Raw genomic sequence first — 127,661 nt, 5'->3', positions numbered from 1 at the left:
TTCTAACTACTGCGCCACCACGGCTCTTAGAAAATGGTATTATTTCAGACAAAAGTTCTTAAATTGAAGTCCCAGGATTTGAAAAATCATTTTTGTGGATCCTAGAGATACCTTTCACCACAATTAACCCCAAATCAGCTTGAAGTCAGCTCTTCAAGGCCCATTTGAAGGATGGCATGGTCAGGGGAACTTGAATCTCTGAGACAAAATGGTTTCAGAGAGCAAATATTGTGACAGAGAAGGCAAAACATGTTTTAAAGATGGCTCCTATAGCAAATACAAGAATGTTCCTTTTGCTTCTTAAAAAAATATTTTACACCTGGAGGGGTTGCTCTTTGTGATTTAGAAATCTATTTTTCCAGGAAAGGAACATTTTCTGAAAATCCCCAATTTCTCTTGCTTGTCAGTCAAATTGATTTTCAAAGGAGATCAATGACTACGACTTTCAAACATGGAGAACTTCAAACATTTGCAGTAAATTCAGTAAAGTGCCACCCTGTCCAGAGACTAACAGTAAAGGTATCCTAGCAAATTTTGACTAATCTTGAAAATTTAAGCAGAATGAATCCTGGATAGAGACCTCTGCAGGGATAGACTGAGATAAGAGAAAAACATCCTGGAAGAAGGCGGGATTGAAGCATTTGTACATTATGCCAAGGAAGCTAAATAGATTTTCCCTTTCAGAAGTTAGACTCTACTAGGGCAGGGGTGAAATGTAAAATTTGTTACTACCAGTTCTGTGGGGCTGGCCTGGTGGTGGTGGTAGTGGTGGGGGGTAATGTAACTGGATGGGCGTGGCCAGCTTTTTTTTTTTTTAACTTTTCAAAGCATTTTTTCTACAACCTCTTCTGCCAAAGAAGTGGTAAAAAAAGTGGTTTGAAAAGCCTCTGCCGATCAGGCAAGTCAGCTGGGATCGTCAGAGGCTTTTCAAAGCATTTTTTTTTACCAACTCTTTGGCCGAAGAGGATGCAGAAAAAAATGCTTTGAAAAGTCTCTGATGATCTCAGCTGAGCTGCATGATCATCAGAGGCTTTTTTTTAACTTTTAAAAGCATTTTTTCGGCGGAAAAGGTTGTAAAAAAATGCTTTTAAAAGTTAAAAAAATAGCCTCTAATGATCATGCAGCTCAGCTGGGCATGGTGGTGGGAGGGACGCAGGGATTTTTACTATTGGTTCTCCGAACCATCACCCGCCATCGCTACTGGATCAGGTGATCCGGTCAAACCGGGAGCATTTCATCCCGTACTAGGATATATTATTTTATTATTTTTATTCCGCCTTTATTATTTTTTATAATACTCAGGGTACCAAATGTACTTTATTCATCTTCCTCCTCTAGTTTCCTGCATAACATGTAGAGTAGGGGTGTAAAACTGATGGCCTATGAGCTGGATGTGTCATGCACAGACCACACCCACCCCAGCTCCTGGAAAAAATGTCACAAAACATCACATGTCGGCAATGTGACGCCATGAGTTTGACACCCGTGATGTAGAAGCTCAGAACATGGGACTCAGTGCATTGAAGAATCTAAACTGGAAGTCTGAAGGCACAATGAGAGGGTTGTGTCAAATCAGACAGTGAATAACTTTTTCTTACTTCCTAAAGCAAACATTTAATCTTAATACATTTTTCTTTAAAAAAAAAAAAACCTAACTAGTTGTGGAAAGCAAAGTAAGACCTATTGCAGCAGTTCTTATAGTCTGTTTCTTAGTAGAATGGAAGCCAGAAGCAATTTAGATATTTGCATATGGACAAATGATAGACTATATCAGGGGTGTCAAACACAAGGCCTGTAATGTGGTCAGATCGGGCCTGCAGGACCTTACTGGAAAATGTAAGGGGTTGGCCCATGTCACTTTGGCCCGGTCTACCCAGTGGAAAGAGAAAACATGCCAGCAGTTTGGAGAGTGGTGTCAAGCTGGCCACGCCCATCCAGTTGGCCACACTCATCCAGTTGGCCACACCTGCCTACTCGGCCACATTCATCCAGTCGGCCACACCCGCCTGGCCCCCCAAAGTCAATCACAACCCTGATGTGCCCCGCAATAAAATTCAGTTTGACACCCCTGGTCTATGTGCAAAGATTATTTCAAGATCGATTGCACCTTTCCCTCTTTAGACTGAATCAGCGGTTGCTACACCCAGAATAGTTTCACCAGACCTTATCTGTTAAATGAGCCCACTGTTTGCCTGAATATTTTGGAGGCAACTAATGTAAGAGACAGCTTGAGTGATGTAGTAGCCGAATCTAAAAATATAATACTTATATGCAGTAGGTTGTTCACTGAATATGGGTGTACCCAAATCAATTAGATCACCATTCAAAAGGTGAAATTCCTCCTGAAAGCTGAGTGTTACACCAATTCACTAATGCAAGCAACCTTTTTGTTGTGATTCCCAGCTTTGTTCCTTCGTGACCTGAGATTTTTCCTGAGTGTTGTAATTTCCCATTTCTAAACAATGGAGCAGACTGAGAAGTCAGGAGAAGGGACAGTCAATTCTGCCTCTCATTCTATAGTAATCAGATGCCGACTGCTCACATACAGGTACAGGAAGGAAAATGAGAACATAAAGGCCTGTAGCTAAACCCTTTCCAAAGCATCCTTTGTCTTCTTGGTCCCCATGCTTCTAATTTTGATTAGGAGATTAGAAGAGGCCTACTACTCAGATTTGCAACATCCCAAATTCCTTTAAAAAACCCTTTTGCAGTTTAGAATGATTACCCAGATAATCTTGGAGGTTGGTGTTTTGAAGCATTTTAAATAAAAAAATACATCCAGTGGTGGGATTCAGCTGGTTTGCATGGGTTCAGCCAAACCTGTTGTTAATTTTTTGTGTGATTTGGTGAACCGCTTGTTCCCACCACTGACTGGCCTCACCCCACTCCGCCCTGCCCACCGGGGTTGCCATTCCGGGTGGGGAGGGTGCAGGGGCATGACTGGGATCCACACTGATCAACTGGGAGACGGCAATGGACAGGCAGCCTCAATCAGCTGGGAGGCTGATCAGTCAGTTCAGTAAGACCTTCCAACTTCATGAGATCTTTTTTTCCCAAGAAGTTGGAAGGTCTCAATGAAGTTTTTTTTAAACTGGTAGTCACATGGTCTTCTTTTGTTGCCTTGCAGCGTGCCTACCATCCCTGTCCTAATGTTCCCATTTTTGTGTACTCATTTTATGTGTTTATGGCTATGTTTTGCTTATTTGTGCCAATTTTTTTCATGTGTCCTTGTCTATCTCTATACTGTTACTTGTTTCCTTGTACTTGTTGATAAAGAAATGAATGAATGAATGAATGAATGGTAGTTGCTCTGGGATGGGGTGGAAGTGAGGATTTTGCATTATCTTTGCTCTTGGATGGGGTGGAAGTGAGGATTCTGCATTATGATTGCTCATAAGTAAGTAAGAACCAGTAAAAGAAGAATGGAAAAATCCCTATCTGTATATCGGTGTTTTTCAGTCTTGGCAAGTTTAAGATGGACGGACTTCATGCTGCCTTGGGAATTCTGGGAATTGAAGTCCATGCACCTTAAAGTTGCCAAAGTTGAGAAGCATGGGTCTACATAGACCTTAGGATTTTCCATTCCTGTTTTATTTAGAGTTTGGTGCAATTAAATAAATCAGTTGTGGTTTTGTTAACAAATAGTGATTAAAGTGATATGAACCATTACTGGACTTTTTGTGAGAAACTGAAATTAAAAGTTAATCTGGGTTTTGATGATTAGATATGGGATTATGGAAATAATGTAGACAAATGTTAATCTTAGATATGATATGTTTGATATATCGTTTACTCATACCTGTATGAAAGTTGGAAGTCATTCTTTTTTGGTTTTCCTTCTTTTCCTCTTTCTTACACTTTCACTCTTTTTCTTTCCTGAGCCTTTTCTTTTTCCAAATCTGTTTTTTATATGTTTATACCTTAGCTTTGTATTTTTTTGATGTATGAAGGATCAAAGGCTCAACCATTATAATTCTACATTCCTTATTTACAGAAATCATATCAAAGTTTAGAATGAAATCCACTGGGAGCCATCTCATATTAGGCAGGCTCTGAGTCCCTCTAACCAAAAGTATTTATCAATAGAAGAGAATATCTATAGCTTAGGGTTGAATTGTGGGGTCCTTGGTGCTCTCTGAGCTTGATGATTTTCTTGCAGATGTTTCATTACCAAACTAGGTAATATTATCAGTACTAGACAGGAGTGGAGTTTGCTCTTATTTTCATATATTAGTGTCTCACCCAGTCAGTGTTGATCAGTTGCTTCACAAACAGTGTTTTGATTGGTGCCAGGTCTCTATAGCCTCAGGGAGAGAAGGGCTATTCTGCACCCCTCACTCAAATGTTCTTTAAAATATAGAGTTTCCAGCATTCCTTTAGGAACCTCCAACATGCAAACTGTGTTTTAATCATCCTAAAATGAATCCTCTTTACCAGGAGCTTCAAAATTTGCTGCTTGCTGGGAAGATATGTAGCTAAAAGTTTACATTTAGTGTACATCCGACTTTGGGGATATTTCTTCATAACCAAAGAAAAGTGTATTTTGTGTGCAGTACACACCCCTTGCTCGCTGGATCTGGATATCACAAAGCAAAGCCTATATTTTGTAATTAATCCCTGCACCCTTTTTTGACTGCCAGAATGCTTCAGGAGGCTGAGTGCTGTCATGGCCCTTGGCCACGCCTGCCCAGCCATGCCCATCCAGCTGATCATTAGGCCAAAGAACCGGTTGTTAAATTATTTGAATCCCAGCACTGAATACATCTTACAGAAAAATATGCTACTCACATTAATAAATGAAAATGCTTTTTTTCCATAGATGCTACTAGCAGTTTGAAGCAAGTAAGTACTACGGGATTGATTGATTTCGGAGATCTGTTCCTGGAATGCAGAAGATTTCATCTTGGCTAACATTTGACTCCTTTGTACAGAGACAGTGTTAGTCTTCACACTCTCAGTTGAATTTGAATGGCTATTTTGTTTATGCTCAGATGCACGTACACAAGTGACAGCACATGCACGCATGTTAGGCGTAAATGTCAGCCGATCCATTAGCATGGTGTGCCTGGCACAAACAGAACCTAAGCCAGTAAGGTAGACTCTACTCTTTATTAATATACACAAGCAAAGAGGGCACCTCATCCAAGAGAGGAGCAGCTTAGAAAGATAGAGAATCACTTGATATACAATTCAAACATATTGAGTTTGGAGTGAGTTCTTTCGTTGGTTCATTGGTTTGATTTGACATATCTCTGATGGAGCACACATGCTCCATAACTCTAATATGTGGTATATAACATACCACAGTATCCCATAATATTCTTAGTATGCCCCAAAGGTGCTTTTTCAAAAGGCAACTGGGCTTTGTTTTTCCTTGAAGTTGTTTAGCTTCTTATCCAAGAAACTTTTTCAGTTCTGTAACTGAACTGAAGAAGCTTCTTGGATACGAAGTGAAACAACTTCAAGGAAAAGCGAAGTCCAGTTGTCTTTTGAAAAAGCACCTTTGGGAGAACCATGACCTGGATGACTGAGAATCTCCATAGACATTCTTAGTACAACTGTAGGAGATGAACAGGCTGAGCTGGAGGATGCAGTAAAACACACAATCAGTTTACAGTCATTGAACAGTCTCAAGGGACCCAAGTCTAGTTCCCCATGAATTTCACTGACCCTTATTGTAGTGCCAGTTTAGCTTGGTCATTGCACAGCCATGAGGGACCCAAGTCCAGCCCCTCTTGAATTCCATTGACCTTTGTCTAGCGCCAATTTAGCTTTACATTCTTGCATATAGATGACAAGAGTAACCTCTTAGTGCTTTGAATTCAACCGCTGTTCCTGATTATTTGTGCCTAACATCAATCTCGTTAAAGCTCATCTTCATATTCAGGAGATGTCTTTATATCATAATGAGTTTGCAAGTAATGAACATCAATATCTGGATGATTTGAACCACTTCTCTTATCAGGCTGTACCAAGCTTTCTATGTTCCTTCAAGAATTAGAAACATTTATCAAAGAAACTCCTAACGAGTGAATCATTCATCACAACTGATTGAAAATGATAACTTTAAAGAAGCAATTAACGGGGCTAGCTTGGTTCTTCCTATGGTGAAAAAATTGCTGATACTTTGTCAAAAATAAGGAACAGTAGTGTGAAAAAAAGAATAAAACAGGAAAGAGATAGTTATGTGCTGTGTACATGCACATTTTATTTATATACAGTATTTATGGGACAATTACTCTCTTCCTTTATTTTATTTTTTGGGGTTGGTTACACAATCTATGAAAATTTTTTAGTTCCTTTTGTTGGGTTGAAATGAAGCACCTAATAACAGAGTTGTAAAAATAATTACTGGAAAAATAAATGCAATGGCTTTTCTTCTTAATGGCAGTAAATAACATGTTATATAAATTATGTACACAGTATCCAAATTTAAAGAACATCTGACTTAAAATGTTTGCTCACTTACTATCTCAACACATTTTATTTCAATCCTGAAACTTGAAAACCCTTTGAATTTCCTAGCTATGCTTCTCTGGGTTTGGATCTTATTTACATTTCATCTTTTAAAAATGTATCATCGTTTGCATGTTAAGTATAATAAACATTTTTTAAAAATATGTATAACCTATGTGTGAGGGTAAAATGTCTGTCAATCATATCAAATTGCTAAAATTGGGAGGAAAAATCTTATATATATTTGCTGCTTTGAGTTATATACAGTATAAAAACTAGGGAGAGTCCACAATAGAGGAAGCCAGCATATATTGCAGCTAGTCCTTGAATTACAACCTCAATTAGGTTCAGAATTTCAGTTGTAAGGAAGGCAGTTAAGGGAGTTGCATTTTATGTCCTCTTTTCCCAGGTTGTTAAGTGAATTGCTGCAGTTAAGTGAATTATGCGATTGTTAATAGAAACAGCACATAGACTTACAGAATATACCACTTCATACACTCTCCAAGTTTACAAAGCCAACAAATTCTCCTCATCATGGCTCAAGGCTGTCGAGTCCAACCTTGCCAAGTCAGGCTTCTCCCCAGCTTCAATACTCAAGGTGGACTATGACTTAGCAAGACAAACCTTCTGATAAAGGGTGGAGGACATCGAGAAGCAGGTGGACTTAGGGAAAGCTCTGCTGTTTCTGGCTCCAGATGCCATTAGATGTGTCAGCTATCTTAGTCAGTTGGAGTCAGCAAACCACTGGAAAGCATTTTCGCTCACACAGTGTCCTGCACTTCCATTGGCTGTCCTTTTTGGCAAGTATAAAAGGATACCATTGACAGAAAGACTCTGTTTCTGTGGCTCAGGATAGGTGGAGATTGTGGGTCACATGATCCTTAGATGTTCCTTTTACACAGAGATTAGGAAAAAACATATTCTGCCAATAACTTCTAGGTATCCTGGCTGTTCCAAGACTACCTATCTTCAGTGGCTGCTTAAGGATGAACAGTCCATAACTACAGTGCAGGTGGCCAGATTCTGCGCAGCAGCACTGGGGTTTCGTTGCAAACACGTGTCTTCTCCACCATAGTTATGTTATATAACAAATGTGGCAAATCCTTTGAACTGTTTAGTCTTTTCCCTTTTAGCATTGAACCTACAATGGGCCACAAAGTTTATGGATTGTGATTGTAATTGTAGTATATTTAGACCCTGTATAATTGACAGATTGGGTTTTATTATAGATTTTAGTTGTTATTTTATTATTTTATCCTAGAATTTTTAATTGTATATTTACTGAGTGTTTTTATTTCTTCTGGTCTCTGGTCTAAGACTGTAATAAATTGATTGAAAATGTAACCAGCAAAAGTGATAATCCATCTCTCAGAGTGCTAATACTGTATAATGTCTCATTACTTTTACATTATTGGTTCTTCTACTACATTTTATTCTGTTAACTGGATGCATAGTGCTTATTGGTTTCCCTTTGGCTGTATTACAGAATTCATTCATTCACGATTTCTAATAGGGTTTTTTATAAGTTTGTGCACTTAGAAGATTTGATAGATGGATCAGTGGGATATGCCATGCTGTGATGGAGAGAGAGGGGAGGCAACACTCAGCAGCCTTTTTATTTACCTTGCCATATTCAATATCAAAATAATGAATTTAATTTAATGGACATTTGACTCAAATGGATATTCATTCCATGCTGTTAATCCAATAAATAATTTTTTATTCTACAGGTCATCATTGACATTCAATTGATCACTTAACGAAGTTACAAGTGTCCTCCCCAGAGGTTACTTATGATGTGGTTTCATTTTTTTTTATTGAAAAAGTTTTCAAATACAAGTTTTCCCCCCTTTCCCCCCCTCCCCCTCCCTAACCCCCCCTCCCCCCTCCCCCCTGTGACTTCTTCATAACAAAAAACCAAATTCATAACAGATTACTTACTTCCTCCTCTAAATGCTGACCTTTACTTACTAGAAATATTATTAATATTATAACATCCCCTTTTAACCATACATTTCAAAAAAGAGAAGAAAAAGAAAAAAAGAAAAGAAAAAAAAGAGAAAGAGAAAAGATTCTACTATGACATTATATGATGACTTCTAATTTAACATATTTTTATAACCCCCAATTTAACAATAATCTGCCCTTTTTCTCCTCTTTCAAACTTTTATCTATATATTATTTTACAACATTTCAAAACCACCTTCCGCTTTAAAAATATATAGTAAATCCTGCTTTAACATTTAATCTTTTGTGTATATTAATATAACATTTTAAAGCGGCCTGCCCCATAAATCCTAATTTAACATTTATTCAACTCTGTCCATTTCCTCCACTCCCCTAAATATATCATTTAAACATCCCTTTTCTTAAACTAATCAGTCTGTAAACTAGCTTATTCACCCACTTTCCTGCAAAATTGCCATACACAACAGTTCTTAATATCTTGAATCACTACCCACTCTGCTTAAATATATATATATATATATATATACGTATATATTCCAATATATCTAAATAGAAAAGAAAAGACAATGACTTTAAGTTTATAGCCCATATAATATCTTCTTTGAAGTCTTTCTGCTGGATTATTAAGACCATCATCCATAATAGGGTAACATAGCTTCCTGATGCAACAGTTTGTTCAAAATCTTCAATCATATCTGCCCCCATCAGTAGTAAATATCCTCATATATATATAAAAGTAAAAGCAACCACCCGAGTGACATTATAGTTATATTCCATATAGTTGTAATTGTGGCTTTCATCAGGATTATTGATTCCCATCATCCTAGTGGGTAACAACCAGATCTTCTGCATGCCCCAACGTAACTCTCTTGCCTTGTAACTCAAGATAATTATAATATATCTTTTCACATCCCAGAATTACGGCAATGCAGAGGTCTGTCACTGTCCTCAGGATAATATTAACCAATACTTCGCCTCCACTATCTTTTCACGTATTCATACATTTTTTAAAGTCACTGGCTTCACTGTTGCTTGGTTTAGAAATTTCTATTTTTGTACGACCTATTTCTTTTTTTCTTTTCTTTTTGTGGGTTTAATTTCCATCCTGGTTTCCTTTCTACAGATTGTATATCAACTAATCGGTTTTCATTCTGCTTTATAGGTTGATCTTGTTGGTTTTGTTTTTGTATCTCGTGTTTCTTTTTTGCCCCTTGTATATCATCTGGTTGGTATCCATACTTGTCTTTGACTTGATGAGTCATCACGTTAGAGTCAGATGGCACTTCTCTCAAATTTGTAAATAATCCGGCTGGGGTATCCAAAAAATCCAAAGGCAATTTATCTGGTACAGTCTCTGTAATTCGATATTTTCCCTTTATTTCCAACTCCTTCTGCTTATCCTGTATTGTGCCTAAAGATGTTAAATTCATTTTCAAAATGTTTTGATAAAATTCTTCCGCTCTTTCAACAGTATTTAACTGGTATCTTTCTCCTTGATATCTCAATATAATACCAACTGGGACGTCCCACCTAAATGGAATATTTCTTTTTTTTAACTCAGTCACCAAAAAACCAAATTTCTTCCTTTCCGTTAATATCTTAGGTGGGAGTTCTTTGTAAATCCAAATCTTTCTTCCATACAATTGCAAATTAGAATTGAAAGAATTTTGCACAATGTTATTCCTAATTTCTTTATCTGTAAAATAAATCACCACATCTCTAGGCAATTGCCTTTGCTTTGCAATCCAGGAGTTTATTCTGTAAACTCTGTCAATCTTACAAAACACTTCCTCAGGTTGAACCTTTAAAATCCCAGCTAGAATTTCAGAAGATATTTTCCTTAAATCATCTCTGTTATTTTCCTGCAAACCTCTCAGTCTTATCGCATATTCAGTGAAATTATATTGTACCATTAAAACCTCTCTTTCAATCCTCTGTTGCAAATTTTCTACATTGCCAGTCTTTTGATCAGCCTCCATTTTAGGTTTTTCTTCTGAGCTATTATCTTGAATATTTATCAAATCATTTTCAATTTTTTGAATTCTATTGTCCAAATTATCTTGAGTTTCTTCCATTTTAGACTCTAGTAACTTAGTATTTGCATCCAACTGTATCATAAATTCTGAAAAGCCATTAGCCATTTTTAAAATTTTTCGCTCCAAAAAATCAAACTTAGATTTCACCAATTCTTTAATTTCCTGCTTAAATTTTTCAAGGTGCTGATTCACAATCTCATCCCTTCTTACAATCTCCTCTAAGAGAAATTCTATTATATTAAAATCAGGTTGCTGAGACTGGAGACTTAAAACTTGTTCCTTTAGCTTGTTAGTGGGGGAATCCCCCCCCACTACTTGTTTGTCTGACTTTATAAGTCTCAGTGCCATGTTTCCGCCCAGGCAAGCTTTGTAAAAAAAAAAAAAAGACTTCTTTCCAATCAGAAGCAATATCCGATCCCCAGGAAAAAAAGAGAGAGAAAAAGAACACAGGAGCGAAGTTTTGTCTACAATTGTAACCAGTGGTATTTATTCCGCTACATTGTAATAATAGAGAATGGAAGGACTTTCCCTTTCAGCCTCTTCTCAAGCCTCGGCAGACGCCATTTTAAAAGTCCTTTTTTTCTTCTTCTTTCCTTTCCCCTTTTCTCTTGAATAGTTTTATAAAATAAGTAAAATACTTGCGATTCTGTATCACAGGTCCAGCTTACATTTTCTTTAATCAATCTGTTAAATTCGCAGGCTTGCTCTTGTCACCTGGCTCTGCATATAGCAGAGGTCTCCCAAAGCCCGGAGCAGCGGCTGGGGATATGGGGAAGCTCATCCGCTCCGTCCCAAAAGTAAAAGAAAAACGTTTGGGACTATGCAGAGAGTTCTACCTACCCCAGCCGGCTCTATCTCCGTTTCCTCATGGAAACGGAGTTTTTTCGAGCCGCCATTCCGTTGTGAAGGCGGCTCTAACAGGCAGTGGAAGCTGATGATCCCGAAGGAACATCTGGCGGCGGCCAGCAGCAAACCGGATGTGGTTTCAGAGTTAAGCTACCCAGGCACAGATCTTGTCGTTATACGATTTATTTTGGGCACATGGCAACTGACTCACTTTTATAACAAATGGTGCCATGACCCCAATTTTTTTGCCAGTTTCCAGCTTTCACTTCCAGTTTCCTGAAAAAAATGCCCATTGGGGATTTCTTTAACAACCCTATGTTCACTTAAAGACCATCATTATAACTATCATATCACTAAATCTGGTCACATGATATCACGATTTATGCCCGCAAAAAGGTAAGACTGTAATTATCGGCTCGATTACAGTCAAGGGTTACCTGAAATACAATTTGGGCGTAACTGATGAATGTCAGTGATATGTAACTGAATAATATAAACCAGTGGTCCCCACCTTTTGACTACATGGATTGGCGGCAGTGAGGGAGCAGAAGGGTTTGTGCACTCAATCTAATCCCGTGCATATGCAAATGAAGCTTTGCATGCTCATCTGATGCTTGCGTGGTCCAGTTCCCAACAGACCATGGACTGGTACAGGGCTGTGGACCCATGATATAAAGAGTCTTATCACCGTACCAACTGTTAAATAAATTTGAAAGCAACATAATCAAATGGTCTTTTATTTCAAATTTGATTACGTGAAAGACTGCAGCAAAATAAGAATTATATAAGGTAAATGTCATTTGTAAATATTTAAGTAGCATAGAATCAAATTGCTTGATTAAATGATGATCACAAAAATAAATATGTTGCTCATTCTAGCACTGTTGTACACTTGCTATTATAAGCCAAGCAGAGGCAAGTACAGCTAGCCATGATGTCACTCAAATGAAAAAACATGATGTCACAATGGAAGCTGAGCTGACTGTACTTGTATCATCATATGGAAATGTACACTGGGCAAATACATAGTTACCTCTGTGTTGTAATACCTTGATTCATGCTTAGCAACTATTTCCCCACAACCCACATTCCTATAAACAAAGCAATATTGCAGGATTTATCTACCAGTCAGAAGAGTCTAGGACTTTTCAGCTCAAACTCTTAGCGCTGCCTGTTTCTCCACCAGGGTTTCGCTTCCGCATTATTACACTTCGGCACTTTGGGCCACGGTCCCTCCATCCCAGTCCCTTTGCTGCAGCCCATTCTTCGCAGTACAGTTCGCTTTGGGCTTTTGGGTGCAGAGGACAGTTCAAAGCCAACCAATCGGTGCAGGGGCTCAGGGGCTTTGGAAGTAAAGCAGGGGCTGCAGTTCAGAGGGAGGCTCTGTCAGTTTTCCTTCTCCTGGTTTCTGAAGACCCACCTGTCCCAAGAGCCCTGCTCTCTTGTAACCCCCATCCCCACCTCTTTGTTCCCTCTCTGCTTCTCCCAGGTTTCTGGGAGTGAAGTACCTGGTATTTGTCAAATCATATGTCTCACCATTGATCAGAGCCTCCCCCTTCTACCTAAGAACATATCTCAGCTTTGATCTGTTCCCGTCACACCAGAGGGCCAAATGGCCAAAGGAAAGAGATTAGACTGATAAGGCTAATGAGGAGTATTCTATCCTTTTTGCAGGAATATACAAATCTAATTAGGAAGCCAGGATGTTATTTTCTCACTGTATAAAAAGGAGTTACACCTTCTCTGAAGTGTAGCCTCCGTTTAAATTTCTTGTTTGGCATTTATGAGCTTAAACATATTATTATTGGACCTTACAGATGGAAATGAAGAGGAGTGAGGAGCAACATTAATTCCAATCGCTTATCCTTTTCTCTTTCTCTACTCACATTCCTTTCAAGCTGCCCATTGAATTCCAGGGAAAGACCGTCTACCCTGACCTGGGGCTCTAGCCCTCCCAGGGATGTTTGGGGAAAAGAATGTCCCTCTTTCTTTCTTTCTTTCTTTCTTTCTTTCTTTCTTTCTTTCTTTCTTTCTTTCTTTCTTTCTTTCTCTCCCCCCCCTGCTCTTTTCTTCCTGTTCAGTGTCATGGAGGCAGGATCGGGTGTAGGGGAGTTTCCACCCCTACCCTTCCTTCTCCTAGCAAGCGTCTGAGGCTGTTTAGCCTTGTCCTAGCAAACTCCTTCCCTTTTCTGGGAATTTTCTTCTCTGATAGAGGTACCAAAATAACTCAGATGATATAAGGTCTCCTGCTAGAGCAGGGGGTTGGACTAGAAGACCTCCAGGGTCCCTTCCAGCCTGAATCTACGTCTAGTTATAATAACGTCTGGGAACCCCACCTGATGGATCCCTCGCTCTCTACTGCCCCCTCCCCTTCTCTTTTGTGGCTGGATCCCTCGCCCTCTACAGACCTCCTTCCCCACCCCACCCTGCTGCTCTCGGCAGCCTCGGGAGGCTCTGAACTGACAGGCGAGTGGCTCTTGGCCGGGATGAGGGGCAGAACCCCAAACGCTACTAATGAAATACCTTTGCCATCTCCCAGCCCCATCGTACACAGACAGAAGCCCTGGGTACCTCTACAGCCCCCTCCCCCCATCTTTTGTGGCTGGATCCCTCCCCCACGCTGATCTCAGCCACCGTGGGAGGCTCCGAACTGACAGAGCATCCCTCTGAACTTCAGACCCCGCTCTACTCCCAAAGCCCCCAAGCCCCTGCACCAATTAGCTGGCTTCGAACTGTCCTCTGCGCCCAAAAGCCCAACATGAACTGTACTGCGACGAATGGGCCACGGCGAAGGGACTGGGATGGAGGGGCTGTGGCTAAAAGTGCTGAAGCATAATAACACAGAGGCAAAACCTGAGCCAAAAAGTCTGCGGTCCGCAGTCAGAACACTTGTACTAAAACCTAAAAACTTATTTTCTTGAATTTATTAAAAATGATTCTATCCTGGAAAGAAAGAATTAAAATCCAGTATTATGGAGTATTACAAAGGAACTATCTCTACCCTAATTACAGAGAAGATCATTAAGTGTGGTAGTGACCACATGGTTTAAGCAAATCTGATGAGGAATTAAGGGTCAGAGCCATTGTACCAACATATGATGGATGCACCCATTATGGAGAACTATATCTACCAAAAAACAGGATGTTCTTTCGAGATCGATCGGTAACGGAAAAGACGAAGGGATGGTCAGCTTTGAATTCGACTGCAACATTTGCACTTTTAAATACCGTTATTACAGCAGTGGCAGCAGCTGCCTCAGTGCCTTCTTCATTGACTTCTATGAATGATTTGTGAACAACTTCAGATATGACTAAATCATTGTTAGTTGACATTCCAGAGAAGTCTGCCTTGCCCTCATCAAATGCATCCGTCATTCCCATGCTTCTCAGAACTGGCTTCAGGTCATATTTTTCTTCCAATTTAAATTTGGGGAAGGAGAGATCAATTTTTCTTGGGAACATCTTCTCTGGATTGATCCAGTCCATGAGTTTCTCATATGTAATTTCTCTCTCCAGCTAAAATAAGATGAAACACATTAAAGGAGAAAGAAATTCCTAGTTATATGATACTATGATTTACCCTGATATTCTAACACAAGTATGATGCAGGTGTTCACAACGACAGAAAAATCCTGGAAGTCATAAATGTAGACCTTAGAACCAGGAAAAAAGTAGGAATATAAATATAGCTTTATATTCAAAGTACATCAATTTCTAACTCAATACATTATTAACAAACATGTGAAATATAAGGCAGATCCATCTGGGAGAGTCACTAGTTCAGGGGTGTCAAACTCAAGGTCTTTGGTCAGATCCGGTGCTTAAATCTGGCATACGGAGCCGGCCTGGAAATAGCAAAGAACCAGCCCACGGTGCCTCTGGTAGCCAAAACGGAGTGCCTGAATCCTGTTTTGGCTGGCAGGATGCTGCAGGAGACGTCCGTCCCAACACTCTCCCATCCCCAGCTGGCCCACGGAGGAGAACTACAATGCTGATCCAGCCCTTGAAGAAATCCAGTTTGACACTGCTGCAGTAGTGCTAGAATGGTTTAGCCAGCAGCCCAGACAAATGTATATAAATTGTATTAGAGAAAACCTGCGTGCTGACAAGAAATATTTTTATAATTTATTCATGTTTGTATTAAAATTTATACCAATTTTTATTCCAGAAACCCCAATAATTTACAATTATGCCGAAAGCTAAAAGGAAAGCTAAAAGAAAAGTAAACATTGAGGCCTAGTTTGGTATAGCGGTTAAAAGCACTAGACTATAAATCATCACTTTGATCTGAATTACCAGGTTTGGTGATTTGGAGCCAGTCACACTCTCTTAGCCCTAGGAAGCAGGCAAGGGCAAACAACTTCTGAAAATGTTGCCAAATAAACTACTTGCATTTCTCCAGAGAGTTGCCAGAAGCTATATCTTAATTGAAGACAAATATCCATGCAAAAAAATACCTCAGCTATATGAACTTGTTTGTTCTTTCCTTCAAGCTATGAATCTTGATAGCTATTTTAACATGACGTATAAACTGAAGAATCAAAAATTGAATCCCTTGCATTTTAATAATGTCAGAAGAAATACTGTACGTTATTGGCAACCTTATCAATTGCCTTGTACACATCAGGTACAGATGGAATCCCCCTTTGTATACAATCCTTTGAAATATAAATGCATTCGCTGGTGTTCTTTAGACTTTTTTTTTGCATCTTTTCAAAATAAGGGAAAATACAAGTCAACCCAATAGTACTAACTATAATGGCAGAAAGCCAAGCTTCAATATTAAAAAGGACAGCATATAGCTAGTACCAGAGATGGACAAGGTCTTAAATTCTGTTTCATGAAAGAAAATCTCACCTTTTCCAATCCAGTAGAGTTATCTTCAATCTCATCAGGGAGCAGAATGATCATGCTCAGGTCATTATCAATATACGGAATCTCAAGAATTGAAATCCGATAGGCCGATATGTGGGTCATGTTGTATTCTCCTTTCCTGAACATCATCTGCACTATTTTCCTTTCTTTCTACAAGTGGGGAAAATGTATGTTAGAAGAAATCTTTCAAATAAATAGGAAATGCAAATAATTCTATCATGGATTTATCCTTAGGGATTTTTTTCCTCTGCTTAAATCTTTCATCTTTTGCGTTTAATTTTTAAGACAAACTGAGATTTTATATGAGCATTTATCATGTCTCAGCCATCCACCAGAGTTTCCAGTCTTTATACATAGTGATAATTTACTTTTCACAGAATTTGAAAAATTTTAGAATATTAAGGAATAGATTTAAAAAACAGACAAAGATTATGACCTTTAGAAAAGTGAATTGTCAATTCTGTGAGCAAAAGAATGCAATGAAACACAGGTCTGTGGTTTTAATCAGCAGTTTTCTCAAATGAACAGATGTCTATAATATCAAAACTAGCCTTCTTTGTGGAGAGCAACATAGAAAAATATTGTGCCTGTTCCTCCTCCATCAAATATGTCCAGGTGATAATACATAATAAATCCACATACTCAGCAAATATATTCACTAATCACACCATAATTATTGTAGCTAATCACATAGAATTAGTGGGAGTGGTGCTGCACTAAAAATCCCTGAGCAAAGTTTAAATGACAGAAAAGTCTGAATTGCTACACACAAAACCTGAAGGACTTAAGATGACTGACTTTCATGATTCATCCATTTCCACAAAGATCAATAAAATGGAAGGAGTAAGCAATTTCTTTGCTACAGGAATTTTTCAAATTAATTCCACGCTTACTTCAGATATATACAAAATAACACAATTTAAAATATTCATAATGTCTCTTTTACTCTGTTAATACAGTAAATGAATACCTTGTTAATCCAGAATGGCTTTTCCTCTGTGTGATCTTTGTTGAACTTATTTGCCCAGTTTCCCTTGAAATAGATCGCATTCACCAAAACCAGTTTTGTAAGTGAATCAATTATTCCAGGGACAAGCAGATCCTGAATTTTACCTTTGAAAGTTTTTTTTAAAAAACTGCTTTAATTGACAGATAAGATTTATTATTTCTTTTTTTTATAAAAAAGTTTTTATTTTATAAACATTCAGACAAACATACAATATAAAGTCAGTCAGTTAATATATCATCTGAATACATCTTTTTTTTTGCATCGTACTCCTCCAATAACTATCATTCTTAATACTGTCATTTCATTATTTGTACATTCCCCCACATTTACTTTTCTGTTAAAACATTTCTCTATTCAACACTTTTATCCCACCCCAACCCTTATCCCGCCCTCCCCACCCCACCCCTGACTTTCCAGAGCAAAACCAGGGTATAGCATCTAACAAACATATACTAAAATAAGCTAACTAACTATAAAATTCAAAACTCCCACACGTTCTTTAATTCCCCTTACTCCAATTCATCAACCTCCCTTTTATAAATTACCAAGAGCAGTTAAGTTAAATTCAATCTTCCTAGTTATAAAAAACTTTTTCTTAATATATAATCCAATACTTTAACAGTATTACAAACAGTAAAAATCATAGCTGAGTTTCATTTCCGCACCCTCAAACATCATTTTTTTTGAGCATTACTCCCTAATAGAGTTCTAAATTTAACATTAAGCCTCTTTCCTTCAAAAAATTGAACATCTTAAAGTTTTAAACATTTTATCTCATGTCTCTTTTAAAATAGTATAATCTTATGTTAAACATTTTAAAATCTCTTAATACCATTAAAACACATATTTACCAACTATAAATTTCAAAATCTACAGGAAGAATATTATATCATTTTATCTTAGAGTAGCCTTTAACAATACCAATGTAACTAAACTTTTCAATTTACTAGAGTCTTCCTTCCCCCGAAAGAAAAAAAAAGAAAACAAAAACTTAATCTTCTGTTCTTCTCTTCTTTCGATATTTTTTCCAATCCTTCTTCTTTATTAAGTCTTGCAACATTCCCCCCAATTTTATTTTTGAAAATTTTAAAATGTTGATTTGAGGTTGATATTTCTGAAAAACTGGCTCTCTTCTTGAAGTCACTTTTTCTAATTTAAAATCCCCATTCCGACTCTTCTTGCTTATATAATCATTCAGTCCATTCCTTTGTCCATATAGCCAGAATTTGTTGCCATAAAATTTATCAGCTTGCAATGATAAATCTATTTGTTGCTTTTCTATCAATTGAATGGAAGTGTCTGCCCCGACCTTTGTTTCAACTGTGCCAGCCTGCCTTTCAATCCTAACAGCCTCATGGTCTTCCAAAGGCAAACTCCTCAGAAAATTTTTCTGCTGGCCATCCAACAACTCTTTATGATTTTCCAAGCTGTTTTTTGAAAAAGCTCTTTCAATTGTATCCAAAATTTTCGGTTGGCTCCACGAGGCTCGAAGACGCTCTTTTACGAGCGCCTGATCCCCAGTTCCGTAAAAGCCCCAGAACAGCCGAAAAACTGCTGTCTGGAGGCTTGGAACCCTCTCCCCGGGCAAAGGGGAGAGAGAACAGCCGACAGGCGGAAGTAGAGCCCCCCCAAGTGTGCCAGGAGAAATCCTGGGGCGCGAAGGGTGTGGACTCCCTATTGAAGCCTGTCAAGCTGCTCCAGACCAGGGACAACTCCGCTGAAGCGGAGCTAGAAGCCGCGACCAAAATCTGCTGAAAAGAAATGAGGGGACTTTTAACATCTTTACCTTGATTGCAGACAGAGCAAATCAGGAGAAAAAAGAAAAAAAATTGCAAGTAATACTTTAACTCCGTTTTAAAATGCAGAAAATGGCGCCTGAGGGCGGGAGGAGGAAGCTACTAGGGAAAGTGCTTGTTAAGCTTGTTAACATTTGCAACATTGATACAGCTACCGGATTACACGTTAAGAGAAAGTTTTAAAGTGGAAGCGGCAAGGAAAAGAATTTGGTACTGAGGAGAAGAATTTGGTATTGACTTTAACTAAAATTTTGCTTTTATACTGTGTGGAAAATAGTTGTCACCCTAATAGCTGGATAAATACAAAGTGGCTGAAAGATGGCTGACATCAGGGCTGGTGAATCAGCAAACCCTCAAGCTGTGACTGTTAAAGATTTATTATTTCTTAACATCACTTAACATCAATATGGAAATAGAAAAGGAGGAATATAAATTGCAGGCATTCACAGATGATTTGGTATTTATTTTAGAAGATCCGCAAGAAATAGGACCAAAGTTATTAAAAAGAATAGAAGAATATGGTGAGGTGGCAGGACTGAAAATCAATAAGGACAAAATGAAAATTTTAGTGAAAAATATCACAGAGAAGCAGAAAAGGGACTTGACGGAGAGATTAGATATCTAGATTGCAAACAAAGTAAAATATTTAGGGGTAAAATTTACAGCAAGATGTGTAACGATTAAGAAAGACAACTACTACAAGCTAAAAAAGAAAATTGAGGTAGATTTGGATAGATGGAAAAACCTGCAATCATCATTAATAGGAAAAATAGCTACAATTAAAATGAACATATTACCAAGAGTATTGTTTTTATTCCAATCTTGATAAAATTGGAGAAAAAATACTTTAAAGAGCTCAATAAGATAATAACGAAATATATATGGCAGGGTAAAAAGGCGAGAATCAATCTAAAAATGCTACAAGACGTAAGAGCTATGGGAGGGTTTGGACTACCGAATTGGAAATTATATTAGCAGGCAGCAGCACTAACTTGGATGAAGGAATGGATTGTATTGAGAAATATAAGGTTATTAGCATTGGAGGAACATAACCTGCATTTAGGTTGGCATGCTTTTTTATGATATGGGGAAAATAAGATACATGGTTACTTCCAAAGACAGTATATAAGAAATGCTTTGTTATTAGTATGGGAAAAAATTAGAGAGCAACACTACTTGAAGATATCAGTCTGGCTTTTGACGATGGAAGCACATATACATCCAAATATTATTAATATGGGAAATATTGTTAGTTACAAAGATATTTTGTCAGATAAGGGGGAACTTAAAATGAAATGTGAATTGGAAAAGCAGGGGATTGATATGGATTAGTACACACAGTTGCAAATACGATCTAGATATTAAAAGGATGCTAAACTTTATGGTTTTTATATGGAACTGACAGAATTGGATAAGATATTGACAGGAATAGAAGAGAGAATGATAAAAAAAAATTGTACAGTTACTTATTGAGCATTAAATTAGGAGAAGAACAAATTAAAGGAACAATGATAGCATGGGCAAAAAACTTCGGTCACACGATAGAGCGAGATAAATGGCAGCAACTATGGGATAGGAATTACAAATTAACACCATCAACTGCATACAAGGAAAATCTATATAAGATGTTTTACAGATGGCACTTAGCACCAGAAAGACTGGCCAAAATGTTTAAAGATAAATCAACTAAATGTTGGAAATGCCAACAGACACCGGGGTTGTATTATCATATGTGGTGGACGTGTGGGGAAGCAAAAAGATACTGGGCAAAAATTTGTATGTGGCTGGAGAAGATGACGCAACAACATATTGATTTAAAACTGGAATTGTTCCTGTTGGGGATTTTATCGTGAATTATAGTAAAGAAACTGTATATTTGATTATTGATATAATAACCTCAGCTAGAATTATATTTGCACAAAATTGGAAAAGCGAAGAGATCCCTATAGATGAAAAAGTGACTAAGAAAATATTAGAATGTGCAGAAATGAACAGGTTAACACTTGCAATTCTAGAAAAGGAAGAATATATGGGAGTTATTTTATCAATGGTTAGAGAATAAATATGAAATTAATGTATTGTAAAAGTAGATAAGTAAAGAAGAGAAGTGTTAGTTTATGTCATTTTATCATTATTATTATTTAGTATTAATATAAGAATGAATGTAAGAAATTAATATGGTGGTAAGTTTAATTGTTAAGACACAAAGAAATGTATATTCAGATGACACACTAAGATGTGTGATGGAATGTTTGTATTAAAAGAAAATTTAATTTTTTTTAAAAAAAAGTAATAGATAGCATGCACCAAAACCAGTTTTGTAAGCAAATCAATTATTTCAAGGACAAGCAGATCCTGAATGTTTCCTTTGAAAGATTTTTTTAAAAAAAACTGCTTTAATTGATAGATAAGATTTATTATTTCTTAACATCACTCACCACCCTCTGTCTCTGTCCCTGTCTCCCTCCCTCCCTCTGTCCCTCCCTCCCCCCCCTCTCTTCATTTTAATTTAATTATTAGATTTCTCTCTTCAGGAGCTCAAGACAGTCACCCAGAGAACTCCTCTGACTGAGGATGGAATGTAGCTTTTGCTTCCTCAGGGCCAGTCCAACCTCCATCCACCCATCCTCCCTCTCTTAACATTTATACAGTTGCCCATCTTATATCATTATTTAGTAAGGTTACCACACACATACAAGTTAAATAACAGGCAAGTTAAATAACAGAAATATGCTCAGATGTGTCCATCAATAAAACCAATAATATATTCATGGCTAGAATTTCATCTGAGATTTGATGGGCTTCTACATAGCAAATAATAGCAGGTGGGTTTGCCTGCCTTGTCTGTCTCTCTGACATGCACACACAATATTGCATGTCTTACTTAATGCAGCTACTAATTAACTCTTATTATCATTCTCACCTGAGGTTTTTTCTTCTACCCAGGCATTTATATGTCTTCTTGAATCTTCTGAAGCTTGTGTGAAGTTAAGTTTCTCCAGACCTGCATGGTAGAATCTCTGAGTGGATTCTATAAATGACTTAAGAAACAATGACATCTCAATAACAGAAGCAAATATAAAGAACAAGAATTGATTTTGTCTCATTTTTCTACGAACTAAAAATCAGGAAACATTATTTATTACACTGAATACTATCTAAAACCAGCCAATGCCATTGGATAGTTGATACAGCCTAGAAAAAGTTTATCAGATATTAGGAACTATATAGAATTATCCTAAAATAACAGTTTATTCAAAAATATATCTGGCAATTATGGGTCACATGGTTCTATTTATGACTTTTATTTGATAGTTCTATATTTAGGAACATTCCACTGGATGTTCCTGTAACATTCCCAGTAAAAGCAGCTAGACTTTTAAATTTCCCCTCTAGACAACTCAATGAACGAAATAAAGCTACAGGAATATTTGGTACCTTATTAGAGCCAAACTGCAATTGCAATGAGACAGGCAAACATTAAAACAAACAGAGCATTTATGGTTGTTTCCAGCCAGTTCTCCAACATGTATGTAACTTACTGCAAGAAAATCATATGATGTTTCTCCAAAGAGCTGGTTGACTAGACTGAGGCTATAATTAGCACCTGGTTTGTTGATATCAGAAATAACTTTCTCAAATCTTTGGTGAACCTCTCCATCGTTGAGTACAGAAAGCACCTATAATATGACATATGCTTAATCAAATTAAGTTTAACATCAATTCTAAATGTAATTACAAACAGTAAATGTTTGTAAATGTAATTACAAACAGTAAAAATCATAGCTGAGTTTCATTTCCGCACCCTCAAACATCATTTTTTTTGAGCATTACTCCCTAATAGAGTTCTAAATTTAACATTAACCCTCTTTCCTTCAAAAAATTGAACATCTTAAAGTTTTAAACATTTTATCTCATGTCTCTTTTAAAATAGTATAATCTTATGTTAAACATTTTAAAATCTCTTAATACCATTAAAACACATATTTACCAACTATAAATTTCAAAATCTACAGGAAGAATATTATATCATTTTATCTTAGAGTAGCCTTTAACAATACCAATGTAACTAAACTTTTCAATTTACTAGAGTCTTCCTTCCCCCGAAAGAAAAAAAAAGAAAACAAAAACTTAATCTTCTGTTCTTCTCTTCTTTCGATATTTTTTCCAATCCTTCTTCTTTATTAAGTCTTGCAACATTCCCCCCAATTTTATTTTTGAAAATTTTAAAATGTTGATTTGAGGTTGATATTTCTGAAAAACTGGCTCTCTTCTTGAAGTCACTTTTTCTAATTTAAAATCCCCATTCCGACTCTTCTTGCTTATATAATCATTCAGTCCATTCCTTTGTCCATATAGCCAGAATTTGTTGCCATAAAATTTATCAGCTTGCAATGATAAATCTATTTGTTGCTTTTCTATCAATTGAATGGAAGTGTCTGCCCCGACCTTTGTTTCAACTGTGCCAGCCTGCCTTTCAATCCTAACAGCCTCATGGTCTTCCAAAGGCAAACTCCTCAGAAAATTTTTCTGCTGGCCATCCAACAACTCTTTATGATTTTCCAAGCTGTTTTTTGAAAAAGCTCTTTCAATTGTATCCAAAATTTTCGGTTGGCTCCACGAGGCTCGAAGACGCTCTTTTACGAGCGCCTGATCCCCAGTTCCGTAAAAGCCCCAGAACAGCCGAAAAACTGCTGTCTGGAGGCTTGGAACCCTCTCCCCGGGCAAAGGGGAGAGAGAACAGCCGACAGGCGGAAGTAGAGCCCCCCCAAGTGTGCCAGGAGAAATCCTGGGGCGCGAAGGGTGTGGACTCCCTATTGAAGCCTGTCAAGCTGCTCCAGACCAGGGACAACTCCGCTGAAGCGGAGCTAGAAGCCGCGACCAAAATCTGCTGAAAAGAAATGAGGGGACTTTTAACATCTTTACCTTGATTGCAGACAGAGCAAATCAGGAGAAAAAAGAAAAAAAATTGCAAGTAATACTTTAACTCCGTTTTAAAATGCAGAAAATGGCGCCTGAGGGCGGGAGGAGGAAGCTACTAGGGAAAGTGCTTGTTAAGCTTGTTAACATTTGCAACATTGATACAGCTACCGGATTACACGTTAAGAGAAAGTTTTAAAGTGGAAGCGGCAAGGAAAAGAATTTGGTACTGAGGAGAAGAATTTGGTATTGACTTTAACTAAAATTTTGCTTTTATACTGTGTGGAAAATAGTTGGAATTGTCACCCTAATAGCTGGATAAATACAAAGTGGCTGAAAGATGGCTGACATCAGGGCTGGTGAATCAGCAAACCCTCAAGCTGTGACTGTTAAAGATTTATTATTTCTTAACATCACTTAACATCAATATGGAAATAGAAAAGGAGGAATATAAATTGCAGGCATTCACAGATGATTTGGTATTTATTTTAGAAGATCCGCAAGAAATAGGACCAAAGTTATTAAAAAGAATAGAAGAATATGGTGAGGTGGCAGGACTGAAAATCAATAAGGACAAAATGAAAATTTTAGTGAAAAATATCACAGAGAAGCAGAAAAGGGACTTGACGGAGAGATTAGATATCTAGATTGCAAACAAAGTAAAATATTTAGGGGTAAAATTTACAGCAAGATGTGTAACGATTAAGAAAGACAACTACTACAAGCTAAAAAAGAAAATTGAGGTAGATTTGGATAGATGGAAAAACCTGCAATCATCATTAATAGGAAAAATAGCTACAATTAAAATGAACATATTACCAAGAGTATTGTTTTTATTCCAATCTTGATAAAATTGGAGAAAAAATACTTTAAAGAGCTCAATAAGATAATAACGAAATATATATGGCAGGGTAAAAAGGCGAGAATCAATCTAAAAATGCTACAAGACGTAAGAGCTATGGGAGGGTTTGGACTACCGAATTGGAAATTATATTAGCAGGCAGCAGCACTAACTTGGATGAAGGAATGGATTGTATTGAGAAATATAAGGTTATTAGCATTGGAGGAACATGACCTGCATTTAGGTTGGCATGCTTTTTTATGATATGGGGAAAATAAGATACATGGTTACTTCCAAAGACAGTATATAAGAAATGCTTTGTTATTAGTATGGGAAAAAATTAGAGAGCAACACTACTTGAAGATATCAGTCTGGCTTTTGACGATGGAAGCACATATACATCCAAATATTATTAATATGGGAAATATTGTTAGTTACAAAGATATTTTGTCAGATAAGGGGGAACTTAAAATGAAATGTGAATTGGAAAAGCAGGGGATTGATATGGATTAGTACACACAGTTGCAAATACGATCTAGATATTAAAAGGATGCTAAACTTTATGGTTTTTATATGGAACTGACAGAATTGGATAAGATATTGACAGGAATAGAAGAGAGAATGATAAAAAAAAATTGTACAGTTACTTATTGAGCATTAAATTAGGAGAAGAACAAATTAAAGGAACAATGATAGCATGGGCAAAAAACTTCGGTCACACGATAGAGCGAGATAAATGGCAGCAACTATGGGATAGGAATTACAAATTAACACCATCAACTGCATACAAGGAAAATCTATATAAGATGTTTTACAGATGGCACTTAGCACCAGAAAGACTGGCCAAAATGTTTAAAGATAAATCAACTAAATGTTGGAAATGCCAACAGACACCGGGGTTGTATTATCATATGTGGTGGACGTGTGGGGAAGCAAAAAGATACTGGGCAAAAATTTGTATGTGGCTGGAGAAGATGACGCAACAACATATTGATTTAAAACTGGAATTGTTCCTGTTGGGGATTTTATCGTGAATTATAGTAAAGAAACTGTATATTTGATTATTGATATAATAACCTCAGCTAGAATTATATTTGCACAAAATTGGAAAAGCGAAGAGATCCCTATAGATGAAAAAGTGACTAAGAAAATATTAGAATGTGCAGAAATGAACAGGTTAACACTTGCAATTCTAGAAAAGGAAGAATATATGGGAGTTATTTTATCAATGGTTAGAGAATAAATATGAAATTAATGTATTGTAAAAGTAGATAAGTAAAGAAGAGAAGTGTTAGTTTATGTCATTTTATCATTATTATTATTTAGTATTAATATAAGAATGAATGTAAGAAATTAATATGGTGGTAAGTTTAATTGTTAAGACACAAAGAAATGTATATTCAGATGACACACTAAGATGTGTGATGGAATGTTTGTATTAAAAGAAAATTTAATTTTTTTTAAAAAAAAGTAATAGATAGCATGCACCAAAACCAGTTTTGTAAGCAAATCAATTATTTCAAGGACAAGCAGATCCTGAATGTTTCCTTTGAAAGATTTTTTTAAAAAAAACTGCTTTAATTGATAGATAAGATTTATTATTTCTTAACATCACTCACCACCCTCTGTCTCTGTCCCTGTCTCCCTCCCTCCCTCTGTCCCTCCCTCCCCCCCCTCTCTTCATTTTAATTTAATTATTAGATTTCTCTCTTCAGGAGCTCAAGACAGTCACCCAGAGAACTCCTCTGACTGAGGATGGAATGTAGCTTTTGCTTCCTCAGGGCCAGTCCAACCTCCATCCACCCATCCTCCCTCTCTTAACATTTATACAGTTGCCCATCTTATATCATTATTTAGTAAGGTTACCACACACATACAAGTTAAATAACAGGCAAGTTAAATAACAGAAATATGCTCAGATGTGTCCATCAATAAAACCAATAATATATTCATGGCTAGAATTTCATCTGAGATTTGATGGGCTTCTACATAGCAAATAATAGCAGGTGGGTTTGCCTGCCTTGTCTGTCTCTCTGACATGCACACACAATATTGCATGTCTTACTTAATGCAGCTACTAATTAACTCTTATTATCATTCTCACCTGAGGTTTTTTCTTCTACCCAGGCATTTATATGTCTTCTTGAATCTTCTGAAGCTTGTGTGAAGTTAAGTTTCTCCAGACCTGCATGGTAGAATCTCTGAGTGGATTCTATAAATGACTTAAGAAACAATGACATCTCAATAACAGAAGCAAATATAAAGAACAAGAATTGATTTTGTCTCATTTTTCTACGAACTAAAAATCAGGAAACATTATTTATTACACTGAATACTATCTAAAACCAGCCAATGCCATTGGATAGTTGATACAGCCTAGAAAAAGTTTATCAGATATTAGGAACTATATAGAATTATCCTAAAATAACAGTTTATTCAAAAATATATCTGGCAATTATGGGTCACATGGTTCTATTTATGACTTTTATTTGATAGTTCTATATTTAGGAACATTCCACTGGATGTTCCTGTAACATTCCCAGTAAAAGCAGCTAGACTTTTAAATTTCCCCTCTAGACAACTCAATGAACGAAATAAAGCTACAGGAATATTTGGTACCTTATTAGAGCCAAACTGCAATTGCAATGAGACAGGCAAACATTAAAACAAACAGAGCATTTATGGTTGTTTCCAGCCAGTTCTCCAACATGTATGTAACTTACTGCAAGAAAATCATATGATGTTTCTCCAAAGAGCTGGTTGACTAGACTGAGGCTATAATTAGCACCTGGTTTGTTGATATCAGAAATAACTTTCTCAAATCTTTGGTGAACCTCTCCATCGTTGAGTACAGAAAGCACCTATAATATGACATATGCTTAATCAAATTAAGTTTAACATCAATTCTAAATGTAATTACAAACAGTAAATGTTTGTAAATGTAATTACAAACAGTAAAAATCATAGCTGAGTTTCATTTCCGCACCCTCAAACATCATTTTTTTTGAGCATTACTCCCTAATAGAGTTCTAAATTTAACATTAAGCCTCTTTCCTTCAAAAAATTGAACATCTTAAAGTTTTAAACATTTTATCTCATGTCTCTTTTAAAATAGTATAATCTTATGTTAAACATTTTAAAATCTCTTAATACCATTAAAACACATATTTACCAACTATAAATTTCAAAATCTACAGGAAGAATATTATATCATTTTATCTTAGAGTAGCCTTTAACAATACCAATGTAACTAAACTTTTCAATTTACTAGAGTCTTCCTTCCCCCGAAAGAAAAAAAAAGAAAACAAAAACTTAATCTTCTGTTCTTCTCTTCTTTCGATATTTTTTCCAATCCTTCTTCTTTATTAAGTCTTGCAACATTCCCCCCAATTTTATTTTTGAAAATTTTAAAATGTTGATTTGAGGTTGATATTTCTGAAAAACTGGCTCTCTTCTTGAAGTCACTTTTTCTAATTTAAAATCCCCATTCCGACTCTTCTTGCTTATATAATCATTCAGTCCATTCCTTTGTCCATATAGCCAGAATTTGTTGCCATAAAATTTATCAGCTTGCAATGATAAATCTATTTGTTGCTTTTCTATCAATTGAATGGAAGTGTCTGCCCCGACCTTTGTTTCAACTGTGCCAGCCTGCCTTTCAATCCTAACAGCCTCATGGTCTTCCAAAGGCAAACTCCTCAGAAAATTTTTCTGCTGGCCATCCAACAACTCTTTATGATTTTCCAAGCTGTTTTTTGAAAAAGCTCTTTCAATTGTATCCAAAATTTTCGGTTGGCTCCACGAGGCTCGAAGACGCTCTTTTACGAGCGCCTGATCCCCAGTTCCGTAAAAGCCCCAGAACAGCCGAAAAACTGCTGTCTGGAGGCTTGGAACCCTCTCCCCGGGCAAAGGGGAGAGAGAACAGCCGACAGGCGGAAGTAGAGCCCCCCCAAGTGTGCCAGGAGAAATCCTGGGGCGCGAAGGGTGTGGACTCCCTATTGAAGCCTGTCAAGCTGCTCCAGACCAGGGACAACTCCGCTGAAGCGGAGCTAGAAGCCGCGACCAAAATCTGCTGAAAAGAAATGAGGGGACTTTTAACATCTTTACCTTGATTGCAGACAGAGCAAATCAGGAGAAAAAAGAAAAAAAATTGCAAGTAATACTTTAACTCCGTTTTAAAATGCAGAAAATGGCGCCTGAGGGCGGGAGGAGGAAGCTACTAGGGAAAGTGCTTGTTAAGCTTGTTAACATTTGCAACATTGATACAGCTACCGGATTACACGTTAAGAGAAAGTTTTAAAGTGGAAGCGGCAAGGAAAAGAATTTGGTACTGAGGAGAAGAATTTGGTATTGACTTTAACTAAAATTTTGCTTTTATACTGTGTGGAAAATAGTTGGAATTGTCACCCTAATAGCTGGATAAATACAAAGTGGCTGAAAGATGGCTGACATCAGGGCTGGTGAATCAGCAAACCCTCAAGCTGTGACTGTTAAAGATTTATTATTTCTTAACATCACTTAACATCAATATGGAAATAGAAAAGGAGGAATATAAATTGCAGGCATTCACAGATGATTTGGTATTTATTTTAGAAGATCCGCAAGAAATAGGACCAAAGTTATTAAAAAGAATAGAAGAATATGGTGAGGTGGCAGGACTGAAAATCAATAAGGACAAAATGAAAATTTTAGTGAAAAATATCACAGAGAAGCAGAAAAGGGACTTGACGGAGAGATTAGATATCTAGATTGCAAACAAAGTAAAATATTTAGGGGTAAAATTTACAGCAAGATGTGTAACGATTAAGAAAGACAACTACTACAAGCTAAAAAAGAAAATTGAGGTAGATTTGGATAGATGGAAAAACCTGCAATCATCATTAATAGGAAAAATAGCTACAATTAAAATGAACATATTACCAAGAGTATTGTTTTTATTCCAATCTTGATAAAATTGGAGAAAAAATACTTTAAAGAGCTCAATAAGATAATAACGAAATATATATGGCAGGGTAAAAAGGCGAGAATCAATCTAAAAATGCTACAAGACGTAAGAGCTATGGGAGGGTTTGGACTACCGAATTGGAAATTATATTAGCAGGCAGCAGCACTAACTTGGATGAAGGAATGGATTGTATTGAGAAATATAAGGTTATTAGCATTGGAGGAACATGACCTGCATTTAGGTTGGCATGCTTTTTTATGATATGGGGAAAATAAGATACATGGTTACTTCCAAAGACAGTATATAAGAAATGCTTTGTTATTAGTATGGGAAAAAATTAGAGAGCAACACTACTTGAAGATATCAGTCTGGCTTTTGACGATGGAAGCACATATACATCCAAATATTATTAATATGGGAAATATTGTTAGTTACAAAGATATTTTGTCAGATAAGGGGGAACTTAAAATGAAATGTGAATTGGAAAAGCAGGGGATTGATATGGATTAGTACACACAGTTGCAAATACGATCTAGATATTAAAAGGATGCTAAACTTTATGGTTTTTATATGGAACTGACAGAATTGGATAAGATATTGACAGGAATAGAAGAGAGAATGATAAAAAAAAATTGTACAGTTACTTATTGAGCATTAAATTAGGAGAAGAACAAATTAAAGGAACAATGATAGCATGGGCAAAAAACTTCGGTCACACGATAGAGCGAGATAAATGGCAGCAACTATGGGATAGGAATTACAAATTAACACCATCAACTGCATACAAGGAAAATCTATATAAGATGTTTTACAGATGGCACTTAGCACCAGAAAGACTGGCCAAAATGTTTAAAGATAAATCAACTAAATGTTGGAAATGCCAACAGACACCGGGGTTGTATTATCATATGTGGTGGACGTGTGGGGAAGCAAAAAGATACTGGGCAAAAATTTGTATGTGGCTGGAGAAGATGACGCAACAACATATTGATTTAAAACTGGAATTGTTCCTGTTGGGGATTTTATCGTGAATTATAGTAAAGAAACTGTATATTTGATTATTGATATAATAACCTCAGCTAGAATTATATTTGCACAAAATTGGAAAAGCGAAGAGATCCCTATAGATGAAAAAGTGACTAAGAAAATATTAGAATGTGCAGAAATGAACAGGTTAACACTTGCAATTCTAGAAAAGGAAGAATATATGGGAGTTATTTTATCAATGGTTAGAGAATAAATATGAAATTAATGTATTGTAAAAGTAGATAAGTAAAGAAGAGAAGTGTTAGTTTATGTCATTTTATCATTATTATTATTTAGTATTAATATAAGAATGAATGTAAGAAATTAATATGGTGGTAAGTTTAATTGTTAAGACACAAAGAAATGTATATTCAGATGACACACTAAGATGTGTGATGGAATGTTTGTATTAAAAGAAAATTTAATTTTTTTTTAAAAAAAGTAATAGATAGCATGCACCAAAACCAGTTTTGTAAGCAAATCAATTATTTCAAGGACAAGCAGATCCTGAATGTTTCCTTTGAAAGATTTTTTTAAAAAAAACTGCTTTAATTGATAGATAAGATTTATTATTTCTTAACATCACTCACCACCCTCTGTCTCTGTCCCTGTCTCCCTCCCTCCCTCTGTCCCTCCCTCCCCCCCCCTCTTCATTTTAATTTAATTATTAGATTTCTCTCTTCAGGAGCTCAAGACAGTCACCCAGAGAACTCCTCTGACTGAGGATGGAATGTAGCTTTTGCTTCCTCAGGGCCAGTCCAACCTCCATCCACCCATCCTCCCTCTCTTAACATTTATACAGTTGCCCATCTTATATCATTATTTAGTAAGGTTACCACACACATACAAGTTAAATAACAGGCAAGTTAAATAACAGAAATATGCTCAGATGTGTCCATCAATAAAACCAATAATATATTCATGGCTAGAATTTCATCTGAGATTTGATGGGCTTCTACATAGCAAATAATAGCAGGTGGGTTTGCCTGCCTTGTCTGTCTCTCTGACATGCACACACAATATTGCATGTCTTACTTAATGCAGCTACTAATTAACTCTTATTATCATTCTCACCTGAGGTTTTTTCTTCTACCCAGGCATTTATATGTCTTCTTGAATCTTCTGAAGCTTGTGTGAAGTTAAGTTTCTCCAGACCTGCATGGTAGAATCTCTGAGTGGATTCTATAAATGACTTAAGAAACAATGACATCTCAATAACAGAAGCAAATATAAAGAACAAGAATTGATTTTGTCTCATTTTTCTACGAACTAAAAATCAGGAAACATTATTTATTACACTGAATACTATCTAAAACCAGCCAATGCCATTGGATAGTTGATACAGCCTAGAAAAAGTTTATCAGATATTAGGAACTATATAGAATTATCCTAAAATAACAGTTTATTCAAAAATATATCTGGCAATTATGGGTCACATGGTTCTATTTATGACTTTTATTTGATAGTTCTATATTTAGGAACATTCCACTGGATGTTCCTGTAACATTCCCAGTAAAAGCAGCTAGACTTTTAAATTTCCCCTCTAGACAACTCAATGAACGAAATAAAGCTACAGGAATATTTGGTACCTTATTAGAGCCAAACTGCAATTGCAATGAGACAGGCAAACATTAAAACAAACAGAGCATTTATGGTTGTTTCCAGCCAGTTCTCCAACATGTATGTAACTTACTGCAAGAAAATCATATGATGTTTCTCCAAAGAGCTGGTTGACTAGACTGAGGCTATAATTAGCACCTGGTTTGTTGATATCAGAAATAACTTTCTCAAATCTTTGGTGAACCTCTCCATCGTTGAGTACAGAAAGCACCTATAATATGACATATGCTTAATCAAATTAAGTTTAACATCAATTCTAAATGTAATACCACAATAGCAGACTTTGGAAAACCTTAGATATTTCAAACAAACAAAATGAAGTCAATTTTAGGACTTAAACTCGAGGTAGCATGATTTTCCTACCACAGCATATCATTAAATTGTCCTTATATTGGAGTAATTGTTGGTGAAGGGTATCTCGAGGATCCACAGAAATGATTTTTCAAACCCTGGGACTTCATGTTAAGGACTTTTGTCTGAAGTAATACCATTTGCTAAGAGTCATGGTGGCGCAGTAGTTAGAATGCAGTATTGCAGGCTAACTCACTGCTCACTTCAGGAGTTCAATTCTGAATGGTTGAAAGTTGACTCAACCTTCCATCCTTCTAAGTTTGGTAAAATGAGGACCCAGATTGTTGGGGAAAATATGCTGACTCTGTAAACTGCTTAGAGAGGGCCGTAAAGCACTATGAAGTAGTATATAAATCTTAGTGCTATTACTATTGCTATTTCCATAATTAGCAATTGCCATAATGGCTTTGAAGAAGTCAAGCACAGAGGGCTGAATCCCTATCAGACTTCCTATGCATGCTGTTTACATTCCAAGCAAATAGGAGTTGCTCCCATCCTCATGCAAATAGAATCCCAAATCTGAATGAGAATTGAGAGCAGAGTTAAAGAAGCTCAATAACAATGGCATCTGTTGTGCTTGCTGCATTTTTCAAAAGCTAATCAGACAATTGGCAATTGGACAAACAGCATCATCTTAGGAGTGTAGCCAGGGTGAGGTGATAGGCGTACTTGGAATTTTTTAGAGCAGATGATAGATTAGCTGCCCACAGTGGCATTATTGCAAAATGGCCATCGTATAAACTTCATAAATAAATAAAATAGATGTTCTCATAATTGGCTAGCAAGTTTGGGGACCAGCTCACAGCCAACCCCCTTTTTTCTTTTTGATAAAATGTATCTTAATATACCTTGAATAACTGAGCTTCTGTATTATTTCTGGCACCCAACGAGACCATTAGCAGTGCAGAAGACAAACTCAAAGGAGAAAAAAACAAGTTGTTGGAAGGATCATTTGCACTAAGCTTCTTGAAGAGGTTGAGGGCAAAGGTGGTATTTGCCGCAGAAAGGCTGCCCATGTTTTCGAGCCTGGAGAACAAATATAGTATGATATACCACAGATTAACGCCTAGATAATGAGATGACCAAAGCATCCCATCCATGTTCTGCTTGATCGTTCTACTTGAACAATTATTCTACTTGCTTTAAGGAATGTGATTTACAGAACCTAGTGAACAAAAAATAAGGGAACTTTACAGCCCACTTCCAGAGTCATATATAATTCCATAAGAACAGCTGCTGATTGTGAAAAGGAGGACACTGCTGTACACTCATGGTCATTTTCTATATTTATGTATGTATGTATGTATGTATGTATGTATGTATGTATGTATGTATTTATTTATTTATTTATTTATTTATTTATTTATTTATTTATTTATTTATTTATTATTCGTATTTCTATGCCACCCACTCTCCGAGGACTCTGGGTGGCTTACAACAAAGACAACATGAACAACATATTGCCCCCAACAATCTGGGTCCTCATTTTACCCACCTCGGAAGGATGGAAGGCTGAGTCAACCTTGAGCCGGTGAGATTTGATCTGCTGATCTGCTGAACTAGCAGTCAGCTGAAGTAGCTGCAGTACTGCACTCTAACCACTGCGCCACCTTGGCTCTATATAGGCAGCTCTCATTTGCATGTGAGGAAGGAGGGGTAGGAGAAGCCAGGTGGATGCCAAATCTTATACAGTAACTAAAGCTACTGAATAAGGATAATTACAGATTCCTAAAGACAAAAGTTTAAGGTATGCAGAGAAATACGATTTGCTTAATCCCCCATTAAAGTGGTCTTTGTTTAGGCCCACACTGCAAAAAAAAATAGGTCTAGAACAAAAATGTGATCTGAATTGAGATGAAACTGCAATTAACTTAAAATTAAAAAGTCATTTTCTTTTGTTTCTGCCACATTTTGAAACCTCAGGTAAAAAGAGGCTTGATCCATTTCCAAATGCATAAATGAGCTTTCTAAGTCTTTGTTTACTGCCATCATTTCTTGGTCTATCTGCTCTAAATTTTTTTCAGTTTGTTCAGTTTTTATTTCCACGGACCTAATATTTTGCTCATTCCTTTGTATCACCTCTTGAATTGAATCCATTTTGTTGTCTAAGTTATGTATGTCGGTTTTCAATTCTCCATGGTTTTTTGTCATTGCCTCCTGAAGTTTCATCATAGTTTCCTGAATCATTACGAGAGTAGTCTGCATCATCTGGGATATCAAATTGGAGTTTGATTTTTCTGTTGGCAGCATTCCTTCTATTGTTCTCTGGGTTGATGGGGAAGCCATCACCACCGTTGGGTTTGATGCCACCTTTTTCCCTTTTATCAGCGATGTAGTGTTGATACTTGTCATTTCTTTTAGAATGTTACTTTGTTCTCCTAAAATTTTATAAATCTTTTCCCAGATTACCACCCACTATTTTTATCACTAATAATAATTTCTTTTATCCCTCTAAGTTAATTTTCTTATAGTTATGTTCCTTTTCCCTTTGTCTATTATTGGCTTGGTCACTTTTATATTACTTTTGGCTTTCTCAATATCTTCTCCCTTTACCTATCAATATTTTAGTGTTTGCTTCTTTCACGTTTTGTTTTTTCTAGGCTCTAGATTTCAGTTTCTATTTTCATTGGTTATCTACTCAAAAACTTATAAAAGCTTACAACTGTAAGTCAATCATAAAGGCATACAATACAATATGGTATAATCATATATCACTTCAAATAGATCTTAATATTAACTTAAATATCCTAATTTATAATAAATATTAATTATAAATAGTTCTATGCTAAATGTAATACCTTCAGCACAATCTGACTAATCTTAAATTACTATCTATGTCAATATTTCATTGTGTATTTGTAAATACAGTTTTATCACAAAAATTGCAGGCACATCATTATTCAGAAAATATCCTATTGCCAAAATGTTAATCACAGATTATAATGTAACAATATAACAATCTAGTTTCTAGTTCACTTAAGATACTTCCTCTGCTTTAACTTTTTTTTTTGTTCTTTTAGTTTAGTTTCCCAATGCTCTATTGTATGTGGATTTCTCAGTTTCTCAGATGGTTTACCAGGAGAATTTTACAAAAACATGGGGGAGCTATTAGAACCCATTCTTTTAGAACTGTATAACGAGGTCCTGTTAGAAGCAAAAATTCCTGTTTCATGGAGAGAAGCAGGGGTGGGTTCTAAATTGTTTTACTACCAGTTCTGTGGGCATGGTTTATTTTGTGGGCATGGCTTGGTGGGGGGTGATGTGACTGGGTGGGCGTGGCTATTTTTTTTTTACTTTTAAAAGCATTTTTTCTACAACCTTAAGAGGTTGCAGAAAACAATGCTTTGAAAAGCCTCTGCCTATCAGGCAACTCAGCTGGGATCATCAGAGGCTTTTCAAAGCATTTTTTTACCACCTCTTTGGCCGAAGAGGTTGCAGAAAACAATGCTTTGAAAGGCCTGTGCCGATCAGGCAACTCAGCTGGGATTATCAGAGGCTTTTCAAAGCATTTTTTTTACCACCTCTTCAGCCAAAAATATTGCAGAAAAAATGCTTTGAAAAGCCTCTGATGATCCCAGCTGAGCCGCGATATCATCAGAGGCTTTTGTTTTTACTTTTAAAAGCATTTTTTTGGCCAAAGAGGTTGTAGAAAAAATGCTTTTAAAAGTTAAAAAAAAGCCTCTGATGAGGTGGGTGGGGTAAGCAAGTGGCAGGGACCGGTTTGGGGGCATGGCCAGTCAATGTTATTACCAGTTCTTGGAACTACTACAAATTTTTACTACCGGTTGCGAACCGGTGCGAACCAGGAGCAACCCACCACTGGAGAGAAGCATATATCACAGTGATTATGAAAGAAGGTACTGACCCAAATCAAATTCAAAACTACAGGCCAATTTTACTTCTGAATGCAGACTACAAGATTTTTATGGCTGTCATAGCAGTAAGGATGAAAAAAAATACTGAATGAGATTATTTACTCTGACCAAAATGGGTTTTTTTTTTTATTTTAAATTTATATACCGCCCTTCTCCCTGAGGACTCAGGGCAGTGTACAGCCAGAATTAAAAAACATGAAATACAAATATTAAAAACAATTAAAATCTATATAAATTTGGCCCAAAATTAAAAATACAAACCAATTAAAACATTTAAAATTTCTTCTTAAGCCAGCCCGGCTTGCTGGAAAAAGTGGGTTTTAAGGGCACAGCGGAAGGCGCTAAGGTCTTGAATTCTCCTTATCTCTGGGGGCAACTGATTCCAGAGGGTAGGTGCCCCCACAGAGAAGGCCCTCCCCCTGGGGGTCACCAGCCTGCATTGATTGGCTGATGGCACCCTGAGGAGGCCCTCTCTGTGGGAGCGCACAGGACGATGGGAGGTCGTTGGTAGCAGCAGGCGGTCTCGAAGATAGCTAGGCCCGATGCCATGGAGCGCTTTAAAGGTGATAACCAGCACCTTGAAGCGCATCCGGAAGACCACTGGGAGCCAGTGCAGCTCACGCAGGAGCGGTGTTACATGGGAGTGCCATGTTGCTCCCATCACTACCCGCGCTGCTGCATTCTGGACCAGTTGGAGCCTCCGGGTGCTCTTCAAGGGGAGCCCCATGTAGAGAGCGTTGCAGTAGTCAAGGCGAGAGGTGACGAGGGCATGAGTGACTGTGCACAGGGAATCCCGATCAAGAAAGGGCCGCAACTGGCGAATCAGGCGAACCTGACAAAAGGTCCCCCTGGTTACAGCTGTCAGATGTTCCTCCAAGGACAGCTGCCTATCCAGGAGGACTCCCAGATTGCGAGCCCCTTCTGTGGGGGCCAAAGACTCTCCCCCAATAGTCAGTGATGGAGTCAAATGACTATATCGGGATGCCGGGAGCCACAGCCACTCAGTCTTGGAAGGGTTGAGCTTGAGCCTGTTCCTCCTCATCCAGATCCACACAGCCTCCAGGCACTGGGACATCACTTCAAGGGCATCATTGGGGTGGCCTGGGGTGGAGATGTACAGCTGGGTGTCATCAGCGTACTGGTGGTATCTCACCCCAAAGCCACGGATGATCTCACCCAGTGGCTTTACATAAATGTTGAACAGAAGGGGCACGAGGACCGATCCCTGCGGCACTCCACAGATAAGAGGCTTCAAGGTCGACCTCTGCCCCCCTGCCAAAATAAACTGCGACCGGTCGGAGAGAAAGGAGGAGAACCACCGCAACACGGTGCCTCCCACCCCCAACTCTTCCAGCCAGTGCAGCATGATACCATGGTCGATGGTATCAAAAGCCACTGAGAGATCTAACAGGACCAGAACAGAGGAGCAACCCCTGTCCCGAGCCCTCCAGAGATCATCAACCAATGCGACCAATGCCGTTTCCGTGCTATGCCCAGACCTGAAACCCGACTGGAACGGATCTAGATAAGATGTTTCCTCCAGGAATTGTGGGAACTGTCGTGCGACCACACTCTCAACAACCTTCGCCATAAAGTGAAGGTTGGAGACAGGACGATAGTTGGCCAATATTGCCGGATCCAGGGATGGCTTCTTGAGGAGAGGCCTCACCACCGCCTCTTTCAAGGCAGCGGGAAAGTGGCCCTCACTCAGCGAAGCGTTGATAACACCCTGGAGCCAGCCTCGTGTAACCTCCCGGGAAGCCAGTACCAACCAGGAGGGACACGGGTCCAGTAAACATGTGGCCGCACTAAGTCTCCCCAAAATCCTGTCCACATCATCGGGAGTCACAGCGTCAAACTCCTCCCAGATAACATTCTCAAGACTATTCCTCGTCACTCTGCCCTGATCTACCCAGTCAGAGTCCAAATCCCGCCGGATCTGAGTGATTTTGTCATACAGGTATTGTCCAAAATCCTCCGCCCTGGCTTCCAAGGGATCCTCCCGCACTCCCGGATGGATCAGGGAGTGGGTCACCCTAAACAGGGCGGCCGGACGATTCCCTGATGACGCAATAGAGGCGGAAAAGTAATTAAACTTTGCCGTCTTTATCGCCACTAGGTAGGTCTTAATATGTGACCTTACCAGTGTTCGATCAGACTCAGCGAGACTGGCCCTCCAACCGCTCTCCAGGCGTCTTTTCCGGTGCTTCATTTCCCTCAGCTCCTTGGTGAACCAAGGAGCCGCACGGGATCGGCACCGGGTCAGAGGCCGCAAAGGCACGACTCAGTCCAAGGCCCCACAAGCCGCCCGATCCCAGGCGGCTACCAGGTCCTCGGCCGAGTCATGTGCTAGAACCTCAGGAAATGGCCCAAGCTCCATCTGGAACCTCTCAGGATCCATCAGGCGCCTGGGGCGGATCCATCTAATTGGATCCGCCTCCCTGCGGCGGGGGGCAGCGGTTCAAAGATCCAGGCGAAGGAGTGAGTGGTCTGTCCATGACAAGGGTTCCATATCTATATCCCCAATAACAAGACCACTCAACCACTGGCCAGAGACAAAAATCAGGTCCAGAGTGTGACCTCCCCTGTGAGTAGGGCCATGAACTAACTGGGTCAGGTCCATGGCCGTCATGGAAGCCATGAACTCCCGAGCCACCTCAGACGTTTCACCAGTGGATGGCAAGTTGAAATCACCCATGACTAAAAGCCTGGGTGTATCTACTGCCACCGTGGCTATCACATCGAGTAGCTCAGGTAGGGCTGCTGCCACGTGGCAGGGAGCCAGATACGTAAGCAACAAGCCCATCTGAACCCCATGACCCCACCTCACAAGGAGGGACTCACATCCGGCTATCTGAGGCACAGTGGTCTCCCTCGGACCCAGATCCTCATTAATAATAACCGCCACCCCCCTCCCCTCCCCTGGGCCCTCGGCTGATGGAATGCTCTGAAGCCTGGTGGGCACATTTCGACCAGAGGGACGCCGCCCTCCGGGCCCAACCAGGTCTCCGTAATACCTGCCAGGTCCGCTCCTCCCTCTTGAATAAGATCGTGAATGAGGGGGGGCCTTATTTACCACGGACCTGGTGTTGCACAGCATCAGCCAAAGGCCCAGATCCTGAGTATCTAAGCCACCTAGTGTCCGAGTGGAGCCTGGGGGACCGGGGCAAGCAATTGCTCTCAGATAGCAAGTGCGAGCCCCCAACACATGATATGGTCCCCTGCTCCCGCCATATCTGCCCCTCCCATTCACCGTGCTGATGGAAAATTCCTCCTCCGGATAGTCCTCCAGCCCCTCCCCAATCCCTCGACCTGCACCCTCCAAACCGTCCCCCTGTGCCGGGCTTGGCTCTGACCCTAGTGGGTTCGTCCCCCCAAACCCCTTGGTCTTCCTCCCGGTTCCCCTTAAAAAATCATTATTCCCACCCCTTAAAAATTTCATTAAAAATTTATGTAGAAAACCCGTCAACCCTCTCTTCGCTGCATGCCATCTAGACAAATTAGAGATAAGACAAGAATAGTATTGAACATATTACAAGGGGAATCCAGAGAAACAAATTGCCCTTGTTTTTCTGGATGCACAAAAAGCATTTGATAATTTAAATTGGAAATATATGATTAACCAAATTAGAGAAATGAAATTCGCCGACAAATTTGAACAAATGATTGAAGCAATTTATTTGTCTCAAAAAGCAAACATAATAAATGGAGATATTACAAAAACATTCAAAATAAAGAAAGGAGTCCACCAGGGATGCCCACTGTCATCTCTGCTTTTTATTTTGACTTTAGAGTTGCTATTGATGAAAATTAGAGCAAACCCAGAGATTAAGGGAACCAAATTAGAATGGAAGAATATAAATTAATGGCATTTGCGGATGATTTGGTATTTTTTTTGGAAGACCCAAAGGAAACAGGACCAATATTATTACAGGAAATAGAAAAATATGGGAAAGTAGTGGGCCTTAAAATTAACAAGACAAATATAAAAATGATAGTCAAAAATTTAACAATACAACAGGAAAGAGAATTAGAAGGGAAATTAGGATTACAGAATATGAGAAAAGTTAAATACCTAGGAATTTGGCTGACAGCGAGGTGCTCTTCAATCAAATAAGACAACTACATAAAGCGTATGCAACAAATTAAAATTGATTTGGAAAGATGAGGGGCATTAAATCTATCCTTACTGGGTCGGATTGCAATGATTAAAATGAATATTCTTCCAAAATCGTTATATTTTTTCCAAACCATTCCCATAAAATTAGATAAGATTTTTTTTTATAGAACTGAATCAAATTGCAACAAAATTTATATGGGCGAAGAAAAAAGCAAGAATAAAATTATCAGACCTTCAGGACAGTAGAAGCAGAGGTGGCTTAGGGCTCCTAGACTGGTAACTTTATTATCAGGCAGCAACTCTAGTTTGGATTAAAGAATGGATCAATTTGAGAAATAAAAGATTACTCACTTTGGAAGGACATGATTTTAAAAAAGGATGGCATGCCTTCCTATAGGACAGAGAGAACAAATCTCATTCAAATTTTTTTCAACATAAAATACGAGAAGCTTTAATGCAAACATGGCATGAAATTAAAAAAAAAAATTACATGAAAATCCCTAATTGAGTTTCGACGATAGAAGCAATGATCCATCCTAACACACTGAATTTAAGTAAAATGGTAAAATACAGCAAAATTTTAGATAACCAGGGGAATCTAAAAAGTAGGCAAGAATTGGAAGAACAGGAAATAAATATAGATTGGTGCCTTTATCTACAATTAAAATCAAATTATATAAAAGATAAACATGAATATGGCATTGAAATTCTACCAAAACAATTAGATAAAATATTGATTGGCCCAGATGAAAAATTAATAATCAAAATTTATAATTATTTATTAGAATTTGACAGATCTGAACACATAGTAAAAGGCGCTATTCCTAGCCTGGGCTAGGAATATTGGACATAACATCGAAGTAGAGGATTGGGAAATAATTTAGAACAAAAATTATAAATTAACCAGCAAAATATAAAGAAAATCAATATAAAATGTTTTACCATTGGTACTTGGCACCCTCTAGACTGGCAAAAATATATCCAAATTAAAACCCTAATTGTTGGAAATGTGGACAAAAGCAAGGTACCTTCTTTCACACATGGTGGTTATGCTCCGAAACAAAAAAAAAAATGGGTGAAAATACATAGTTGGATACAGGAAGTAACAGGCTTCCAGATAGAATATAAACCAGAATTGTTTCTTCTAGGAATAATGAAAAAGAAATATGAAAAAAACAACAACATATATTAATCTACATATGATAACGGTGGCAAGATTGGCATTTGCGCAATGTTGGAGAAGTTCAAACATACCCTCCGAAGATTTAATAATTAGAATGATATTAGATTGCGCTGAGATGGGTAAAATGACATTGGAACTGAAAGGACTGATGGATTCAGACTTTTATGTAGTATGAGAGAGATGGTATAATTGGATTGAAGATAGAAAAAAAAGGAAATAACAGATAGTAGAGTCTGTAAAATTATATAGAGTATAGGAGAACATAAGTGTGATGATATGTAAATTGGTCACAGTCATGTACAAGAGTTGAATAAGAATTGTTTAATTGTTAAAACCCAATAAAAAATAAATTTAAAAAAATATTAAAAAGTATTAATGCTAATATTAAATAATTTATAAATAAAGACTAATGAATAATATCAAACACTATTTAATAGCATTCCCCTTCTTTCACATAGACAAACTTACTATATATATATATATAACATCTAAGTATTTACACAACAACGTTCCAACCAAGGGAACCACAACAAGCTGTCAATCAGCCCTAAAATGGGGCTATGTCAATCTCACCTGTGGCACCTGCAGGAATTAGAAGGAGACAGAGAGAAACATACAATGGTTGTACCTTGAAGAGGTAGTGTTCTGAGCTGCTAGGGCAGTTACTGGAGAGGTCTGGCTGGAGAGAAACACTGACAAAGCTACAATATATCCTGGAAGAAGTAAAATGAACATTTTTAGGGTAATGCCCTCCCTGGTTTGACTCAACAGCCTCCAGACCCTCCACCTCTCCATGGGCGATGGAGATCATTGGTTAGAGAAGAAGGAAGGGGCTGGAAGGGCAGGAGAGGAACCTGGAAGTGGAGAGGCAGATTTCATGACTATCTCTTTAAACTTCCTGGGAGTGGCCCTTCAAACAGTCACAATCTCCCTTGGGGCTGTATAAACAGAAATACATCATTGCAACATGTTCTTATGTCTAGTTGTTCTGGTGTGCAGTGCTCTGTAGCGTTGTTTTGAGGGTAAGAGTTGAAACAGTTTATGTCCAGGATGCGAGGAGTCTGTAAAGGCCTGTATCTAAGCCCTTTCCAAAGCATCCTTTGTCTTCTTGGTCTCTGTGTTTCTAATTTTGATAGGAGGTTAGAAGAGGCCACTAATCTGATTTGCAACATTCCAAATTCCTTTTAAAAACCCTTTTGCAGTTTAAAATGATTTCCCCAATAATCTTGGAAGTTAGTCTTCTGGATGCATTTAAAATGAAATAATAGAGTTTATGGAAAATATGCTACTCACATTAATAAATAAAAATGTATTTTTTCTTCATAGATGCTACTGGTAGTTTTAAGCAAGTAAGTGGTACGGGATTGGTTGATTTCTGAGATCTGTTCCTGGAATGCAGGAAGATTTCATCTTGGCTAAAGTTTGACTCCTTTGTACAGAGACAATGTTGGTCTTCACACTCTCAGTTGCATTTGAATGAATATTTTGTTTATGCTCAGATGCATGTACACAAGTAACAGCACATGCACACATATTAGCTGTAAATGTCAGCAGATCCATTAGCATGGTGTGCCTGGCACAAACAGAACCTAAGCCAGTAAGATAGTCTATACTCTTTATTAATATATGCAAGCGAAGAGGGCACCTCATCCAAGAGAGGAGCAGCTCAGAAAGATAGAGAATCACTTGATATACAATTCAAACATTATGTTTGGAGTGAGTTCTTTCATTGGTTCATTGGTTTCATTTGACATATCTCTGATGGAGCACACATGCTCCATAACTCTAATACATGCTCCATAACTCTAATATGTAGCATATAACATACACAGCATCCCATAATATTCTTAGTATGCCCCAAAGGTGCTTTTTCAAAAGGCAACTGAGCTTTGTTTTTCCTTGAAGATGTTTCGCTTCTCATCCAAGAAACTTTTTCAGTTCTGTAAGTTATACAGTATAAATATACAGTCCACAATAGAAGAAGCCAACATATATTGTAGGTAGTCTGCAACTTACAACCTCAATTAGGTGCAGAATTTCCACTGTTAAGGAAGGCAGTTAAGTGAGTCGCATTTTATTTATATCCTCCTTTCCCAGGTTGTTAAACGAATTGCTGCAATTGTTAAGTGAATCATGTGATTGTTAATAGCAATAGCACTTAGACTTACAGTATATACTGCTTCATACACTCTCTAAGCAGTTTACAAAGTCAGCATATTACCCCCAGCAATCTGATTCCTCATTTTATTGACTTTGGAAGTATGGAAGACTGAGTTAACCTTAAGTCAGTCAGGATCGAACTCCTGGCAGTGGACAAAGTCAGCCTGTAATACTGAATTCTAACCACTGAGCCACCAAAGTGCTGGTTAAGGAAATATGGCTTCCTCCAGGGGTGAAATCCAGCAGGTTCTGACAGGTTCTGGAAAACCGGTAGCATAAATTTTGAGCAGTTCGGAGAACCGGCAAATACCTCCTCTGGCTGGCCTCAGAGTGGGGTGGGAATGAAGATTTTGCAATATCCTTCCGCTGCCATGCCCACCAAGCCACAACACGCCCACCAAGCCACGCCCACAGAACCGGTAGTAAAAAAACTTGGATTTTACCACTGGCTTCCTCCTTTGATTCAGCTTGTCAGTGGCCAGCTAGGAAGATTACAAATGGTGATCACAAGACCTCAGGATGCTGCAATTGCCATAAATCCATCTCAGTTGCCAAGTGTCTGAATTTTGATCATGAGACCATAGGGTCTCAAGCAGCTGTCGTACGCTTGCAGACATGTTGTAATGTAAGTCACTTTTTTCACTGATGTTGTAACTTCAACCATCACTAAATGAATATTTGTAAATTGTAATTAATTAATTAATTTATATGCAAAACAACTCTTCAAGGTAACTTTCAGGCTGGACATAAGATCAGCATGCTAAGATCATGTGCAAGGTGGTCTCGCAATAGTTTTTCCCCCTCTCTATAAAAAATGTATATATATTATTCTTCCCTAGATCCTTGCTATTCTAAAGTTTCACAACAACTTTTTGCCATTCTGTTCTTATTAAAAATGCTTGTTGACAATTTCCTCTACAATGACACAATATCTGCTGGTAATGGGAAATGGGCTTTGTTGTTGTTGTATGCTTTGGTGTTGTGAAACTTTTCTTTTCCTAATCATTTTGAGTTCCTTTTTAGATGTGTAAGTTCAAGTTTCAAAACTGAGTTCAAACTTACTTCAGGTTCAGGGAGATACAATTAAAGCTTATGATGCAAAATTAATCCCAATCATTCATAAGACAAATCTGAAAACCCGACACTATTGCAACTTCATATTCCAAGAATTAGCATTCAATAAACTTAAAGAGAGAAAGATAGGCATGGTGCCCCCTACCCCAATCTTTTCAGAAATTACAGGTAGAGCTCGACTTACTACCCTTGAAGAGTGTTCGGAGACTACAGTTGATCCAGAATGCAGCTGCGCGAGCTATCATGGGTGCACCTAGATGCACCCACATAACACCAATTCTCCGTGAGCTGCACTGGCTCCCTATTGGTCTCCGGGCACAATTCAAGATGTTGGTTAAAGCCCTACATGGCTCAGGGCTAGGCTATCTTCGAGACCGCCTTCTACCACATAGCTCCCAGCGACCGATAAGATCCCACAGAGTTGGTCTCCTCCGGGTCCTATCAGCTAAACAATGCCGGCTGGCGGGCCCACAGGGGAGGGCCTTCTCTGTGGCTGCCCCAGCTCTCTGGAACCAATTACCTCCTGAGGTCCGGACTACCCCCACCCTATTGGCCTTCCAGAAAGCGGTGAAGAACTGTCTTTTCTGGCAGGCCTGGGGCCATTGATCTCGCTGTTCAATCTTGCGAGATCCGGCCATGGATGGTGTGCATGTGTTTTTAATGTTTTTAAAATGCTTTTATAATTTTTTTTTTAAATTATGTTCATTGTTTGTATTATTTTTGTTGTAAGCTGCCCAGAGTCCCTTGGGAGTTGGGCGGCATAGAAATATGATTAATTAAATTAAATTAAACTAAATTAAATTACGATGGCACTTGAGCCCAAAATTTCTGTGGCTGAATGAAACATTTTGTTAAGTGAGTTATGTCCCATTTGCAACCTTTCTTGCCATGGTTGTTAAGTAAATCACTGCAAATTGTTAAATTAGGCACCCGGTTGTTAAGTGAATCTGGCTTCCCCATTGTCTTTGCTTGTCAAAAGGTTGCAAAAGGGGATCACATGACTCCGGGACACTGCACCCATCATAAATATGAGTCAGTTGCCAAGCGTCTAATCAAATGACCATGGAGATGCCGCAACATTGTAAGCGTGAAAAAAAAAAATCATAAGTCACTAGTGTCATTGTAACTTTGAATGGACACTAAATGAACGGTCATAAGTGAAGGACTACCTGTATTTAGTTGACAGGTTGCAAGCTCTTGTTTGCACTTTAGTGGCTATGAAAGATAATTCTTTTTTGTATGCTAGAGTTAATTTTATTATTTTTCTCATCACATTTCCATACATCTCTACAAAAAAGTTCATTAGAGGAAATAATTGCATCAAATTAGATCTTTTGTTTAACTCGCATTAAAAATCTGTTTTCAAAAGGACATAATAAAAACAAACTGTTGCTTGCGATTTCTTATGTTTCCTTAGCAGGAGCAGTAAATATGACTTGACTTTTTTCTAAAATTTCAGTAAAAACCATATGTTACAGTTACTAAAGATACCGGAAAATGAAAAGAACCCACCATATTTAGACATAGTTGACAAAATAGAGCCTGGGTTTTGCTCATTGCTTCTGCTGTAACTTCCTTTCTATTTGCTAACATTGGGTTGAAATCTTTCAGGGGGAGCAGAACCTTCCCCAAAAGAGGATGGCTTTAGTTTTGTTGTGCCGGATGAAAAAAAGGAACGGGTGATCAGCTGCAAATAAAATTGAACCTTGGTCACTTCGGCCATCTATGGTACCAGCAGCTGAAGCTGCTGCTTCTGTTCCTTCTTCATTGATGTCAACAAAGCACTTATGAAAAATCTGGGATACACCCAGGTTGCTTTCTGCAGACATCCCAGTGAAATTAGCCGTTTCTGCGTTGAAGGCATCTGTTATTCCCATGTTGGTCAGCAATGATTTCAGTTCATAGTGGATATTTAATTGCATCTTAGGAAGATGAACATTTGCTTCAACTTCTTCCATTTCTTTTGGGCTTGTCCACTTGGAGAAGGCCTCATAAGTTAATTTGTTTTCCAACTAGAATAATTTTGAGAAAGATACACAAAGAAAACCAGATAGTTATCACTTTGGAAAGGCCTCACTCCGCAGGTGCATGTTAAATAGCGAAAGCTTTCTGTTTATGCTCAAGTACAGATCCCTTAAGCCAGAGCTGTCAAACTCCTGGCCCACAAGCCAGATGTGTCACATGCTGGCCACACCCATGCCCAGTTTAGCAAAAGGGAAAAAAGTCCCGATACGTCATGTGACACTGCCATGACGACGTGAGTTTGATACCCCTGCCTTAAGCAATGCAGAATAAATGCTGATAGCATTTAGTGTAAAATCCAAGCTTTTCAAATGTTATCAGCAGAAAAAAAATGGGGCTTAAAAAAATGAAACTTGATTTATCACTACCCAGTTTACCTAAAGTATAAATTAAATAAACAAGACTAATGAAGATTACAGACCATTGAATTTAAGCCATAACTTCAGTATATAGTTCAAGAATAGCATGTTAACTAATTTACTAGTTTTCTGAGATTACTTGAAGGAGCAAACTGTCATTAAACAAGAGATGTTTCAGAATATCGTAAGTACTAATAAAGGGTATTTCAATTGTAGCCTATTTAAATTAAGAATAAAACTATCTGAACTTTCTCATCCAAACCTATGCTTTTTCTTGAAGAAATTATGTGCGATAAAAACCAAAGACATATTATGCATACAAATGTTACTTTGTAGGAGGTGAGCTGGAATCTGTCCTTAGGTTGTCCCAATTCAGTGAAGTTCGTGTCAGATATGATGGAATCTATTTCTAAAATATAGGGCTGCAACTATGCTAAAGTTCTTTGATTCAAAAGGAGGCAGATTTTTGTCTCTTGCAAATGCTGTCAAAGTGAGAGACTAAGCCATTGGCTCAGACATTATAAGGAATCTAGTTATTCTGCAGTTTCACTACTAGGTAATAATTCATTTTTTAAATTACTATTAATAAAGTGTGCCCTACTATATTGTGAATTTTTAGGGTATTATGCAAAATTTCCAAGTCTTTTTAGTGAACACCAGCTCATTCCTTTTACATGGGACAGAATGCCTGCTACCGCCTAGAAGAGAGAAAACATTTGTGGGACTGTGAATATGGCAGCAGATAATGTAACCAGCAAAAGTCATAATCCATCTCTCACAGTGCTAATACCTTACCACCAGGTCTCATTACTTTTACATTACTGGTTCTTCTACATTTTATTCTGTTAACTGGATGCATAGTGCTTATTGATTTCCCTTTGGCTGTATTACAGAATTCATTCATTCATGATTTCTAATAGGGATTTTTGAAGTTTGTGCCCTTAGAAGATGTTTTGCGCAGTGATGAAATCCAAATTTTTTTGCTACCGGTTCTGTGGGTGTTGATTGGTGGGCATGACAGGGGAAGGATACTGCAAAATCCCCATTCCCTCCCCACTCCTGGGGAAGGATATTGCAAAATCCCCATTCCCACCTCACTCTGGGGCAGTGGTGAAATGTAAAATTTGTTACTACCGGTTCTGTGGGCATGGCTTGGTGGGGAGAGGTTAATGTGACTGGGTGGGTGTGGCCAACTTTTTTTTTTTTTACTTTTAAAAGCATTTTTTCAGCCGAAGAGGTTGTAGAAAAAATGCTTTTAAAAGTAAAAAAAAAAAAGCCTCTAATGACCGCGCGGCTCAGCTGGGCATGTGGGGGGGGCAGGGATTTTTGCTACCAGTTCTCCAAACCACCCACAGCCATCACTACCGGATCAGGCGATCCGGTCCAAACCAGGAGTATTTCACCCCTGCTCTGGGGCCAACCAGAGTGGTATTTACCGGTTCTCCAGACTGCTCAAAATTTCTGTTGCCAGTTCTCCAGAACCTGTCAGGAGCTGCTGGATTTCACCCCTGGTTTTGTGGCGTACGTATGAATGGGGTATTAGTCGAATAATCAAATGAGGAGGGTAGAAGTTAATCACAAATGATTTCCCCAAAGAAATCAGTAGCATATTTGCCATCCAGCTAGAAGCAGACCAGTGTTAGCAGGATCCATGCTATTTATGTATGTATGTATGTATATATGTATGTATGTATGTGTTATCCTGTAATAAGAATCTCACTTATAAAAAGCTCTATGGCCTGTATGTAGCATTAATACAGATTTATTACATTTAAATAGGTAGAAATACTGTTTTTCAGTGAAATGTACTCAAAAATGCTCAAAAGACAGAATACTTTGTTTTTCTACTAAGGATCTTGGACTTTTAATGGATTAGATTTTTTTCTTTTCTTTTCTCCTTTTGGTGCTCATATGTAAGATAACCAAGTGATAATAATTTCCTCCTCCAGATGATTAAGGGTCATTTTCTGTTTAAATACAAATCTAATATCTGACTGAACGGTGTTATAAATTTTAAATAATTCAGTGATTTCTGATACAGAATAGATCAAAAGGAAGCATTAAAGATAACACAGTAAACATCTGGGATAAAAATCTCAAAACATATTTTCCCTTTAATGTAAGCAGTTTACCATTTCCAAGCCAGTGCTGTCATCATTGATGTCATCAGGAAGCATTATAAACATGCTGAAGTCATTACCGATATACTGGAGTTCAAGAATCTGGGTCTGTAATTCATCTATATACTTCCAATTAAATTTGTCATGCTGGAACATCATCTTTATTGGCCTACTTGTGCTCTGAAAAGAGATAGAGATATTTTGTTATGGATAGGATTTGCATGCTGACCTCCAACATTTTTACAGCTTTCAGAGTGAATGGGGCCAAAACTTTTAGCAATAGTAATTGCACCACTCTATAGTGGTTTTCAGAACTCTCTCAGAGGTTTACAGAGCCAACATAATGCCCGTAACAATCTGGATCCTTATTTCACTAACCTCAGAAGGATGAACGGCTGAGTCAACCCTGAGCCAATCAGGATCAAACTCCTGGCAGTGGAATGCAGAGTGAGCCTCCAATACTGCATTCTAATCACTGTTCCACCATGGCTCATAGTGTTCTTTGGCAACATTTGGAATATTGCCTAAATATATCTTGGTCCCACTTACTTTCAGACTTACACTCCTTAACACCAGTGGTGGGTTGCTACCGGTTCTCCCCGGTTCTTGCGAACTGGTAGTGGAAATTTTGAGTAGTTCAGAGAACTGGTAAATACCACCTCTGCCTCCCAAGTCCCAGCTGATTGGCTAGAAGAAAAAACTCAGGTCTCACTTGACAAAGAAGAGGAAAAAAAAAAACCAAGACAAGTTAGCTTTAAATTGAGAAGCCAAGAAGCCTCCCAACTGATTGGCTAGAACTGATCTGCTCCTTGTAAACCGCTCGGTGGTGGTAGATTGGCAATTGAGGCCAAGCTGCCTGAAAGTGGTTTCTGATGTTCTTGGTGGTGGCAGAGCGGCAAAAAACTGTTTAAACTCTTGCCAGGGTGCTTCAAGGGGCCACCCTACAGCTGATCAGTAATAAAAGGCAGTGTGGTGGTAGACCAGTATGCTCCAAAAACAAATGAGTAGACCAGTATGGCTCTGCAAGCAGTTAAAAGCCTGGTAGACCAGTACCTCTGCTAAATCCTAAAGAATTGTTTGTCACATGACCATCAAACCACGCCCACAAAATAAGCCATGCCCACAGAACCGGTAGTAAAAAAATTTAGAACCCACCCCTGCTTGACACGTCACACAATGCCTCCTAATGCTTTTAAGATGATGGGTAACAATAGTGCACTGATCATTCAGTTGGAGAAGATAGTGACTACTGTGATCTTCAAAGCTTTATTTTGTTTCATACAAAATTACATTATGATTTACCTTGTTCAACCTGAAAGGTTGTTCTGTCGTGTCCTCTTTCTTAAAGGTGTTTGACCAGTTGCCTTTGAAGTACAGTACATTCACCATGACCAGCCGGGTGAGGGGATTTATGGAGCCCTCCTTCAAAAGGTTAAGGATTTTACCTTATCACAGAAGGAATGAGAAAAACAATGTTTCTGCATCTTTATTCACATGACAAAATATAAAGGTGAAAATACAAGCTAAAATAATCACTTAAGAAATGCAATTTTATCTTTTAAGTGCAGCTGTGCTTATCTGCATGATATTTTTATGACCTTACTTCTTCACATACAGACTTTCATTGTTCCAGTTGTAGCGCTTATTGCTGACTAAAATCCTGCTTTAAAACAACTTCACTTAGTTTTCTCATGTGGCACTTTTACACTTAAAACTAGTAGCTCCTTTGAGTGACATTCTGGATGGAAGCAGATTGGTATTATCAAAATCCTTCCTCACAATCTTTACTTTCCAGGAAGCATTTTGTATATTCCCTCTGTCCAATTCCCCAAGCAAATTGTAGCTAATGCAGCTCTTATATCAGTTCCACTTTACACTTGCTTCTTGCTTCTTCACATTGTAAACCCATTGTATTCAGTAGAAATCTATCAAATGATTATGCTTACATGTTGTAAAATGCAGGAAAAAAGGATAAGAGAAGCCAACTTCTTAAATGCCTCACCAATTATTTGGATTTTACCTGCTGTCTGCTGTTCAACCCATGCATTGATCTCCTCTCTTGCATTTTCTGTAGTTTCTTGAAAGTTTACTGTTCGTGGCTGAACTTTATAATATTTCTTCATTGATTCTGAGAAGCCCTTATAGGTAAAATGTAGTTGAATAGAAGATAGTAGTTGAATAGAAGATAGCAAAACCAAAGCCCAAACTTTAACAATACATAATTATTAGCGTAATACATTCTCACTACTAAAGCTAAGGTGATACTCACTCTTTGAAAACACACCGATTTATCCCCATATAGTTGATTGACACTACTTAGCAATACATTTTTTGTAGGTTTGTTGATTTCTTGATTTAAGGCTTGGAATCTTGAATGGATGTTACTTTGTATTTCAGGGGAAGACTAAAAGAAAGAAAAAACAAAGGAATTTATTAATGAGAGGGAGGGAGGGAGGGAGACATTCTATTGTAGGGTATTTACATACCGCTGCATGCTACTGTAAATTTATTTCTAAATCTTTGTGACTTGATCTTTTAATTGTATGGTTTTCAGTTGGAGCACTTGGAGCAATTACTGATTGTTCTTGTAATGTAACAGTTTGTCTTTGAATATATTGGGAAAGCAGTACTGTTTTCCCAATATATTCAAACTGTTAAGCAGTAAAGATATGCAGATTGTAACTGCATATAGTGTAATTTCAATTAGCAATGATTTCTAATTTAAGCAATTTGAAAACTACCTACAGCATGGTTTTTCTGTTACATTACAATAGACCCGTGATGGCTAACCTATGGCACGCGTGCCCAAAGTGGCACATGGAGCCATGTTGTCTGGCATGTGCCGCCGCGCCTGTTCCTCTTCCAGGTTTCTGGCGCACATGTCTGCATGACAATCAGCTGTTTTTTGCGCGTGTGACAGTGCTGGAAACTGGAAGAACTGGTCTTCCGGTTTCCATTGTGCGCATGCGTGCCTACCAGCTGACCGTTGCATGTGCATGTGCACCAGTAACTGGAAGACAAGCTTGCAAGTGTGCATGTGCGTGCTGGAAACCAGAAGTTCATTTCTCAGCATGCGCATGCCCACTTGGCAGTTTCTCTTCCGGGGTGCATCCTCAACGAGCACATCATGCGTGCACGCACAAAGCACACGTGTGCACACTCCCTTTTCAGCATTCAGTGCCAAAAAGGTTTGCCATCACTGCAATAGACTATATTCTTTCTAGGTATAGCTGTGCTTCTGCATTTTTGTTTTCAGGTTTTTTTAATCGAATGGGTTTAATTTTAAGAAGTCAGTGAAAATGATAGAAACAATACCTCATGCTTTTCAATTATTATAAAGTGAGCATTTAATGAAAATGAGTCAAATTGGAATAGGTTGTGAGGTATTTTTAGACAAGCTTCGAATAAACACTCATTCAACCCCAAATTCAATTGGGAATTATTTTTAAGAAATCACCTTTGTAAGTGAGATGCATGGATTTTTCAAAAGCTCTTCCATTTTGGAATATACTCGTGGGTGCCTCAGAGGATAGGCAGTCTCAGTTCCCCCAACTTTATTAAAATGAAACACCTACAATGAAAGACATTATAAACACATAATACCATTATATTAATGGTATAAAATTACACATTCTCACATCCATTACTTGTAGATCAGTTTAAAACAATGATCATATTAGGTCATATTCTTTCATTTGTATGTGTCTTCTGTTATCCTTGCTCCAACCCTGCAAGGTTGGAGTCCAAAAGACTTCAGTGATTATTGCTGTAGATCGGAGTCCCCAACCCCCAGTCCATGGACCAGCACCTGGCCACAGCCTGGCCACAGCCAGAAATAGGGCTACGCAAACAAGCGAAGCCCCATCTGCGGGATGCAGGCAGCACATAAAATCATGCCCCCTCCTCCTGTCTGCAGAAAAACCTCTCTCCACGGAACCAGTCCCTGCTGCTCAAAAGGTTGGAAGCTGCTGTTAAAGTTTCATCAATCCAGTAGAACTCAGTTTTGCAAAACATACTGGGCAGAAAAATTTAGTCTTGGATTAAATTGGCACAAATGAATAGACTTCTAAAGACCTGGATGAGAGCTATCCACCTCATCTGAACTCTTCCTTCCTTCCTTCCTTCCTTCCTTCCTTTCTTCCTTTCTTCCTCCCTCCCTCCCCCCCTCCCTTCCCCCTCCCTTCTCCCTCCCTCCCTCCCTCCTCCAGATGGAGATATTGAACCCTCAATCCAGTGAGATGATCCTTCAGTTGCCCCAAGCATTATAATTTTTTCCTGTTTCAAGCAAGTGTTTACTAGTGATCACACTGTAGAAATACAGGGGAGGCGGCTCATCCTATTTTGATGATGAATCCATAGCCCCACATTTATAAATTTGTGTGATCAAACTTGAGTAATTTTTTAATTGGTCAAATTTGCTTAATCTGCTTATCATATTTATACAATATTATTATTATATTTTATTGTTACATATTTACATTTATGAGATTTGCAGTCCATTGTTGGAAATTGATTAATCGTTTTGGTCAAACCTAAAGTTCTTGATATTGCTAAGAGATTCCAGGATTATATTGCAAACTGGTTTGAAAACTTCACAGAATTTGATATTTTATTATTCTGCTAATCAACCATATTCATTGAATTTTAAGGTAAATCCAAACAATGGTTTCAATTTGTGGACCCATTCTGATATTTTTCCACTTTCCTTTTTTCTTGTCACAAAATTTTCTTTAAAAAAATAAGATAGAATTAGCTGCCTCGCACCTTTTGATGGTAGTGAAGAAACCATACCTCTGAAGACATTCTATGGCATTATTCACACATTCATTATCCAAAGTGTTTTAAATTCAGGCTTCTTTATCTAATTATGCTACAGATGTGTTGCTACAATGAAACCTCAGAAATCAGGAGGCGAGGCACGTAATAATTCCCTCAACAATGAGAGCACAAGTCATTCATTCAAATCAAATTAAATCAAATTTATTATTAGAGTCAAAGACCAGAGACCAGAACAAATAAAAACACTCAAGGAATATCCAGTTTAAAATTCTAGAATAAAATAATAAATAACAGATAAAATCTATATTAATTTGATTTGATATGACTTGATTCACTCATTCAAAGATGAAGCAGTGTTGGTTACTGCTCCTGAAGTGGCATTCACTATTTTGAGATGGCAATTCCAGGTCTACAAATACAGAACACCAGTTAAGGGTATGTTAAACTTTCTTGCATGGAAACTCCACTTAGTCTTAGAACATCTTGTGATCAGTCAGATTTGCTTCATCTTGGCTGGAAAACCATATTCTCACTCAAAAACGTAGCCCTTCTTAGTCCTTAGTGTTTGCAGGCCACTTTATAGAATGCAAATACAATGAATAATAAGAATCCTCCATACATTTGTCTTCCCCAGTCTGGTGGTTTCTGGATGTATTGGGTCCATAAACCTAGACTTACCAATCAATATGCTGACTGGAAATGATGGTTATTGGCATCCAAACACAATCTGCAGAGCATCGCTTTGGGAGAGAACAGAATACACAGCAAAACCAGTCTTCGTTTCAAACGTTTCAGTTATAATTAAGTCAAAACTTACCTTTGCTATCTGCTGTGCAGTGTGGCCTTTAGCCCCAAGGTAGAGAGCGGCCATAACTGATGAAATGCTCCATGGTGAAAACAGTACATTTGTGTCTGTTTGAGTCTTGCATAAATGTTTGAAAAAATCAACAGCAAAACTAGTGTTTGCTGCACTTAGTGTTTCCATCGCTATTTCAACCTAATATATATAAACAAGAAAAATGCATTTAGGTCTATATATAAGTTCTCTGGAGACCACTCAAGCCCTATGAGGAAACACTGGAAACTTCTGATAAATAGGCATGAAAACAAAATTTCCGGAAAATATCTATTTGGGCCACAAATTTATCTCTACAGCTGCACGGTTTGGGGGCATTGATTAAACACTGCCACTAAAGAATTATTCTTTATGTTAATTCCCGGAGAAGCCTCTGACGTGCAAAAGGGTGACAACTAGGCAGTATTTAAATGGCACTTGGCAGGCAGCCCAAACCTTCTGCAGTCTTGGGAAGCAAGGGTTTCCCCCCCCACCCTTTCTCCAAATTCTGCACCAGTAAGGATAGGAAATGTGTGTATTCTCGGTTGTTGGTTTGGGCAACAATCCCTCCTGTCTTCCAACTGGTTTTAATTAGCTGCTGGAATTATTTGCAAACTGCAGGTTGGTAAAATCAAAAGGAAAAAGAACCGTCCAGGCTGAATGAGCTTTGGAGAAGCTCAATGGTTGTGGAAAGATAAGATCCTAGTGGTGGATGGATAGATAGATAAGCCTAATTAAACACTAGAAGCAAGACAAGCAGAGAAAAGGAACAGAGAAAAGACCATAGAAAGGAAAAAGAAAGAACAAAAAGTAATTTTTATTCTTTCCATTTATAGTCCTAAATAAAAATAATTTGGAAAAAAAACCTGAGCAAATTTCAAATTTTTAAAGCAGGCCCTAACAAATGGTAGTTGGGGGGGGGGGCAATCATTTATCATTATGTCTCATCGTTGTCCTTGGATGCCATATTGTTTACCAGTTCTGAAATGTCAGCCTCACTAGATAGACCAGGCTAAGTAATTCCACAAGAAGGCTGGTGAAATAACATTGTTATTTCAAGGAGTTTAGCAATGTATTTTGAATTCTTCTTCTAGAAGTCTAGAGCTCATTTTGAGCTAATCTGCTTGGGTTTTTTTTTACTCTTGTTTCATGAATAAGTGAGAGGGGTGGGGATGGGAATCTTCACGAAGCTTCAAAACTTTTCTTGTGTGAAAATCTCAAGATTTTCCATTCCCACCATGGTCAAGTCATGCAGTCTCCATACCATACGAAGGCCATGATGTCATGGTGCCAGGTTTTGATAAAACTTTGGGGTTGTTGTTTGTTGGGAACTTCTTCACAGAGATGTGGAGATTGTGGAAATTGGATACACTAGATATGTGGAAATTGGTCTCCCTTGGGGTATGCTTGCTGTCATTATTACGGTGTTCCTGGCAGCTTATAAAAAATTTAGGTATCATCTTAGTATATATATGCTTTTCATTCTACTTGCTTTAGCTAATAATAAAGTGCAAAATCTCTTTATTTACTGGAGCTCATTGTCTCTGGATCCAAAAGAACCAATTGCCTGGCCACCTGATCACTGCCCTAGCTTGGCAAAACAGTTGCAAATTTCCATCAAGATCCTTTTCCAACTCTCTATCCAAACGCTGTCTATGCATGCGTGCACAATCTCGTGTGCATGTGCAAACATGCGCACATGTGCAGGAGAGCTCCGAAGACCAGCTGGGTCCCCTGAATTGAACACATGCGCACCAGAGGCCTGAATACCATCTGGGGCGCGCATGCATGCACAGTTGCAGGTGAGCTTGGCGACGGCTTGCGTGTCCAGAAAAATGGCTCTGTGTGCCACCTCCGGCACATGTGCCATAGACCCAACACGGGTTTAAGGCCTATTTCCAAAAACCTGTTTCTGTTCTTTATATGCTAGCAAAAGTTAATGGTAACACTGTCTGGCCATTATTGTTGTTCCCCTATATATCACCTCCCAGTATATATATACTGGGAGGTGACCATAGAGTTTTCTCCTGCATGTTAGCTCTTAATGGATAAGAGAATAATTGTTTATTGTAAATTTCCAGCAAGCTTAACATAATAGCCTCTGAAGTCACCCCAAACAGTGATATTAGTGATATACAAATTTAATAAAAAATAATATTTAAAACATTTCTCCCTTTCAGCCTATTGATTATAATTATGATAACATCTCTCAAACTGTCAACTATTTACTGAATCAATAGAAACTTGCCCCTAGGTTTCAGATGAATCATTCTTTGTGACATTGACACCTGAGAATTGCGCTTCTGGATTGACATGCTTTGTCTTTTGGCTGATTCCTTCTGCTATGATTTACCTCTCTATGCTCAAGAAGCTGTCAAGTCAAGTCTTGCCTTTCATCTGCTCCATAGTCTTTACTAATTAGTTTCACTAATTCATAGTTTAGTTCTACCCTGCAATGCCACCTACCATATTTTTCGGAGTATAAAATGCACCTTTTTCCCCCAAAAAAGAGGGTGAAAATCTGGGTGGGTCTTATACTCTGAATATAGCCCCACCCAGTTTCTCAAACTGAGGTTTCAGAGGCTTAAAAAAGCATCAGAAACGAAGCTTCAGAAAAGAAGCCCCCAAACAGAGCTTCAGAGACTTTTTTTCTGAAGCTCTGTTTCGGAGACTTTCAGAAGAAAGGAAAGTTTTTTTCTGAAACGGAGTTTCAGAGGTTTCAGAGGCAGAAAAAAAAAAGCAAGGCACAGAACTCACAACCAAGGAACCTGTTGGTAAAATTCACCTCTGGGAACAGCTGATTGGGGGTATTCCTGGAGGCCGATCCACCTGCCAATCAGCTTTTTTCTTATTTTCCTCCCCAAAAACTAAGGTGCGTCTTATACTCTGAAAAATATGGTACATGCCTGTTATATACTCTTCCCAACCTTTCACAAACTACCTTTAAGTTGGCTGATACACAGACTTTCATAGGCTAACTGCTAAAGAGATCTCACCAGAATAGTTCAAGCTCGGCCCATTCGTATCAACAAAAGAGGCCTGCTATGGACCCCATTTGCTAAGGAATTCCAGTGGGCAGAGTCAAGGAGAAGAGCCTTTTCCGCTGTGGCCCCGAACCTGTGAAACATTCTATCACTAGAGGTAAGAACCGCTCCCACACTTCCGGCCTTCCGGAAGGAAATTAAAAACTGATTTTGCTGGCTGCATTGAAACCCTGAAGGGAGGGCATTCACTGCTGAAGATGGTTGATGGGGTAAGAAAACATCATCATTATACTGTCCATCTCTTGGTTCCTGTTTTTTTTTTTTTAATTTTTAAAGTTTTGATTTGCATAGTTTTAAATTTTTATCTGCTATTTTATTTATCTTTTTATGATCGGTAAGCCATCCAGAATCACCCTATCAGGGAGATTATTATTAATAAATAATAACAATAAAAGCTATATTAAACCCCAGTTACAACACCACAATTTGTGATGTTATTTTCATGGCAGCCGGATATATAGTTCCTTGGAAATGAGTCTATTTGACCCAGTTTAGATTTCTAAATAAACATACACAGGATTAATTTGGAATCATAGTTATCAATGTAGGTATAAGCATCTATAAAGCATATCTTTTGTTGTCATCATCACCATAATGTAAAATAAAATACCCTTAGTATATTGGCATAACTAGAACAACAAAAGTGAAATTAACAATCTGAAATTTTACATACCTTTTTAAAAATCAACAAATAGAGCAGGCAGTCTCTTCACTATAAACTCATGGGAAAATCAAACTGATTATATAGGACTTTTTACCACTCCCATAGAAACTAGTTTCTCAACATTTATCTGATGTAATGTATTTTTGCCAATGACCTGTCCCTATGGAATATCTGGAATGTTCCAAAAATAGGACTTAAACAAGAATGCAAGAATGAGATAATAACAATAGAAATAGATGACTGCAATTGAATAGTTGCAGAATGAATCACTAACAGCACAGGCATGAATATCTTGCTGTGAAAAGGAGAAAAGGGTATGGGAGAGTCAATCCTCAAATATTAAACCTGTATTTATGTACAGATAGATAGCTTCAAGGGACACTATGGCTCAGGGGCTAAGATGCTGAGTAGTAGTGGGTTTCAATTTCGGCCGCTACCAGTTCGTTTGTGGGCACTTGTGTGCTCACATTTGCGCATGATGCTTCTTTGCATGCGCAGAGACATCCGGGTGGGTGGGCGGAGCCTCCCGCCACCGCCGCTATCGGTTCGCCCGATCCAGGGCAAACCGGTAGCAACCCCCACTGATGCTGAGCTTGTTAATCAGAAGGTCGGCAGTTCAGTGGTTCGAATCCCTAGAGGTGCATAATGGAGTGAGCTCCCGTTACTTGTCCCAGCTTCTGCCAACCTAGCAGTTTGAAAGTAAAAAAATGCAAGTAGAAAAATAGGGACCACTTTGGTGGGAAGGTAACATTGCTCTATGTGCCTTTGGCGTTTAGTCATGCCAGCCACATGACCACGAAGACATCTTCGGACAGCACTGGCTCTTCAGCTTAGAAATGGAGATGAGCACCGCCCCTAGAGCCAGAAACGGTTACCACACATGTGCGGGGGAACCCTTACCTTTACCTATATAGCTTCATCCATCAACTAAAGGAATTTCTCACAGAACGCTTGCAGGTAAGTTGAGAAAAGAACATACTCCTATATATGAAGATTTTGTTGTTTTCATTTTTGCTTGTATCGGTCAGACGTTTAACCAAAGTGAGTGTTGTAAAAGCAGTGTAGAACAACTAAAGAAAGAAAGAAATAATTTCAAACCCTTTGTATCTGAACTGCAAAATCCAAATGTCCCCTAAACAATAGCAAAATGCTATTTGCTCTGATTTGTCCATGCTCAAAAGTTAATCTCAAAGCTATTAGAGCATAAGAGTTTGTCATCTTTTCTGATCTACTGTTATCCAGGCAGAAGATCAAAAGTAACCAGCATGAAAAATCTTTTTTTACTTCCAGGAACTCTGGTGGTAGTTCATAAAATATCCATCAGTTGTTTTTCTCAAATATGAAACTCCTGTATATAATACTAATAGTGATAATAATAATAATAATAATAATAATAATAATAATAATAATAATAATAATAATGAGACATGCCCTAAAAGCACTAGAAAATACTTTAAAATGTGTTTGAACATTCAAAAAAAATTATGGATGCTCAAGGTCAGAATAGCAGTATTTCCCTTTGCTTTATAAGGAAGGCTATTATTTCCCCATTGTGATAAACTCTTGGTGACAACTTCACTATGCTTGTTCTTTGGCAAACCTAAGACCACACCATTATTTTATTGCAGTAGAAACATCTATGCTTAATTTGATGTGTGTGCACTTTAGTGTTGAAGCTTTGCGTAAAATCCTTAAATATTATTTCTATTAAACTTGTTTCTATTATGATTTTCTATATTGTGACATGAGCCAAATTTTCACAAAGACAATATGTATTCTCTTGTCACTAGGAAACCCACATTCCACAGTATACATTTCATACCTGCTTGTTTGGATCTGCTGAGCCGCACCCTTTTTCATCTCTTTGTCTCATGCAGCGGACTTTCACTTTGAATAGCTTAGCCCAGGAATCTCCAAATTTGTCAACTTTAAGATGTGTGGACTTCAATTCCCAGAATTCAAGGAATTCTGAGCGTTGAAGTCCACACATCTTAAAGTTGCCAAGTTTGTAGACTCCTGGCTTAGTCCAAACAGTGAATTTCTACTTTTCAAGGGAACCTTCAATTCATACAGACACTGGAAAGTTCTTCCTGTGATAAAGCTTACAACTGAAAAAAGTGATGTGACCATTTTTCACACTTATGGCATAAGACTAGGAGTGAAATGCTCCCGGTTTGGACCGGATCACCCGATCTGGTAGCAATGGTGGTGGGTGGTTTGGAGAACTGGTAGCAAAAATCCCTGCGCCACCCCCCCTCACCATGCCCAGCTGAGCCGCACGATCATCAGAGGCTTTTTTTTTTTTTTTTGGTACTTTTAAAAGTATTTTTTCTACAACCTCTTCCGACAAAAAATGCTTTTAAAAGTAAAAACAAAAAGCCTCTGATGATCGCGCGGCTCAGCTGGGATCCTCAGAGGCTTTTCAAAGCATTTTTTTCTGCAACCTCTTAGCCGAAGAGGTGGTAAAAAAAATGCTTTGAAAAGTCTCTGACGATCCCAGCTGAGTTGCCTGATCACCAGAGAGGCATTTTTTAAAAAGCCTCTCTGACGATCCCAGCTGAGTTGCCTGATCGGCAGAGAGGCTTTTCAAAGCATTTTTTTGTGCAACCTCTTCGGCCGAAGAGGTGGTAAAAAAAATGCTTTGAAAAGTCTCTGACGATCCCAGCTGAGTTGTCTGATCGGCAGAGGCTTTTCAAAGCATTCGAAAAAATGCTTTGAAAAGTAAAAAAAAAAAAAAAAAAGTTAGCCACGCCCACCCAGTCACATTATCCCACCACCACCAAGCCACGCCCACAGAATCGGTAGTAACAAATTTTACATTTCACCTCTGCATAAGACCGCATGGACATGTGAACAAAATCCACACTTTGTTGATTTATTGATTCAACTGATTCGTATTTATAACAGTTGCAGTGTTTCTGAGTCACGTGATCACCTTTTGCAACCTTCTAACAAGCAAAGTCAATGGAGAAGCCAGATTAATCAAACTACAGTGTACTAACTTAACAGCTTCAGTGATTCACTTAACAACTGTGACAAGAAAGGGTTTTTGGGAATGGGGCAAAACTCATTTAACAATTGTCTCACTTAGCAACAGAAATTTTGGTCTCAGTTGTGGTCATAAGTCAAAGACTACTTATATTCAGGGTTTTTTTTAAATAATAGTGTAATAAACAGAGTTTTATAGGAGCTGATTCAGAAACCTCTTGGCAAAAACTTACGTTTTATCTCTTCGAACTCACTCACTATGTGGCTGATCCATTCAATCAATCTGCAGGGACCTGGATTTTTATTGCTGCTGTTAGATGCCTATCACTTGGAGAAATGAATAAGAGTTCCTGTACGACAACATTAGAAGCTTTGCAAAACTTAAAAAGTATATTTCAACAGAGCCCATGGGAAGCTGGTTTGATTTCAGCAGGAAGCTATTTCTCAGGAGCCATGTTGCCACCAAAAACCATGTCTTTTGATGTTACTTCTTGCAATTGTTTTCAGCTGAAAGAATTGTTAATTTGTTCACTAAAAGAGTTGTCAATTTTTTTAAAAAAGTGATAGGATAATAATTGAAACACAAGCTATGAACTTTACCTAGTTTTGGTACAAAATATAGCTTTACTGAACGTTAATAATAAAATATCTTCTTCCGAAACATTTTATAAGCCATAACACTGAAGAAAAATGTATCAGAAAACATCTACCATTCCACATAAAATTGATCTTGGTGCTTTACCATTCAAAAGAAAGTATCACAATTTTTATTTCATAAATAGTAAATGGATCTACTAACTCTTCTTATAAAAATCATTGCTGGGAATCAATTTGGCAGCAACATATTTAAGCAAAGTCTTATCTTTAGAAGATACGATTTAACTTAAATTTAGTTTACTGTGTATCTCTGTATAAAGTGACGGTGGGACACAAAATGTTTTCAGTTTATTTTTTAGATTGTTCTCAACGATTTTTTTTTTAAATGTATATGCATAGCATATAATTGAACTAGCTGGGCATGCATTTAATTCAAAATCTTGTAATGTTTCTGAATCAACCTGTTTTAGAAAATTGACATTATTCAACAAATCAGTAATGAAATAATAATGGCAAGTGGTTAAGGATATTGTTGAAATTGTACTTTTATATAATTGAACTATGATCCCATATGCATATAGTCTCAATATTAAAAGGGGAAAAGATAAAAAAAATTATAATTGAAAAGTGTTTTGGTGGAGTGTTGAATAAAACCTGTATCCCCATTGTTTAAGATTTGGGAATCACCAATGGTAAATCAAATTTAACCCTACCATCAATGTTTGAATTGTAGCTCTCTGCTAATTATTATTAGGTAATTTCTGTCTAGTTTAAAGACCGAAATATCTTGAAGGCTCACTTCCATAATAATGTAGGATATGATAGCGCTGCTAAATAGTGAAAGTACTTATGCAATACACTAGAAGAGTCCAAATTAGGTCCCTATATATTAATCATAAGTATAACCATGTAATACTCTTTAAGAACCAAAAATAAATTTATTATTCTTATCGGTTATAAGGGGCTGAATCTGACATGGGAAACTTACATGATATATAGTAGGTCCTTTTGCTCTGATTAAAATTTCAGTTGGATAGATGTATGTAAAATATCTCTCCAACCCAATGTAAAAAAATGTTGAGACTCTAGAAAGAGTAGAGAGAAGAGCAACAAAGATGATTAGGGGACTGGAGGATAAAACATATAAAGAACGGTTGCTGCAACTGGGTATATCTAGTCTGATGAAAACAAAGACTAGGGGTGACTTGAATAGCAGCCTTCCAGTATCTAAGGGGCTGCCACAAAGAAGAGGGGGTTAACCTATTCCACAGAGCACCTGAAGGCAGGACAAGAATCAGTGGATGGAAATTAATCAAAGAGAGATCCAACCTAGAGCTAAGGAGAAATTTCCTGACAGTTAGAACAATTAATCAGTGGAAAGAGTTGCTTCCAGAAGTTGTGGGTGCTTCAACACTGGAAGTTTTTAAGAAGAGATTACATGACCATGTCAGGCATGCCTCCTTTCAACACTCAAGAGAGAAAAACCCCGACTTCATTTTCATAGAGAAAGGTACTTTTACTGAGTGAGAACTGAATGCAACCAAAGAAAAGCAAGGTCTGAAGCAAAGGCGCGAAAATCACATATAGAAAGCATTCCCCCCCCCCCGCAACTGTCCAACGTAAATCATCCAATCCACAATTTCTCCAGGGGTCATATGGATGCAAACGTCTGGTAGTGTCATCCTCCTGATATGCGACGACTGTTGGCCTTGAGACGGTATCAACTTCAAAGAAAACGCTGCAGCAAAGTTTTCTCTCTTCCTTCTCCTCCAGCTCATTTCCCCCCTCCCAAGAATTCCAATAGCTCCCCCCTCCCCCCGTTTCATGGCAGCCAAGCAAGTAAGCAATGAAAGAGCGGAGGCTGACAGACCATTTGCCTGAAATGGTATAGGTCAGTGGTGGCGAACCTTTTACTTATCGAGTGCCGAACAGGAATGCACTTTGCGCCCTGCATGTGCTCACGTGCCATCCGTGGTAACGCACGGCTTCTCCCCACGTGCTGCATGTGCAACTGCACCATATGCGCATGCACACAGCTTTCGTGTGCTCAATGCACATGCACAAACACTGTCTACGTATGCAGGCACAATCTCGCACGCATGCGCAAATATGTGCGCATGCACACGAGAGCTCCAAAGACCAGCTGGATGCACACCAGAGGCCTGAACACCAGTTGGGGCATGCACGCATGTGCAGTTTCAGGTGAGCTTGGAGACAACTTGCATGCCCAGGAAAATGGCTCTGCTTGCCACTTCCGGCACGCGTGCCATAGGTTCGCCAACACGGGTATAGGATTTCCTGCCTGAGCAGAGGTTGGACTAGAAGAATTCCAAGGTCCCTTCTAATTCTGTTATTCTGTTACCCAGTCTCTAAGTTAAGTCACATTTAACCTACGTTAATAAGACACTTTTCCTTTTCAAAAGAAGCATGGATGTTTTCGGTGGTAGAACAACCACCAAGCTGCAACAAGCCGCAACATGTTATATTGGGTTCTTTAACCGATCATCCCACTTCGTAAAACAGATGCCCATTATCCATAACCAACTTCCCTACCTATCTGTGCCTTCTGATTAGACTTCACGAAGGCAGCTTTTCTTTCTATTTCAGCTTTGCCAGTCCACTGGATACCCATCCCGAATCTTCTCTAAAGAAAACCAAGATTAGCATCATTCCCATTGTACCATAGTCCCCATACTAATGGCGGCTGTGGTTGTAGAGGAAGCAGCCAATGAAGGCAAAGCGAGTAAGATCAGGAAGACAGAAATCTTATGCTTCTGCAGGAGAAAATAAGGTTTCTGCTTAACCTTGTATCAATTGGCTTTGTATCTTTCTTGAAGGAAGAGACACAGCTGAACAAGGGTTTTCCATGAATGACTAGATCACACTTTATTTAAGGCTATTCTTCCTTCCTTTCCCTTTAATCTAGGGCAAGGGTCAAACTCAAGGCCCGGGGACCGGATTCGGCTTGCTGAATGCTTAAATCTGGCCCACTGGGCTGCCCTGAAAACAGCAAAGGACTGGCCTGTGGTGCCTCTACCAGCAAAAATGGAGCTCGGGAGGGCTGCATGTGCCCCCCCCCAGGTCCATTTTTGCTGACAGAGGATTGCAGGAGGCTGTCACAGCCAAAAACAGAGCTCAGGGGCCCATTTACTCTGGGAGAGCACTCGGGCTAACACAGGAGCCCCTGACATGAATGTTGTTGAGCTGGCCATGCCCACCCTGGCCACACCCACTCCCCCCTCTCGAGGTCAAACACAACCCTGATGCGGCCCTCAATGAAATTGAGTTTGACACCTCTAATTTAGGAGAATAGAAACACAAGACAAAAACAGGAGCAAGTTTTTAAAATCAGAGTTAATCAAATATGGCTTCAACCTTCTTAAAGAAACAGTACTGCAGTGCTCCATCTATACCCATGATGGTGAACCTATGGCACAAGTGCCAGAAATGGCACACAGAGCCATCTCTCCAGACATGCAGAGCCATTGCCCGTTACTCTTCAGGTTCCAGCATGTTGGCCAGCTGGTCTTCACATGCGTGGGAGCACCAGAAACTGGAAGAGCAGCCACCTGGTGCTGGGAAGATGATCTTCCAGTTTCCAGTGTGCACATGCACGCTTGCCACCTGGTCTTCCAGTTTCTGGCACCCACAGGGCGAGGGGTAGGAGTGACTGGCAGGCCCCCCAAGCCACTCCCCCACCGGTGAGTCGGGCCCTCGGTGGAGTCTCCATGCATGAGGAGCTGCGCTCTTCTCTGGCCCTCCTGGGCCAGCCCACCTCCCTGATGGCAGTTCCTCCTCCTCTAGCATCCCAGCCAGAAGCGACAGCATGAGAATCTCTGCCACATCCTCACCCCTAGCCACTGGCTGTTTGCTCTTGCCCGTCGCCCTGTGGCTACCACTGCTGCTGCTGCTCTTCTGCGGAGGTGGGGCTGTGCAGGAGCTGAGTCCGTGTGAGAGGAATGTCTGTATGGCGCCGTGGTAAGAGGCACACTGGCCAGGAAGTATTCGTGCTCCCTTGGCAGAAGTGGTGGGAGGGGGAGGCTGCGCTGGCTTCTTCTCGGTGGTGGGTGAGGAGGCAGCAGCAGTTTTCACACTGCCACTTCCAGCAGGATGCTGGAGGAGCTGCTGTCAGGGAGAAGAGTTGCCCCAGGAGGGCCGGGGTGGAACATAGCTCCTCACGCATGGAGACACCACCGAGGGCCTGACTCGCTGGCAGGGGAGCAGCTGCGGGGGCTGGCTGGTCGCTCCTGCCCCTCGCCCTGTGGCTGCCACTGCTGCTGCTGCTCTTCTGGGGCACCCACATGATGGAAACCAGAAGAGCAACCAGCTGCTCTTCCGGGTTTCGGTGCTCCCATGTGCGTGAAGACCAGCTGGCTGGCATGCCAGAATCCGGAAGAGCAATGGGTGATGGCCCTGCATGCCCACAGAGATGGCTCTGCATGCCACTTCCAGCATATGTGCCATAGGTTTGCCGTATAAACCTATAATACAATTGAAAAACAAATTTAAACATGGCTGTACTTGGATATGTAGTAGTGTGGCTATATGTTAAAATACTAACTCCAGGTAATTTGAACAAAGGATAAACCTTATATAAAATATAAAATATAGTATTAAATTTAAAATTACAATTTATTATATTATACTCCACAGTCCCAATCGGGTGCCCTTGGGCAATGGTGATGTCACTGGTTAATTTTTTAAATCCGGAAGCACCTTGGTGGTTCTGACACAATTGTATGCATGCCTAAGGCCGACAACAATCTTGCAAGTCTGAAGATACCCCTCCCATTCTTCACTTTGGTTCTCCCGTAACTTGCATCCATAAGCAGCTTGAAAGCAGGTGATTCGGTTTTCAGCTCACCCAGTTCATTGATGAATGAATGAAGACATGGTTTAGCATCAGTTCTGATTTATAGGAACATGGGAAGCAAAACTGTAGTTTTGATCTGATGGTGTTTTTAAACAAACTAGATTTCAAGCTAATTATGACTTTTGCTAGTTCAAATGTAATGACAAAACATTATGATTCCTTAAAAAGTGCCATGAATGCTTAGAAGTTCTAATTTTCAAATATATTAGAAGAGGTAGATGCCTAAGCTTCAGATATATTTATTTGGTCCACATTCACATTAATGTGAATGTAGACAAAGAAAAGGGAAGGGTTAAGCCATAAAAATGTACCATCCGTGTAGTTTGTTCATGCAGCAGTTATAGATTAGCTGGAAGAGTAATGTTCCATTATTCTCTCTTGTACAAAGGGAAAAAATCAATGTCAGTACAAACTATTGATCTCATTTCTTTAGAATTCTAGGTATTATTCCGATAGCTCCACCATGAATGTCCTTGTTGAGGCTAATAACAGATTTGCTCTAGACTTTTTCAAAGAGCAAATGGAGGAGAGGTTTGGGAGAAATATGATTTCATCTCCAATCAGAGTTGTGGCAGGAATAGCCATGCTCTTTATTGGTAGCGGAGGGAATACTGCTGATCAAATAGGACAAGTAGGTGTCCTCAAGTACTTGTGTTCCTTAAAAATAGTTGTTTTAAGTGTTATTAAATTATTAATTATTATTAAATATTATTCTATATACAATCCCATCTATGTTATTGCTAGAAAATGTTTCTCCTTGGTATCTTGTCACATGAATGTCTGCACTGAATCTTGGTGTTAGAAACAGATATGGAGCAATAAAGCAACGAAGGCAATCTGGTACCAAAAAGTAGAAAAAGTTTATTAACGTATTTGTAGCTGCAGTGGCATAGTGGTTAGAGTACAGTACTGTGGACTACTTCTGCTGACAGCTGACTGACTGTAATTTGGCAGTTCAAATCTCACCAGGCTCAAGGTTGACTCAGTCTTCTATCCTTCTGAGGTGGTAAAATGAGGACCCAAATTGTTGGGGCAATAGGCTGACTCTGTAAATCGCTTAGAGAGAGCTGTAAAGCATTGTGAAGCAGTATATAAATCTAAGTGCTAATGCTATTGTAATTCCGATTGCATACGAGGTGGACCCAGATCAAAGCACAGAAGTTTTTACCTGACCCTCAACACTGTCCTGTTTCCCCATTGGCTGGGTACTACCAAGCTCACAACTATCTGGAACGCCTATTAACAATATTCCTCAAAAACTCCCTACCAACATGATATGGTGTGATTATGCATCACGGCATAAACCTTAACTTTCCATTACTCTTTTGCATAAATTGCTTGTGTTTTGAAACGTGTCAGTTAAGTTATTGCTCAGAAAGCATTTCCCTTTTTCTTTCTAGACTTTTCTGAACCACATTGTTAACTGTAAGAACAATACTGTTTTAACTAATTTTTCACAAATTAGTTAAGTTTCTGGTTCCTTATTTTCTTTATTTATTATGCGAAAGCATATGTGGGGGAAAGTTTGGGTTACATATTAGGTTTAATGCATGTGAAAATGTTCCTTTACCTCAGGCCAATAACATGCATTGCTCCATTTTAGAAGTAATTTCAAAATCTAGGTCCATGTTCATTTCCATGAATATTCATTTCTGCATAACAGCAAACAAAACATTAAACAGTAAAATAGTGGATGATAAAATGAGGTAACAAATGAGGTTTTGTTTGAGCTGAGTTCAACTTCTTTTTATTTAGTAGATACATCCACCCAATTCTCTAGGCAACAATATCATAGAAACCCTAGACATTTCATTCTTCTAGGACAGTGTGTCTCAACTTTGATGGCGAACCTATGGCATGCGTGCTGGAAGTGGCATGCAGAACCATCTCTCCGGGCATGCCAGCCATCGCCCGTTGCTCTTCTGGGTTCCAGCACGCACATACACAATGGCCAGTTGGTCTTTGCGTGTGTGGGAGTGCTGGAAACCAGAAAAACAGCTCCCTGGCATGCGCCAGAAAGCTGAGCTTCTGGTTTCTGGCTGGTCTTTGTGCGCACATGTATACCAAAAACCAGAAGACCAGGTGATCGGCGTGCATGCACATTCCGGAAACCAGAAGCTCAGCTTCCCAGGATGCGCATGTATCCTGGGGAATACTCTTCCAGTTTTGTCATTTACACGCATGCACACGTGTTCCTGTTTTGGCACTCAGTGCCGAAAAGGTTCACCAACACTGCTCTAGGATTATTTTCAAATTTCCAGTCTAGCCTACTGACTGAGGCACAGCAAACTAGGTGCTGCTATCTAGCTTGGCCAGTAACCAGAGTCAACTAGATTTATTGATTCAGTGCACGTGATAATAGGTGAATGAATATATTGCTATGTCTTCTTTCATTTGGTGCAGCAATACAATTTGGATTTCGAAAGAGTTGATTTTATGAATGCAGCTGAGGAAGCTAGACAGAAAATTAATTCCTGGGTTGAAAGGCAAACAAATGGTAAGATATCTTTCCCACACTGAATATCAAGAAGCAGAACATTTAGTCATTGTGAACTAACGGGAAAGGACAGACAATGGACTTTCTGCTGCAAGAAAAATCAGTGATGTGCAGTGGATTTTTATGGACTGATGTGCTGTGGAGTGAGATGAAGCATGAGGCTAATTCCTGTATACTTTAACTTGCCACTTTAAATGCCAAAAAGGTCATTCATGAACTTTAAATATTACAGATATACATACAAAAAGAGCAGGGAAGGGACAATGAATATGCCCTACCAAGATGCTGAAGAAGAGAAAATTAACCTATGGTCTGAGGTGGGCCAGGACCTGAATGTATCACCAATCTGCAATATATCAGAGGCTCAGAGTTTCAGGCCTTGAGCCCTATGAACCTTTGAGACCCTCATCCATGACTTTAGATAAAGAATTTGCACGGTTGGGTTCAACCTTGGATACCCTTGGATACAAGGAACCCACAAGATGGCTCCATTATGTCTGAGTTTTTAAACACTCTCTGATATTATGTGCGTCTCTGGTGTCATTCTTGCTTTAAGATATTGTTGTTACTGTATATCTGTCACAATCATATGTGTGAAATGGGTGGCAATATAAATGTGATGTATGAATGAAATTAATTCATTTTAGGCTTACATTTTCTCTCTTTCATTTATCTTGGATTTTTATGTTTTGTGTATTCTTTTCTTTCTCAGGCTCAAAAATTGTGTTGTAGAAAGAAGTGATTCATTGACAGCATTCCACCATTAATAGATATTTTCATTCCATTTCTTTTCCAAAAAGTGATATCACGAATTTCTTTCCTGTTAACTCCATTGGCCGATCAACTGTCATGGTCTTAGCAAATGCTATCTCTTTCAAAGGATTGTGGAAGATACCATTTAATCCAAAGGATACACACAAAGCAGTCTTTTGGACGTCCAAGGTACAGTATATGAAAAGCCAGGGAAGCCACAATTCTGTCAAACAATTAAAAGTAACAATCTTGTTGGACACCATGGGAACAATATATATTTACATACTAGGTGAGATCCTGAATTAACAGGGTTTGAGGTGAAAAATTGGTATTATAGCTGGCCTACTATATTGAACATTTAATCTTGAAATTCCTGATATTGCTATTGCTTTACTTTTAAGTACTGCTTTCCTTGGTATAGGATCAGAGCATCTATGTGGATATGACTTGAAACGGCAGATTTAACATAGCTAATATATTGAATCCACCAATGCAAGTGCTGGAGCTTCCTTATGATGACATGCTGTGTATGTATGTTTTTCTGCCAGATAACAATGTAACTACAGATGAGGTGATTTGAATTTTGAACTCTTTACAGTGAAACTGATGTATATACAGGTAGTTTTTGACTGATGACCAATTGGGTAGCGGCCATTCAAAGTTGCAATGGATCTCCCTAATCTTCTGATGGCTTGATGGCCCTCCCCCCCCCATCTTCTTTATTGCCGTGATTGCATTTTAGATGTCTGGCAATCTGCTCACATTTATGACTGTTTGCAGCATCCTGTGGCCACGTGGCTGCAATTTATCTTATTGGCGGGGTTTTTCCTGGAAACCAATGTTTACTTCCAATTCGCAGCAAAAAAAAATAGCCATAGCAGATAATTTTATTAACAGCTGTGGTATTTTATTTTATTTTATTTTATTTTATTTTATTTTATTTATATGCCGCCCTTCTCCGGAGAATCAGGGCAGCTTACAGTGCGTTAAGCAATAGCCTTCATACTTTTGTATATTTTATACAAAGTCAGCTTATTGCCCCCACAATCTGCATCCTCATTTTACCTACCTTAGAAAGGATGGAAGGCTGAGTCAACCTTGAGCCTGGTGAGAATTGAACTCGCAGTAATTGCAGGCAGCTGGAAGCTAAATACTATCTTTTAACAGTAGCATTAGTCTGCTGCGCCACTCAGGCTCTCAGGTATTGACATAACAACCATTGCATTCATTTAACTGCCACAAAAAAGGTTGTAAAATCAGGTATGGTGACTCACTTAATGACTGGCATGATTTACAAACATAATTCTGGGCTGAATTGTGGTCATAACTCAAGGATTAGCTATATTCTTTCTGGTAAAAGATCTGATCACACAGCCTTGGATTCACATCTACTGGTACAACTTTTGAAAAATCATAGAATTACAGAAAATAGTGTTTCTATTCTTAAATAATTCTCAAACCTCATCTTGGATACATATTTTTTCTCATATTATTTATTGGTATAATAATTGTTGGATTGGGTGAGGATTCCTTGGCCAATTCATTCATCCAATTCCTTATCAATTTTGGGTTTAAGGGCAAGGGGGACTCTTTGCGGTTTCAGCCGGATTGAGGCAATGTTTCGGTCTAAACTGAAAGTGATAGGCGTTCCTTTATACTTGCCCAGGCTGCCGTTGAACATGTCCTCAAATTCCCAGATTAGTTCGTCCGCGCTGTCATTGTGGATGGTGTTGATTCCAGTCACTCCCATGCCCAGGGCCTCGAACCAGTCCAAGCCGAGCAAGCTTGGTAATGCACCGCTAACCACCAATATTTTCAGGGGGCCGGAAATTTTTTTAAAATCGACTTGAAAGATCCCAATTCCTATCACAGGGATGCGGTTCCCCTGATAGTCTCTCAGATGGATTCTTTGCAGGTTTATGTCATTTTTCACTATGCCCAGTACTGCCTTCCTGATGGTTGCCCAGGACACTATGGTGAGGGATGATCCGGTATCAATCTCCATGTCGCATGGCAAGCCCTCAATCTGGAGCATGACATGGAGTTTCTTGGCCTTATTTGTGTTGGCCTGCCTAATGCTTGTCTGGTGGGCATCTTTCGCCTGTTGGTCCCTTGTTTCCTCACCAGGGCTTCCAGGATGGAGGTTGCCATGCTCCCTGTGGAGCTGCATGTTGTTGTGTGTGGAAAATGGTGGACTGGCTGGCGTGGCAGACTCTTGACAGATGCCCCTTACGGTCACACTGTTGGTAGATGGCATCCCAGTATCTGCAAGCTGCCCGGGGATGTTTGCCTCCACATCCTGCACATAACAACTGCTTGTCCTCGGCATTGGGGCCAACCTTCTTTTCTCTGCCCAGAGGCGACAGATGTCGTCCTCCTCATTGGTTGATTCTTCATGCTCTCGTTGCACTGTTAATTTTTGGCGCAAATTTGATGAGCCGCTTGTTTTTTGAAGGGCTGCTGCTGACTTGCTAGATGACTCTGGCTTTATCTAGTGTGGTCTGCAGAGTGAGGTTAGGCTTTGCTAACAACTGCCTTTGGAAAGTGATGTTCCTCCCTCCACTAATAAGTTTTTCTAGCAGGACATCGTCCAGCTCCCTATATTCATAATAGGCTGCGGCTTTTCTTAATGCCGCCACATACTGGTTGACGGTCTCTCCATCCTCCTGGGTTCTGCGGTGGAATTCACACCTTCTTACGAATTTTGACTACACCGGCACATAATATGCTTGGAGTGCATTCTGAAGGGTTGCCCAGGATACTGCCTGAATGGCTGTAGGTGCGATCAGAGCCTTAGCTGTATCAAAAACTTTGGACCCACAATAACTGAGGAAGGGGGCCCTCTTCCTATTGTCAGAGAGTGCAAGGAGGTCATTAGCTTCCATGAAGCACTCAAATCTCTGCATATAAGAGTCCCACTGATCCCTGGCTGCATTGAACGGCGTTGGAGGAGCCTGGGTGGTCATTTTGGGTGCCAAAGCAGATTTGCTCAGCTGCGCTGATTGACGATTGCCCGGTGGTGACACCGATCAGCTCTTTTTGTTGCCTAGTTCTCTTCCGATCCCATTCTCATCGCAAGTGTTGGATTAGGTGATGGAAGAGACAGGATGCGACTTGAAACAAAACAACAGCTCTTTATTAAGTAGATCAGTGCAACCCAGCAGCTGTTGTGGCCCGCCAGCGGCCTGCATGGATCGTGGCTGATCCCGACGAGGAGGAGGCTGGTGTGGTGTCACGCCAGCAGCCGGCGCAGCCGGTGCTCGCGTCAGACAGCGAGGAGGCCGAAGAGGATGTGATGCCAGAGGCAGAGACTCAGACAGGGCCTTCGGAACCTCAAGAGGCTCCTTCCAGTGGAGAGAGCGAAGTGGAGGAGCCTCTCCTCAATGCTCAGGCACGCAGGACTGCCAAAAGGCAGGAGTGGCTACTCAGGAGGAGGAGGTCTACTCGAGAGTAGGGCTTGAGAATAATTGGCCACTCCCTTAGCCTTTTTAAGTAGCATGCAGCTAGTGCTTTCTTGCTAGAAACAACGTCTCATTACTACAGAGTATCTTGGAGAGCAAGCGACTTCTCATATCTGGTTTTCTGGGCTGATTGCCAACCTTTGTCCAAGGGACTCGCAGGAGTCTTCTCCAGCACCATAGTTCAAAGGCCTCAATTCTTTGGCACTCTGCCTTTCTTATGGTCCAACTTTCAAAACTATGCATACCACTTGTGAAAGAAATTGCCCTATTTTTCTGTTGGTTTGCCTTTTAACATATTTTTATTACTGCAGTGACAATTACTTCTCTGGAATTCAGAACAAGTCATATCTTCAGGAGGGTTTTTTTGCTTAGCCTCAAACCGAAGTTCAGTCAGTGTGTGTGTGTGTGTGTGATGGGAATGGGACAGAACAGGTATAAACAGTGGGAGCAAATTAAATTTGGAGGTGAAGACTAATTCTGCTCTTTTGCTAAGACATTTCTGTGGAAGAAATGCTAAGATAAATTGGTGCCATAAGGAAATGTCAATCAAACAACTCACAATACAGCAGTCTACCTGAAGAGAACTCATTCCTTTCTTTTCAGGGTTTCTGGTTACAATTAAGCTTTTTTTTTTCTTGAAAGATATTGCTGGAAGAAGTTTGAATTTTAAATAAGTTTATTCATACATTGTCTACCACTAGCATAAACTACCAGTAATTGGAGCAAACAATGTTGCAAAGTCAAATGCAATGTTGCAAGGACTGTTTAATCATTTTTAACCTATAACTGACAGTTGGGATGGATTTGATTAAATCACGCAAATAACGGCAAACAGAAGAAATTGTTTAGAATATTAACTTCCTTGAGTACCTTTACTACCGGTTCACAACGGGACTGCTCGCAATGTGCTCGCTTCACTCGCGCACGCATGCATACTTCTGTGCATACGCAGAAGCTTCTGTGCATGCGCAGATCACCCATGATGATGTCGTGGTGGGTGGAACCTCCCGCCAGTTTTACTACCAGTTCTATAGAACTGGACAGAACCAGGAGCAACCCACCACTGGTACACAGGTATGGTGCCTAAAGTGGCACACAACCACACATCAAAGAAAGAATCTGCATAATTAAAAACATCTCCCTAATGGAGCTGTACATCTGTCAGAATATACAATCCAAAGAACATATTCACACACAATTCACAAAGATCATTTCTTCTGTAAGTACCTCCAACCTCGACACCCAAAGTTTGTAGCTACCTCGGGGGCTGCTTCTATGCTATCAAATAAACTACCTCTTTTCCAAGCAAATCTAAGCCTCATTCTTAAGAAATCTGAGTCTGGGATTGGACATTTTATTCTTCAGATGTTCTTTTGTACTCTTATCTTTTGATTTTTTCCCCCTCCTTCTTGCTGCAGTCCCTTTTCTTCTTCTATCAAATTTTGTTAGGCCTGACGATCCAGAGATGCCCTTTTGGGTAGATGCCACATTAAAAAACCATCAATAGGTTTGCCAGTCTCTAAGCATAACTCATTTTTCAGAAAAGTCATATAGACAGATTCCAAAATGAGTTTGCAGGAGATAGATGGAAGTCATATTTATTATGACTTCCATCTATCTCATGCTTTTTTGCATTAAATGTAGAGTCTGCCTGAATCAAGGCAATTTTGGATAGTTAACACCTTAAAAGCAAAAATATTAAAATAATTACATATTGTATATGGGGGAAAACACACATAGCACACATACCCTTCAGCTGAAATTAAACTTAGCTATTATTAATTCTGATTGTTTTCTGATTCACTCTAGAGACCATGTGACTTAAAATGTTGAGAAAAAACAATTAAAGCTAAGAATAGAGTATGTTGCTTGTGCTCCAGCTCATAACTACCAGTCTATAACAATGCTATTGTAATTTCAAGTCATTTAGAAACCCTGTTGATATTTTGGTTACTTTGACTATGGTTGTTTTCTCCTTTCTTCAGCTCATAGTCTCTGAAAACGGCAGGATCGTTAACATTTAATTCTAACTTATAGTAATGAAATCACATTAATAACATCTACACAAACCATTATCAATGCTGGGATTTGTATTGATTAGCAGGTGAGTTATGAGCCACTTGTTTGGACATGGAGAATCAATATCTCTGCACATGCCTCCCCTTTTTGCTACACACCATAGCCCCTCAGGTTGTTGAAAATTGGCAGTGCCATTTCTGATGCCCAACGGAGGCAGGAAAGTCAGTGTAAGCTTACCATACGTTGACAAAGAAAGGAAAACTCTCATGAAAAAGCACAACACTGAGGAGGAAGAACCATTTGTTTCAACGTTTGTTGAATCCCAACTTTAGTAGAAAAAGCCAAAATAAGAAATCTGTCTTGGGGAAGCTAGGTGGGTCCTTGTCCCTCTACCTGGGGGTTATTTCTCTTGTTAGGCAAAGCAGCCCTTTCAGTAGAGGCAGCAGAGCTGGGGAAGCCCATCGTGAAGGGGATGGAATGTTGAGGTAATCAGGGCCGTGACCTCAATTAAAGATGGAAGGTTGGAGTTTTTCTACAGTATGTTGCAATTCCCTTGTTTGGACTCCATTTTGGGTGTGCTCTGAACTGGTTAGGAGGCTTCTATCCTTTGGCCTGGATAGTATTGCAATGCAGGAGGCTGCATCGGGTGGGGGGGTCTAATGAAATTAGGCAAAGAGATGACTGGGTTTCTCTCTCATCATGTGCAAAAGACTGGGAAAAAAAGATATGCCTTTCGTGTTCTTTGTTAGTGTTGTGGCCCCGCCCTCCGAGCCTATCTCATCGGAGAAAGAAGGCTCCAAACATGAGGGAGAGGAGTCGGCCAGGCCTCCCTCTCCAGGCCCCTCCCCTCTGGCACTACCTCAGGTGCCGGCCGAGGAAGAGGAGATTAGCCAGGAGCCAGGTGTCTCCGATGAGAGCGAGGGAGGTGAGCCGTCGTTCCTGGATCCATGCCAATGAAGGCATGATAAAAGGTTGCAGCAGTTAAGGAGGCGTGCCAGGGATTATAACTGAGTCACTGGACCACACCCCAGAGACTATATAAGAGAGTGTGGTGGCTGTTTAAAACTCTGTGACGAACAAAAACTAACTCTGGCTAGTCACTTGAACAACGTCTAAATCAGCCGAAGGGTTATTGTTTTGAGCTGGACTATTTACAATTCGTATGTATTTTATGTTTATCTGTTGAAGTAAAGCTCTTGGCAGACGGTGCTTGTACTACTGCCAAGTTTTAGATAACAACCTGTGTGCGTGCCAAGTGCTTTCTTAAACCTCGGCTGGCTGTGTTTGTGTGTGTGTGGAGACGGGGACAGAACAGTTAGATCCACTTTCTGCAATACACAAACATCTTCTCCTCAACCCCAAAATGAACATCATCATCCTGTTAGCCGCATCACCAATCTACCCAGTGCTGCCCTCAGCCCTCAATGTAGTTTTCAATAACTGCAATAGATCAATGGAATATAATCAAACAATTCTTCAGGTGTTGCTTAACTAGAGCTTCTGGTGTTTTGGGCAGGGGCTGTACTGGCTAAGGTTTCATTGGCCAAGGTTGTATCTGGAGGAACGTATGAGTGAAAGAGGCATTAAGGTTATGGGAGAGTAGTAACTCTTATGGTTCTATAGGAACATTTAGAATTGAGGAAGGAAATTAATGCTGAGCCAATAAAGATGTTACAAGAGTGATATAATTGACCACAACACCCATTTCCTGCCCATGCTGCACCATGCTATACTTCTACAGTTTCAACTGATATCTAATTATAGGAAGAGATAGTCCTTCGTGGAATTGTTGGTATATTTACTATGGTTTTTTTTTGTAAATGAAAAGCTTCTATACCGCCAGATCATCTAAACTTCTCTTTATTCAATTACCTCAGTTTAGTACATCTGACTCTGATGGTGTATACTTTTTGAGCGAGAGGGCTGAGACTTTGCTTCAGACATTAAGTGGCACTGACTTTCCTTTCTCAAAGCCAGAGAGACATTTTTCAAGCATATCAAACTGTCTAAAGTTCTGTACAAGTCCTGGCTTCTAAATTCTAAGCTTCATTTTCAGACAACTAAGGGGTAACCCAGGGAGAATGTCACTATTCATTTTGTGAATGTGCTCATTCGCACAGGCTTCTTTTCTTTCGTGTCCAGGGTAAGTAAGAATAGTCCCAGAGCTGTGGTGTACCAAGAAGCCTGAGTCACAAAGTATTCTTTCCCTGATCTCCCTGCAGCATTCCCAAAACTCACACCTGGTCTGTGCTGGGCCTCCTCCACCTGCTACGGGAACCCCATGCTCCTTATGCGGGACTCCCTCTGCTTTCCATTAAATGACCTATCCATCTTACAACAGCAACCATACATTCCAGAATTGTGGTCACCAAGTCATATGGTCACGTAATGTCATGCTTTTCAACTGCATTTATTTATTTATTTATTTATTTATTTATTTATTTATTTATTTATTTATTTATTTATTTTTAATTTTGATTTATATGCCGCCCTTCTCCGGAGACTCAGGGCGGCTTACAGTGCGTTAAGCAATAGCCTTCATACTTTTGTATATTTATACAAAGTCAGCTTATTGCCCCCACAAACTGGGTCCTCATTTAACCTACCTTAGAAAGGATGGAAGGCTGAGTCAACCTTGAGCCTTGGAGAGATTCGAACCAGCAGTAAATTGCAGGCAGCTGTGTTAATAACAGGGTGCTTTAAACCACTGTAGTACCAAGGCTCTATTTATTTATTTATTTATTTATTTATTTATTTATTTATTTATTTATTTATTTATTTCCAATTTATATACCGCCCTTCTCCCTGAGGACTCAGGATGGTGTACAGCCAGAATTAAGAGCATGAAATACAAATATTAAAAAACAATTAAAATATATATAAATTTGGCCCAAAAATTAAAAATCACAAACCAATTAAAACATTTAAAAATTTCTTCTTAAGCCAGCCTGGCTTGCTGGAAGAAGTGGGCTTTAAAGTGGGTTTTTAAGGGCATGGCGGAAGGCACTGAGGTCTTGGATTCTCCTTATCTCTGGGGGCAACTGATTCCAGAGGGTAGGTGCCCCCACAGAGAAGGCTCTCCCCCTGGGGATCACCAGCCTACATTGTTTGGCTGATGGCACCCTGAGGAGGCCCTCTCTGTGGGAGCGCACGGGTCGATGGCAGGTCGTCAGTAGCAGCAGGCGGTCTCGAAGATAGCTAGGCCCTATGCCATGGAGCGCTTTAAAGGTGATAACCAACATCTTGAAGCGCACCCGGAAGACCACCGGGAGCCAGTGCAGCTCGCGCAGCATTGAAATCCCAATCCCAACTGCAGTCAATTGTGCAGGAATTGTGATTCGGCAGCATCTGGAAGTTCTTTGGTTCATTGTCCTCTGTCTGCTACTGTTCTGGTCAGATTGTGAATGTTGGAACCTACATTGAATATTTGGAGCAAGTCTAATGGGAAGTGGGAGGGTGAGATGCCAAATAGGCAAGAGCTAGATTGGGAGGCGAGGGTTGTTTCTTTACAAGAGTTTTGAAAGTGCAGAAATAAATATGAATAACAAATAAATCTGAGACTATTTGATGTACTGTATATGTTTATTCAGATATTATTGTAGTTTTATACTCAAGAGATCACAAGACAGTGGACAGAATCAGAATAAAACTAACTTGAAACATCAGTAGTCATCCTAAGTGACAGGCAAGCCAAAACATCTCTCTATTGATTTTTAATTATATAATGGAAGACAAAGCAGTTTACTATGTACTCAAGTTTAAATTTCATAATCAGAAAGTACCTTAAGCAAGCCATCCACTGAAGCTTATACATTCAGAAACAACAACAAGGTTAGTAGTAGGTTTTACTGCACTCTTCAATTGAAATCATTGGTTTCTTCTGTTTTTATTTAACAGAATGTATATCTCACATTTCTTCCAGCACAGGTCTAGTGTGTGTGTGTGTGTGTGTGTGTGTGTGTGTGTGTGTGTGTGTGAGTGTGTGTATAAAGTGTTTTTTATACTGGTCTACCCTAGCATGTGGGAGGGAGCATACTGCATCCCTATATATGTGTGTGTGTGTGTGTGTGTGTGTGTGTGTGTGTGTGTTGCTTGAGGCTTAATTTGTGGGAGTCACTAAACCCCCACTCCCCATTTCCTTTGCTTCCTGTATGTCAGGCTCTCTATAGTTAAGGGCCCTGGGTCACAAGGAACATACAGATTTGTATACTTTGGATTCCACACACATATCAATGTAAAGTGGATTTAGCTCAGTAAGCAAATAAAAACTGTACCTCGCAATTTCCTCTTTCTTAAGAGAGGAAATAAATTGTTAGCCAAGTTGAGAATGGAATTTGGAATGCAGAAGTCTTGGTTGCTTACAACAGATGGAAATATATATTTTTAATGTAGCAGCACTTGGTATTTACGGTGAGAAAACTTTGCCAGCAAAAAGAATGCTCCTGGTGGCATTATGTCTTATAAATAACAAAAAAGGGTGATCTGCCTTAAACTCGGGAATAATTTGAGCACTTACAGGAACTACAACTACACCAGTAGCAGCAGCTGCTTCGGTACCTTCTTCATTCACTTCAATATAGGCTTTATGAAGAACCTGAGATACAAGCAGGTCCCGACGTCCAGATATGCCAGACAAATCAGCTTTGTGTGAATTAAACATATCCTTCATTCCCATCTTACTTAAAATAGGACTGAGCAAATATTTTTCTTCCACCTTGAATTTTGGCAGAAAAATCCAGATCTCTGTGTTCTGCATGCTTGTTGAACTGGTCCACTCTTGAAATTTTTCATAAGTGAGTTGCCTCACAATCTGTCAGGTAAAGGGGAGCCATTGTGAAGGTGTACATGAATGAAAACATTATTTGGAAAAATGGGATCAAAAAAGAGTAAAGTATGACTTCCTGCTACTTCCCATTATAGCATTATTCCTTCATAATAAGTAAACTGCAAAAATATCTGCAAAAATATTACTTTCTTTAAAAAAATAATTTACAGGATAGTTTTAAAGAAGGGAGCATCGGGACACTTAACAGCACATGCCAAAGCTAAAACAAATATCTCTCTTCTCGAATCCTTATTGTATTGCCTGGGGATGGAAAATCTGCCTTCAAAACCATGGATGAACATCTATAGGAGCAAGCCAAACTCCAAAACTGAAGGATCCCTGTCCTAATTGACTTCTTTCTCATTGACGTTTGGGAGCCAAGAATTGCTTACATCTGTTGGGAAGCTGTCTCAGAGTTTTTTAAAAAACAAATTTCTTAAACAGAAGTCAAAATATGGACTGTTTTGTGTATTATTATTTTTCATATTTCTGGTAGAGAAAGGCTAGAAGAAAACATGAAGTGTCGGAAGCCATAAGGGAACAGCCTTCTGCCTGGGTCAAAAACTGAAGTTCGATAATGTATGCTTTGACTTTTGCTTGGAAATGGTTTGGATGGTATCTGGACAGGCAAAGAGTTCTGAATATTAACGCTGTTGGAATTCAGGAAAATCATCTCTGAGCACAGTTCCTGGAGAGCTTTCTTTAAGCCAAATGTAATAGGATTAACTCTAGGTCCAGGCTTGGACGACAAACTCTAGCTAGTCAAAGGCAGAAGGAAATATTCCAAAAATCCTCATTCGGAGGCAGAAGGAAGGGACAGGAAGAAGACGATAAAGGGCTGTTGCATGATAAGGAAACATAGCTAGTAAACAACTGAATTTTTAAACCCTGGGCTAAATACTTGCAAAACTTTCTTCAATATCCAAGTCTATCCTCAGAAAATTATCAAGGGATGAAAATCGGTCATAATAATCCTGTTTCTTCTCCCTAGCTCCAAAATTGTGCCAGTATTAATGGCTAGGCCTGCCTGATATGGAAAAGCAGCGGAAGAATAGTGGACTGGAACTGGAGAGACCTGGGTTCAATGGTCACATTCACCCGAGTAGGACGTTCTCTCTCTCTCTCTCTCTGTATGTATGTATGTATATATCAGTGGTGAAATCCAAATTTTATTACTACCGGTTCTGTGGGCATGGCTTGGTGGGCCTGGTGTGGCTTGCTGGGCATGACTTGGTGGGCATGGCAGGGGAAGGATACTGCAAAATCTCCATTCTCACCCCACTCCAGGGGAAGGATACTGCAAAATCCCCATTCCCTCCCCACTCCTGGGGGAAGGATATTGCAAAATCTCCATTCCCACCCCACTCTGGGGCCAACCAGAGGTGGTATTTGCCGGTTCTCTGAACTAATCAAAATTTCCGCTACCAGTTCTCCAGAACCTGTCAGAACCTGCTGTATTTCACCCCTAATATATATATTTGTGTGTAAAAATAAGAAATGAATGAAAAAAATAGGGAAAAATCATAATTAACATTTGGGAACCTCTTAAGAATATGTAATCAGAGGCCTTTCTTAGCAATAAATTATTCAAAAGATACATGTCAAGTTCATTTGAATCTCTTTCTGAATGATTTCAGAACTCAAATTACCTCTTTTGTGGTCCCATTCTTGTCCGGTAGAAGGATGATCATGCTTAGGTCTCCCTTATCATACTGAAGCTCAAGCACTTCCATCGGTGGGTTTGTTATTTTAGCATAGTTACATTTGTCCTTTTGAGCCATCATTTGCACTTTTTTACTGTGCTCCTATAACAAATAAATAATGCTTAACATAAAGCAATAATAATATGAGAAATCATAACATGAAATATTGATTGCAATTGCAATTGCAATTGCCAGCTATTATATCAGATTTCCACTTCAGACCCTGTTGGTGCAGGACAAAACTTATTGTATAAACAAGGATCTTATGTTTCTATGATGCTGAGCAAAATGGTTAGTTTTAGTTGTTTAATTCAATTGTGCAGCAATTAATACATTTCCATTCTCATAGGTTTTTCAGTATACCTTACTGGTCCAAAAGTCTGCTTCGTGTGTATCCTTGGGATTAAATTGCCTCATCCACTTTCCTTTGAAATATATAGCATTTACCAAGATTAATACAGTACTTTGATCAAGCGAGTCAACAGGAAGCAGGTCCTTGATTTTACCTTTTAAAAAAGTAATAACATTAAAAATGTTATTGGTAGGGGACAAACATTTATCAATAATACATGTCTTTCTACAACACATTTTTCTCAGTAAGAATACTGAAAAAAAATTAAAATACCAATGTAATCCAAGCACATTTAAGCAATCAAAGAATGAATGAAAGATTAAAACAAGCTGAAATATTTTCTACCTTCAAACATTTTAAAGATTTGATGGATACAAAACCTTCATCCTAAAGTTATAGGATCAGTGACAATTCTGATCTTGTGCAAGTAGAGAAATACAACTTTGGATACACGGCAGATCAATAAAAACTCCAGGTCTTGAGCTTCCCTAGAGAATCAGATTCTTTGTTTTTTCTGCATTACATCACGAATATTAATTGAGTATGCTTGGCTGTGCAAATGAACATGTTGGGGAGTCCTGGCTAAAATATCTTTTTATAAAATAAGGACCACGCATGAATTCATAAATGACATTTTGACCTTCAGAAATTTGCATATTGAAGAGGCATGGAGCAACTATGTCAGAGGTGCCAAACTCGATTTCATTGAGAGCCGCATCAGGGTTGTGTTTGACCTTGGATGGCTGGTGTGTGTGTGTGTGTGTGCATGCGCGGGGGGATGGAAGTGGTCATGGTGGCTGTGACCTGAGGTGGGCATGGCCAGGGTGAGCATTTGACACAGGCTCAAGATCCATTTTTTCCCCATATTTCTTTCCACAGTTCTTTACTATAACCATTTTCCTATCTTTTCTACCAGATATTCCTGGCAAATATTTATTACTTATTCTTCATACTCCATTAAACTTTAAATTTCTAAATATATACCCCATTGTTTAATAGTAAATTGTTTTCCCAGGCAGAAAAGCTATTTATACTATTATATTTTTATTATTCAACTGATAATAAAAATACAATAACATAAATAACATGATAATACAAGATCTAACAGCAAAGGTCAATTTCCAGGATAGTAAATAGAAATGGCTGTCGATAATACATTGTTGATTGTAGATTAAATGGACCTACAGTGTTGAGTTCAGCACGCTACCCTAACAACAGAGATGCCTTTCCCTGATTGGTTGAGAAGCAGTTATTTCGAACGCAGGAGTTCCGTGCCTCCTTATTGGTTAATGACGTCTGACAGCCGCTATATAAGAGCTGTCAGACGCAGTTATTTTTGCCGATATTCTGGAGTTGTATTAGCTGGGCTGTTGCCATTAAAAAGAGCTTGTTACAAATCATCCATGTCACCTTAATTAATGCCCCTCTGTCTCCCGACAGAGCACACAGTATATAAAATCTGGCGTTAAACTGTAGTATTAACATAGGATGTTGCTTGTTTTCTATCCATATCAGGCACTTACTTGAGACCACATAATTGTAATCCAGTTCAGTCCTCCTGCAGCACTCTGCCGGCCAAAAACGGAGCCACGCAAACCCGCTGCATGGCCGGTTTTTAGCCAGCAGAGTGCTGCTGGAGGTCAGAGAGGCAAAAAATGGGGGGGGGGGCATGGGGCCTCTGTGCAGCCCATTTTTGGCCAGTAGAATGCTGCAAGAGGCTGTGGAGGCTGAAACAGGCCTTTTGGCTGGCAGAGGCACCGCGGGCCGGTCAGTTGATATTTCCAGGACAGCCCCATGGGTCAGATTTAAGCACCCCATGGGCCGGATCCGGCTGATGGGCCTTGAGTTTGACACCCCTGAACTATGTGATCACATGCAATCTTCATGATGTAATATTCAAGGAGACACATAGAGCTAAATATTCTGCTTTTCTGCCATTCACTATGGGAAATCCAATGAGCCTTCCTAACTGATTAATGGCAAAGAAAATGAAGATTAACCTATGTTTTCTTACCATTTGTTTGGCTTTCAACCCAGGAATTAATTTTCTTTCTAACTTCCTCAAGGGCATTCATAAAGTCAACTCTTTCCAATTCTGCATGATAAAGCTCTTTAATGCACCTTATGTATTGCTACACAGGATGAAAGAAAATGTATCAGTATATTAATTCTCTTATTATCATCATATACACTCAGTCAGCAATTGTAGTTGGTACTGGTTATTTGCCAGATTGGACCCTAACCAACTCTGACTGATCCCAAAAAATTAATTAGGATTGGTAGGGCATGCTGGGAAGTTGAAAATAAACGCTGAGAAACTGCGTTGTTGTTTACAAAACTGCATTGCTGTCAGTTGCATGCAGCTCAAAGAAAACATCATTGCTTATGTGATCCCTCTTTTGACCACCTACTATTTTAACTATTTAATAATGTAAACATGAAAATGTTCATGAGAAAGGAAGGGAGAACAAGATTTTGTCCTCATACTCCACCCATCTAATTTGGCTATCTACACTTACTTCTAAGGATGGAGAAATACATTTTACTTGCACCCTCAAAAGGCCAGAGTTTTGCTGAGAGTGAAAAAGATGGGAAGTTTCTTGCTCACCTGGAGAAATTCATAAACGTCCGATCCATACAACCTATTGGCTATGCTCAATGTATAGTTTTTAGAAGGTTGGTTAATGGCTGATAGGAGTTCCTTGAACTGGTTGTGAGGTCCACCAGGTTTGTCACATTGAGCCTTCAAGGACCAAAGGACAGGCCATTACTTTCATAGGCACATATTTTGCCCACAATTCCAAAGCATTTACACCAAATGCTGACACACATACACACACCCCTACATATGTGGGTGTATATGTGTGTAGAATTAGCAATAAAATGAAATTTAATAAAAATTCTCTTACAGGCAAGTTTGCAGACATCCTGGATTCTGTGATTTTATCAAAATGAAGGACCTGCAATACAAAAGAGATTGGAGTTGTGAACTATGTCAACATTTCGTTCTGTCATGATTCAGTTTCCTTGGAAGCTGGTAGAACAATTGCATCCTTTTTCACTAGGGCCACTGAGGAACATGGAAGGGACCATCTTTAAAAGTGATTCTAATAGATACCCCATAGACCAGCATTCTTTCACATGTTATTGTCCAAATGTTTGAGTCACAACTCTAGCACCCCAATTAATCTGATTTATCAGCAATAGCAACAGCCTTTAGAGGTTGGGGAGGGGAGTCTAGTCTAAGTGATCTGAGAAAATTAAAATAAAATAAACAAAATAAAAATTATGACTTATTTTTCTGACTTTTTTTTTTTTTTTAGAAATGTCACTTTAGTTTAGCTTATCAATTACAGTTATGAGTTCTGGATTTGCCTTCACTTTAAGTACTCCTTGATTTCCTTATTGCTAACTCTCAATCTTCTCTGAATGGAGAATGGACAGGTTCTCAAAAGGAAAGTCACAAGTAGAAAATGCTTCCTGATTATCGTGAAGATTCCTACCTTTCTCATTTCAGCAGCAGTGTTACCTTTGGCACCATAATAGACCATAGCTAAAGCTGCTGAAATACTAAGTGGAGAGAAAAAGATGTTGTTGGATTGTTCTTCTTCCATCTTTTTAAAGAGATCCACAGTGAAGTTGGTGTTTGCTTCAGCAAGACTGTCCATGGTGGAATGAGTACCTAGAAAATTTTGAAATCATTGTAATGGTTTCTATAGCTTTATTTAGTACTTTATATATTATATCTTGGTGGAATGATTGAATAGGAAAAGAAAAACAACTACCAGTAATTAACCAGTAATGCTGTTCTCTCACTGCATGAATACAGCAACTGTGATTTCAAAGGATTTTTGTATGGCTTAGCACAGTGAGTGACCTCAGCCAATTGAGAATTACGTTCATCTGTTGTCACACTAAGTTGTAAATGTAAAATAAGGTTACAGGGATGAATCTTTAAGTTACGCACCATGGTTCCTGTATTTGGGGTCATTAATACAAAGGAGAAATTTGAAGAGTCAGCTCTAAACACAGTTTACATCTGAAGCATTCAGCACTGTTGTCTACAATCACAATTTGTCATTAGGTTTGAACTAGCAAGCTCCCACTTGTTTAAACCCTTTTCAACATTAAAAAGATACATGCTTTCTTGCAAATTTCAGTAGTAAAATTTAGTACTAAATTGTTGATGCTTCCAGTATTCTTCCAGAGTATTCTTCCAGAATTTTAAAAAGGGGGTTTAAATAAATAAATAAATAAATAAAAATGAAATAATTGATCTTGCTCATTGTAGAACTCCTGTGAAATTAAATACCGGTATGTAATTTTTGTCTTACTATAATGTGAATTCTAGGAAGAATCACATTGCCTATTGCTGAGTGCTCCATAATTCATCATTTCCCCCCCATGGGAGCAATTTACACTCAAGTAACATTCAAGTCAAGTCAAGCCAGTCAATCAATCATGCTATGTATTTTCTCACTTACTTCATCTCACCGCAACATTACACACACAAACACACACACATAAACATGGTTACCTATACAATTGAAAGATGGATGGAAAAGAGGATCCTACCTCACTGTATTTTGTCCAAGGGGAACAGCAATCTGTTACCAGATCTGGAATGGAAACAAGAGAATTCCGTCCCACTTTTTATTTTATATATATAGTCACCACCCTTTACTTTAGCTTCCTGGTGCTGGTTGTGTATAGATATAGAAATAATAGGATTTTGAAAGTTCTTCTGTTGTTGTTGTTTTTAAATTTTCATGTCACAATGAATCTTGGCTGAATAATCCAGGATATTGCTTGTAAGATGTGCAACTTTGTCTTGGGAAAGGTTTAGCTAATTTCTCAAACAGGAATCAGCATGGACAGTTGCCTTGCTGGGGAACCCAAGCAAAAATGATTTGGTTTATTATCATTTTTTTTCCTTATATATTCATTGGTACAAAAAAAGAAATGTATTGAAAAACACTTTGAAATGCCAATGGATATGGGCCTGGAAATCATATTGGGATATGCTATCAATAGTGCATATAGTGAAATACTGAAACATTTTCAGTTTAATGTTTAAATACTTTTACATTATGCAATCCGTTTACAACCATCTTAGATAAGGCAGGAAAACTTTAGCTTAATTTCCCATTTTGTCTACACTAGGAAACAAGATAATCTATCAAAACCAAGATTAGTTTCAAACCATCTTCAAGTCAGAATTTAATATTCTGGATTACTACAAAGCTGGTAATTCCGTTTTCCCAGTTGCAATGAACTGACGTTTCCCAGAGAGCCAATTTTACTGGAACTGGAAGCTATAAGCTATTGAACAGACTTATCCATTCAGAAAGCAAACAAAGAGAAGAGACCTAGACTCTTAATTTTGTCATCTAGTGATATCTAAGAACACTGTTCTGTCCCCCCACCTCACATAGGCAGACACACGAGCAAAAGCCGTCTCTCAACTGTTATGTATTGATACATTTAAGCGGGAGTTTCAAATATTTAAGTGTTGCTGATTGGCTGACAGTCATTCCTAGAGTGTATATAAGGAGGGCTGCTGCCAGAAAGTTTTCGCTGAAGTCTCACTCTATATTAAAGAGCTGTTGTCACTTGCTTGCTTGTGCCTCTCCGGTTCCCTCCAAGTTTGTGCAGTGCTACGAATTCAAACAACATGTGCAGAAAGAGGGAGAACCGGTCAACGCGTACATGACGAGCCTTCGTAAAACCGCAACGCATTGTGACTATAGAGACTTAGATGATGCGCTGCTCGAGCAGCTAATATGCGGCGTTCGGGATACAAGACTGCAAAGGTGACTGCTCGCTAAACCCGATTTAACACTGGTTGAAGCCCTAGACGAGGCCAGGGCTCATGAAGCCTCTACAAAAGCCGCCGAAGCCTTGCAGCGACCATTGGCAAGCAAAGACGCTCCTAAAACTGCACCAGTGCATCGAGAGGACGTCAGATCCAGCTCGGAAGGAGAGTCCGACGAGGACATCTGCCACACCGAGCACAAAAAGACGGAAGTAAGCAGTCATCAGAAAAGTTGTTCTAGCTGTGGCAGAAAACACGAGAGACAGACCTGCAAGTACTGAGACGCCATTTGCAGGCGCTGTGAAAAGAAGGGACATTTGGTGAGAGTCTGCAGGGCCATCATTCACAGACAATTCCGGCCACGTGACCGCCATAGCCAACCCGAAGCGACTCATTCAAAACAGCCAGTCAAAGATGGCGGCGCGAAAAATTGGTGCGAAATTCAAAAACGAAACGCCTACAGTACAACCGTCGACCGGGCCAGCAAAACCAATGATGACAAGGTCTACACCAAGGTCGAGATCAACGGTCATCAATGCGAGATGGAAATCGACACCGGATCTGCACTATCTATAATGTCATGGGCGACCCTGAAAACCGTCTTGCCAGCGTTCCGGAAGGGCCAACTAACAAAACAGAAGTCGCGCTTCCTCGACTACCAGGAAAATCGGATTCCAGTTGAAGGCATCGCCACAGTACAAGTCACATACGGTGAGTTTAAGAAGGAACTGCCACTAACCATCGTTAGCAAGCAGCTTCCCAGCCTCTTGGGCATGGGGTGGTTCCGAGCCCTCGGCATGGGCTTCACCGGTGTCCACAGCCTGAGCCAGCCGTCATTGAAAGACGACATCCTACACGAATTCCGGGACGTCTTCGATGAGGCTTTGGGCAAGTATGTGGGGACCCCAATCTCCTTTAACTTAGACCCCAACGTGGCCCAAGTAAGACTGAAGGCTAGGCGGGTGCCTTTCGCATTGAAACCGAAAATCGATGCGGAACTAGACAAGTTGATAAGGCAAGGGGTGTTGGTTCCCGTTGACCACACCAAATGGGAGACCCCGATAGTGACCCCTATAAAGGCCGACGGCTCAATTAGAATTTGCGCCGACTACAAATGCACGATAAACAAGGCTTTGCAGCAGAGCGCCTATCTGGTTCCGATCGTGCATCATCTACTACACTCCCTGGGGCCTGGACAAATTTTTGCCAAACTAGACCTGGCACAAGCGTATCAGCAGCTGCCAGTTGATGATGCCACAGCAGAGGCGCAAACAATAGTGACCCACAGAGGGGCATTCAAATGCACCAGGTTGCAATTTGGAGTAAGTGTCGCACCGGGCCTATTTCAAAGTACAATGGAGCGCCTGTTACAAGGACTTCCGGGAGTGGTGCTGTACTTTGATGACGTACTAATAAGTGCCCAAAACACGGAGCAACTAGGGGATAGAGTCAGGAAAGTGCTGCAAAGATTCAGGGAAGCGGGACTGAAACTTAAAAGAAATAAGTGCATGATAGCGGTCCCCTCTGTCGAATTCTTGGGGTACAGGGTCGACGGTACAGGCATCCACCCCACAGAGAGTAAAGTAAAGGCAATCAGAAATGCTCCCATCCCTAAATCGAAAACCGAGCTTCAAACATTCCTGGGGCTCCTGAACTTTTATACCATGTTTCTCAAAGACAAAGCCACCGTCGCAGAGCCCCTGCACAAGCTACTAAGCAAAAATGTCCCTTGGGTGTGGGGCAAGGCTGAATCAGCAGCATTCACAGCCGTTAAAAGACTCTTGTCAGAGGAAAGTTTCCTTATCCAATACAACACAGAGCTACCGCTAGTTCTTGTTTGTGACGCTTCCCCTTTTGGCATCGGGGCCGTCCTTAGCCATAGACTGCCTAAAGGCCTAGAGGCGCCAATTGCCTATTACTCTCGCACCCTGTCCAGCGCGGAACGCAATTACAGTCAGCTGGACAGGGAAGCAATAGCGGGAGTTAAGAAGTTCCATGAGTACCTTTTCGGCCAAGAATTTGAACTTGTGACTGATCACCGGCCGCTGCTGGGACTATTGGTGGGGGATAAACCTACTCCTACTGCCCTCTCCCCACGAATGACTAGGTGGGCAATTTTTTTGTCAGCGTACTCTTACCGGTTGGTGCATCGGCCGGGTCGGACATTGGGCCATGCAGACACCCTCAGCCGCTGCCCCCTGCCCGAACTATTGGACAATCCTACACCTGAGGTCCCTGTCCTGATGATTGACTCTCTACCTATGGGTCATTCCGTCACGACTGCGAACAAGGGTGTTAGAAATGCTACACCCAGGGATCGTTCACATGAAAAGTTTAGCAAGGAGCTATGTCTGGTGGCAGCAAATGGATAGGAATGTCACTGAGTGGGTCAGAAAGTGCAGCCCTTGCCAGGAGTCCCGTCCCGATCCTCCAATAGCCCCCGTCAGGGAATGGGAGAAACCAAAAGGGCCATGGGGGAGGATCCACATTGATTTTGCCGGGCCGTTCCATGGGCAAACATTTTTAATTGTGGTTGATGCCTTCTCAAAATGGTTAGAAATCATCCTGATGCCCTCGACCACAGCCGAAGCAGTCGTTAAGACTCTTCGGAGACTTTTTGCAACCCATGGGTTGCCGGATACTCTCGTATCCGATAATGGGCCCCAATTTATCGCAACCCAATTTGAGGGCTATCTGGCTGAATTGGGCATTCGTCATGCCCGCTCGGCTCCGTTCCATCCGGCTTCGAATGGCCTTGCGGAATGTTTTGTGAGAACGGCCAAAGAAGCGTTGTCCAGATTAGATGCAGGAGATTGGCAGGCTAGAATAGATCAGTTTCTGGCGGTACAACATGCCACACCGTGCACTGCCACGGGGTGCAGTCCTGCCGAGTTGTTAATGGGCAGAAAGTTAAGGTGTGTTTTAGACAGATTGCACCCAAATTACACACACGAAAATTACAAGGGAGAAGTAGCGGGCCTAAGACAGTTTCAAATAGGAACACCGGTCTTTGCTAGGAACTATGCCAGCGGGCCATTGTGGGTGGCAGGAACCATCGTAGGAATTACTGGCCCCAAATCCTACACAGTAGATGTCGGCCACGACAAACTCTGGAAACGCCATATAGACCAGTTACGCAAACGTTTAGACAACGAGGTCTATGATAGCCCGAAAATAACAGAGCCTAACTACAACGATTTTCCCCAACCAGCTAGCTCAAGCCCGAGTTCGAGGGAATACTTAGCTGACAAGCCCTAGTTCCAGCGCCGCCCTGACGAGTCGACACTCCCAGCCAGGGAAGACCACGCCTCTGGGAAAATCCAGGAAGTTCCATTGGCGGAGCCAGGAGAGACAAAGAGTCCCTCTGACTGGCTCGACGCCTCGCCCAATACTGAACTGCGCAGGTCGACCCGAGCGAGAACACGCCCTAGTCACCTGCGAGACTTTGTGTGTAATTATGTAAATAGTTAATGAATAGTGCCTTCTGGGAATGGAGGGGTGTTATGTATTGATACATTTAAGCGGGAGTTTCAAATATTTAAGTGTTGCTGATTGGCTGACAGTCACTCCTAGAGTGTATATAAGGAGGGCTGCTGCCAGAGAGTTTTTGCTGAAGTCTCACTCTATATTAAAGAGCTGTTGTCACTTGCTTGCTTGTGCCTCTCGTTATTCCCGCACTACACAACATCAACAATTTATTTTATTTATTTTTTTCACAATTTCACAAAATAAATTTCACAATTTATTTTCACAAGCCGAACTGAATCCTTTGGCAGAGGAACGTTCTGGCAGCTGCTGTCCGAATGCCTGCCAAGTTTCTTATCACTTCCAGAAACAGGAGTCAGCGTATCTGTAGTCCGTTGCTGGGGCAACCAAGAGTTCATAAGGTACAAAAGAGTAGTCAGAAGTCATTCACCAAGTCCAAACCTTAAGTCCAAGAGATATCCCATCCGCAGCTCACGATATGCAGTTTTTGTCCATCACAGAGCCTGCAGAGCAACCCCACCCACTTTTATCCCCTGTGGGGTGTGGCTCAGTGACTCAGTAATCTCTGGCCCTTCCACACCTCTTCCTTTGCTGCACACGCCTCTCCCTCCGACGCTGCCTGGGATCAATCCAAGATTGAGTTTCATCACTCCCTATTAGTGGGAGCTCCGACATGCCTTCCTCCTGGCCTTCAGCTGGAACCTGAGGCGTTGCCAGAAAGGAGGGTCCTGGAGAGGGAGGCCTTGTCAGTTCCTCCCCATCACTTTCAGAGTCATCTTCCTCCATGAGGACAGGCTCAGGAGCCAGAGTCACAACAAACACGTTTATAACTGGTTTTGTTGCATTTGGTGTAAATGCCTTGGAATTGTGGGCAGCCGATTGGCTATGCTCAATAGTTTTTAGCAGGTTAGTTAATGGCTGATAGGAGTTCCTTGAACTAGTTGTGAGGTCCACCAAGTTTGTCACACTGAGCCTTCAAGAAGCAAAGGACATGACATTGCATTCATAGGCACATATTTGGCCACTATTCCAAGGCATTTACACCGAATGTGTGTGTGTGTTTGTGTATGTACTGTATATGTATATATGTGTATATATACACATGTTTGTATGTGCATGAGTGTAGAATTAGTAATAAAATGAAATTTAATGAAAAATCTCTTACAGGCAAGTTTATAGACGTCCTGGATCCTGTGATTTTATTAAAATGAAAGACCTGCAATACAAAATAGCCTGGAGGTTGTGATCTATTCATCATTTCCTTCTGTCATGATTCAGTTTCCTTGGAAGCTCCTAGAACAAATGCATCCTTTTTTCCCAGGGCCACTGAGGAACGTGGAAGGAACTGTCTTTAAGAGTGAGTCTAATAGATACCACATAGGCCAGTATTCTTTCACATGATATTGTCCAAATGTTTGAGTCACAACTCTACCACCCCAATTAATCTAACTTATCAGCAATTTATTTATTTATTTATTTATTTATTTATTTATTAGTTTGATTATATGCTGCCCTTCTCCGGAGACTCAGGGCGGCTTACAATGCTTTTAAGCAATAGCCTTCATACTTTTGTATATACCTGCTTAGTAGGGCTTTTGCCCCCCCCCCAAGTGGTGTTCTATTTTATACAAAGTCAGCTTATTGCCCCCACAAACCAGGTCCTCATTTTCCCTACCTCGGAAGGATGGAAGGCTGAGTCAACCTTAATATCAATAGCAATATCAACAACAGAGGTGGGATTCTACCAGTTCACTAGAACCGGTAGTTAATTTTTTAAGCAGTTCGGAGAACCAGTTGTTAGAAGAAATCTACTTTTGGTTTTTTTCCCACTTTACAGAGTTAATTCTGTACACCTTATCTTTATTGCCCTGCTTACAGAAAGTGCCTCTCCCTTAACCCATATTAGATTCTTGGCAGTACACCTAGACTTACTGTCGCCTGAGCTTCTCTGGAGGTTTTTTTTTTTTTCCTTTGCTTGACTTTCTCAAAGGGGAAGGGTTGTTTCAAACTTTTTACACTGCTGTTGGGAGGAAATACTCCCCTGTTGGAGTTCTTCCAGCCAGGTTGCAATGATCAGGACTTTGAAGAAATAATTGAATAATGAAGCAGAGCTGCAGGAAAGAAGCTTTTAATGAAAAGGAACCAAGGTGAGTGACATTCAGCAAGGCTTCTTGGCTAGCTAAAAAGAGTGACATTCAAACATGAGTTTATATACCCTTTCTGAGTTTTAGTCTAAAACTGGTTTTTGGTGACGTTTAATTCTGTGCTTGGTGAAGTTTAATCCTGTGTTTATTGATGGGATAATTTTCCCTATTCAGCTTTGTTTGGAAAGAAAAAGGTTAATCTCTGTTCCTGAAAAGAAGCAGCTTCAGAAATCTGGCTAGTTCCTGTGTCTATTTGTTTTGGTAATTGGTTTAACAAGCAACAGCTAGTATTGTAGTGTTAATTGCTTTCTTTGTAGTTAGGCTTATCTCAAGTGCTTTTTCTATCTGGGGAGGGGGGGTCTTCCTTCACTGCTTTAATGGTTCTTGGTACTGTCTTTTTGGGGTGTACTTCCAAAAGGCAGCATGCAAGCTTGGCACTGATTTTTTTACTGCCTTTCTGGGGGGCATGTGATCTTTCCTTAAATCTGGATTATTTCCTTAGGATATCTTATGAGGAGAGTGAGACCAGCTGGTATCTTTAAGTGATACAAATGGATCTAAGGGTTGCTTCTCCTGGGTGTGCTCCTTTTGGAGAGCTTAAATGACCTCTCTGCTAAAGGGTTTCACTTTATGAGCAAGAGCTGGCTGTTAATAGTTATCATTGCATTTTAACTATTTTAATTCCTCAAGGTGCTCTGGCACCCTGCCTGATTTGGAACTCCAGCTTGCAAGTATTTGTAATCTAATGATTGATATTTAGGACAGCTTTTTGCAAGCAAAGAAGCTTTTTGTATTTTTGTACAGGTAATCCTTGACTTACAACAGTTCATTTAGTGACCATTCAAAGTTACAATGGCACTGAAAAAAAGTGACTTATGACTGTTTTTCACACTTACGACCATTGCAGCATCCCCATGGTCACGAGAGGCCAGGCGAGGCGAAGTGCCCCTCGACATGACTGACATCGAGTTGACCATGCCCACCCAGTCACATGACCCCCAAGCCATGCCCACCAAACCACGCCCACAGAACCGGTAGTAAAATTTGAATCCCACCACTGCTTCTTCTCCTATTTTCCCCACCACAGTCCTGTGAGATAGGCTGGACTTAGAGAGGGAATGACTGGCCCAAAATCAGCCAGTCAGTTGTTAACTCACTGAGCCATTTCTGAACTTTCCTGCAATGTGAAAAAGAGACCTATTTGTAGCCAGTGTTTTGTTTAGAAGTACGTCCACCTGTCTTGAAAAAGCAAAAAATTATAAGCATAGGACTGTGCTTTGCTATAGTGGACAGGGATGCATTTGTCTGCAATTCTTTAAACAAAATATGGCCTTTTCTGGGGAAGAAAAGCATGAAACTGCATAACCCCAGGGAAAAAAATGCAGCTGCCTTAAAGAATTGCAAACAGCTGCAGCACTCTGTGCTCTCCAAAACATATTTTTTTTTTTTTGCATTTGAATCCAAAATGCAGTGGTACAGTACAAGAGGGCAGGTAAGAATACACAATCAAGAAATGTTATTTGAAATAGGTGCTTTGTAAATTTATCTGTGGCAACTCTTCCCACCCACTGTTTTGCAAAAGCATTCACAACAATATCCATCAGAATCCAAATATAGGGTTCCAAGTGTAGGTGACATTTATGGCTGCTTATTTTGTTTCTACTACTAGTAAAGAAATGAGTGAAAAAATCATCATTTTTATAATTATTCCTGAAGTGGAAGAAACAATTAGTCTAAAAGGCTTCAAATTTAATTGAATATATAGTTACAATTAAGCCAAAGATGCAATTCCAGTAAATTAGAATTTGCTCATAGAAATTCCCAGATTAACCCATGAAATCTCCAGCAAGTGATAGGAAAGCTCTTTTTCCACCTAAGGCCCAGAAGAAATAGTACTGAGTTAAAAAGAGTATAAGCATAAAGATAAAAAATGATATATGCAGTATTGAGAGTCTCAAGGGTTTTGTGGCTCCCTGTGTTTTCTTTTCTGTGGGAAACGGGTCCATATGGCTCTTTGAGTGTTTAAGGTTGCAGACCCCTGCTCTGGTGTGTGTGTGTGTGTGTGTGTGTGTGTGTGTGTGTGTGTGTATGTGTAAAATGCAGCACTGATCACTGATCATAACAGCGCAAGAACAGGCACTAAGCAACAGATCCATAGAAGCAGGGATTTACCACACTAGATAGAACCCAAGGGGTAGATCAGACTAAAAAAAAATTGTTGAAAAGTATAAGAAAGTTGGAGTAAATAGTGTGTTTTTCAATAAATTCGGAGAAGATAAATAGAAAGTAATCCCTGACCTTTTCAAGGCCCACATAAGGAGGGCAGACTGTTTAAATAGCAGCATCTATTTTTGTTTGCCACTTCCTTGTGTTCACATGGATTGAAATATGAATCACCCTGAATAAGCACAAGTTATCCCAATGTTTGATATTATAAAAGCTTCTGTTACGTTCTGACCTAGCAAAATATTGAAATTATGTTAAGGGCGACAGAATTCCATCTATTCATCTGTCAGCAGGATAACAAAATGAAACCAGACCAGATTTAGTTTGGGGAGCAAAAGAAAGATTGATTTGAACATGGCCCAGATCTGATGATAGAGGAAGGACTGTAGAGAGGAAAAAAACATCACTCCGCCCCCAGCGCATCTCTATGGAGACACAACACTTCAGAATGCCGATGGCTCCTCCATTCTAAGACCCCCTCCCTCCCCCTTCCCAGTCACATGACCTACACCACTGATATTTTAAGAGGTTGGAAAGAAATTCAGGAACCATACCTTCTGATTTGAAGGGACTATATAACGAGGGAGGAAAAATGGCAACCATGTTGTGGAGTCAGATCTACCAGCGAGGAGGAGGCTTTAAGAGGGAAGAGAGAATCCAAAGAGTTGGGGACTGGGGCAAGGCAAGCATCCCTACCAATGGAAAACTATCCAATCTACAGTTTTAGAGGAAATATTGTGGTACTGTTTTATTGACATTTTCTTTTGAGCATTTTCTTTGACTTTTTGATCTGAAAAGTAAACAGGTCAGCCCACAATGCCAACAATCAGCCCAAGATTGTTGGCATTGTGGGAATGCAGAGATATGTCATTGAATATGCATTGTCACAGCCCAGCATGTGTCACATTGGAAGGGACTCAAGTTCAATGTATTCCTATTGAAATGCATGAACTTAAGTGAGCTTTGGATTGGATTAGTAGTACCATGTAAATTCTATTTATCTGAGAGCTATTCCATCATAATTTTGACACAATAATTAAGAGACATTAATTTAGATTTCCTGTTTTTCTGCTGATGTTTTTTACTTCTGATACTCTGGGCATCTTTGCCTAGCTATCTCCTGAATGTCTTGGTAGGGATATTTTCCTATTAGACAACTCATCTCCATGCATCATTAAGAAAATTCAAGTTGAGGACTTCCGACGGTGACGTCACGCCAGCGTGGTGCAAACAAACAGGGCTCCATTTAATTTGCCCAATTTTTGCATTTTTGAGGCCTCTAGGGCAAAGTCAGAGGGAGCAACAATGTAGAGGGGACACCTCGGAGTTGGTGGAGTGAGGTGTGATTTCTCACTATAACAAGAGGGCGCCCTCAGATCAGATGTGAAAGAAATCAGCCTTCGTGACAGATCCAGAGGCATGACAATCTGACTGTTTGAATGGAGTAGGAAGAGAAAAGGGGTAAAACAGCATGAAGTATCGGTGAGAAGGGACAAAAAGGAAATTGATATTGGAAAGACTCTCAGTGACTTTGAGTAAATACATATTACATCAGCTGGCGAGTGAGTCTCCTAGATGGTGGGAAAGTGGTGATTTAGCGGTGGGAGCAGAGACAAGATGGTGAAGGATATTGAAAAAGACAGATCGCGTGGAAGCTGTGAATGAAAAGACTTGAAGGAGCATTCTTTGAAGAGTTTAACGATAGATTATAAATTTGGACCAGGATTGTGATAAAGTACGTGATTTGGAAAGAGAATGCCGGCTGGAGAAATAACAGTGACTGGGCTAAATAGAAGGGAGACATCTTGGAATTAAAGAGAGAGTTACTTAAAGAGACAAAGAAGAGTTGACGTAACAGTAATATTGAAAAACAGAAAATCGGTGTTAACAATGATGGACCTTTACTGTTGTGACTGCATATACCAGGAACTTTAGAAGAGACTTTTTCACAAACAAGATATAAATTGAAAACGAACTATATTTGTTAATAGTAAACTTAGAAACAAACATAAGTGAATAGTGGTTATATATATCTGATATTTATACTTATATGTATATCTATATAAATTATATATTATATAAAAATATATAATATTTTTATATTACTTGATCTATTTTTACTGTATTCTACCTTTATATTTATGTATATATAATAGTATATTTATTTATTTATTTATTTATTTATTTATTTATTTATTTATTCATTTATTATTTAAATTTATATACCGCCCTTCTCCCAAAGGACTCAGGGTGGTGAACAGCCAAAATTTAAAACACATACAGTATAAAAATTAAAAAGAATTAAAACAGAATTAAATCATATATAGGATTAGACGAAGAACTTGATATATTTATATATATGCAATATAGAGAATCAATTTAAGGAAATTCTAAATATATATTTGATAAATATTCATAACTGATTATGCAGAAATATATGAACTTAACTATTATTTATTTATTAATATTAATTATTAATTAAATAACCATTTAGTTATTAATAATTTAATTATAGAACTATAGATATATTTTAGATACATTTAACTTTCTGACTTTTTATGATACCCAAAATCCTATAATTTATAATATTTACAGTAAATGTTTGTAAGGTATCTCTAGATTTAAATTATTTCTACTTATTTCTATTTCTATTTATATATTTAAGCTGGTATATTATTATTATTATTATTATTATTATTATTATTATTATTATTATTATTATTTTATTATTACTATTATTACAATTGATAGTAAAGGGTAATTGACTTATAACAAGAAGTTAGATTAGTGATAGAGATAAAAAGAGTGGAAAAAAGCTAAATAAGTGTAGTTAATATATGGTATTGTGGAAACATTTTTTTAAAACTCTAAAAATGATGAGTAGGATGACAACGGTCATGAAAATAGGGGAAAAAACAACTTTGGCAATAGCCTCCCCATCAGGACAGCACTCAGTGGATAGTATTTTGGTACAGTGAGAAATCAGGCTCCACACTGAACCTACAGAGTATGCAGGTGACGCTGATGATGATGAAACAATGATGAAAAATTATGAAGAAATAAAAAGCAAGATGAGAGAGGTGAAAAGAGACATCCACATACTAGATGACAAAATTGGTACAATACAGGAGACGATAGCCAGAAATGAACAGAAAATAAAGACAGTGGAAGCTAGAATAGAACAAAGAGAGAAGAAATTAGAAGCAACAGAAGGTAAATTGATGGCAGTAAATAGAAACCTGGAGGAGGCAATAGTACAGTTGGAAATAGAGAAATCAGCATTTTTCCTAAGATTACAAAATGTAGTAGAAAGTAAGGAGGAAGATCTCTCAAAACTTATGGCAGAACTACTAGCTGATCCCCTGCAGAAAAGCAAGCAAGAGATTCAAAACTATATAGATGAGGCATATAGAATCCACACCAACTATGCATGTCGCCATAAATTCCATAAGGAAATGTATGTGAGGTTTACAAGAAAAATAATTAGAGATGAGGTTTACAGCAAGACAAAAGATGAACAATTGATTTATAAGGGGAAAGAAATTCTAACCCTGAAACAAGTACCAAGCAGAGTAAGGGAACTTTAATCAAATATAAAGTATTGTTTAGATGGCTCATGCCTGAAGGTATGTTGATTACATGGCAAGAAAAGAAATTTCGAATTGATACCTTGGACAAAGCACAAGAGTATTATGACCACTACACAGTCAGAAACGAAGAACAAGATAGTAGAAAGGGTATAGAAAACAAAAGTCAAGACGATCAGAGAGCAGAAAAAAAAATATTCGAACAAGACATAAGAGAAAGGATGGAAACGGAACGCCATGAAAGGGAAGGAGCCAGGACAAGAGCACAAAAGTAGACAAGAGCAAAGAAAGGACCAAAACTTACATACAAACAATAAGATGGAAGAAGAAATTAAGATGTTATCACTTAACATCAATGCTATGAATTCTCCGGCCAAACAGAAACAAACACTGACAAAACTTCAAAGACAAAACATGGATATTATTTGCTTGCAGGAGGTTCACATTGCGCCCATCTCCAACTGTCTCAACTCTTGTCCTGCTTTTGGAGCAAGATGGAATCTGGGAAGAGAGAGTGAGGTTGACTATGCGCACCTCTCCCACACTTTAATCCAATTCCCGTGCAAGTCTTGACAAGTAAATAAATTATGGCATAATTGTATATCAAACAGTCTAATGTACATAAATCATTTAACCTGCATACAATTAAAACATTTGTATTCTACTCACATGCATTCAGTAATCAATCCTACTAAATTTACTGCTACTTACCTTCAGCAAATTATGCATAACATTGCTATTATTTTCTTATTACTCTCCCATGCCCTACTTCTCCACTAGGGGTCAGAATTTTTTTCATTATAGCTAAAGATGTTTAATTAGCAGGGAGGTAGCTGGAACATACTGAGCTAGTTTCACAATTATAAAATTCCAGCTCTGTTTTTTAGAAATTGCAGAATTTATTAGTCCTCATTTAGAACTTTCCACTTATTCTTCAGTTGCATTTTATTAGAGTATTACTCTCTGTTACTCTATTACTCTAGATGAAATGAAACGAAATGACATTTTGTTTTTATTCCAAGCAATCTGGAACAATATTTATACTCCTCAATGCCAAAAGGTCATATTTATGGTCATACTCTTTTTAAGAAAAACAAAAACAACACAGCTCAACTTCTAGGACATTAATAAAATATGTGCCCTATCAAGACATATAAATGCTCCAAAATACATGTTGTATGGTGTAATTATAATTATAATATTTGATGTTGTAATCTCTATGTTGTCTGACAGTAAATGAAATAAACATCATTTTACTAGGTTATATGTGTAATAATGTATGATAACTATCTTAGATTATGACAAACGTTCAGTTTGCCATAATGTTTACATTTACATACATTTACATTTCATCTAACGCTACAGAGTTAGAATTGCAAACTTTGAGGTAATGGCTGTGGTTCGGAAACAACTTGCAATGAATACCAACATCTCAAAGTAGAGGGCATTACACTCACTGGCAGCCTTGGACCACCACTACTTAGCCAAGATAAAGACTTTATATTAGGATTTGTTCACTAATTTTTTTTTTTTTTTGGTGTTTTACCTTAGACAAAAGTTGTAAATCAGTATTTCTCAAATTAGACAACTTTAAGACATGCTCCAGATTCTGAATCTAATCTGAATCCTGAAAGTGTTCATGCAGAGTTCAGCAAAATCCTTGCCACGCTTAATAAACCAAACTCAACCATATTTTGTGTTTCGCCAACAGGTTCTAGGGCGATTGTGCTATTGCCTCCAAGCAGGTAAGTTTGAGCACAGCCAAGAACTGACCCATTGCATTGTGGAAAAAAAATATTGGCTGAATTGTATCACGACTGGATTAATGGTTCTATCACTTTCAGCCAGAAATGGGCAGTCCTCCTGATTTTTCCCTCTTGCTATTCAATCTGTTTGTTCCTCTAGCTAGAAGATGGACTTTGCTACAAGAACCTGCATGAGTGGTCCTGGATTCTAAAGCATGAAGAAATGTTGGTATCCATTCCAGTGTTCATTTTGGAGGTGAGCCACTATCTTGATGAATTCTTGGATTTTCAGAATCTGTCAGATCCTGAAAGAACAGATTTCTCCGGCAACAAAAGAAGGTGTGACTTTGAAGCAGTTCCACCATGGTACTTTTGTTGAGATTGATGAAGATGGTGGTGAGGTCATTTCTCTGGCAGCCTGCATCAGGCTCCATTGAGGATCACAATTTCCCTCTATTTTCCAAATTGTACATAAAACTTCTAGAGGCATCCTTGCCATAGGCAGGTTTGCCATTCCTGAGTAAAACAAAACGTTACTAGGAATAAGAATGACAAATTTCTGTAAGGTGCATTATCTTAATGTTCCACCCCTGTCTAATATTCTGCAATGCCAGACTGTATAGATTTGGGCAAAGAAGACTTTTATTTGGTGGTAGAACTGATCTTCATGATGCCTTTCACACATTTTGTCTTAATTTGGACAATTTATTTCTAGTGTTTTATATTGGGTCAACCTTTGGCTGCTGTAACAAGAACATAACAAGAAATGTCAGATATATATCCATCTCTTTAAGATCTTCTAGAAATGTACTAGATAGAAATTGCAGTTTTCTAAAGCTCATTAGCACTATTGTACAATAGGAAATGCTGCTTTGTGGGATTCTTAAATAGGCCTGTTTCTTTGAGATAAAATGACTCAATTCAGTCTTTCCCCCACATGTTTGGTATCCTCTAACTATATAGACTTCAACTTCCAAAATTCTCAGTTATGCCCATTCATCAGAGAATGCACTTCAAATTAACTGCAAAGTATTTGATACCTGTTTATTGCTTACAGTGCTAGCTATAGATATTTTATACATCTGATACATAAGAGCCAAAGGATGCCCACCGCTATTAAGAATTATAACCATAAAGTTAGGAAGAATCTCAGCTGCTATTTAGTCCAACCTTTGCTGAAAGCAAGACCTACTAAACCAGGGTTGTCAAACTTGATTTTATTGAGGGCTGCATCAGGGTTGTATTTGACCTTGGGGGGGAGGGTAAAGTGGGCATGGCCAGCATGACATCACTTGGGGGGGGCACCTGTGGCCCAAACACTTTGCCAGCTAAAACGGGCTTCTGAGCTGTGTTTTTGGCTGTGACAGCCTCCTGAAACCATCTGCCATTGAAAATGGAACTCAGGGTAGCCACGCACAGCCCTCATGAGCTCCATTTTCAGCTGGGACGGCCGCCTGCAACCTTCTTCCAGTGAAAACGGAACTTGGGAGGGCTGCACACAGCCGTCACAAGCTCAGTTTTCACTGGCAGAGGCAGTAGTCCTTTGCCACTGGCGAGCTGGTCCTTTGCTATTTCCAGGGTGGCCCCACAGGCTGGATCTAAGCACCCCCCGTGGGCTGGATCTGGTCCCAGGGCCTTGAGTTTGACACCCCTGTGGCTAAAGCATTTTCAACAACTGGTATTTAAGCTTCTGTTTGAAAGACTCCAGATTCTTCATCGTAGATGACAAATCTAGATGAAGCCAAGAACAGGAAATGAATAGAAATTGTTTTGGATACACATTAACATGTTGCTTTGGAATACAGCTGCTAGGTAAGATTCTGCTCTCTTACTTTAGCTAAAGTCAATATTGGTCCTGTATTTTTTTACATGGGAGTATGCCTGATTGAACTGAACGGGATACACTTTGGAGCAGAGTTGTGTTGAAACTAATAACAATTTGGATTTTTCAAAGAGTGGATTTTAACCATCAAAAATGTTTCTCTGAAGCTTCTGAGATGCTTGCTTTTCATGGAATGTATGAATGTCTACTGCCTCTTTGTTTGTTCCTGCTAACTGGAACACATTTCAATAAACAAAGGGTTTGTAATTATTAGTCATTTTCAGATTCACATTTGAATATGTATGTTAAACATATTAAATTTATTCTTCACAATGATTTTATATTTTAATTGTATGTTTTCAGGTCAAATCTTTGTTGTGATAGCTGCTCTCTTTAATTTTCTATATTTAATGTATATAATGAACACTAATCATGAATTTACTGCTCTTGTGTATGTTGAATTTGGATTTTTCATGTTTTAGCTTTTTATTTATTTATTTGTTTGTTTGTTTGTTTGTTTGTTAAATTTGTATACCGCCCTTCTCCTTTCAGACTCAGGGCGGTGAACAGCCAAAATAAAAACATTTGTACAAAAGTTAAAATAATTATTTAAAACTAATTAAATAGAATTTGGCCCATAATTTAAAACATATCAATTAAAATCAATATCAAACGTTAAAACCAACATGGAACCAGGCCAGCCCTGCTAGCTGAAAAAAGTAAGTTTTTAGGGCCCGACAAAAAGTCTGGAGGTCTGAGATCACTCGTATCTCTAGAGGTAGATCGTTCCAGAGGGTAGGTGCCACCACAGAGAAGGCTCTCCCCCTGGGGGTCACCAGCCGACATTGTCTGGCTGACGGCACCCTGAGAAGGCCCTCTTTGTGGGAGCGAACCAGCCGGTGGGAGGCAATTGGTGGCAGAAGGCGGTCCCGTAAGTACCCTGGCCCTAAGCCATGGAGCACTTTAAAGGTGGTCACCAACACCTTGAAGCGCACCCGGAAGTCCACTGGAAGCCCGTGCAGCTCGCACAGGAGAGGTGTCACGTGGGAGCTCCCCATCACTCCCATAATCCCCTGTGCGGCTGCATTTTGCACCAGTTGGAGCCTCCAGGTGCACCCCAAAGGGAGCCTCATGTAGAGAGCGTTACAATAGTCCAGATGAGAAGTGACGAGTGCTTGAGTGACTGTGCGTAAGGAGTCCTGATCTAGAAAGGGGCGCAACTGGCGTATCAGGCGAACCTGATAGAAAGCCCCCCTGGCCATGGCCGTCGTATGCTCTTCCAAAGACAGCTGTGCATCCAGGAGGATGCCCAAGTTGTGGGCCCTTTCCATGGGGGCTAATGATTCACCCCCAATAACCAGCGATGGCACCAGCTGGCTATACCGGGATGCCGGCAGCCACAGCCACTTGGTCTTGGAAAGGTTGAGTTGAAGCCTGTTTCTCCAGAACTGCACGGCCTCCAGGCACTGGGACATCACTTCCAAGGCATCGTTGGGATGGTCTGGGGTAGAGATGTACAGCTGAGTGTCATCAGCGTACTGATGGAACTCCACCCCAAAACCACGGATGATCTCACCCAACGGCTTCACATAAATGTTGAACAGAAGGGGCGAGAGGACCGACCCTTGTGGCACCCCACAAACAAGGCACCTCGGGATTGACCGCTGCCCCCCTGTCAACACAGATTGTGATCGGTCGGAGAGATAGGAGGAGAACCACCACAAAATGGTGCTCCCCACCCCTAATCCCTCCAACCGGCGCAACATGATACCATGGTCGATGGTATCAAAAGCCGCTGAGAGATCTAACAGGACCAGTATGGAGGAATAACCCCTACCCCGAGCCCTCCAGAGATCATCCATCAACACGACCAATGCCGTTTCCGTGCTGTACCCAGGCCTGAAACCGGACTGGAGCGGGTCCAAATAGACAGCTTCATCCAGGTACTGGGGAAGCTGCCGCCCCACCACACTCTCTACAACCTTCACAATAAAACGAAGGTTGGAGACTGGATGATAGCTAGCCAAAACAGCCGGATCCAGAGAGGGCTTCTTGAGGAGGGGCCTCACCACCGCCTCTTTTAAGGTGGCCGGCAGGACACCCTCACTCAAAGAAGCGTTAATAATCCTCTGGAGCCAGCCTCCTGGGAAGCCAGCACCAACCAGGAGGGACATGGGTCCAATAAACATGTGGTCGCGTTCAGCCGTCCCAAGATCCTGTCCAAGTCCTCGGGAGCCACAGGATCGAACTCCTCCCAGATAACACTCTCAAGACCTGCCTCAGTCATCTCATCTGAACTAACCCAGTCAGTGGCCAAGTCTTCCCGAATCTGAGTTATTTTATCATGGATATTGTACAAAATCCTCAGCTCGGCCCTGCAAGGGGTCGTCCCGCGCTCCCAGATGGAGGAGGGAGCGGGTCACCCTAAACAATTTACCAACAACCCTTTACCATTTTTATTGTTTTTATTTTTTTAAAAATGTAATTGTAATATATTTTCTGAATTGTAAGCCACCCTGAGTCATTGCTTGAGATGGGTGGCCATAAGAATTGAATAACAAACAAATAAACAACCTAGATAGTTACAGTTTCTGGATGTCCTGGCACTACACCGACTTTTTTCAATGGGGAAAAAAAAGGACCAGCTTTTGATGTTCTGTTCTCTAAACTGTCTACTGAATATGTAGTAAACTTCGTAATTCCAGAATCTATGATAATTAATTTTAGATTATTACAAATGTTCACATTGCACAGCATGCTGTTTTCATAATGCATTTTGATTTAGTCAAATTGTTGCAGATTTATAAATGCAATCATTTTGTAAATGGACATGGGTCTTGAAGTAGTTCATTATAAATATCTGCACTTCACTGTTGAAGGCATCTCACTCACTGGCAGCCTCAGATTGCGGTATCACATCTGAAGTGAGGAAGCTTTGGGCTACCTTTGCTTTGGCATCAAGACTGAACACAGTAAAGAGGTAAGACAAGAGAAAGAGGTCTCTGCTGGAACATCAAGGTATCCTTATGTTGACTCATGAAATAGTAGACTGCTGTGCTTTTCTTTTCTTTTGTGGTCAACAAGCCATTGTTTGCCAAAATAACAATTTTGGCAACCATTGTTTGGCAAAAAAAAATTCATTGGTGACCAGGTAATAAATTGAGGATATTATAATTCATTCGTGGATAAATGTTAAGTTGTTGGTAACTGAAGGTAATAATAATAGAACAGGTAGAATTAGTGGTACATAATAGTAGTCAGTAGAATTGGTTTGACTTGTGGTTTTGCTTCTGTAAGAATTGCTTTGCTAAGAATTAGAACTGCCAGTGATCTCACTTCTTGGTTATGTTTTTCTGTATCGCTCCGTACCTGGTGGATATCTCAAGAAGCGGGGGTTGCTAAGCACCCACCCACCTACCCCCTTCCTTGCTGCACTGCCAAAAGAAGGGATGGGCCAGGGGGCCAGAATTGGGTATTAAGCTGATGTTTCTGAGGGTATAAAAAGGATGCCATATCTTCCCCAAGGTGTGGCTATCTCCTCACATGCTTTGTATCTGCATGTTCTGGATATAGTCCCACCCAGTATTTTATTTTTGGCCATAAATAAAATCTGCTTCTTTTTGCAAGCCTCGTCTTGAGTCACCCTTTTTGGCATTCTGGTGACTCAAGTACATTTGGGACCTCACATAACCATAGCACCAGAGTTGGTATGATGAGATGGGTAGTTATATTAATGTAATAGATAGATAAATAAGCAAGTACATAAGAGTTCTTGGATTAAAAATATATTGTTTACCAGGAAAAAAAATCACTTTATATATTTATGTAACTGCTGCCTGCAATTTAATGTAGAATTATATCTCCTCCAGGTGTTACATTTATTAATAACTAATGCTATTTCAAAGACTTTTGCAGCATCCAATGGTATTTGTCCATGTTTGACTCTCTCTATCCTTATTTAAATCAATCAGTCCTATAGACAGAATATTATCTGATCATTGTCAGCTTTTAGAAGCATTAAACATTTAAGATACTGGACTAAGAATAGGGAAACATGCCTTTTTAGTCTCCAATTAAGCAAGAAGGCAGTTGGGTAATTTTGGGCCAGACAAACACTCTCAATCGAAGGAAAAGGGCAAGCATTCTCTAAAACCCATGTACATAGCCCTCCTTCTTTAACAGTTTGACAGTTTTTCTGCTAATTCATGCCTCAAACTTTGATTTCTCTGGCCTTCCTTTACACATAAACATTGGGTTGTCCAACTCTGCCTCCAGTTCTAACAAATGGAGTGAACATCTGGAAAAATCAGATAGACCAAGTCAGGAAATAGCCATCGCAAAGACTACTAAAACTCTACTTTATTGTTGCAAACTATAATAACAGAAAGCCTGCTAGAGTTTCTTTCTCTTCTCCCTGTTATACAAAACAGAATCAAGAATCAAGATGGAGCAATCTTAAACGGCTTCCTCCCTTCCTCTTCTGTAGTGGCATTTACATAATGATTGTTGAAAAATTTCTTCAAAGCTATCATTGTTTTTCTTTACAAGAACTGATCACATTCATGGAATTCTTTCATAATAATATAAATAAAAATAAGAATGTCTGCCCTTCCACAACTTTATCTTGTCAGGGCTAGGAAATTAGCCTCTCATATTGAGCTCCACCTGTATGCTTTGCGATTTTTGATTTTTGATTTGAGGCTATTTTTGCCTCTCACCTCTTTATGACTGAGACAACACCTTTGCAAATTCAGTTAAGGCCAAAACTTAGAACCAATTCTGTTTAGCTTTTCCCAACTTTTTCCACTGTAGAATAATGCCTTCTGTATTTCTCACTGAATAAGTTTTAAAAAAAATATTAAGGGATTAGTTCCAGGTTTCTAAATACAATTTCTGTATTTATTTCCCAAATGTTTTATCACCTTCAACACAGTGGCACTTTTCAACATATTGTCCATGTGATTTTTTTAAAAAGGTAATAAAAATGACAGACTAAGCAGTTAGTACCATTTCATAAGCCAAACATATCAGTAGTATGTTAGCAGAGCAACAAAACCAGTTATAACCATGTTCTTAGATATCACTAGATGGCAAAATTAAGAGACTAGGTCTCTTCTCTCTGTTTGCTTTCTGAATGGATAAGTCTGTTCAATAACTTATAATTTCCAGTTCCAGTAATATTGGCTCTCTGGGAAACGTTAGTTCATTGCAACTGGGAAAATGGAATTACCAGTTTTGCAGTAATCCAGAATATTAAATTCTGATTGGAAGATGGTTTGAAACTAATCTTAGTTTTGGTAGACTATCTTGTTTCCTAGTGTAGACAAAATGGGAAATTAAGTTAAAGTTTTCTTGCCTTATCTAAGATGATTGTAAACGGATTGCATAATGTAAAAGTATTTAAACATTAAAATGAAAATGTTCCAGGATTTTACTATATGCACTATTGATAGCATATCCCATTATGATTTCCAGGCCCATATCCGTTGGCATTTGAAAGTGTTTTTCAATACATTTCCTTTTTGTACCAATGAATATATAGGGGGAAAAATGATAATAAACCAAATCATTTATGCTTGGGTTCCTCAGCAAGGCAAGTGTCCATGCTGATTAGCCCTTCCATTATTAATCAGGCTGTGGTCACCAAAGGAAGAGTTTCAAAAAGCCAAAACAAAATGAGGCATTCCTGTTTGAGAAATTAGCTAAACCTTTCCCAAGACAAAGTTGCACACTTTACAAGCAATATCCTGGATTATTCAACCAAGATTCATTGTGACATGAAATTTTTTTAAAAAACAACAACAGAAGAACTTTCAAAATCCTATTATTTCTATATCTATACACAACCAGCACCAGGAAGATAAAGTAAAGGGTGGTGACTATATATATAAAATAAAAAGTCGAACGGAATTCTTTTGTTTCCATTCCAGATCTGGTACCAGATTGCTGTTCCCCTTGGACAAAATACATGTTTATATGTGTGTTTTTGTGTGTGTAAGGGTTGCGGTGAGATGAAGTAAGTGAGAAAATACACAGCATGATTGATTGACTGGCTTGACTTGACTTGAATGTTACTTGAGTGTAAAGTCCTCCCATGGGGAGAAAAATGATGAATTATGGAGCACTCAGCAATAGGAAATGTGATTCTTCCTAGAATTCATGTTATAGTAAGACAAAAATTACATATTCAATTTCACAGGAGTTCTACAATGAGCAAGATCAATTATTTCATTTTTATTTATTTATTTTAAAAGAACCCTTTTTAAAATTCTGGAAGAATATTTATAGTATCAACAATTTAGTACTAAATTTTACTACTGAAATTTGCAAGAAAGCATGTATCTTTTTAAATTTGAATAGAGTTTAAACAAGTGGGAGCTTGCTAGTTCAAACCCAATGACAAATTGTGATTGTAGACAACAGTGTTGAATGCTTCAGATGTAAACTGTGTTTAGAGCTGACTCTTCTACTAAATAAAGTTATAGAAACCATTACAATGATTTCAAAATTTTCTAGGTACTCGTTCCACCATGGACAGTCTTGCTGAAGCAAACACCAACTTCACTGTGAACCTCTTAAAAAAGATGGAAGAAGAGCAATCCAACAACATCTTTTTCTCTCCACTTAATATCCCATCAGCTTTAGCTATGATCATTTATGGTGCCAAAGGTAACACTGCTAATGAAATTAGAAAGGTAGGAATCTTCACGATAATCAGGAAGTATTTTCTACTTATGACTTTCCTTTTGAGAACCTGTCCGTTCTCCATTCAGAGAAGTTTGAGAGTTAGCAATAAGGAAATTCATTGGTATAGTAAAGAACTGTGGAAAGAAATATGAGGGGAAAATGGATCTTGAGCCTGTGTCAAATGCTCACCCTGGCCATGCCCACCCCTGGTCACAGCCACCATGACCACTTCCACCCACGGGCGCGCACACACACACACACACACACCAGCCCTCCAAGGTCAAACACAATCCTGATGTGGCCCTCAATGAAATCGAGTTTGGCACCTCTGACATAGTTGCTCCATGCCTCTTCAACATGCAAATTTCTGAAGGTCAAAATGTCATTTATGAATTCATGCATGGTCCTTATTTTATAAACAGATATTTTAGCCAGTACTACCCAACACGTTCATTTGCACAGCCAAGCATACTCAATTAATATTCCTGATGTAATGCAGAAACACACAAATAAACAAAGAATCTGATTCTCTAGGGAAGCTCAAGACCTGGAGTTTTTATTGATCTGCCGTGTATCCAAAGTTGTATTTCTCTACTTACACTGGATCAGAATTGTCACTGATCCTATAACTTTAGGATGAAGGTTTTTTACCCATCAAACTTTAAAATGTTTGAAGGTAGAAAAGATTTCAGCTTGTTTTAATCTTTAATTCATTCTTTGTTTGCTTAAATGTGCTTGGATTACATTGGTATTTTAATTTTTTTTTCAGTATTCTTACTCAGAAAAATGTGTTGTAGAAAGACATGTATTGTTGATAAATGTTTGTCACCTTAAGCAGAGAACCTTACAACAGTGGTGGGATTCAATTATTTTAACAACCGGTTCTGTGGGCGTGGCTTAGTTGGGAGTGTGGCTTGGTGGTCATGTGACCGGGTGGGCGTGGCTAGCTGGTCATGTGACCGGGTGGGCATGGCTAGCTGGTCATGTGACCGGTGGGCGTGGCTATCTGCATAGGGACTACAGAGGGCTGAAAAACGTCATTTCTTACTGGTCCTCGCACTTTTGACCGGTCCTCGCACTTATGACCATCCTCACATTTATGCCCGTTGCGGCATTCTTAACAACCGTGTCACTCATTTCACAACTGCTTCTCTTAATCATGACAAGATAGGGCAAAAGCGTAAAATGTGAGGACAGTCGTAAGTTCGAGGACTGGTCAAAAGTGTGAGGACCGGTTTGCTGTTTGTCGCTGCCAGACGTTCCTTTGGGATCGTCAGCTTCCATCGCCTGTCAGAGCCGCCTTCACAATGGAATGGCGGCTCGAAAAAACTCCGTTTCCATGAGGAAACGGAGATAGAGCCAGCAGGGGTGGGTAGAACTCTCTGCGGAGTCCCAAAAGTTTTTCTTTTACTTTTGGGACGGAGCGGATGAGATGCCCCGTATCCCCAGCCGCTGCTCCGGGCTTTGGGAGACCTCTGCTGATGCAGAGCCAGGCGTCAAAAGCAAGCCTGCAAATTTAACAGACTACTCAAAGAAAATGTGAGCTGGACCTGTAATACCGAACCGCAAGTATTTTACTGATTTTTTTAAAAAATTACTTAAGAGAGAGGAGGAAAAGAAAGAGGAAAAAAAGCCTTTTAAAATGGCGTCGGCTGGAGGAGAGGCTGAAAGGGAAAGTCCTTCCATTTTCTATTACTACAATGTAGCGGAATAAATACCACTGGCTACATTTGTAGACAAAACTTCGCTCCTGTGTCTTTTTCTCTTTTTTTTCCCTTGGAGATCTGATATTGTTGTTGATTGGAAAGAAGTCTTTCTTGCTTTTTTTTTAACAAAGCCTGCCTGGGCGGAAACATGGCACTGAGACTCATAAAGTCAGATAAACAAGAAGGGGGGGGATTCCCCCACCAATAACTTAAAGGAACAAGTCTTAACTCTTCAGTCTCAGAAACCTGATTTTAATATAATAGAATTTTTTATAGAGGAGATTGAAAGAAGGGAGGAGATTGTGAATCAGCAACTTGAAAAATTTAAGCAGGAAATTAAAGAAATTAAAGAATTGGTGAAATTTAAGTTTGATTCTTTGGAGAAAAAATTCTCAAAAGTGGCTAATGGTTTTACAGAATTTATGATACAGTTGGACACAAATACTAATGTACTAGAGTCTAAAATGGAAGAAATTCAAGATAAATTGGACAATAGAATTCAAAAAATTGAAAATGATTTGACAAACACTCAGGATAATAGCTTAGAAGAAAAACCTAAAATGGATGCTGATCAAAAGTATGGTAATGCAGAAAATCTGCAACAGAAGATTGAAAAAGAGATTTTAATGGTACAATATAATTTCACAGAATATGCGATAAGATTAAGAGGTTTGCAGGAAAATAATAGAGATGATTTAAGGAAAATATCTTCTGAATTTCTAGCTGGGATTTTAAAGGTTCAACCTGAGGAAGTGTTTTGTAAGATTGACAGAGTTTACAGAATAAACTCCTGGATTGCAAAGCAAAGGCAATTGCCTAGAGATGTGGTGATTTATTTTACAGATAAAGAAATTAGGAATAACATTGTGCAAAATTCCTTCAATTCTAATTTGCAATTGTATGGAAGAAAGATTTGGATTTACAAGGAACTCCCACCTAAGATATTGATGGAAAGGAAGAAATTTGGTTTTCTGGTGAATGAGTTAAAAAAGAGAAATATCTCATTCAGGTGGGACGCCCCAGTTGGTATTATATTTAGATACCAAGGAGAAAGATATCAGCTAAATACTGTTGAAAGAGCGGAAGAATTTTATCAAAATAGGTTGAAAATGAACTTAACATCTTCAGGTATAATACAGGATAAGCAGAAGGAGCCGGAAATAAAGGTAAAATATCGAATTATAGAGACTGTACCAGATGAATTGCCTTTGGATTTATTGGATACCCCAGCTGGACTATCTACAAATTTGAGAGAAGTGGCATCTAATTTTAATGTGATGACTTATCAAGGCAAGGATAAGCATGGAAACCAATTAGGGGATATACAAGGGATAAAAAAGAAACATGAGATACAAAAACAAAACCAACAAGACCAATCTACAAAGCAGAATAAAAACCGACCAGATGATACACAAATTGTAGAAAGGAAACCAGGATGGAAACCAAACCCACAAAAAGAAAAGAAAAAGAGAAATAGGTGGCATAAAAATAGAAATTTTTAAATTAGGCAACAGTGAAGCCAGTGACTTTAAAATATGAATGATTATGTGTAAACACAGAAGAGGCAACGTATTGGTTAATATCATCCTGAGGATTGTGGCAGATCTCTGCATGGCCGTAATCTGGGGACGTGAAACAAGCCTTAAACTGATGGATTTGAATTATCCATTTTGGAATTTCTTTTTGTGTTGATAAACATATTATATCATCTTGAATCACAAGGCAAGAGAATGATGCTGGGGCATGCAGAAGATCGGGTTGTTACCCACTACGATGATGGGAATTAATAATCCTGATGAAACCCACAATTATTACTATATGGAATATAATTATAATGTCACTCGGGTGGTTGTTTTTACTTTTATACATATAAGAAGATATTTACTACTGATGGGGGCAGATATGATTGAAGATCCTGAATAAACTGTTGCACCAGCAAGCTATGTTACCCGATTATGGATGTTGGTTCTACCAATCCAGTGGAAAGACCTCAAAGAAGATACTATATGGATTATAAATTTAAAGTCATTGTCTTTTCTTTTTTTTTTATTTAGATATAATGGAAAATATAGACATATATTTTTAAGTAGTGTGGGCAGTGAATCAAAGATATTAAGAAATGTTGTGTATGGTAATTTTGTATGATAGTGGGTGAATAAGCTAGCTAGTAGATTGATTAGTCTAAGAAAAGGGATTTTTAAGTGATATATTTAGGGGAGTGGAGGAAATGGATAGAGTGGAATAAATGTTAAACTAGATTTTATGGGGAAGGCCGCTTTGAAATGTTATAGTAACATATATAGAAGATTAAATGTTAAAGTAGGACTTATCGTATAGTTTTAAAGTGGAGAAGTTATTCTATAATGTTATAGTATAATGTCTTTTTTTTCTTTCTTTCTTTTCTCTTTTCTGAAATGTATGGATAAAGGGGGATGTTATAATATTAATAATATTTTTAGTAAGTAAAGGTCAATATCTAGAGGAGGGAGTAAGTAATCTGTTATGAATTAGGTTTTTTTTTTTGTTATGAAGAAGTCACAGGGGGGGATGGGTGGGGAGAGGGGGTTAGGGTGGGGAAGGGAGAGGGGGGGAAAAGGGGGGAAAATTTGTATTTGAAAACTTTTTCAATAAAAAAAAAAGTGTGAGGACCAGTCAAAAATAACTTTTTCAACCGTCTGAGTAGTCCATATGCACAAAAGGACTACCCAGAGGGCTGAAAAAAGTGATTTCTGACTGGTCCTCACACTTTTGACCGGTCTTCGCACTTATGACTGGTCATCATTTATGCCCATTGTAGCATTCTTAACAACCGTGTCACTCATTTCACAACTGCTTCTCTTCATCATGGTGACAAGATAGGACAAAAACGTAAAATGTGAGGACAGTCGTAAGTTCGAGGACTGGTCAAAAGTGCGAGGACCAGTCAGAAATAATTTTTTCAGCCCTCTGAGTAGTCCATATGCATAAAAGGATACAGCAATAGAGAGGGATGAAGGAAGGGAAGGGAAATTAGAGTAGGAATGAGGGTAAGAGAGGGAGGAAGAGAGGAGGAGAAGGAGAAAGGAAGAGAAAGTAGGGAGGAGAAGAAGAAGGGGTGGAAGAGAAAGGGAAGAAAGCCAACCCCAAACAAATATAAAGATATTAAGATAAAGAATGAATTGTTAAACTTTAAAGAATAAAAGAGAACAAATATGAATAAATAACAATAATTAGAAACACACATACAAACATACAATGTATTTTCTTTGAACAGAGTATTTGGCCGGTTCACAAATTTAAACAGTGTTTAGTCATTTCAATTCAATTTTCAATTTCTATATTTCCTTTTTGCCATATTTATTCCTCATCTATTTTTGTAAAAAACCAATATTACCCTTCATCTTCATCTCTAATCTTAATCAAATTCAATTTTTCCCTTCTATTCTATATTATACCCCTTCCCATTGTCATCTATTTTTATATCCATCCTCACATTGGTTAATTATGTAATATTACAGTTGTTTAATATAAATTCAACATTTTAATATAAATCAATTAGTTATATAACTACCTTTTTTGTATATTAATCAATATGAACATGAATATTCCAATTATTTCCATGCAATCCAATTTCTTACAAATCAATTAATTATATTTACCAATAATAATAAACCAAATAATTTCCCCTATATATTTCCTCCAAACCACAACTTAACCATTTCTGCTTTCAACACAATATACAATTAATAGTATCTCAATTATTACAATTCCCTAGTTAAATAGAGCTTTTTTTCTTTTGTGTTTTAAAATCTTGAACTCTCCTCTTTTCCCCTAAATTTCCCATTGTTTGCACCTACCTTTTTTGGTGAGGAAAAAGAAAAAGAAATCCCTCTCTGCCTCATTTTGCCACGTTGCAACAACAGCAAAGCCAACAGCCTGCTTTACTTTCTGTTTCGTTTTTCAGCATAGATAGGGGGGAAAAAAATCAGCACTCTTTGCAAGCAAGCAGCAGAGCCGTGAGCAAAACAGCTGAGAGCAAATCAGCTGAGACTCGGGAGCCGATCTAAGCAAGGTCTAATTAGCCTATGCTGAAGCTCCGCGGGCCAATAAAATTACAAAAAAACACCAAACCCTTTGTTAAATTGCTGGCTCGCCCGCCCCTTGCCCACCACTATTTATTGGCAATAAATAGTGGTGCGGAGGGGCGGGGCAAGGGGCGGGGTGAGCCAGCAATTTAACAAAGGGTTTGGCCGAACCCCCTAGAACCGGCAGAATCCCACCACTGCCTTACAACCTCTTTGAGATTGGTAATGTGTATTTTTCTTTTACCATAGAAATATCCGATATAAAGTTTGAAATCTCATAAAGCTGGCCTGATCTCATAAATGTTCCAAACATTAATTAGCTAATATTGATATATATAAAGGGATGCAGTATATCCCTCCCACATGCTGGGGTAGACCAGGTGTCTCGATAGAAAAAACACTATATAGTAAGTGCAGTAAAACCCACTAGTAACCTTGTTGTGGTTTCTGAACATATAAGATTCAGTGGATGGCTTGCTTAAGGTACTTTCTGATTATGAAATTTAAACTTGAGTACATAGTAAACTGCTTTGTCTTCCATTATATAACTAAAAATCAAAATGCCTGTCACTTAGGATGACTACTGATGTTTCAAGTTAGTTTTATTCTGATTCTGTCCTCTGTCTTGTGATCTCTTGAGTATAAAACCACAATAACATCTTAATGAACATATACAGTACATCAAATAGTCTCAGATTTATTTGTTATTCATATCTATTTCTGCACTTTCAAAACTCTTGTAAAGAAACAACCCTCGCCCCCCTCAATCTAGCTCTTGCCTATTTGGCATCTCACCCTCCCACTTCCCATTAGACTTGCTCCAAATATTCAATGTAGGCTCCAACATCCACAATCTGACCAGAACAGTAGCAGACAGAGGACAATGAACCAAAGAACTTCCAGATGCTGCCGAATCACAATTCCTACTGTCCTTTGCATTGGCTGTACAGGTAGTCCTTGACTTATAAGTGCAGTTGGGATTGGGATTTCAATGCAGTTGTAAAGCGTGACCTTACGTGACCATATGACTTGGTGACCACAATTCTGGAATGTATGGTTGCTGTTGTAAGATGGATACATCATTTAATGGGAAGCAGAGGGAGTCCCGCATAAGGAGCATGGGGTTCCCGTAGCAGGTGGAGGAGGCCCAGCACAGACCAGGTGTGAGTTTTGGGATGCTGCAGGGAGATCAGGGAAAGAATACTTTGTGACTCAGGCTTCTTGATACACCTCAGCTCTGGGACTATTCTTACTTATCCTGGACACAAAAGAAAAGAAGCCTGTGCAAATGAGCACATTCACAAAAAGAATGGTGACATTCTCCCTGGATTACCCCTTCGTTGGCTGAAAATGGAGCTTAGAATTTAGAAGCCAGGACTTGTATAGAACTATGGACAGTTTGATATGCTTGAAAAATGTCTCTCTGGCTTTGAGAAAGGAAAGTCAGTGCCACTTAATGTCTGAAGCAAAGTCTCAGCCCTCTCGCTCAAAAAGTATACACCATCAGAGCCAGATGTACTAAACTGAGGTAATTGAATAAAGAGAAGTTTAGATGATCTGGCGGTATAGAAGTTTTTAATTTAAAAAAAACATAGTAAATATACCAACAATTCCACAAAGGACTATCTCTTCCTATAATTAGATATCAGTTGAAACTGTAGAAGTATAGCATGGTGCAGCATGGACAGGAAATGGGCATTGTGGTCAATTATATCACTCTTGTAACATCTTTATTGGCTCAGCATTAATTTCCTTCCTCAATTCTAAATGTTCCTATAGAACCATAAGAGTCACTACTCTCCCATAACCTTAATGCCTCTTTCACTCATACGTTCCTCCAGATACAACCTTGGCCAATGAAACCTTAGCCAATACAGCCCCTGCCCAAAACACCAGAAGCTCTAGTTAAGCAACACCTGAAGAATTGTTTGATTATATTCCATTGATCTATTGCAGTTATTGAAAACTACATTGAGGGCTGAGGGCTGCACTGGGTAGATTGGTGATGCAGCTAACGGGATGATGATGTTCATTTTGGGGTTGAGGAGAAGATGTTTGCGTATTGGAGAAAGTAGATCTAACAAAGAACACGAAAGGCATCTCTCTTTTTTTTTTAAAGCAAAAGTTTTTATTTTTTATGTTCAAATAACCAAACAATACAAAATGAATTATTATACATCATTTCCCCCCCAAAAACCCCCTCCCCAACTCCCCCCGACTTCCCAGAGCAAAAACAGGATATAGCATTTAATAAACATAAGCTAAAATATACTAACTACTACAGAATTCAAAACTCTCTCACACTCGTTAACTGCCCCTTTAAAAATTCTACTTCAACCTTCCTTTTATAAATTCTCTTATCACATTTCACATTTATAAAGAAAAAAAAACTATAATCTTAATTTAAGCATTTTAACATTTCTCACTTCAATACTTTAAAACTACAATAAAGTTCAAAAAGTTATCCAACTTTAGTTAAACCTTTTAACATCATAAAAGAATCTCCCAAATATAACCAATCTTTCTTTCTTTCTGTATTTTTCCCCTCCTTCATACATTAAGAAAACATTCTCCAAAATATAAGTTTCAAAACTTTCAAGAAGTTATCCATCAATTTTTAAGTTAGCCATCTTTAAACTTCAGTACTTTAAAACTACAATAAAGTTCAAAAAGTTATCCAACTTTAATTAAACCTTTTAACATCATAAAAGAATCTCCAAAATATAACCAGTCTTTCTTTCTTTCTATATTTTTTCCAGTCCTTCATCAATAATACTTTCTTCTTCAGGATTACTTCTCCCCTTGCTTTAATTTTCAAGAAAGGCGTATCTCTTTTTTTTCAGTCTTTTGCACATGATGAGGGAGAAACCCAGTCATCTCTTTGCCTAATTTCATTAGACCCCCCTCCCCCGATGAAGCCTCCTGCATTGCAATACTATCCAGACCAAAGGATCAACGCCTCCTAACCAGTTCACAGCACACCCAAAACGCAGCCCAAACAAGGGAATTGCAACATACTGTAGAAAAACTCCAACCTTCCATCTTTAATCGAGGTCACGGCCCTGATTACCTCAACATTCCATCCCCTTCACGATGGGCTTCCCCAGCTCTGCTGCCTCTACTGAAAGGGCTGCTTTGCCTAACAAGAGAAATAACCCCCAGGTAGAGGGACAAGGACCCACCTAGCTTCCCCAAGACAGATTTCTTATTTTGGCTTTTTCTACTAAAGTTGGGATTCAATAAACGTTGAAACAAATGGTTCTTCCTCCTCAGTGTTGTGCTTTTCCATGAGAGTTTTCCTTTCTTTGTCAATGTATGGTAAGCTTACACTGACTTTCCTGCCTCCATCGGGCATCAGAAATGGCACTGCCAATTTTCAACAACCTGAGGGGCTGTGGTGTGTAGCAAAAAGGAGAGGCACGTGCAGAGATATTGATTCTCCATGTCCAAACAAGTGGCTCATAACTCACCTGCTAATCAATACAAATCCCAGCATTGATAATGGTTTGTGTAGAAGTTATTAATGTGATTTCATTACTATAAGTTAGAATTAAATGTTAACAGTCTTGTCCTTTTCAGAGACTATGAGCTGAAGAAAAGAGAAAACAACCATAGTCAAAGTAACCAAAAATATCAACAGGCTTTCTAAATGACTTGAAATTTCAATAGAATTGTTATAGATTGGTAGTTATGAGCTGGAGCACAAGCAACATACTCTATTCTTAGCTTTAAGGTTTTTTTTCTCAACATTTTAAGTCACATGGTCTCTAGAGTGAATCAGAAAACAATCAGAATTAATAATAGCTAAGTTTAATTTCAGCTGAAGGGTATGATACAATTTTAATTTTCAGTTTATATAACAAGACCTGTTCTTAATCAGGTGTTTAGTGAATCTGCCTGAATATCTCTTCATTTTAAAATGGAATATTGATGAAATTATGTTTATCTGGAACAGCATTGCCCCGGAGATCTACAGTATATGATTTCTACCTTATATTTCCAAAAGCCCTTGAAATCTACTAGTTTTCCCAAGGGTAGGATGGACATGACACTCTGTTGGTTGTTTTGTGGTAAGCTATGTGTGTTTTCCCACATATACAATATGTAATTATTTTAATATTTTTGCTTTTAAAGTGTTAACTATGCAAAATTGCCTTGATTCAGGCAGACTCTACATTTAATGCAAAAAAGCATGAGATAATCAATATGACTTCCATCTATCTCCTGCAAACTCATTTTGAGATCTATCTATATGTCTTTTCTGAAAAATGAGTTATGCATAGAGACTGGCAACCCTATTGATGGTTTTTTAATGTGGCATCTACCCAAAAGGGCATCTCTGGATCTTTAGGCCTAACAAAATTTGATAGAAGAAGAAAAGGGACTGCAGCAAGAAGGAGGGGGAAAAAAATCATAAGATACGAGTACAAAAGAACATCTGAAGAATAAAATGTCCAATCCCAGACTCAGATTTCTTAAGAATGAGGCTTAGATTTGCTTGGAAAAGAAGTAGTTTATTGGATAGCGTAGAAACAGCCCCCGAGGTAGCTACAAACTTTGGGTGTCGAGGTTGGAGGTACTTACAGAAGAAATGATCTTTGTGAATTGTGTGTGAATATGTTCTTTGGATTGTATATTCTGACAGATGTACAGCTCCATTAGGGAGATGTTTTTAATTATGCAGATTCTTTCTTTGATGTGTGGTTGTGTGCCACTTTAGGCACCATACCTGTGTACCAGTGGTGGGTTGCTCCTGGTTCTGTCCGGTTCTATAGAACTGGTAGTAAAACCGGTGGGAGGTTCCGCCCACCCACCACGATGTCATCATGGGTGATCTGCGCATGCACAGAAGTGCGCATGTGCGCATGAGTGAAGCAAGCACGTTATGAGCGGTCCTGTTGTGAACCAGTAGTAAAGGTAAGTAGAACCCACCCCTGCTGTGTACTCAAAGAAGTTAATATTCTAAACAATTTCTTCTGTTTGCCGTTATTTGCATGATTTAATCAAATCCAATCCAACTGTCAGTTATTGACTAAAAATTATTAAACAGTCCTTGCAACATTGCATTTGTCTTTGCAACATTGTTTCCTCCAGTTAATAGTAGTTTATGCTAGTGGTAGACAATGTATGAATAAACTTATTTAAAATTCAAACTTCTTCCAGCAAGGTCTTTCAAGAAAAAAAAAACTTAATTGAAACCAGAAACCCTGAAAAGAAAGGAATGAGTTCTCTTCAGGTTGACTGCTGTATTGTGAGTTGTTTGATTGACATTTCCTTATGGCACCAATTTATCTTAGCATTTCTTCGACAGAAATGTCTTAGCAAAAAAGCAGAATTAGTCTTCACCTCCAAATTTAATTTGCTCCCAATGTTTATACCTGTCCTGTCCCATCACACACACTGTTTATACCTGTGTGTCACATCACATCACACACACACACACACACACACAGAGAGAGAGAGAGAGAGAGAGTGAACTTCAGTTTGAGGCTAAGCAAAAAAAACAACAACAACAACTGAATATATGACTTGTTCTGAATTCCAGAGAAGTAATTGTCACTGTAGTAATAACAATATGTTAAAAGGCAAACCAACAGAAAAATAGGGCAATTTCTTTCACAAGTGGTATGCATAGTTTTGACAGATGAACCATAAGAAAGGCAGAGCGCCAAAGAATTGAGGCCTTTGAACTATGGTGCTGGAGAAGACTCCTGCAAGTCCCTTGGACTGCAAGGCAATCAAACTGGTCAGTCCTAGAGATCAACCCTGACTGCTCTTTAGAAGGCCAGGTCCTGAAGATGAAACTCAAATACTTTGGCCACCTAATGAGAAGGAAGGACTCACTGGATGGGATAACAGAGAACGAGGTGACTGGATGGAGTCACTGAAGGAGTAGGTGTGAGCTTAAATGGACTCCAGAGGATGGTAGAGGACAGGAAAGTCTGGAGGAGCGTTGTCCATCGGGTTGCAATGGTTCAGACACAACTTCGCAACCAGTGGTGAAATCCAATTCTTTTTACTACCAGTTCTGTGGGCATGGCTTGCTGGGCGTGGTGTGGCTTGGTGGGTGTGGCAGGGGAAGGATACTGCAAAATCCCCATTCCCTCCCCACTCTTGGGGGAAGGATACTGCAAAATCCCTATTCCTTCCCCACTCTGGGGCCAGCCAGACGTGGTATTTGTTGGTTCTCTGAACTACTCAAAATTTCCACTACCGGTTCTCTGAACTGTTCAAAATTTTCGCTCCAGAATCTGTCAGAACCTGCTGGATTTCACCCCTGTTCGCAACTGACAACAACAACAACAACAAATGCATAGTTTTGAGTTTTCCAAAAGTCTTCATCAACCAGTTAGAAAATAAAGCAAAGTAGATGGGGAGGGAGTGAGACAGGAAAGAGTAGGAGAAAAAAAAAATTCCATTCCATTCCCATCCCATCTTTGTGTATCATCAGTTTGAAGGAAAATTTGAAGATTGCATGCTCAAGCTCAACCCTTCCAAGACTGAGTGGCTGTGGTTCCCGGCATCCCGATATAGTCAGCTGACTCCATCGCTGACTATTGGGGGTGTGTCTTTGGCCCCCTCAGACAGGGCGCACAATCTGGGAGTCCTCCTGGATATGCAACTGTCCTTGGAGGAACATCTGACGGCTGTAGCCAGGGGGACCTTTTGTCAGGTTCGCCTGATTTGCCAGTTGCGACCCTTTCTTGATCGGGATTCCATGTGCACAGTCACTCATGCCCTCGTCACCTCTCGCCTGGACTACTGCAACGCTCTTTACATGGGGCTCCCCTTGAAGAGCACCAGGAGGCTCCAACTGGTCCAGAATGCGGCCGTGTGGGTAATTACAGGAGCTGCATGGCGCTCCCACATAACACCGCTCCTGCGCGAGCTGCACTGGCTCCCGGTGGTCTTCCGGGTGCGCTTCAAGGTGTTGGTTACCACCTTTAAAGTGCTCCATGGCATAGGACCTAGTTATCTTCGAGACTGCCTGCTGCTACCAACAACCTCCCATCGACCCGTGCGCTCCCACAGAGAGGGCCTCCTTGGGGTGCCATTAGCCAAACAATGTAGGCTGGTGACCCCCAGGGGGAGGGCCTTCTCTGTGGGGGCACCTCCCTATGGAACCAGCTGCCCCCAGAGGTAAGGAGAATCCAAGACCTCGGTGCCTTCCGCCATGCCCTTAAAACTTTCTTTTTTCAATAAGCCGGGCTGGCTTAACATATTTTTAAATATTTTTAATTTTTAATTAGTTTGTCATTTTAAACTGGGGCCAAATTAATATATATTCTTTTAATTGTTTTTAATGTTTGTATTGTATGTTTTTATCTGGCTGTACACCGCCTTGAGTCCCTTGGGAGAAGGTGCGGTATATAAATTTGAAATAAAATAAAATAAAATAAAATAAATGCTGGCTGTACAAATGTACTGCTCCAATAGACAGTCAGCCTTCAGCTTTCACAAAGCCTCTGGTGACTTTTTTCCTCAAAGCAAATAAACAATTGTATTCACCCTCCTTTCCCCTGCAACATTTAAGGGCTTTTATTTTAGGTTTATTCTCTAAGGAAGATTTGAAGTAGCATTATTGATTCTCCCAATTCTCTGTTATTCCATGTGTGAAGCCCCACTGATGTGTCGACATTTTTCTGCTCTCTTTATGAAAAAGAGTTTATCACGCAATATAAGAAAAGTATATTATGGTTACAGCTCTTTTGCATTGGAGAAAAATTGCAGAGAAATTCACAAAGTAAAGGCTTTTACCCAGGTAGGCAAATAAGAAATCGATTTTAGGGTTAAGGCTTACAAGTTTAGACGAGATAGTCGCCAAGCTGAAATAAAATTCAGAATGTAGAAAGCTCCACTGTTCCCAACCATCTGGAAAGATGTTTGTTATTATGGCAGTATCTCCTCATGGGGAAAATTAATCCTGCCCATTAAAAGGACGGTCTTGAATTCTGTAAAACTCAAATGATAAAGGAAAGGCCTATTAATCGTAAATACAGACTGACTCCCAGGAACTACCACTTCACGAGTGGCAGCAGCTGCCTCTGTACCTTCCTCATTGACTTCAATGCAAGCTTTATAACGAATCTGAGACACAGCCAAGTCATGATTCCCAGAGATGCCAGATAAATCGGCTCTGCCTAGAATAAACAGATCCCTCACTCCCATTGCTGAAAACAATTGGTTTCAGTGAATATTTATCTTGTACTCTGAACTTTGGCAAGTAAATTGTAGTTGCTACATTTTTCATACTTTCTGAACGGGTCCATTCTTGAAGTTTGGTGGATTTGATATATTAGCTATGTTAAATCTGCCGTTTCAAGTCATCATATCCACATAGATGCTCTGATCCTATAACAAGGAAAACAATGCTGAAAAGTAAAGCAATAGCAATATCAGGAATTTCAAGATGAAATGTTCAATACAGCAGGCCAGCTATAATACCAGTTTTTCACCTGTTAATTCAGGATCTCACCTAGTATGTAAATATATATTGTTCCCATGGTGTCCAACAAGGTTGTTACTTTTAATTGTTTGACAGAATTGTGGCTTCCCTGGCTTTTCATATATTGTACCTTGGACGTCCAAAAGACTGCTTTGTGTGTATCCTTTGGATTAAACGGTATCTTCCACAATCCTTTGAAATATATTTTCATCATATATCACATTTATATTGCCACCCATTTCACACATATGATTCTGACAGGTATACAGTAACAACAATATCTTAAAGCAAGAATGACATCAGAGACGCACATAATATCAGAGAGTGTTTAAAAACTCAGGCATAATGGAGCCATCTTGTGGGTTCCTTGTATCCAAGGGTATCCAAGGTTGAACCCAACTGTGCAAATTCTTTATCTAAAGTCATGGATGAGGGTCTCAAAGATTCATAGGGCTCAAGGCCTGAAACTCTGAGCCTCTGATATATTGCAGATTGGTGATACATTCAGGTCCTGGCCCACCTCAGACCATAGGTTAATTTTCTCTTCTTCAGCATCTTGGTAGGGCATATTCATTGTCCCTTCCCTGCTCTACAAATCTTTTTGTATGTATACCTGTAATATTTAAAATTCATAAATGACCTTTTTGGCATTTAAAGTGGCAGGTTAAAGTATACAGGAATTGGCCTCATGCCTCATCTCACTCCACAGCACATCAGTCCATAAAAATCCACTGCACATTACTGATTTTTCTTGCAGCAGAAAGTCCATTGTCTGTCCTTTCCCGTTAGTTCACAATGACTAAATGTTCTGCTTCTTGATATTCAGTGTGGGAAATCAAATGAGCAACGTATGATATCTTACCATTTGTTTGCCTTTCAACCCAGGAATTCATTTTCTGTCTAGCTTCCTCAGATGCATTCATAAAATCAACTCTTTCGAAATCCAAATTGTATAGCTCTTTAACTCACTGTTTGTATTGCTGCACCAAATGAAAGAAGACATAGCAATATATTCATTCATCTATTATCACGTGCACTGAATCAATAAATCTAGCTGACATTGGTTACTGGCCAAGCTAAATGGCAGCACCTAGTTTGCTGTGGCTCAGTCAGTAGGCTAGACAGGAAATTTGAAAATAATCCTAGAGCAGTGTTGGCGAACCTTTTTGGAACCGAGTACTGAAACGGGAGCACTCATGCGTGCATGGGTGAGTGCCAGAAACTGGAAGAGCAGTTCCCCAGGTTGCATGCGCACCCCAGGGAAGCTGAGCTTCCGGTTTCCGGAGTGCGCATGCGCATGCGCACCGGTCACCTGGTCTTCTGGGGTTTTGGTATGCATGTGCGCACAAAGACCAGCAGGAAACCAGAAGCTCAGCTTTCTGGCGCACACCAGGGAGCTGTTCTTCTGGTTTCCGGCACTCCCACACACACGAAGACCAGCTGGTCGGCACACATATGCGTGCTGGAACCCAGAAGAGCAACGGGCGATTGCTGGCATGCCCGGAGAGATGGTTCTTCATGCCGCTTCCGGCACGCATGGCATAAGTTCGCCATCACTGTCCTAGAGGCCGAGCAATTCTGGGAGTTGAAGTCCACACATCTGAAAATTGCTAAAGTTAAGATACACTGTCCTAGAAGAATGAAATGTCTAGGGTTTCTATTATATTGTTCCCTAGAGAATTGGGTGGATGTATCTACCAAATAAAAAGAAGTTGAGCTCAGCTCAAACAAAGCCTCATTTGTTACCTATTTTACTGTTTAATGTTTTGTCTGCTGTTATACAGAAATAAATATTCATGGGAAACGAACATGGACCTAGATTTTGAAATTACTTCTAACAATGGAGCGATGCATGTTATTGGCCTGAGGTAAAGGAACATTTTAACATGCATTAAACCTAAAATGTAACCCAAACTTTTCCCCACATGTGCATTGCAGTTTGCCAGAAGTCTGTTACCTGACCTAATCTAATTTCCTGCTTCACCAAACATGATACCTGTAGAATTTCTAGTAAACCACCATATTTAGGAAGTGGATCATCATCAATTCTACATTTACAAAGGCATGGCTTATCATAGTTGTTACATCTAGAGTTACTGCTCCTGTGTTCCTTTGAAGTCAGTTCTAATTAATTCTACTCTCTGAAATTCATAGTCAAAACGATAGGTGGCTGCTTCAAGCTGCTGATTATTATGAACATCCACATTGCTCATCCATCAATATTGGATTAAGAAGGGAAGAGAGAAAAAGTGTTCTTTCTTACCTCTAGGAAATCATGAGTGTTTGGATCAATGTAGCCGGCTGGCTATCTTCAGCGTATGATGTTTGGAATGCTGGTTGATGGTTGATAGGAGTTGCTTGAACCAGCTGTGAAATCCTCCAGGTTTATCACACTCAGTCCCAGAATGCTTCAAGCAGCAAAGGATATCAGATTTACAATCATATTATAAATATATTTGCCAACATCTTCCAAAATATTTACATTTACCATATTTCCTGGTAAAGCCAAATGCTAATAAAAATCAGAATAACTCATAAAAATCTCATATATGGCCATTTTTTAGCTACATGGTTTCCGGATGTAAATATGTTTTATTTTTATAGCAGAAGTCCCCTTAGGGATCATTGTCCCAATCCTTGAGATATTCTCCTTTAAGATGCTATTCTATGAAGTGAGCAATTATTCTTATCCATTAACTTGTGGACAATACAGTTTGGGCACAATCATTTGAACATCATAACAGAGTTTGGTTAGGATATACAATTCCAATTGCCAAGATTTAATATTTCTTTACTAAGAAATAAATTATTTTCTATTTTTCAAGTGCTTAGAACACTTTATACCAAATAGTTCATTTAGTAGAGTTAGTAAAATGAAATTCAACTGAGAATTTTCTTACAAGCCCACCTGTAGGGGTCACAGTTTCTGGCCATCTCCAGA

At 39.2% G+C, this 127,661-nt stretch overlaps 3 protein-coding genes and 3 long non-coding RNA genes across 7 annotated transcripts in view; all 6 read right to left on the bottom strand.

Annotated features, from left to right (window-relative positions):
• Positions 1-13,359: 13,359 nt before the first annotated feature.
• LOC117659668 (leukocyte elastase inhibitor-like) lies at positions 13,360-42,650 on the bottom strand. The gene is made up of 7 exons (XM_087890738.1): positions 42,441-42,650; positions 33,538-33,715; positions 22,529-22,666; positions 21,910-22,027; positions 17,152-17,294; positions 16,164-16,331; positions 13,360-14,822 (listed from the first exon to the last, which is right to left on the bottom strand). Exons 2-7 carry the CDS (start codon positions 33,703-33,705, stop codon positions 14,418-14,420), a joined length of 1,140 nt encoding a protein of 379 aa, XP_087746864.1. The 5' UTR covers positions 33,706-33,715; positions 42,441-42,650; the 3' UTR covers positions 13,360-14,417.
• Positions 22,884-32,568, bottom strand: LOC132711662 (uncharacterized). Its single transcript, XR_015733263.1, has 5 exons — positions 32,412-32,568; positions 31,793-31,910; positions 27,471-27,608; positions 26,852-26,969; positions 22,884-23,877 (listed from the first exon to the last, which is right to left on the bottom strand). It is a non-coding gene; the product is annotated as an uncharacterized LOC132711662 (long non-coding RNA).
• A 3,682-nt stretch (positions 42,651-46,332) lies between the features above and the next one.
• LOC117659056 (leukocyte elastase inhibitor-like) lies at positions 46,333-59,037 on the bottom strand. Its single transcript, XM_034407175.3, has 8 exons — positions 58,934-59,037; positions 55,199-55,378; positions 53,060-53,173; positions 51,872-52,006; positions 51,623-51,740; positions 50,905-51,047; positions 49,615-49,782; positions 46,333-47,113 (listed from the first exon to the last, which is right to left on the bottom strand). The coding sequence occupies exons 2-8, from the start codon at positions 55,364-55,366 to the stop codon at positions 46,709-46,711; spliced, it is 1,251 nt and encodes a 416-aa protein (XP_034263066.3). The 5' UTR covers positions 55,367-55,378; positions 58,934-59,037; the 3' UTR covers positions 46,333-46,708.
• Positions 59,038-79,682: 20,645 nt separating this feature from the next.
• LOC117660307 (serpin B3-like) lies at positions 79,683-87,624 on the bottom strand. Of its 2 annotated transcripts, XM_034408363.3 has the most exons (8): positions 87,568-87,624; positions 86,496-86,674; positions 85,902-85,952; positions 85,601-85,735; positions 85,007-85,124; positions 83,004-83,146; positions 82,587-82,742; positions 79,683-80,922 (listed from the first exon to the last, which is right to left on the bottom strand). In XM_034408363.3, exons 2-8 carry the CDS (start codon positions 86,658-86,660, stop codon positions 80,518-80,520), a joined length of 1,173 nt encoding a protein of 390 aa, XP_034264254.1. In that variant the 5' UTR covers positions 86,661-86,674; positions 87,568-87,624; the 3' UTR covers positions 79,683-80,517. The 2 variants fall into 2 exon arrangements, with proteins under 2 accessions (XP_034264254.1, XP_034264255.1); XM_034408364.3 differs by lacking the exon at positions 87,568-87,624 and having other exon boundaries at positions 86,496-86,765.
• A 36,835-nt stretch (positions 87,625-124,459) lies between these two features.
• Positions 124,460-125,696, bottom strand: LOC117657586 (uncharacterized). The gene is made up of 2 exons (XR_015732892.1): positions 125,583-125,696; positions 124,460-124,626 (listed from the first exon to the last, which is right to left on the bottom strand). It is a non-coding gene; the product is annotated as an uncharacterized LOC117657586 (long non-coding RNA).
• Positions 125,697-126,989: 1,293 nt separating this feature from the next.
• LOC132711634 (uncharacterized) overlaps positions 126,990-127,661 on the bottom strand; it is a 3,309-nt gene continuing 2,637 nt past the window's right edge. The window contains exons 2-3 of the long non-coding RNA XR_009622445.1: positions 127,629-127,661; positions 126,990-127,128 (exon numbers count right to left, since the gene is read on the bottom strand). The exon at positions 127,629-127,661 is cut by the window's right edge and continues 10 nt beyond it. This is a non-coding gene — a long non-coding RNA (uncharacterized LOC132711634). The remainder of the gene's footprint in view (positions 127,129-127,628) is intronic.

The sequence above is a fragment of the Pantherophis guttatus genome, chromosome 3 (genome assembly GCF_059756535.1).
Source record: "Pantherophis guttatus breed Tessera chromosome 3, ASM5975653v1, whole genome shotgun sequence".
NCBI classification, from domain to species: domain Eukaryota; kingdom Metazoa; phylum Chordata; class Lepidosauria; order Squamata; family Colubridae; genus Pantherophis; species Pantherophis guttatus.
This window is presented reverse-complemented; position numbering and strand designations above follow the sequence as displayed.

What these genes read in the sequence shown, in the direction of transcription:
- LOC117659668 (XM_087890738.1), bottom strand. Translation starts at nt 33,705, where the DNA reads ATGGGCAGCCTTTCTGCGGCAAATACCACCTTTGCCCTCAACCTCTTC. An exon ending in CAGAAGCTCAGTTATTCAAG is followed by an intron (nt 22,667 to 33,537) that starts GTATATTAAGAT and finishes GTCATATTATAG; the next exon opens with GTGCTTTCTGTACTCAACGA. An exon ending in GGTAGAAGAAAAAACCTCAG is followed by an intron (nt 17,295 to 21,909) that starts GTGAGAATGATA and finishes AAACTTTCAAAG; the next exon opens with GTAAAATTCAGGATCTGCTT.
- LOC117659056 (XM_034407175.3), bottom strand. Translation starts at nt 55,366, where the DNA reads ATGGAAACACTAAGTGCAGCAAACACTAGTTTTGCTGTTGATTTTTTC. An exon ending in CATGCATCTCACTTACAAAG is followed by an intron (nt 52,007 to 53,059) that starts GTGATTTCTTAA and finishes TCTTTCTTTTAG; the next exon opens with TCTTCCCCTGAAATACAAAG. An exon ending in ACAGCACTGGCTTGGAAATG is followed by an intron (nt 47,114 to 49,614) that starts GTAAACTGCTTA and finishes AAATTATTCTAG; the next exon opens with TTGGAAAACAAATTAACTTA.
- LOC117660307 (XM_034408363.3), bottom strand. Translation starts at nt 86,660, where the DNA reads ATGGACAGTCTTGCTGAAGCAAACACCAACTTCACTGTGGATCTCTTT. An exon ending in GGATGTCTGCAAACTTGCCT is followed by an intron (nt 85,736 to 85,901) that starts GTAAGAGAATTT and finishes TGGTCCTTGAAG; the next exon opens with GCTCAATGTGACAAACCTGG. An exon ending in CAGACTTTTGGACCAGTAAG is followed by an intron (nt 82,743 to 83,003) that starts GTATACTGAAAA and finishes TATTTGTTATAG; the next exon opens with GAGCACAGTAAAAAAGTGCA.